General features: G+C 41.1%; 1 protein-coding gene, 1 long non-coding RNA gene and 1 other non-coding gene across 4 annotated transcripts; 1 reads left to right on the forward strand and 2 right to left on the reverse strand.

Moving 5' to 3' along the window:
• Positions 1-57,371: 57,371 nt before the first annotated feature.
• On the reverse strand, positions 57,372-58,778 carry LOC120516413. The gene is made up of 2 exons (XM_039738059.1): positions 58,657-58,778; positions 57,372-58,463 (listed from the first exon to the last, which is right to left on the reverse strand). Exon 2 carries the CDS (start codon positions 58,230-58,232, stop codon positions 57,372-57,374), a length of 861 nt encoding a protein of 286 aa, XP_039593993.1. The 5' UTR covers positions 58,233-58,463; positions 58,657-58,778.
• Positions 58,779-62,203: 3,425 nt separating this feature from the next.
• LOC120516894 lies at positions 62,204-109,408 on the forward strand. 2 transcript variants are annotated; one of them, XR_005630937.1, is made up of 7 exons: positions 62,204-62,394; positions 71,312-71,398; positions 79,901-79,963; positions 108,173-108,279; positions 108,713-108,878; positions 109,152-109,208; positions 109,319-109,408. It is a non-coding gene; the product is annotated as an uncharacterized LOC120516894 (long non-coding RNA). The 2 variants fall into 2 exon arrangements; XR_005630938.1 differs by lacking the exons at positions 62,204-62,394; positions 71,312-71,398 and adding an exon at positions 75,447-75,509.
• trnal-uaa lies at positions 78,023-78,105 on the reverse strand. The gene has a single exon. It is a non-coding gene; the product is annotated as a tRNA-Leu (tRNA).
• Positions 109,409-144,179: the final 34,771 nt, after the last annotated feature.

The following is a 144,179-nucleotide window of genomic DNA, read 5'->3' on the forward strand; positions in this document are numbered from 1 at the left end:
AACTTTATTTGTAAAAAGGAAAATAAAGTTCTTTGGTACATGGCACATCAACCACAGTGCATGGGACAATGTGTGGTTACAAATGTTTGCAACATAAATGTGCACATTGATGAATGAGTGCAGGTAGAGTTTTGATCTTTACAGCTTAGGGGGAAGATGAAGGAAATCAAATTTGAAGTCTCAGGGTAAAATTGTTGGCTGCCTCCGACCTTGATGGTTAGCAGGTCATCGTGGCAATTTTGGAATTAATAAAAGTGTGAGAGAGATATTGAATCCTTATCACGTGCAGATAATGCAGCCATATAAGGCTGTTTTGAAAGTAACGGAAATCCTGACCACACATTTATTCATCAAATTATGCTCACTACTATATTATATTTATTATAATTTTTATAAAGTATATGTTTGATGGCTGTGTTCATAATGTTATGTCACAGTCTCTCTGTAAAACCTGCTGATAAACCAAATTTGCTGCAAATAATATGGAATGGCAAGCTCATTTCCTCTTTCATTGTTTTCTACATATGTTAAGCTCTTTGCATTTTTTACTTTTAAAGTCATGAATGTCATGTAAGTTACTGCTTATCCCTCAAGAGCCGCTTGTACAAGCAGCATATCAAGCAGAAGCCATTGCAGCATATGTGACTCTGCTGGTATTTCACTATTTTGCTATCAGGAGTGGCTGTTGAATGAGAAAGATGAAAAAATACAAAATATACCAACTGAAGCATCCTCTTTCACAGAAAATTTGAAATAGTAATCAGAGTCACACATAATATTTATGTTTTATGACAGATGTAGGACAGAGTGGGCACTGCCCATTCTGCTAGGCTTTTAGTGGCACACTAGGCCTGTTAAGACAGCAGATTTAACACGGATGCAGAACTCCAGCTGTACCCCTACATGCTTCCCAGAAATTGGCTGCACTGCAGTTTATACTACATCTGTACTTCATCTGATATCAAAGTTGTAAATCAGAGTTGAACGGACATTTTTGATGAGACCCATTCAGACCAAAACCTACCAAATGAACACTTGAGTCCAAACAAAAAGCTATAATTCTATGAATGACAACTGTGATGTACAAACTGACACACCTATGAGAAGGCACTGATTCTGAAACTGGAAGTGACTTTAATCCAATTCCTTCAAAAACGTGCTGCACTCTTCACACGGCAACTCTCTGGGCTGAAACCTTAAACTTAATGAGCTATTCTCTCTTGGGGAGCAAAAAGTCGAGATGTACTCTGGCAAGCCAAGCTATGTTGGGAACTGAGCCCAGTTTGAGAAGGTTGGGAAACAGCCATTACTTTAAGAAGGGAACTTTAGCATCTACACTCTTGTGCTAGAAAGAGTAATGGTTTTCCCTATGAAGTCGCAGTCAACACAGCCAAGGGCCTAAGTGAGGAAAGCACAGAACACCACTAATAAAAGACCATGTCACAAAAAAAAGAGTATGCTCTAGTGCAATAGGAGTCCTCCACTTTGAACCCAGAGCAACAAGAGCAATAAGTCCACACAACACTAGACACCATCCATAAAGACTTGGTATTGTACAGCTGTTTATCTGTGCTAAGATAAATTACAACTCTAAACATCCAGGAAACCGCCTGCCTCTTCTGTGTTGCAAGTTTGTCCGTCTTATCTTTTACATCCTGTCTTATATGGTAATAAAACACTCTATTGGGGACACCTTTCTAGTTACCGAGTTGGACCCCTTTTTGCCTTCTCAGCTGCAGTAATTCTTCATGGAAAAGATTCAACAAATCGCTGGAAACATTCCTCAGGAACTTTGGTCCATATTAACATGATAGCATCACTCAGTTACTGCAGATATGTCAGCTATACATCCATGATGTGAATCTCATGTTTCAGCACATCCCAAAGGTGCTTGGTTTTTTGATTGAGATCTGGTGACTGTGGAGGTAATTTGAGTACAGTGTCATGTTCAAGAAACCAGTCTGAGATCATTTCAGATTTGTGACATGGCACTTTATTCTAATGGAAGTAGCATTCAGAAGATGGGTACACTCAGAGCGAATTAAGGTGATTTAGATCATAAGCAGGAGGAAAGGCCAGCTGCACGGGTTAGCTACCAAACAGTCGGTTGGTGTACTAATAAGCTTGGCCTAGGGATCAAAATAACTTAACACTGGCACTTGGTACGCTACAGTCATAAAGAGATGGACATGGTCAGCAACAACACTCAGGTAGGCTGTGGTACTAAGGCTGTGTCAAGTAAATATCCTCCACACCATTACACCACCACCAGCATCATGAACTGTTGATACAAGGCAAGATGGATCTATGCTTTCATGTTGTTGACATCCTAGCAGCAGAAATTGAGACTAATCAGACCATACATTTTTCCAATATTGTTTTGTTCAGTTTTGGTGACCCAGTTCAAATTTTAGCCTCGGTTGCCTGTTCTTAGCCACAGTAGTGAAACCCAGTGTGACCTCCTGCTGCTGTAGCCCATTTGCTTCAAGGTTCTACTTGTTGTGCGTTCAGAGATGCTCTTCTGCAAATATCAGTTGTAACGAGTGGTTATTTGAGTTACTGTTGTCTATCAGCTCAGAACAGTCTGGCCGTTCTCCTCTGACATTTGCTGTCAACAAGGCATTTTCGCCCAGAGAACTGCCACTCAATGGATATTTTCCCTTTGTCAGAACTTACTCTGTAAACCATAGAGATGGTTGTGTGTGAAAATCCCAGTAGATCAGAAGTTTCTGAAATACTCAGGCCAGCAGGTCTGGCACCATCAGCCACGCTACGTTCAAAGTCACATCAGTCACCTTTCTTCTCCATTCTGATGCTCGGTTTAAACTTCAGCAGATTGTCTTGACAATGTCTACAGGCTTAATTGTATTGAGCTTGTTGCCATCTACATTAAGTTAGGGCAAAGTTACCAATCTGTCATTTGTGCTCATCCTTCTAGATCTCTCCTCTGCCTATGACATGATCAATCACCAGATCCTCCTTGTCTCCCTCTCTGACCTTGGCATCACATGGACTTCCCACAGGTAGTTTGAGTCCTACGTGTTGAGCAGATTCTACCGTGTGAGAGAGATATCTAAGGCACACCAGGTAAGGGGAGTGTCCCAAAGACTGGTGCTGAGTCATCTTCTCTTCTCCCTATACACCTCTTCACTAGGCCCAACACATTATCATGCATGTGCATCTGTGGATCACCCTCAGGGCTCCTCTGAGTTAAGTGATACCACCCCAGGTCAAGACAGAGTGTTGTCATTAATCATGTCCTCCCCTATTCCTTCTACTTCAGAAAGAAGACAACCAGTTAGGGCACCTGACTCCATTTATTTTGATTTCCCACATATAAGTCACTGGGTTGACAGAATGAGGTATCTCTCTGTGAACAGAGCATGACAGGGAGCAGAGCTCCTGTGCAATTGACCTAAAACAACACAAAACCTGACTGTGGCTACTTATGTTTAATTGTTTTTCATTGCCTCTACACCACTGGCCAGTTGTATTTTTGTTTTTTGTTAGGACGTAAATGGGGACAACCTGTTGGAGTCCCAACATTTCTTTGTTTGGGACTTGTGATTCCTCACTCAACCACAACATCCCATTGTTTCTCTTATCAGTACTATACACAAATATACTTGTCATTCCCTCCAGAGGATCGGGCGGTATTAGCTGCAATCTCTGCATATCTCATAGATATTGCAACCTGGATGAAGAAACCATCTCCACATCAACTTTGCAAAGATGGACGTTCTTGTTATCCCTGCTTGTCTGTCGATTGAGCACCCCATCTCTGTTCTGTTTGGTTCATTATCACTAACACCTGTCAAGTCCATACTCAACCTTGGGGTGGTGATTGATGCCCAGATGTCCTTCGTGGACTATGGTGCTATGGTCTTTCCATTTTGCAGACTCACTCTGTACAATATCCACAAGATCAGACTGTATCTGACAGATTGTGCAACACAACTCCTGGTCCAGGCTTTGGTCCTATCCTATGGACTACTGAAACTCTCCGCCAGCAGGACCTCAGACATGTGTCAACAAGCTGCCTCAAATGATTCAAAATCCAGCAGTACATCTGGCTTTCAACCAGCAGAGGCGGGCACATGTCACTCCTCTCTTCATATCGCTACACTGGATTCGTGTAGTTTCATGCATTAAGTTCAAATCATTGTTGCTTGCCTACAGAATAATCAGTGGGTCTGCACCTAATTATATGGAGACACCTTGTGAGGTCCAATGCTCCTTCTTGATCACTCAGGTCTGCTGATGAGTGGTGTCTAGTGATGCCACCTCTGCATGGTATTAAACCTCAGTCCAGACACTTTTCATGTTTAGTCTCCTGGTTAATGGAACAAGCTGCCCACCTCCATTTGAAACTCTGATTCTCTCAATATCTTCAAGAAGCATCTGAAGACTTTCTTGTTGGATGAAATTCTGATTAAATGATTTGTAAATCTGGTAATTGTAGCTCACTTATTTCTGTTTTGAGCTTTTCACTTGTGGAAATCAATTTAATACCTTTATCCTCTTAATAATTGTTTCCAAACATTTCCCAGGCTGACATTACTTGATAACCCATCCATCCATCCATCCATTATCCAACCCACTATATCCTAACTACAGGGTCACGGGGGTCTGCTGGAGCCAATCCCAACCAACACAGGGTGTAAGGCAGGAAACAAACCCTGGGCAGGGTGCCAGCCCACCGTAGTACTTGATAATGTTGACCTGTTTTGTAAGTCTCTTACAAAAGCCATCTGCTAAGGAAATACATTTTAATGTAAATGTAAAATGAGCCATTTTCTTTCACTCACACTTTGGTCCACATTGAATCACTTGGGTTTGAAGATGGCTCAAGAACATCTCCTATCATCCACAGTTGGTTTTAAAAACTGATGGATGGATAGATAAACAAACAAACAAGCAAACACATAACTAAATACTGTAAATGTTCTTAGAAGCCATAATTGTCAGACCTGGATAGCTGAGTAACCATTTACAAGACTGCCTATCCCACCAAGCGGTGCCATAATTAGGAAATAACCAAATCTCCAGCTGCATTCGGTGGGCATTTTGTGTTTTCAAAGCTTTGTCGTCATTATCCAGGCTAGCCCACCCTTGTCTCAGCGACAGGGGGTCTGCCTATTCTGATGTTTTCTTCATCCAGTAATGGTGCACTCTAGGTAGATGCTGTCTAATCAGGGTTTCTTTTTCTGTTTCATTTCATTTTTAGTTGGGATTTTCAGAGCTCAGACTCTTCGAAGCACAATAGCAGAAGACGAAGGAAGGCTATGAAAGCTGACACCCACTCACATACATCTTTCTTCTCTTTATTTGATAACTTGTTCTTTTCTCATTTTTTTTTCTCTGATACATAAAGATGTTTTCTAACAGAATGGGAGCTGTCTGATCTCTTACAGTGGTGAACACTAAACTCAACACGACACTTTAAAACACTTCCAGGGTAATTAATTTCCTTTCAATACACAAGGAAACGTGTGCTTCATAGTCCTGTCATTTACACTCAGCCACAAATATCACATCCCTGCTGGCAATGATTCCGGCTCTCTTATTTATTTTTTATTTTGATGCGCAGCCCCAGATAAACAGCTTCAAGGAGCCTAACTGTGATGTTGTTTAATCATCATCAACAGCATGTCTTAATAGTTTAAGTGAATTTACTATTCAGATAAGCACCAACGCTGATAAACATAGACCTGGTGATATGTACTAAGCAGAGCTTCAGAAAACTCCTGTTTTGATTTTTTTTTTTAATGGTGCCCCGTACAGGACTGGCTCATATGTTAATGCCCTGCGCTGTGTGGTAGTGCAACACAGAAAAACAGTACAATAAAAATTGAGTGCATGGATGGTTATGCTAAATACATTACAAGGTCAGCTCAGGTTGGATGGTTTGGAGATAAAGACAGAGAGGAAAGATTGTGCTGGTTTGGACATGTGCACAGGAGAGATGCTGGGTATAATGGGAAAAGGCCACTAAGGATAGAGCTGCAAGGCAATAGGAAAAGAGGAAGGCCTAAGAGAAGGTTTATAGATGTGGTGAGAGAGGACATGCAGGTGATGGGTGTAACAGAACAAGATGATGAGGACAGAAAGATATGGAAGAAGATGATCCGCTGTGGCGACCCCTAACAGAAGCAGCCAAAAGAAGAAGAAGAAGAAGGTTATGTTAAAAACAGTTCAGTAGCTAGACAGCAGATTCAGAAAGTAATCAGAACCTTCAACCTTCTGTAGTAGATTTAATTTTAAAAGGATAAATATGCCATTTTTGCCCATCAATCTACCCATCAATAACCCATAACGACACATTTAAACCATATTTTCAGAAAGGTCTGTAAATTTATTAAAAACCAAAAACTAAAATCTGTCATCCATATAAGTGTTCAGACCCTACTTTGTAGAAGACACTTTGCCAGCAATTACAGTGTCAAATCTTCTTTTTGGTTAAGACACTATAAGCTTTGCACACATATAAATATATATAGTCACACACGTGTGCTTAGGAGGCAGTCAACAAGCCAAAAGGTGAGTGAAACAAGGCGAATGGTTGCTGCATTGTGCTAACGTCTCTCTCTCTCTCTCTCTTTCTTTGCATCAGGCAAAGAAAAGAAAAATAATTACTTACTTCCGGGTTCCAAGATGGCCGCCAAGATGTCACTTCCGGCCCTTCCAAATGACGCTACTACTGACTCACTCTGATGACATGACTTCCTGTCCATCTTTGATGATGTTGTATCCGTCCCACAGTTTCAACATCACCTCCTGCCAACTCACTTCCCGTTTCCATTTTGTCCTCTGTATATAAACATCATTTTCTCATATATCTGAATCAAATGCTATACATGCTGTTTGATCCCCGCAAAAGTCTTTACATTTTTTTCTTGTCCAACGGACAGGTCCCCAAACCTTTTTCTTTGTGGCAATCCATTTACTTCGAGGAGAGAACTTATTACAATATATGTGTCTATTAAATAACGAGACTGATTAAATAACTCACCTTTATTTATATGTATTACAAATTGAATGCTTGTCCCCTTCAATATACTCTCCATTTGCACTAATACATTGCTGCAGTCTTGTTTTCCACTGGTTGAAGGCATGGAGCAAATCAATTTCTGTCAGCTGTTTTAACACATCCACCGTTTTCTTCTTTACAGTATTAACTGACTCAAAACGTGTCCCTTTAAGCACTGATTTAACTTCTGGGAAAAGATAAAAGTCGCATGGTGCTAAATCAGGCGAATATGGAGGATGTTCAAGTATAGTAATGTGCTTGTCGGTCAAAAACTGCTTTACAGAAAGTGTTGTGTGAGCAGGCGCATTGTCCCGGTGAAGAATGAATCCATTTTCCCACAGTTGCGGCCGTTTTTTTTCTGACTTTTACTCTCAGCTTTGTCAAAACTTCCTTATAATAATGCTGGCTAACTGTTGTGCCTTCTGGAACCCATTCTTCCAAAATTACACCCTTGATATCAAAAAACACAATGAGCATGGGCGGCACAGTGGCGCAGTGGTAGCGCTGCTGCCTCGCAGTTAGGAGACCCAGGTTCACTTCCCAGGTCCTCCCTGTATGGAGCCTACATGTTCTCCCCGTGTCTGCGTGGGTTTCCTCCCACAGTCCAAAGACATGTGGATTGGTGATTCTAAATTGGCCCTGGTGTTTGTGTGAGTCCTGTGGTGGGTTGGCACCCTGCCCTGTGTTGGCTGGGATTTGCTCCAGCAGACCCCTGTATTCGGATTCAGCAGGTTAGAAAATGGATGGACAATGAGCATGATTTTGACTTGTGCAATTTAACTAAACATTTCAAATTGACATGTTGTTCAACTTTTAAACTTAGCATTTTTTCTGCACACTACAGAAAACAAAACCAAACTAAATGGCGACTTACAATTAACTGAATGTCATTAGAGTGTAGCTGCTTGTCATGCAGGTTCAGACATGTTTAAGGTCACCATGCATGCAGTTATAACTGGTTCTGACTGCTTTGTTTACTAGGTGGAATCAAAGTCTCGTTATTTAATAGACATACCTCGCATTATATATATACATTTCTCAGAATGTTTCCAAAATTTAATGACCCTCAAAATACTCTCCCTGAGACGCAATACACTTGTCCCACCACTCTTGCTAAGTGATAGCCTTCAGTGCCTCGTTTGCTTCTTGACCTCCTCTACATCCTGAAAATGCTTTCCTTTAAGGTCCCCCTTCATTCTTTGAAATAAAAAAAATCACAGGGTGCATGGTCCAGGGAGTAGCTGGGGGAACTTTTGTGAGAAACTGCCACACACTCAATGCTATGTGGGCAGGAGCATTGTTGTGATGCAGAAGCCACTTGCCTGATTGCCACAATTCAGGTCGTTTTCTCTGCACTGCATCACACAATCACTTGAGCACTTCAAGGACACCACTTGGCCACATAATGCGAAGGACAGTCTAGTACACACACCTAGTGGCATATGTTGGAACGCCCTTTTAACCTCCAGAAAATTTTTTTGTTATTTTTGGGTCCCCCCTTTCATGTATATATATATATATATATATATATCGTCACACACGTACAAGTAGGAGGCAGCTAAAGGGTCTGAGTAATTGTAATAAAACATCAGACCAGGGGGCGCGCTGACTGTCTTTCTCAGTTCCCTATCGACCTTTCCCAGAAAATTCTACAAGGTTCCGGTTCCTCAGAAGACATCACTTGCAGCACCGGTCCCTTTGCTGACATCACTTCTGGTCCAGACGACATCACTTCTGATTCTGGCACTTTTGATGATGTCACTTCCTATATGGGCCTTTAAAACATAGACATATATAGATAGACGCCGCATTCACTGTGTTTCCCAGTTGACACAATACGTCAGCGCGTCCGCCTTATTGCGAGTGGCAAAAGTGCCATTTAAACTAATACAGGTAGACATGGAAACCAGGTTTTCTGATGAAAAAACAATAACGTTTAAAACAGTATCGTTTACATAAAATAGATTTTAGCGAATCATTTAAATGCAATTGTTTATATCTATTTATACCCTAATAATGGCAATTATTAAATAATAATTATAATTATTATTATTAAATAATTCCTCCCATATAAGTAACATTTCTCGGACTGCCTTCTTCCATCTCCGAAACATTTCTAGACTAGTCCTGTTCTTACACAACACAGTACTGAAGTATTGGTTAATGCCCGAGCCACCTCACGTATAGATTACTGTAATGCTATTCTATGTGGAATCCCACAAAAACGTATCCATTGCTTACAACTTCTTCAAAATTCTGCTGCCAGGATAATAACCTGCTGTTCTAAATCCACTGAACATATTACACCTATTCTCTCTCAACTTCACTGGCTCCCTGTTAATTACAGAATAGAATACAAAATACCGCTCTTAACATTTAAAGCTCCCCACAACCTCACTGATCTCCAGCCTTACACTCCCTCTCACTCACTCAGATCCTGTAATTTGAGAGTATTCAGTCTGGCAATGTGGTGCAGCCTTAGTTTGTGGAAGACAGACACAACTAAAGACAAGAGCATAAAATGAAGGTTGTCAATTTCAAACTGTGTTTCCTCAATGTGCTCCTTGAGAAAAAACATCGTCAAGTTTGAGAAATTTTAACAGCTAACAACAATTTACATAGTTGGTGACTAAATACGTTTAGCCAAAATGTTGTTTGGAGGCTCACTTGAGCACATAAATGCATAGCTTTGCTAGCTTAGCCTGGCGCAGCTAAAGTAAAGATTATAAAACGGAAATTTCAAATGGCCAAATATAACCAAAACAATTATTCAGCCTTACCTATGAAATGTAATCCCCCGGGATCTGGTTTGGAGCATACAGCGGTTTGTAAAATCCCAAGCACAACATGTGTGAGGCATCTTATCCATTACTTCACTCCATAGCAGTGCCACTCGCAAAGGCAGTGATGTTGACGTACATTTCTGCTGGTCATGAGGCATCTAGTTATTCTGTCTATGCTGTAAAGCCTCCGTCTTTGTCTTTTGTGATCAGTTCTGTTTTGGACTTGTGCTGTTTTGGACACATCGTGCTATTTATTTTAACTATTGCTCCCGGGAAAAACAATATACGGGTGGCTGCCCCAAACCTTTATGAGGTCTTGGACTCTTTCTTGTCACTATATATATATATATATATATATATATATATATATATATATATATATATATACTGTATATATATACAGTATATATATACTGTATATATATTATGGGGTGCCAAACAGGCAAATACATTGATTTTCTGAATGTATAGAGTCGGCGTTAAAATATATAAAGTCAAAACATGAATATATAAAGTCATTTCCGAATATTTAAAGTCAAAACTAGAATATATAAAGTCAGCGCTGGAATATATAAAGTCAAAACTTTTGATTTGAGACAACTCATAAATCAGCCTACACATAAAGCAGGTCATACATTAGACTTAGTGATTACTAAAGGACTGAAAGTTGATATAAAACAGATCATTGATATTGGTCTATCAGACCATTTTCTTCTACTTTTTAATATAGAAATAATGATAAAAAACACTCATGAGAAGCATATTGTTAAAAAACGCTTCTTTGATTCGGCAGCAGCTTTAAAACTTACAAACATTTTAAGCAATCAGTCCGTTTATAGTGCCAGCTATAATAGCGAGGACAATGTAAATAGTAAGGTGGAAAGATTTAATTCTAAAGTAAGAGCTGCTGTTGACAGAGTTGCACCTGAAAAGACAGTGAAAAAATCTTCTAGCATTGGTATACCATGGAAGACCCAAAGAGTGTCTGATTTAAAGAGAACATGCCGTAGAGCTGAGCGTCAATGGAGGAAGAGTAAACTTACTATCCACCACGAAATATTAAAAGTCAAAATAACAGAATACAATAACACTGTCCGTCTTGAGAGACGCTGCTATTTCTCCAAGATTATAAATAACAATGCTAGTAATCCTAGAGTCTTATTTTCAACAATTGATCGCCTACTAAACCCAGGTAGCTCAAAGGAATGCCTCCTAAGTGCTTCCAGTGAAACCTGTGAGGCTGTCGCTGTATTTTTCAATCAAAAAATTAATGATATTAGAAATAACATAGTATATCCCTCCAACACTAAGGATCCCCCTAAACCCCAACATCCTGTTATAAACAAATTAAACTCTTTCACTAGGATAGATTTACCTGATTTACAAAAATAATATCTCAATTAAAACCTCCACCTCGTCCTTGACCCAATACCAACAAGGTTTTTCAAAGAAGTATCAGGCGTGCTAATTGATAATGTTCTGACATAGTAAATTCGTCACTAGATACTGGGGTCTTCCCAGACTGTCTTAAGACTGCTGTAGTTAAACCCCTACTTAAGAAACATAATCTTGACCCTCAGCTCTTGAAAATTTTAGACCCATCTCTAACCTGCCCTTCTTAAGTAAAGTTCTAGAGAAGGCAGTCATTATGCAGTTAAATGACCACCTAAATAAACATGCTATTCTTGATAAATTTCAGTCAGGTTTTAGAACAAATCACAGCACAGAAACTGCACTCGTTAAAGTAGTAAATGACTTGCGGGTAAATGCAGACAGAGGCCATTTATCTGTTCTCATCCTCTTAGATCTGAGTGCTGCATTTGACACCATTGATCACAACATTCTTAGAAATCGCCTTAGTCAATGGGTGGGCCTCTCTGGCAGTGTCTTAAATTGGTTTGAATCCTACCTGACAGGGAGAAAATATTTTGTTAGTTGTGGGAATTACAACTCAAGACACATGATATCCAATATGGTGTTCCACAAGGCTCTATCCTGGGTCCGCTGTTATTCTCAATCTACATGCTTCCGTTAGGTCAGATTATCTCAGGGCACAACGTGAGCTACCACAGCTATGCTGATGACACACAGCTGTACTTATCAATAGCACCTGATGACCCTGATTCTATTGATTCACTAACACAATGTCTGACTAGTATCTCAGAATGGATGAATAGTAATTTTCTCAAGTTAAATAAAGAGAAAACTGAAATTTTAGTGATCAGCAATAATGGATACAATGAGGCTATTAGAAATAAACTGGATACATTAGGATTAAAAGTCAAGACGGAGGTAAAAAGCTTAGGGGTGATTGTTGACTGTAATCTGAATTTTAAATCACATATTAATCAGATCATTAGGACAGCATTTTTCACTTAAGAAACATAAGTAAAGTTAGACCTCTTATATCACTGAAAGATGCTGAGAAATTAGTTCACGCGTTTGTTTTCAGTCGACTAGATTACTGTAACACTCCTCTCTGGACTACCCAAAAAAGATATAAATCGTTTGCAACTAGTGCAGAATGCAGCTGCTAGAATCCTAACTAGGAAAAAAAATCAGAACACATCACACCAGTCTTAGTCACTACACTGGTTACCTGTGTCATTCAGAATTGACTTTAAAATTCTGCTTATGGTTTATAAAGCCTTAAATAATCTCGCCCCATCTTATATATCGGAATGTCTGACACCTTATATTCCAAATCGTAACCTCAGATCCTCAAATGAGTGTCTCCTTAGAATTCCAAGAAAAAAACTTAAAAGAAGTGGTGAGGCGGCCTTCTGCTGTTATGCACCTAAAATCTGGAATAGCCTGCCAATAGGAATTGGCCAGGCTGATACAGTAGAGCACTTTAAAACACTGCTGAAAACACATTACTTTAACATGGCCTTTTATAACTTCATTTTAATCGTAATTTAACTTAATCCTGATACTCTGTATGTTCAATTCATCATAACAACTATTCATGGTGGCTCTAAAATCGGTACTGACCCCTACTCTCTTTCTGTTTCTTTTTCCGGTTTCTTTGTGGTGGTGGCCTGCGCCACCTCCACCTACTCAAAGCTTCATGATGCTCCAACAATGATGGACGGATTAAAAGGAAGAAGTCTACGTGACCATCATCATCATCAAGCCCTTCCGTGAGAATCCTAAATCCAAAGAGGACTGTTTCATTTATGTTAGGTAGAATGCCCAGAGGGGACTGGGCGGTATCATGGTCTGGAATCCCTACAGATTTTATTTTTTCTCCAGCCGTCTGGAGTTTTTGTTTTTCTGTCCCCTGGCCATTGAACCTTACTCTTATTCGATGTTAATGTTGATTTATTTTTTATAATTATGTCTTTCATTTTTCTATTCTTTAATATGTAAAGCACTTTGAGCTACTGTTTGTATGAAAATGTGCTATATAAATAAATGTTGTTGTTGTTGTTGAATATATAAAGTCAGCGTCGGAATATATAAAGTCAAAACTAGAATATATAAAGTCAGCGTCGGAATATATAAAGTCAAAACTTGAATATATAAAGTCATATAAAGTCAGTTATATATTCCAGCGCTTACTTTATACTTTGTATATTCCGACGCTGACTTTATATATTCAAGTTTTGACTTTATATATTCGGGAATTACTTTATATATTCAAGTTTTGACTTTATATATTCTGAAAATCAATGTATTTGCCTGTTTGGTACCCCATAATATATATATATATATATATATATATATATATATATATATATATATATATATATATATATATATATATGTGGCATATGGCCGGTCGTTTATCCCGGCCAATACCCCCAGGCCGCCAGATGGAGCCCTCCCTGCATCATGGAGGTGCCCTGAAGACCAGCAGGGAATCCTGGACAATGAAGTTTTTATCCACAGCCCTACTGGATACCATGGGTGCAGCTAGAGGATACTGCAGGGATGAACAAAGACTATTGGCCCTACGCCCCGGAAGTACGTCCAGGTCACATGGACAAGAGGAATGATGTGCTTCCGGGGTGAAGAAGAAGAAGACTTTTTATCTGACCCGGAAGTGATAGGAGGTCACATGGACTGGGGGATTGGAAACACTTCCGGGTCAGGGACTATAAAGGACTCTGGGAAATCCCAGACAAGTGAGCTGAGCTGGGTGGGAGGGTGTCAACACATCTGGGAGTGGAGGATTGTGCTTATTGTGTATTTGATAGTTATTTATGAGTATTGTGGAGAGCAGGGTGCTTTGTGCACTACTGTTAATAAAGTCTACTTTTGGAATTTTATCTGGTGTCTGGCGTCTTGGACAAGCGTTCAAGGGAGCGATAGCGCCCCCTATCTGTCACAATATACATATACAGTATATATATATATATATATATATATAGTAAGAAAGCTTCCGTGGGGCTCATCGGCATGTCCCGCGAGGGCCAGTCCTCTCCAGGATAGGGAGTCAGCTTCCTTGAATCCACGGCTCCGCCCTGTGGAAATATAAAGACAATGTCTGGGGGTGCTGCCCCGATGTCCCTACCACTTGGACATCCTCTCTGGACAACACCTCCAGACGTGGACACAGCGGCCACAGTTGTAACAAGGCCGACCCCCTCCATCTCGACCCTTGCGGAAGGAGGCACAAAAACCCTGCCCCTTCGCCTGCACAGTTGAGGGCTCATGGCGTCTCCGCCCCCTGCAGCGTAGCCCTCGTGTGCCCTCAAACAGATGGGCTGATGCTGTGCTTTGTCAGGAGTTCCCAGTTTCTTTCTCCAGGTCCTCCTCTTGCTTTGGGGTGCACTGATGGTCTGAGTCCCCTTATGGGAAGAAGGGAGACTTCTTACCATCTGCACCCCTTTTGACGCCCATGAGACTGATGCCGGCAGTCGCAGCAAGGCTGTTTTCCAGCTGCTGTACAGGCTGTTACAATGACAGTCAAAGAGTCAATGGAAGCTTGAAAGAATTGGCAGCATTACTCATGAACATATGAACTGCAAAGTATGCATTTGAAGTAAGCAGTGCGTAACACCCCATTGAAAGGTCTGATAACGAAGAGCCACAGAAGGTGCAGATTTCAGTACTTAACACCTCCGAATCAACAAATCTGCCTGGCAACACCAGTAAAGCACGAACAAGACTGCATGTTTAAACGAATAACTAAAGTAAGTTAACCTAATTGTCTAATTGAAAATGCAAACATGCCATGACAAAATAGCCACAGTGTTTAAATACGTTGTATATCCACAGACTACAATGCTTCTCTAAGCTCTATTTGCTGTTTCTATGTCATATCGTGATACAACAGTTAAAATGACAGAAAGATATCATAGCAGACAGAAGCACTTCTCATACACATGGGGGATTGTGTATCTGTAGTGGTCTATGTGTGTGTGTCTGTCTGTCTCTTCTGTCCATGCACTCATTGCAACATGCAATTTAATTGTTAAACTTCAGTGCCTTATCCTACTGAGCTCCTGAATCAATAACTGCAATTTTAACCTTTTATTTTCTCTCAGTGTCAAGTCCTTTGTTCAGTATTTTTTGTTCTCCCCCTGATACCATGGAGGTTTTTAATGCACGGACTGGAAAATTTGGGGTCCGGTGTTTTATGAGAACACCCTGTGGGTGTAGCCTCTGCAGCACAGGACTTCTCCACTATTCACTATACACTTTTTAACGAATTTGTCTCAGGATGTGTATTCTTGTTTGGCTCCGCTAGACTGTATTTAACAAGACTTGAACATGAGCTGTGAAATCCTCAGTTAACCTCCTTAGCATTTCACCCGAGTGCTAAAAGTGTTAGTTCCAAGTATCACTCAGGCAAAAGTACAGACGCATCTCACGTCTTATACTCGGGTTTACTTGGGCTTAAAAAGTACCAACAGCATTAGTGAAAAGTGTTACTAAAGGCACATCTTGTGCAGGTGACACCCAGTTATACCTTTCATTTAGATCAAATGAAGTTTCTCCGATGTCTTTAATTAGTTGTGTTAGTGAATTAAAAGAGTGGATAGATGAGAACTACTTGTCTTAAAAACTGATAAAACAGAGATGTTAATTATTGGATGGAATGACGCAGATCACAATAATATTTTGTCATCATTTAGCTCAGTTGGAATCACCATTAATTTTACTGAATCAGCCCACAATCTAGGAGTTATCTTTGACTCTAGCATGTCATTTAAAGTGCACATTAGAAATTTTTCCAAATCATGTTTCTTCCATCTTAAAAATATTGGGAAATTAAGGTCCTTTCCAAATCAACAGGATTCTGAGATATTAATTCATGCATTTATTTCAGGTAGGATTGACTACTGTCCCTCTCCCTTGGACAGAGGCAGTGGTGCTGTAAGAATTATGTTTTTGGACTTCTCTAGCGCTTTCAACACCCTCCAACCTCTGCTCCTTAGGGACAAGTTGACAGAGATGGGAGTAGAGTCACACCTGGTGGCATGGATCGTGGACTATCTTACAGACAGACCTCAGTATGTGCGTCTCGGGAACTGCAGGTCTGACATTGTGGTCAGCTGCACAGGAGCACTGCAGGAGACTGTACTTTCTCTGGTCCTGTTCAGCCAACATACATCGTCCTGCCACGTGCAAAAGTTCGCTGACGACACTGCTATCATGGGCTGCATCAGGAGTGGGCAGGAGCAGAAGTATAGGAAGCTAATCAAAGACTTTGTTAAATGGTGTGACTCAAACCACTTACACCTGAACACCAGCAAGACCAAGGAACTGGTGGTGGATTTTAGGAGGCCCAGGCCTCTCATGTCCCCGTGATCATCAGAGGAGACTGTGTGCAGAGGGTACAGACCTATTAATACCTGGGAGTGCAGCTGGATGATAAACTGGACTGGACTGCCAATACTGATGCTCTGTGTAAGAGAGGACAGAGCCGACTATACTTCCTTAGCAGGTTGGCGTCCTTCAACATCTGCAATAAGATGCTGCAGATGTTCTACCAGACGGTTGTGGTGAGTGCCCTCGTCTACGCGGTGGTGTGCTGGGGAGGCAGCATAAAGAAGAAGGACGCCTCACGCCTGGACAAACTTGTTAGGAAGGCAGGCTCTATTGTAGGCACGGAGCTGGACAGTTTGACATCCATGGCAGAGCGACGGGCACTGAGCAGTATTTTTTGTATCAGTATGCTGCTGCTGGATTATGTGAATTTCCCCTTGGGATTAATAAAGTATCTATCTATCTATCTATCTATCTATCTATCTATCTATCTATCTATCTATCTATCTATCTATCTATCTACTGCAATGTGGTTTTCAAATTGTTCTTTATACAGCCTCCAGTTAATCCAAAATGCTGCTGCAAGAATTATTACAAGAACAAGAAAATACAAACACATACAGTAACTCCAGCTCTTAAATCCTTACACTGGCTCCAGTTAAGTTTAGGGCAGATTTCAAAATCCTCATTTTAACATTGTAATAAAGGTGCTATATTGCGCCCGAGCCGGCACAAACTTGACACGGGAGGCATGTATAAAATGAAAATACTTTTATTTTTCTTCAGCTGGAGGGCACATCTTCCCCGTAATCCCTCCAGCCACAACACAGTCTCAAGCACAAATAAACCACAACAGCACTATCCTCTCTTCCACCACCACTCCTCCACAAGCTTAGTCCTCCTCCTCCCGACTCTGCACACCGAGTGGTGGTTGCTGGCTCCCTTTTACCAGGCACCCGGAAGTGTTCCAGGTGGTTGATTGCTGACATCTGGCTGCACTTCCAGGTAAGGCGAAATCAGTGCCCGAAAGGGTCCAGTCGCTCCTGTTGCAGCACCCCCTGGTGGCGCCTGCAGAATCCCACAGAGCTGCACAGAACTCCAACCCCCATGAAGCCCTGGGGGAGTTCAAGCCACCGCTGCAACCCAGGGGTGCTGCCATCTAGTGTCCAGGGAAAGATACTGGGCTTCCCACCCTTGTCCCCCTGGCAGATGTGATGAAGGGGCGTGCATGGGCCCCGGCCATCTGTCACAACATATAAAGCCTTAAATGGCCAAGGTCTGGCTTACTTGTCTGAACTTATCATGACTTACAAACCAGAGCGCACATTAAGATCTCAAGATGCCGGTCTGCTTTATGATTTCAAGAATTCCTAAAATAACAGTGGGAGGTCGAGCTTTTAGTTACAGGGCACCTAAACTGTGGAATAATCTGCCTGCTACTATGAGAGATGCCCCTTTGGACTCAGCTTTTAAACCCAGCTGAAGACTCACTACTTCAGATTAGCATATCCTGACTAGAGCTGCTGATTAACTGTACAGACCGCATCTCTGGTGTTAGTCATTAACACTAAAACATAAGTAACATGATAGTTATAATTTGTTACTAACCCTCACCTATTCTGTTTCTCTTCTCAATACTCACATGTGGTACTTGGTGCCACGGCCCACGTGCCAAGTTGTTTTGCCTGCCTAAAGTAATGTCATCCCTGATGGGGGATTGCAGGAATCGTCGGGTAGTGGGGTCCTTTCATCGGATTGGCTGGCCCAATGCTGTCTTAGCTGTGGAATGGCCAATTGGGGGAGGCAGCTTGACGGCTGAGGTCTCTAGGACTCTAAACAAATCCAAATAATATTATGTGATATAATCTACTGTTAAATTCTGCTCTGTACCTGTTATATTTTTATTTTTATACTGTATTGAGGATTTGTTCTGTTCTGTGTATTGTATTGTATTGTATTGACCCCCTTCTTTTTGACACCCACTGCATGCCCAACCTACCTTTCCGAAGGTTTCTCCCATTTCTTCCCTACAAGAGTTTTTCAGGAGTTTTTCCTTGTCTTCAGTAGAGAGTCAAGGCTGGGGGGGTGCTGTCATGAGGCAGGGCCTGATAAAGCCCATTGCGGCACTTCTTGTGTGATTTTGGGATATACAGAAATAAATTGTATTGTATTGTATCTTCTCCTAGACTCATAATGGCATCTTATAAGAAACACCTCTCATAAGCAGTGATGACGAAGTGAATCTGTCTTCAGGCAGTAAAAGTGAAATGGTCAGCGAGACCAGAAGTGATTTCTGGAAATCCAAAAGGGACACTAGCATTACTCACAAATGTACAGCGTGCTGTTCAACTTATTATTATTATTGTTCATCATTATTATTATTACTGCAGTGGGCTGGCACTCTTCCCAGGGTTTGTTTCCTGCCTGTGTTGGCTGGGATTGGCTCCAGCAAGACCCCCGTGACCCTGTAGTTAGGATATAACGGGTTGGATACTGGATGGATGGATTATTATTATTTTTATCATTATTATGCATTCTACTCTTCTGACTTTGTACTTTTAGTGTTTTTCATGTTTTACAGTAGAAAGGTGAGATTTAATAAAAATGTCATTTTTCAAGCCAGAAAATCCGAAGCTTTTTACATGTTTTTTTGAGGTCTATACCTAAGCGCCTGTGATTTAGTGAATGTTGGCAAAATGTAGAACAATCGTAATTGTGAGACATGATGATGAGATGAATGAATACCTTTATTGCCATTACACATTTCTTGCACAATATTTGCAGTACAGTCCCTAAGATTTACATATATCTGCTCATCCAAGATTCATAATAATTTACACCAGAATATATTTACAAAAGCTGTAAGTTAAACACTTCACACACAGACATACAATACATATGATAATGAGCTGAACTAGAGTTCAGTTCAGTGATAGGTCTAGGAAAAAAACAGTTATTGAGCCTTTTAGTGCCAGTTTTTAGGGACCTACAGTATAACTCCTACCTGATGGTGGCAAGGAAAAAAAGGGGATGGCAGAGATGAGTTGTATCCCTCCAGATGTTGCTAGCTTTGTGGAGGCAGTGACTCTTGAAGATATCCTCCAGTGGAGGCAGAGAAAGTCCAATAATCTTTTGACCTGTATTAATGACTGTCTGTAATGCCCTCCTGTCTGCTGCTGTTCAGTTGGCATAGCCACACTATAATACAGTATGTCAAAACCCTCTCAACAGAACAGCGATAAAAAGACATGAGCAGCTCCGCAGCCAAACTGGTCTTCTTAAGTGTCCTTAAATAACAGAGCCGCTGCTGAGGGCAGTGAAGTTGGTTGTCCGTGTGAGGTCATCAGTGATATGGGTTCCCAGAAATTGGAAACCCTTTCTACTTCTTTTTCTATGATGTTTAAAGAAGAATGATCCTTTAATTGTCTCCAAAAATCCAGAATGATTTCTTTGGTTTTTTGGTGTTCAGATTTAAGTCATTTACTGAACCCGACTCTACACAGATGATTACTGAGGCCCAACTTCGGGAGTTTAATGACAAACATGATGGAGACAACAGTGTCAAATGAAGAGCTGTAGTCGACAAACAACATTCTCACATATGCCCCCTGTTGTTCTTAATGGGTTAGTACTGTATGGAAATTTATAGCAATGGCATCCTCTGAGGAACAGTTCACCCGATAGGAATATTGATATTTAAATTTGGGTTTGGCCCAAACATATGTGCATGGATCAAACTACTATACACCAGTCCAGAAAGTTCAGTTTGTATCAACAACATTACTTCAGACTACTTCAAACTATAATGTGATACTCGACAAGGATTGCCCCATATCACCACTGCCATTTGCAGTAGCAATTGAGCCACTGGCAGTTCACTTTTGAAATGCAACAGAGTTAAAAGGGATTTTCAGAGAAGGACTTGTACAGAAAATATCAGTATATGCTGATGATATGATACTGTATATCAGTGGTTCTCAATCTGTGGGGTGGGCCCCCCTAGGGGGGCACGAAGTAACAAAAAGGGGTGTGCGAATATGTGAAATAAAGAAAACAAGAATCGAAAATATGAAAAATACATCTTTTGAAACCAAAACAAATTAATTTAAACTACATTCTGATACTAGAAAAATAAATATAGAGTTAGATAAATGTCAATAAATGTTAAGTAGGTATAATAAAATATGCATCTATGATATATCATTCATTAAAAGAGAACAAATTGGTACTAGTGGGCTCCTTTCAAAAAAACGTTAGGGGGGTCGCGATTAAAATTGTTATGAAAACTTGGGTCACAAATACTTAAAGGTTGAGAAACGCTGCTGTATATATCAGACCCACAAAATTCTGTACCTGCAGCCCCTTACTGCACTAGCAGAATTTCAAAAGATATCTAGAGTCAAAATTGAACAAAAGTGTGCTTTTTACAGTGAATTCTCTAGCAAACAACATTAGATTGGACACCATCCCTTTTATTATTGCAGATCAGTTTAAATATCTAGGGGTAAACATCACAAGTAAATATAAAGCTCTTTTTCAACAAAATTTTGCAGTCTTCATGGAAAAACTTAAACAAGACCTGCATAGATGGACTCTCTTCATCTTACTTTAGCAGGAAAAATTAACACTATCAAGATGAACATCCTTCTTAAGCTTCTGTTTCTATTTCAAAACATCCCCATATACATTAGCAAATATTTTTTTTAGAAATTAGATTCAATTATAACTTCATTTATTTGGAATTTGAAATATCAACTCCAAACGGCACAGCACAGCCACAGCATAAAGAGAAGTGTGCACATTGCAACAGGTACACATGTCGTAAATGTAGGAAAGACGGTCGTTGCGTGTGTGAGAACTGTTCACATTTGAATCTGATGATTGCATATAGCGCTGAACTGATCTCATAAAAGGTCATAAAATGAATCATTCCAAATATCATATATACCTACGTCTCTGTTTTTTGGGGGGTTTTTTTGACATCATAAACCATAAGGTGCATACTAATTTTGTGTGAGCAGGAACACTCAATAAAAGTGAATAAAAAAAAATAAAGTGACGGTGAGATACAAAGAAGGCAGATTCACCAGCGTTTGTGAGTCAGCTTTTATCCCTCTAGATCAGAGAATGTCCAGTTCCATTGTCTCAAATCACCACTCACATCTACAGTTACTCACAGTTTCAAATAAAAACTAACAGCGACAGATCCCTAGGGTGGTTGTATGTATCGTGATCGTGAAGTGAAGTGAACAAAAAAACGGTAACTTTTACAAGTACAGTACTATAAATGTACACGGTCTTTTACAGAGGCAAACCAAATGTATGTATGTACTGTATAATATTAACAATAATCCAATCCAATCCAATTTTATTTATAAAGCACTTTAAAACAACCAGCACAGGAGAGCAGCTCACTACTGAAAATGGCAAATATAGGAGGCAGTGGGGATCAAAACGGGGACTCTTGATTACAAGTCAGCAAATCTTACTGCTACACCACAGAAGCTGTTGTATTGTCCTTGAACCTTTTGTGAAAGTGTTTATTTGATCTTTGGACTTCTGGCTTCACACATTCTATAGTTCATGCCTACATTTTGTAACATTTATTACTAAAATATGAAAAAGTTTCTGTTTTAACAATGTGTTTACACAGATTACTGTAGAAACGGAACACACATGAAATGCATGTGTTCCAAATAACGATCTATTATTTCCACACTAAAACTGTGAACATTCTGCGACAGTGGGGTTGGAAAAGCAGGCTGCATGCTGCATGTCTTAATCGGCACATTTACAGGACAAAAGACGCTGATGGAGAGGAGCGAATGGATTTAAGGTGGGCCGTATTGACAAGTTTTCTCGTAGGCTCTGGTAATTCTAATGTTAGTTGAGTCAGTAGGTAACTGATGTTATATACTATTTGAAATTTAGAATAAGCATTTATACTGGGGAGAAGAACTCTTTTTCCTCTTTAATACTTTCAAACGTTTTACTCTGGCTGTTTGCCTTCCTCTCTTTCTCATGGGTAGTGGGTTTATTTTTGTTAAGTTTGACTTGATTGTAAGTAATTTAACATGCTTTTAATAAATTCACATGCAGTCCTCTTTTAAGAGTTAATGGCCACATTTACTCTAAAGAGCTTAAGCCCAGAGTTAAATGAACCATTTGCTACTGTTGACCAATGTGTCTCCTCTCAATTACAGTAAGTGCTGAGTTTTAACTGTAAAGACATTTACAGAAGCAGAGCATTCCTAGATGTGTTTAAGAGATAGGTGTTGTAATACTTGAAATGCGTGCCCACAACACACGAGGGATGACAAGTTTGATTTAATTTTGAAGCCTATCAACCCACCATTAATGGGAACCTAAAGAAACTTGTCTGGCTGATTCATTGCACCTGCAGGAGGAGACGATTTAGGGCTGTGTGGCTTTGGAGTCTCCTTACATGTTGTCCTGATTATCAGTTAATCGAAACGTTTACTCTAGAGAGCTTAAACTCAGAGCCAAATGAACCATTTCCTGGTGTTGACCAACATATCTGCTCTCTGTTAAGTGCTGAATTTTTACTGTGAAGATGATTACAGAAGCAGAGTATGGCAAAAAATGTTAAGAGGTAGGTGTTACAAGACTTGAAACAAGCATCTCAATTGTTATTTTACAGATATTAGAAGTGCTTACAAATCACCAGAGATGACAATTTTTATTTTATTTTGAACACTATTATACCACCATTAAAGGGAACCTAAAGAATGTTGTCCGGCTGTTTCATTGCACCAGCACTTACAAATCCTGGCTGATCTGTTAATCCATCCATCCATCCATTTTCTAACCCGCTGAATCCGAATAGGGTCACGGGGGTCTGCTGGAGCCAATCCCAGCCAACACAGGGCACAAGGCAGGAACCAATCCTGGGCAGGGTGCCAACCCACCGCAGGACACACACAAACACACCAAGCACACCAAGCACACACTAGGGCCAATTTAGAATCGCCAATCCACCTAACCTGCATGTCTTTGGATCGTGGGAGGAAACCGGAGCGCCCGGAGGAAACCCACGCAGACACGGGGAGAACATGCAAACTCCACGCTGTTAACTTACCTTATAAAATGGCCAGTTCTGAGTTGAATGATCCAAGTTCAGCTCTTTTATCAGGTCTTGTCATTTTGCTTTTGTGATGACAACATGACATATTTAAAATTTTACCTGTGAGTGACGGGGCACATAATATGAGCGCCAAGTCTGCAGGAGTTTCTGGACTGTGAGAGGGACCCTCAGACTAGTTGCTATGACATTGCAGAGAAGTTTATAAGAAGCCATTTTATCTCTAGAGGACAGCATTGTGTCACCTCCCCTGATGTCGATGATTTATTTTTGCATGCTTTAATTAAAGCCTGTCTCGTTTTGCCTTTCTTTATTTTAATTAGACACCCCTTTCTGTTTAAATTCATTTAATCACAAACTCATCTTAATGTTCGATGAGCTTTTCAGCAGACTTACAATGTTGTGCATTTTAAGCCCACATTTAACAATAGAAGCATATAATGCTAGATATGAATTCATGTTTGTCTAATCTGTGTCCACGTAGTAGCACAGTGATTGGTGGTCTGGCATTCAGCTCTTGTGTCATAGGTTGGTTGTTATCTTCATTTGCTCAGCCCCCTGTGACCCTGAATTAAATAAGCTAGTTACAAAATGGAGGGTGGGCTGGATATTCAGGGTCTTGGATTTCCAATACTCAGCTCACATGTCCTCTCAGTCTTTTAATGTCACAATGTGGACACTTCCGTGCCATCAGGACTGACTACCAGAAAGTAACTGTTAAGGGGGCTTTGAGTTTGGTAGTCTGAATGTTAAAAAAAAGTCTCCATCGGCATTGTGCTGCTCTGACCTGTGTAATTACTACCGTGGGATGTTTCTTCAGGAGGTCCGCCTGGGAGATTGTGTCAGGATCCTGATACCCACCTCCGAGTCCAAATTATTGGCTTATTGCCAAAGCCCATACGAAGTTAAGATGAGGAAACTGCTCATTGATTACTGGGTGAAACAGACGCTTCGTTGACCAAGCGGACAAATTTATCATGTAAACTTGCTGAAACGTGGAAGGATAGGGAACCTGGTCCCTCCTCTGGACATCCCAATTCATTCTTTGTTTGGAAAGCAACACTTAACTTCAGACCCAATTTGACAGCCAATTAATGACAGAAGCTGGAATCAGTTATCCTGTTCGTCTTAGGTGTGATAGAGGAGAGTCATAGTTCCCAGTCTATTCACATTGTCTTGGTTCCTAAGCCTGACGGAAGATGGGAGTTTTGCAATAACTTCTGTTAACTTAAACAGGTTTCACAATTTGACGTTTACCCAATGCACAACCTCCATTATGAAAGGGTATTGGCAGGTTCAATTAGCAGACTCTAACGGTGGACACTGGCAGTACTGTGTCCTTCCATTTAGATTACACAGGGTGCCAGCAACTTTCCAGTATCTGATGGATAGAGTGCTTCATCCCCATAATTCCTATAGTGCTGCATACCTGGATTTCATCATCATCTATTCCAGCACATGGAAGGAACACCTATAACAGGTCCAAGCCCTCCTTCATACACTGGGTAAGGACGATCTTTGCATTAACTCAAAGAACTGTTTCTTTGGGTTGACCAAAGCCAAATATTTGGGTCTACCTGGTGAGAAGGGGTACGGTGAAACCACAGTGTTTTAAAGCTGATGCCATATTAAAGTGGCCCTGTCTAAAGATCAAGAGGCATCTGTGTCAAAGTGTCACCAGTGTGAACACTGGCAAGTCTCGTCAATCATGAGAGGCTGGAGCTTGGAATCAATAAAAAGCAACATTCAGTCCATTCAGTATGGACAGCTCTGTCCATACTTGACACAACTTACATTACTAGAGTTCACACTTCCCACCCGCTTCCCAGAAGTCCTAATTTATGGGCTGCAGTGACATTGAGCACAGCCTTCAGAGGATGTCTCAGTGATAGCAAATTATCACCATGAAGAAAAGTTGGTTTGGTGGAGTTTACTTTTTACGTTGTTCTAGAATATTTGCATGCCTGTTTTTAGGATTTTACTCTTCACGACTCAAACTGTTCTTTTAGGTTTTCAGTACAAAATCCTGTGTAAAATACAGTACAGTGTTCCACCAGTACAGTGATGGGGAACACTGCTGCTCTCTGTGGTCATAAAAGATTGCCGGGCATCTTTTTTAAAGAGTAGGATGTACCGTGATGCCTAGGCTAAACTGCCCACCATGGCCTGATCATTCTGGCCTCTTAATCATCCCCTGTCTCTAACTGGCTAACTATCTCTCACCTCTTCACCACCTAATAGCTAATGTGTGGTGAGCTTACCGACACAAAAATGGCTGCTGTCGCATCATCCAGGTGGATGCTGCACACTGGTGATGGTTGAAGTGGCTCCCCACTCTCTAAGTATCTTGAAAGGTTCTACATAAATGCAATGTCTTCTTTTTATAAAGAGAAGGAAAAAGCAACTTAAATCCACCAAAATCTAAGGCAGTCTCAAGTTCAGGTTCACGATACAGCCTACCAGAAGGAGAGCTTGAGGAGACAGGTGAAGGAATGGATCAGCCAGGACCTTATGACACATTATCTACTCCAACTGACAGCGAAAGTGGGAGCGAAAAAGGAATTGAGGTGAGCAGTGAAAAATGCAATGTTCTTGAGTGGCACATCTGAACCGGGAATGGCCTCATCAGCATCATGGCCTGTCCCGTATGAAAGGTGCCATATGAAAGAAAAAAAATGCAGAAAGTAAGAAAGAATTAAGAGTAATGGGATACTTTGATGACAAACAACATACGTTCACATCTTGTCACTCTCTTGTGGTAGAAATACAAAGATGCAATACATAAATACTGAAAAAGATGGACCTATTTAAAAAAAGTCTCTCTCAAATATTCAAAATATGGTTGTGTGGTACAACTGCTATACTTTAGTGTCCACTTTGAAAGGCACTATATGACAAAGAACGAAAATAAAAAAGAATGATAGAAAGTCATTTAGTGCTATATAATAGTATCCAGTGTAAAAGATACTATATAAAGGAAAGAAATATTAACAGTCATTAAGAGGAAAATAATAGTGTCCAATATGAAAGGCAGTATATGAAGAAAGAAAGAAAGAAAGAAAGAAAGAAAGAAAGAAAGAAAGAAAGAAAGAATCTATACTAATAAAAGGCAAAACCCTCACTCACTCACTCACTGACTCACTGACTCACTCACTGACTCATCACTAATTCTCCAACTTCCCGTGTGGGTGGAAGGCTGAAATTTGGCAGGTTCATTCCTTACAGCTTCCTTACAAAAGTTGGGCAGGTTTTATATCGAAATTCTACGCGTAATGGTCATAACTGGAAGCTGTTTTTCTCCATTTACTGTAATGGAGATGAGCTTCAACGCCGTGGGGGCGGAGTTTCGTGTGACATCATCACGCCTCTCACGTAATCACGCAGTACATAGAAAACCAGGAAGACCTCCAAAAAGCGCTGAAGAAAACATGCATTATATAATTGAGAAGGCAGCGAAACAATAAGAAGCGAGCGAGTGACATATACAACCATATTCATGAGTTCTGCTACTTCGGAAACAAAGCACGATGTAAACCTACACTTTAAATTAAGTTCATAGACAGGCTGCTGCTGGCGTTTGTAATTTAGTGCCTGCCCATATAAGGCCGTCCGTCAGCGGCAATCCAATAGCAAACTGCCACGGGTAAATATTCACGGGTGAAGGACTGTGCTTATGGAGAGGAAGATGAGATGGTCAGGGGTGTTTGACACAAACTCAGCGAAACTGCGAGAGAAAGTTTTAAGTGCCAGGACTAAGGTAACATTAAATACAGCCATGGACATAGCACGAGATGGCACCAGCACAGCTGGGAACCTTTGATGCATGTACACCGAGCGGCTCACGTGAACTGACGCAGTGCACAGATAAAAAGCAACAGTTCCAAAGAGCTGAACAAAACCGAATTACACAATTGAAAAGGCAGCAAAAAATATGAGGCGTCTGATAAGCATATTCATAAATCCAAAACAAAGCGCACGTTGGAAAAAGTTAATGTCCCGCTAAAGGAAGACAGTGTAAAAAAAACCCGTGCATGCAGTGTGTCAGGTCTCAGATAAAGAAGAAGACGAGCTGTTTATTGATGCAGTAAGAAACGAATCGATGAATGAAACCTGTCATCTTTACAACGATTGACAAACACGGAATGTAACTTGAACACAACACATCCTACAAATACGAACCTGATTGAAAGAAATAATGATAATCAAATCCTTGATGACAGCAACACTCAGTAACACTCACAAAACAAATACTGTATATTGACAGTCATGTTACGTTATTTTTAAATGTTCCCTTTTCTTTTTCTAGCTTTTTAACACACTACTTCTCCGCTGCGATACGCGGGTATATATATATATATGTATATATATAACCCGATCTACATACTCGAATAATGGATACTTTATTCGCCATCAATGATTGTTTTGGTAAAGCCATACTCAGTGTATTCATTAGATGAACGGTAAAAAAGTAAGAGCGAGGGGAGGATGACTCATTGAGGCATGCAGGCTGTAGTCTTGCGTCAACTCTATCTGAATTGCGATCACATTTGAAAAAATATATCTTTTCAAGTTCTATTTAGTCCATATGTGTCAAACTCAAGGGCAGCGGCCACATCCGCCCGGCGTGTAATTATATCCGCCCGAGATCATTTTATATACTGTATTATTGTTATTAAAGCCCGGGTATATGAAGCGCTGGTAACACAATAAACTACAGATCCCATAATGCAGCGCTTCAGCTGCCTTGCCGTACTTACCGCTTACTACAGTTATTGCGCACTGAGTTTGCACGCGCTTTGGTGACTTTGAAGAACAAAAAGTCCGTCTACATGCGGCTCGAACCTTGTGCATGTTTGGTAGCACATATCTGTGTGAGAAGCTCTTCTCAGTGATAAAGACTAACAAAACAGCACACAGGAGTCGCCTCACTGATGAGCACCTGCAATCCATCCTGAGAATCTCCACAACACAGAACCTCACAGCAAACAGAAACGAACTTGTGGCCAAAAAAAGATGCCAGGCGTCCAGCTCTAAAATGACATATGAGCAAAGACAACTGAATGATTTGATTTGTTATTGCTGAAAAGAACACATTTTATTTATATTTCTAGGTTTTGTTATGCAGCATGTTCATATTTGAATTTGTATAATTTTGACAGGATATATTTTATGGAGAGCAAAATCTTTTGGGATATTTAAAATCTAAGTTTATTTTTATATAAAAGAGTAAAGAAATGTGAATGTTTGTTCTTTTAACGTTTACTTTATTTCTAACTTGTATAATTTAGACAGGATATATTTTTATGGAGAGCAAAATATTATAAGTTGTTTAAAGTTTGAGTTGATTTATTCACGAATAATATTCCTGTCTGTTTTTACCATTCCTACCAAAGATATTTCTGTCGACTAAATAAAAATTCCTTCTATTTAAAATTTAAATAGAACTTGAACAAATCTGATCGTTCATAATATCCACGCAGACTTGCACGTAAGAGCGGAGTTATCCGTTTTAACAAGCAGCGTATTGCACTGATACTGAAATAGCTGTGTGTGTATATATGTAGATATGTATGTATATGTATATGTATGTGTATATATGTAGATATATATATGTATGTATATATGTGTGTGTGTATAGATATGTATATATATGTTTATGTGTGTGTGTAAATATATATATATATATATGATATATATATATATATATATATATATATATATATATATATATATATATGACAACAACACTCATCACTCACAACAGTGACAAAACAATTACATTGACAATCATGTTACGTTATTTTCAAAATGTTTCCTTTTCTTTTCATTGCTTCTTTAACACACTACTTCTCCGCTGCGAAGCGCGGGTATTTTGCTAGTATAACATATAACAAAAGGTAAAGTCGCCCTCTTCTGGTAGACATAGGAAATTGCAGCATATAAAAATTCTTTTTTGAAAATGTACTTCTGTTAAAAAAAAAAGGTCTACATGAAAAATAAAGAGAATAAAGTAAGGACGATACAACAGTTATTAAGGGCTGTATAACAGTAACCACTATGAAAGGCGCTATAAAAAAGAAAGAAAGACAGGACAGTCATTCATAGCTGTATAATTCTATCCGATATGAGAGGCACTATACGAAAGATAAAGAAAGAAACAAAGATTAGGAAGTCATTAAGTCCTATATAACACTGACCTCCTATATAATAGTGACCAGTATGAAAGGCACTATAAGAAAGAAAGAAAGAAAGAAAGAAAGAAAGAAAGTAGATAATAAATAACAAAAGGTAAAATTGATGCCTTGTCGCCCTCTTATGGCAGCCATAGAAAGTTCCATCCATCCATTATCCAACCGGCTATATATATATTGTAACTACAGGGTCAATGGGGTCTGCTGGATCCAATCCCAGCCAACACAGGGCGCAAGGCAGGAAACAAACCCCGGGCAGGGCGGCAGCCCACCGCAGGGCGCACACACACACACACACACCAAGCACACACTTGGGACAATTCAGAATCGCCAATGCACCTAACCTGCATGTCTTTGGACTGTGGGAGGAAACCAGAGTGTCCGGAGAGAACATGCAAATTCCACGCATTGAGGACCCGGGAAGCGGGTCTCCTAACTGCGAGGCAACAGCACATAAAAATTATTTTTAGAAGATGCGCTTCTGGTCAAAAAAATACGCCTCTAACTAAGCATAACTGCATGTGATGCAAGTGCCATACATTAGTGTTCACACTGACAGGTAATATATTGAAAAAAGAAAGTAATGAAGAAAAATGGAACGGTCGTTAAGTGATATATACAGTAATAGTATCCAGTATGAACAAAAGAAATATTGAAGTTATCTAGAGCTTCATAATAGTGTCTCTATAAGAAAGAAAGAAAAAGAAAGAACGGCTAGACATTCATTAAGTAGTAAATACTATTGCCGTCTATGAAATGTGCTATATCAAATTAAAAAATACTTGCTGCCCCCTTGTGGTTGATATACAAAAGTGCAGTACATAAATACTTTTTTTTTGAAGATGCGCCTGTGGTCAAAGTACAGACAGTACTGTATATCACTTTCATTGACTTGGCATACCTGTAACAGATGTTCAGTATTTTATGTATATGATATGGCTGTTAAATGCAGTGTGGAGAAACTGTCATCTTTATTTCTGCTATTATTGTTCAACTAGTGACTTCAACAGTATTTAAAAAAATATTCAAAGCAAAAAGTCCCTGAAAAAATACACCTTTATAGTTTCAGAATGGATACACGAAATACAGTCTACATTAGGAGATGCAAAAAATAAATCAGAAAAAAGAATTTATGTGTGCAGTGAACTTACTGCTTCCAAAAGGTAGCTAAAAAAAAAAGGTCTGGTTCATCCCATACATGCTGGTGTCTCCAACCAATCTGACATCAACAAATTTGCCTGTTCAAAGTATGGTAATAAAAGACACAGAGAGAAGGTGGGAACCTAAGAGAAGAACAGGGACCAGGCATCCATCTCCCACACCTGCTTTATCCAAACCAGAGGAGCTGGAGCAGATCCCAGCAAGCATAGAAAACAGAACCATCACAGGGTAGGATGGGGGACCTAATTGGCAAAATTAAAAATCTGTGAAAGTACCCCATTAGGATGCAGGGTCCTGCTTTACAGCCCTTGATACACTCATCTTTGTCATTAAATAGAAATCACCCATTCAATATCTCATTAAAAAAATGGACAAAAACACAGCACAAAGAATAACAACGCTTTTGTCGGAACACTGAATAGGCTGGTTAAAAGAAGATGGTCCTGGGGAGTTGGTCTCATCTGTTACATGAGATGGACATCTGAAGCGGAGCTCTGTTAGCAGTGGTGTTATATTTTTCTCTTTTTCTTATTATCCTGAGGTATCCTGTATTTACTCAACCCGAGGAGGTTCTATTACAGTATATGTAAGCATATATAAACATGAGCAGCATTAAAGGAACTCAGAAAGAAACAGAAAAGAAATCTAATGCTACATCCAAGCCTAGACAGGCATCAAGTCCAAGTTCAAGGTACGGCTTTTCAGAGACTGACTTGGAACAGACAGGCAAAAGCACAGACTTCCCTGGACCCTGCTCTGCTGCATCTTCTCCAGTCAAGAGCAAAAATGGGAGCGAATGTACAAGTAATGCAGGTCACGATAGCTCATCGATTCCAGAAGATCACTTGAAACTAGAAATGGCCTTGCAGTCCGCACTTTCATCTACTCCTCACAAGCCGGGAGCATCGGCTGTAATAGGGCTTGCTGCTTTACCTGTGGAGCACGAAAGCTGAAATGATCTGTTCGAACTGAAGGTAATGATTGCTGCAATGGCCACGGCCATAAATGATGTCAAGAAAGATATTAAGAAAGATATAAAGAAAGAAAGAAATGGTATGCTCAAGACAAATGAAAAGCTGCGGCTGGAGCTGCAGGAGCTGCGGCAGGATAATAAAGACTTGGAGAAATGTGTATATAATCGCTTTGAACATCTGGCATCCACCACTGATGGACAAGCAACAGTTGTGAATTCCGAATGCAAAAAACTTGGAGACAGACTTGCTGCTCTGGAATGTGGAGGCAGAATGAATATATTAGAATCGAAGGTCTACCTGAGAATCATGAAAGTCCAAACCCATTGAAATTTGTAGCTGAACTATTCTCAAAAATAATTTGAAAGGACTTTAAATCAGACACTGAGATAGCAGCAGCTTATCACATACGGGGATCAAATACCTCTAAACCTAGGACTCTTGTTGTGCGTTTCGAGAAATTACAATCTAAATTTAATGTAATGTCACTTCTCAGACAGAAACAAGAGGTTATATTTGAAAACAGCTACATTCGTATTTTCCCTGATTTCTCACCCTTAACAGCTGCTAAGCATGGTGCTTTTTACAACATTAAACAGCGCTTACGGAAAGCAGAGATCGGATACAGCCTCTTGTATCCAGCCAAACTGAAAGTGGACATTCAAGGCAAGCATTACATCTATAACTCTATGGAGGAAGCAAAAAAAGATCTAAGAAAACTGAACCCAACACTCTTCTGAAATACAATCCTGAGTTGCACCTTGTCATGGCATGGCCAATAAGATCTTACCGGCTATCTGATCCACTTGCAATGATACTTGTACCGTAATTATACATCCTTTTCTCTTCTCGGCCATTTTCTGTTTATGTTTTTAAGTACAATTATACGAGTATATGTATGTACACTTACCTAAAGGATTATTAGGAACACCTGTTCAATTTCTCATTAATGCGATTATCTAATCAGCCAATCACATGGCAGTTGCTTCAATGCATTTAGGGTGAGGTCCTGGTCAAGACAATCTCCTGAACTCCAAACTGAATGTCAGAATGGGAAAGAAAGGTGATTTAAGCAATTTCGAGCGTGGCATGGTTGTTGGTGCCAGACGGGCCGGTCTGAGTATTTCACAATCTGTTCAGTTACTGGGATTTTCACACACAACCATTTCTAGGGTTTACAAAGAATGGTGTGAAAAGGGAAAAACATCCAGTATGCGACAGTCCTGTGGGCGAAAATGCCTTGTTGATGCTAGAGGTCAGAGGAGAATGAATGGGCCGACTGATTCAAGCTGATAGAAGAGCAACTTTGACTGAAATAACCACTCGTTACAACCGAGGTATGCAGAAAAGCATTTGTGAAGCCACAACATGCACAACCTTAAGGCGGATGGGCTACAACAGCAGAAGACCCCACCGGGTACCACTCATCTCCACTACAAATAGGAAAAAGAGGCTACAATTTGCACAAGCTCACCAAAGTTGGACAGTTGAAGACTGGAAAAATGTTGCCTGGTCTGATGAGTCTCGATTTCTGTTGAGATATTCAAATGGTAGAGTCAGAATTTGGCGTAAACAGAATGAGAACATGGATCCATCATGCCTTGATACCACTGTGCAGGCTGGTGGTGGTGGTGTAATGGTGTGGGGGATGTTTTCTTGGCACACTTTAGGCCCCTTAGTGCCAATCGGGCATCGTTTAAATGCCACGGGCTACCTGAGCATTGTTTCTGACCATATCCATCCCTTCATGACCACCATGTACCCATCCTCTGATGGCTACCTCCAGCAGGATAATGCACCATGTCACAAAGCTTGAATCATTTCAAATTGGTTTCTTGAACATGACAATGAGTTCACTGTCCTAAAATGACCCCCACAGTCACCAGATCTCAACCCAATAGAGCATCTTTGGGATGTGGTGGAACGGGAGCTTCATGCCCTGGATGTGCATCCCATAACACTCCATCAACTGCAAGATGCTATCCTATCAATATGGGCCAACATTTCTAAAGAATGCTTTCAGCACCTTGTTGAATCAATGCCACGTAGAATTAAGGCAGTTCTGAAGGCGAAAGGGGGTCAAACACCGTATTAGTATGGTGTTCCTAATAATCCTTTAGGTGAGTTTATGTGTGGAAGAAATTTAATTAGTAACTTTTAATTTTTTTTTAAAGAAGACTGTTTAACATCATACCCTTGGTTTATTTTTATTGTTATTATTGTATTAGGGCTTACTATGCTTATCTAGGGCCACTTTTTAACACCATTTTCTGGGTTACTATCTTTTTAAAGATGACTGTTAAAGATTATATTTTATGCTTATAGTATTTGGACTGTATTGGCAACAGATATCTCAATTTTAATCCTCATATGCCTCTGCTGGAGGGCTTGTTTTGTTTTTGGATGTGCTCTGTCTCTAGGTATGTCAGAGGACTGTGAAGTGGGAGTCCAGGCTCACGTGGGGAGGCAAGATGGAAGGGTTCGGTGGAGGGAAAGAGAGTAAGCTATATCTAATTTACCCTTTTAATCCCTATAATGATAAGTGCCAACATAACAATAGGCTTCCCGGCTAAAATAACTCCTGGGAAAATTGAAAATTTAGGTCAAAGCTGTCTCACTTTCAGTTAAGACTACAAAATGACATCAAACATTCAGAATCAATGTCTCCATGACCGGACACCTAACTTTGTCAGCTGGAATGTTAAAGGCCTGAATCATGAATTAAAGAGAAAGAAAGTCATTTTCCAACCCACTATATCCTAACACAGGGTTATGGGGGTCTGCTGGAGACAATCCCAGCCAGCACAGGGCGCAGGGCAGGAACAAATCCCCGGCAGGGCGCCAGCCCACTGCAAAACACACACACACACACCAGGGACAATTTAGGATTGCCAATGCAACTAACCTGCATGTCTTTGGAATGTGGGAGGAAACCGGAGAACCTGGAGAAAACCCACGCAGACACGGGGAGTACATGTAAACTTTACATAACGAACCCAGGTCTCCTTACTGCTAGACAGCAGCGCTACCACTGCACCACCCTCCTAACAGGTCTAAATGCTAAAATAGTATTTTTACAGGAGACTCATTTATTAAGCAAGTATTAGTTCTGGCTGCAAAAAGACTGGACTGGCCAAATATCCCATTCCAGCTTTACAAAGAGAACTAGAGGTGTGGGAATTCTTATACATAGAACAGTATCATTTGTATTAACAGATGCAATATCTGATCCTGAAGGGAGATATTTGATTTTCATGGGTAATTTATTTAACTGTAAAGTGATTTTGATAAATGTTTACGCACCTAATGTGAATGATAGGGAAATCATGCAAAATGTATTTGCATCCATTCCCAATGTGAGCACTCATAAAATTATAATGGCTGGGGACTTTAATTGTGTTTTAAATCCACTCTTAGATAGGTCTCCTGTCACGGGGGGATGACATCTAACACTGCAAAGACAATTACACAGTTTTTAACTGACCACAACTTCAGACCCCTGAAAATTTCTAAACCCAAACTCAAGAGCATATTCCTTCTACTCACCAGTGCATCATTGCTGCTCAAGAATTAATGATTTTTTTGTAGATAACTATTTCTTGCCTATGATTAAAACTTGCAAGTACGACGCTATTGTTATTTCCAACCATGCCCCTTTGATCTTGGAGCTAAAATCATTATGCCCCACATACTCATCTCGCAGATGGTGTCTTAACCCACTTTTATTAACAGACGAGAACTGTACAGAATTTATATCCAAACAAATCAGTTTTTTTCTAGAGACAAATACATCCTCAGAGGTCTCTGCAGGAATACTCTGGGAAATCCTGAATGCCTTCTTAAGATGACAGATTATCTCATATCTTTCCCACAGAAATAAACTGGAAACTAAGAAGATATCAATGCTAATCAACGAAATTACTAGAATAGATCAAGAACATGCCAGGTGTCCAAGTGAGGTACTTCATAGGAAAAGGCAGGATTTGCATTCAGAACTCAACTTTTTGACAACTAAAGAAACTGAACAACTAATTTTTTAAATCAAGACATCATTACTATGAACATGGAGAGAAAGCTAATAAGATCTTAGCTCAACAAATCCACAAGCAAGAAGTTCGAATTGCAATCCCAGCAATCACCAACACAAACGGAGACAAGATCATTAACCATAAAAATCTAATGCACACATTTAGAGACTAGAGTTTAAAGAAGACAAGACACAATCTAATACATTTCTGGATTCATTACAGAAACCACAAGTAGATACTCTCAGTGCAGAGGAATTGGATAAACCTCTGGCGTATCAGAATTACTAGATGCTATAAAGTCACTTCAGATGATGGCTACCCTGCTGAATTTTATAAGAAATTCTCCACTCAGCTAGTTACCCTTCTTTTAGCAACATTTACAGAAGCTAGAGAAAATAAAATTCTACCTCAAACTTTTCACCAAGCAGTAATCACCATCTTTCTTAAGCAAAATACGGACTTATTACAATGTGCATCATACAGACCAATTTCACTTCTGAATAATGATATTAAGATACTCTCCAAAGTCCTAGCTAGAAGGAGGGAGAACGTGCTGCCTTCGGTAAACTCACAAACTGGACTTATTACAGGCTGATAGCTTCCAATCTTCAACGCCTGTTTAATATAATATATTCACCCACAAAGTCAAACACCCCGGAGGTATTATTATCTTTGGATGCAGAAAAAGCATTTGATATGATTGACTAGAACTACCTTTTCACTACATTTTAGAAATTTGGTTTGGCCTGAACATTTGTGCATGGATCAAACTACCGTATACAAATGCAGAAGCTCCAGTTTGTATTAACAACATTAATTCAGACTAGTTTAAACTACAGCATGGTACCAAACAAGGGTACCCTTTGCCACTGACGGATCACTGTAGAAATGCTTATGAGATAAAGGGGATTATCAGAGGACTTGAACAGAAAATGTCTCTATATGCAGATGATATGGTACTGTATGCATCAGATCCACAAAATACTATGCCTGCAATCCTAACAGCACTTACAGAATTTCAAAAGATTTCTGGTCTCATAATTAATTTGACTAAAATTGTGCTCTTTCCAGGGAATTCTCAAGCACACAATATTAGATTAGACACCTTCCCTTTTATCATCACAGATCAGTTTAAATACCTAGAGGTAAACATCACAAGTATACATAAGCTCTTTGTCAACAAAATTTAGCCGTTTGTATGGAAATAATTAAGCAAGACTTGTATAGATGGTCAACCCTTCATCTCACTTTAACTGGAAGAATTAACATTGTTAAGATGAATGTCCGTCCTAAGCTTCTCTTTTTATTTCAAAGCATTCCAATATACATCAATAAATAATTTTTTAAGAAATTAGATTCAACCACAACCTAATTTATTTGGAATTCTAAACATCCACGTATCCAAAGGGTGACCCTACAAAGACCTAAGGCGGAAGGTGGCATGGCTCTACCTAACTTTCAATTTTATTACTGGGCAGCAAATATCCAAACTATAAAAACCTAGACATGGACACAAATAAATGAATACACACAGGCTTGGTCCGTAATAGAAATAAAATCCTGCAGTACTTCTTTATAGTCCTTGCTTTGTACCCCAATAAATGCAAGTTATCGCCAATCTACTAACAACCCAATTTTGCTTCACTCACTCAGAATATGGAACCAATGTAAAAAGTATTTTAAGATAAAGAAGCTTTTATCTGTGGCACCTCTGCACGAGAATCACCTTTTTCCACCCTCTCAAACATATGCAGTTTTTAATGTCTGGAAAACATTTGGGGTTAAATCACTTAGAGATTTGTACACAGACAACGTCTTTGCATATTATGAACAATTACATTCCAAGTTTAACTTTCTAGCAACACATTTCTTTCACTACCTTCAAATCAGAAACTTTGTTAAACAGAACCTGCCCAATTTTCCTCACCTCCCACCTACCTCGATGCTGGAAAAATATTGATCAGTCTTGAGGACTCAGACAGCATTTCAGCAATATATAAAACATTTTACAGTTCCTCCCTTTCAAATCCAAGAGGACAGTGGGAAAAGGATCCCTCACTCAACATATCAGAAAAGGAGTGGAAGGCAGTAATGCAGAGAATTCACTCGAGTTGGACTGTGGGAGGAAACCCACGCAGACATGGGGAGAACATGCAAACTCCATGCAGGGAGGACCTGGGAAGCGAACCTGGGTCTCCTAACTGCGAGGCAGCAACACTACCCACTGCGCCACTGTGCCACCCCAGCATGCAATTATTCAACTCTAAATTATATATATAATATTTTATTATATTATAATATATAATATATTATATTATCGAGCACATCTCTCTCACTTAAAATAGTCCAAAATGTTTCCAGGTCAAGATCCAACCTGTGAATTTTGCAATCAAGTTCCAGCCTCACTGGGTCACATGTTCTGGACCTGCACCAGATTAACATCATTCTGGACCAAAATCTTTAAATGCCTATCAGACAGCCTTGGAGTCACAATCCCTCCTAACCCATTAACAACTGTGTTTGGTGTTGTTCCAGATGGGCTTAAATTGGAATAAGACAAACAAACTGTAATGGCCTTTACTACACTATTGGCATGCAGACTTATCCTGCTCAACTGGAAGAATCCTAACTCTCTTATTCTGAGTCAGTGGGTAACTGATGTTATATACTGTATTACATGAAACTGGAAAAAATCAGGGCGGCAGTGCTGCCTCGCAGTTAGGAGACCTGGGTTCGCTTCCCGGGTCCTCCCTGCGTGGAGTTTGCATGTTCTCCCCGTGTCTGCGTGGGTTTCCTCCGGGTGCTCCAGTTTCCTCCCACAGTCCAAAGACATGCCGGTTAGGTGGATTGGCGATGCTAAATTGGCCCTGCTTGGTGTGTGGGTGTGTTTGTGTGTGTCCTGCGGTGGGTTGGCTCCCTGCCCAGGATTAGTTCCTGCCTTGTGCCCTGTGTTGGCTGGGATTGGCTCCAGCAGACCCCCGTGACCCTGTATTCGGATTCAGCGGGTTGGAAAATGGATGGATGGATGGAAAAAATCAAATTCGCACATAGAGGATCTGTGCAGAACTTTTTCAAAACCTGGCAGGATCTAATCAAAAACATTTTAGAATAAGCATTTAAAGCACTGAGGAAGAAGATTATCTCTCCCTTTTTTTCTTCTTCATTCATCTTTATTCAATTATTAATTCATCTATTCATTTATTTTTACTAACTTTAAATTTTACTCTGCTGGCCTAGCTCTTTTTCTCAAGGGTGGGGGTTGATTTGTTTTTAATCCTATTTTCATAAAAGTTTATTTGTATGGAATGTTGTGTGATTTCAATAAAATCAATAAAATGAAAAAAAAAAATAAAGATGGTCCTGGAGGTCCACATGAAGTGACATCCCCTACCGGCTAGCCCTGAATGCATCATCTAAAAAGAGATCCGAATTCAGCAGACTCTCAACCGAGTCTTTAAGCAGCTGTGGCTCAGAGGTTAAGGCTTTGACAGAACGACCCTCCTGACAAAGAGCTGGCTCTGCAATGGTGCCCAAGTCGAAGGGGGTCCAGAAGAATGATGGTAAGCATTACTCTATTTTTTATTTGCAGTGTCAGCAGACAGATTGGTTCTTAAAAGTACTGAAGCTCCAGTGTAACGGGGGCCCAAGGAGAAGTTCTGCACCAGAGCACCAGCCAGGACCGAAGAAGCAGTGGGCTCAAATCTCACCTCTTAGCCTCATAAAAAGAAAAACTCCTTTGCGTGCTTTTCTGTAAGAAAGAACAGACACCAATTGCTTACTTTTAATAATAATAATAAAAAAGAAAACTGGCTATTCTGCATATTTAAAGGGAAGGAAATGCTAACAATTACACAAATGTGATAATAATAATACATTTTATGTATATATTGCCTTTCCCGTGCTCAAGGTGCTTTACAAAATACAAAATAAAACAACAGGAAATGTATAATATGGGATACAAAACTATATCCACATAAAACACTAAATAAACATAAATATAAGAAACATAAAGGTGAACACTTAATTTAAAAGAGAAGACCCAGCCTGCTATTCCTCAATCAGCTCATTCTTATTTACTTAATCTTTAAAGTCAGCGGTCTAAATTATTAATATTTACTTAATGACGAGAATAAAGTCGACATGTTAACTTTATTCTCAACATTTCCACTTTAATCTCGATGCTTATGTCGAGATTAAAGTTGACATTTCCACTTTAATCTCGACGTTTATTTTGTCAGTAGAATGTCGTAAACTAAACTTTATCTTAAAATGAATGTTTAATTTACTAGATTTTCTCAAACCCTGTCATAAGTTAATGTAGCACATTAAATGCTTTGTGTTAAGTGTTCCCCGACCCAGCTCTTAATCACTACGCGCTTCTTAACTCTTTCAGGGCTGATGTCGACTTTTGTCAAAATTCAGGAGTAGACGATGGTAATCAGCTGTAACCTGCAGCAAAACTCACCCTTACATTTTAGTCCGACTCTCTTTGCTAGAAATAAAGTTACATAGCTTTGTGGATTTATCCTCGATTCCCTACTTGTGCATGAGTAGCGAAGAGCAAACAACCTCTAAAATGGCACCGACATCTGGTGAGAGACCAAAGCGAATGTGCAAAGCAAAATACTCCATGGACGATTCGTTATATAGGACTCTGACTTGTCAGACTCCGAGTTTAATGCAAGTGATCTGGAGATGGATGTCAAAAACTAAAGTGAGGTACCAGCATCATCTGATTGGTCCCCTGCTGATCGTGGTGCTGAACACATTCGTGCAGTTGATGCACCTACAGCAGCATTTGCCCGGGAGGCCCACCACTTATGATGACAAGAGGTAAAAACCATATTGCCTAGCACAGCAACAGCCACCACCACCCACCTGCTTTGTGAAGACAGCCAGGCAGCTGGCCCACCGTGCATTCCTGCTAACCATCAAGGTGCCCCCATGCAGCCACTGTCAACAGAGAAGCCGAACATGTGCCAACGGCAGCCACAACATATAGCAATGAATGTTTTATGTTGACTTATGTGTGAAACCATTGCTTTGTGTGCTTTTCAGAAAACTGCATTTTTTGGAAAAAATATTCAGCCCTCAAAGAGTTAAACTGACTTCCTCTTGCACTGAGGAGGCGCAGGCAGCGATCGCCACACAGAATACATTCACTTCATGATATTCCTGCTCTCTGAACATTTAGAATACTAAGATAAATACTTGATATCATTTTGCATTAAAGCATTTACAGTATTAAACATGCATGGTGGTGTGGCGGTAGTGCTGCTCCCTCGTAGTAAGGGGTCCCCAGGTCTATGTTCAGTATAGAGAACTTTACAGCTGGTGTGACGAGGATCCAAAAAACTGGATACAGTATATGAATGAATATTGCACAGGTTTAACTGAAATATCATGTAAATTTTGGGTTCGTGATTTGGTGGTCAGAGACACGAACACAGAATTCAATGGATGTTCTTCTGAGCGGGCTTTCTTTATTGCATGCGTGCTGTCTCTATCTGACGTACCAAACCCCCAGTTCCTATCCTTCCTTTTTCTTTCTCTACAGAACCAATCACCACACGATAAACGTCTTTGTGAAATTAAAACTAGTTATGAACTTAGACCAAGGAGTGTTCAGAACGTTTACAAATCTTCGTTATACATGTTTAATTATGCCATCCATTCAGGGTTGCGCCCATCCCTGCAAGCATCATGTGCGAGACAGGAGAAAATCCTAAATAGGGTGCCAGCACATCGCAGGGTGAATACGAGCAACTCATACACTAGCAGGGTCAATATAGCATAACAAAACCCCAGATCCTACATGACTTTGAAAGGAAACTGAAGCACAGCGAGTAAACCCACCAGAAAAGCAGGACCCTCTTGCTATGAGGCAGCAGTGCAACCTCCACACCACCATGCCCCCACGTGTTTAATACATGCTTTAATGCATTTCATCATTAAATCATATCAAGTATATATCTTAGCATCCTAAATGTTCAGGGAGCAGGAATATCATGAAGTTAATGTATTCTGTATGGTGATCGCTGCCTGCGCCTATTGTGCACGAGGAAGTCAGTTTAAGAAGCACGTACCAATTAACATGGCTCGGGGAACACTTAACACAAAGCATTTAATGTGCTACATTAGTTATTACGGGGTTTGAGAAAATCTAGTAAATTAAACATTCATTTTTACATGAAGTTTAGTTTACAATGCTCTACTATAATGACAAACTACAAGAATAAAGTCAACATGTCGACTTTAATCTTGACATAAACAGTGAGTTTAAAGTAGAAATGTCGAGAATAAAGTCAATATGTCTCTGTAGTTTTTTTTCTTTCTTCTCCGTGGCCCTAATACGCTTCCGTACATAACAGTGTCCTTGATGTTGGGGAAAACGTTATGTGTTATATTATTATGAACATTGTTTTCATATGTTTCTAGTTTTATTCCTGTTCCACTGATGTAAATCACAGTAAAAGTGTGTTGTTCTTGCACACTTGTCACCACATTGGGTCGGGATTTGAAATGTGTCAGGAGACGCCGCTGAAGATGTTCAGCTCCAAAGCCGATGGGATTTCAGGTCAGCCCGATTTCTTAATTAGACATTTCGGACAAGCAGCGTGTTTGCGATCTATCCAGACCCTAACTGCATCTTTTAGTTTTAAAGTGCCGCACATGTTTTCAGTTGTGGTTTGTTTGACTCTTAATTATCTACGAGCTGAGCAGGTCGCCGTCTAACGTGGTTCTTTGACATCTGTGAGTAGTCGTTACTTCTGTTAGTGAAGTATCTATATTACTAAACAAAGGTTGTATATATGCATGGATGCTAGAGGCCAGAAGCACTGAAAGTGCATGCACAGAGTGCCTCAGCGCCCCAGAGTCAAACCCAGTGGCTTCCCAGAGTCAGTAAGTGGTGCCCAAACAACACAACACAAGCTGTAAACTAAACTTGAGGTCACAATACAACCGCCGCCTGAACGTGAATGCGCACACCACCACATATACAACCTTCGTTTAGTAATGTTTGTATAAATGCACGGATGGCAGAGGCCAGAAGCAAGCCATGCACAATACAACCGCCGCCCAAATGCGAACGCACACACCACCGCATATACAACCTATTGACGTTGACCAGATAAATAAGCAAGTGACTGGATTGCTTCCTGGAGAAAGCCACGCCTTTCTAAGTACTAACTGTTGATTCTGAAGATGAAACTGAGCAACTTAAGCTCCCATTAGAATATTTAAACACTATTAACCTGGCCGGATTACCACAACAAAATCTTAACCTTAAAGTAGGGATAATAGTCATGCTATTAAGAAGCCTTAATACTAAACAATGTTGATGCAACGGTACACAGTTGGTCGTGAACAGCATGAGAGAAAATGTTATTTAGGCACAAGTGCTTATGGGATCCCATACTGACAATACTGTTTTGATTCACAGAATTGACCTTACAAGTTCTGACCTGGAATTACCTTTTAAACTGAAACAACGCCAATTTCCCATTAAGGCTGCATTTGCCATGACGATCAACAAATCCCAAGGAGAAACCATGGACAAAGTAGGGATTTACCTATGTGAGCCTGTATTTGCACATGGACAACTTTATGTTGCCTTTTCAAGAGTCTGAGAGTCTGAGAGTTCGGGTGACATTAAGGTGAAGGTTTTAACTACTCCATACCAGGGACAGCTAATTCAAGGACAGGAAACCATCTTTACCAAAAATGTTGTTTATAAGGAAATTTTTGATTAACTATTTTGAATTTACCATTTTATTAATTCTTTGTTTCCAATTTACTTCATTTAAACCTTTGCACTCCGATATTTTTTTTACTTATAAGTGCAGCAAATCAAAGACTATTTGGACTTAAATGATATAACAATTACATTTCAATTTTAGTTTTAATACAAAGTACAAATATTTTTATTTAATTAAATTAAAACTTTCCCAGGACGCTCCCAACCTCCATCATTTTTCATCTCTCCAAAGATCGGAGGAAACAGAAAGTGATTGCCATTCTTGGATTTGCGATTCTTTAGTGATTCGGGGGTTTACTGGTTTGAAAAGAAACGGAAGAGCATAAATATGAGGGTGAAGGTAGGGGATCAGAACTGCTAATCATGCAGTGGTAAAACATCTACGAGACAAAGAGAGATGTGACCAGCGGGCTCTGTTATCTGCGCTCTTTGAAGTCTAATTAATGGCATAAATGAGCCCTTGAATGCGGTTGTGTCTTTTTGTGTTTTAGGATGGCCGCGTTACCCAGCTCTGCTTTTCGTTCTCTTAATCTGTTATTTTAGTTATACAAATAATGACAAGTTGAGATTTTAAAGCGGACTTTTACATCGGATTTCAACATCAGGGGACACAAATGAGGGAGGCCAGTGAAGTGAAAGGCGAATTTTGGCGTCAAAAGTCCGACAAACGACAGCCTCAGCTTTTCTTTTGGGAGTGGACTTCATAGAACTGTGGAGCACAGGGAACAGATAGGCTTGAAATGGCTCCCTTATGGATTCAAAATTGTTGGATATACAGACAAAATGGATTCATGGATAATTGTTACTGGTGTTGTAAAGCGAGGAATTTGCAGCCGGTGTGTCAGTAGTGTAGAAGAACTTGTAAGATTCCATGGAAGGAGTCCAAGCTTTCATTAAACAAAGCATGTCTGGTTTTATTTAGGGGTGGAGTGGGTGTCATTTTGTAGGAGTGGGTTGACTAAAATGTGGGGTGGCTTTATGCTTGTGTTTAACATGGGCTTACTGGGGCAGTAGCATGGGGACCTGGGGCCTCATATATAAATGGTGCGTACGCACAGAAATGTTACGTAAGAACGTTTCCACGTTCAAATTGCGATGTATAAAACCTAAACTTGACATAAAGTCAGGCACATTTCCACGGTACCTCATACCCCACTCATACCACACTATGCGACTCTTCAATTCCACCCGGAGGAGTAAATGCTAACATTACTCAAAGTTATTGTCTGCTTTTTTATTTTTATTCTTTTTCATTTTTATTACTATTTAATTTAATATTGTTTTTTTTGTATCAGTATACTGCTGCTGGATTATGTGAATTTCCCCTTGGGATTAATAAAGTTTCTATCTATCTATCTATCTATCTATCTATCTACCCTGTCGTATGCAAGTTCTCCGCTCAGTTTTGCAGACTGGCGGCACCCAGCGTCAAAGCAGTGCTACTGTTCCTGTGTGGTTATCCTTTTTTTCCTGACGCGGCTTTATAAATACACTGAAATTAACCGCATATTGTTTATTAGTTTAATGCATCTGATTGTAATTAACCAGTAACAATATAATGGTCCACGGAATGGTCAAACTATTCTAAATACCATAACTGCTTTAGTGTTGTTACTCTCTACTGCACTTTCTTTTTTTTTCTTTCAGCTGCACCCGTTAGGGGTTGCCACAGCAGATCATCTTTTTCCATAACAGAATTATCGGTATACAGCATCCAGCACACGCTGCCTCAGCCATGCATCCTACTTGAACTGCTTCTCATATGACAAACGCTTCAAACCTTTCCTGTACGGACCTTGCAGTTCAGAAACAGTTTCATCCCAAGAACTCTAAACGCACTCAACCAATCCATCAACTGCTTCTTGTAGAACTGTTAGTGCTTATTAGTACAATCACCTAACTGTAAACTTGCAGTACAGTTATAATATTGCACAACCTGAGCCACTTTATAAAGAGTGTATTTACATATGATGACGATTTCATTTTTAAGATGAAATGCAGCAAAATATGTTTATTATATTATACAGATAAAACTTTAACTTTATTTAAATAATCTATATTGTTAATAAAGGACACGGTGTTGCTATGCTAGCAAGGATCTGGCGCCCCTCTCACGATTGTTCCTGCCTCGCACTGTATGCTTCACTGGGACTGGCGTGAAGGATAGAATAATTAAACATGTACTATGAAGATATTTCAATGTTCCTTAAAAGTTTTGAAGAATCTGCATTATAAGCTTACAGATGACTTAACGTCCATTACAGAGCTGATTGTGTGGTGATCGGTTACTTGGAGAAAGAAAAGGAAGGACAGGAATTGGAGGTTAGTACGTTTGAAAGAGACAGTACTGCAGGGGCGGCCTTAGGCTTGTACAAACTGCACCTGCACAGGGCCGCCAAATCCCAGGCGCAGCCACGCCAATATATATTGAATATAAAACAGAAAGGGAAAATAACGATACAGCTAAAAACGCAGTGGCAAATTTCAGCAACAGTTAAACGCTAGTGTCATGAGAACGACGTGGCTACGCAGTGTCCGCAACAGACGTGGCCATCCGCCGTGCATAAGATACCTTTTTGACATTGGCGGCGAAGGAGACACTAATTCTTCCTCTGCCCAGGGCCGCCACGAGCCTAGAGCCGCCCCTGAGTACTGCTGCATTAAATGATTTCATCAAAGGTTGCGAACAATCACTGGGCCAGCGTGTTCCCATGTTTAATAACGTGCTTTAACTCCCATCGTCATGAAAATAATATCACGTATACATCTCAGTATTTTAGTTATTCAGAGAGCTGTAATATCACGAATGTAATGGATTCTGTGTCCTGTCGGAGGTGGAAAAAGCCAGTTTAAGAAGCACGTAGTGATTCACGCACATGCAGCACATTGAAGATCAAATACAAAACAAAGCATTTAACGTGCTACTTTAATTACGATGTGATTTGAGAAACTGGTTAATTAAACAATTTTAAGATGAAGTTTATGATGTTCTACTTTAATGACAAAATAAACTACGTGATTAAAGTGGAAATTTCGAGATTGAAGTTGACATTTCGCGCTTTTTCCCCACTGTGTGCCTTTTTTTTTTCTCTGTACCCTAATAAGCTTTCATATGACACTCAGACGGTGGACTACGACTCGCCTTTTCACGGTGACTTTGATATGTGACAACTTCTTTTTTATTTTGGGCACTGTGCGACTTTGTGAACTTGTGCTTTCGAGTTTCTCAGACACGCTATGTCACTCGATCAGCTTCCTTTTGTTGTTTATACCACTGAGATGCCCAAATTAGGGCCCGTGGGCCAAAGTTGGCCCATGGTAATGTTTGATTTGGCCCGCCACACCATCCGAGAAGAGAGACGGGGGATGCCTTCGACAAAGATCGTCATTTGTAGTTTGACATAACATTTTTGTTTGTTTTATTGTTGAACTACAAAAGAGTAAACTGATATTAAATGTTTAAATTAAATGTAAATTAATTCGATTTGCGACACTCCACGTCAATTAACGTCAACAAATTAACAAACGCAATAATGGAGAAATCAAGGCGGTGGCACACAGACAAGAGAAATTTTTAAAAAGTTTGGCAAGACGAGTTTTTATTCACTGAAGTCAAATCAAAGGCAGTATGTCTAGTTTGCAAACAATCAGTTGCTGTTTTAAAAGAGTACAATATCCGTCGTCATTATGAAACAGAACATTCTGCAGCTTTCTCAAAGTACAGCGGCGAGGCGCAAAACAGAAGGCTAACGAGCTGCTTGCTAAACTTCGATTCGAACAGAGCCGCGCTGCTACGTCCTTTAACAGCACAAGAAAGCGCCACACGGGCCAGTTATCAGATTTCCGCTCTAATTGCTAAAAGTGGAAGAGCCTTCGCAACTGGAGAGTTCGTCAAGGAATGTCTTGCAGTGGCTGCAGAAGCAGTTTGTCCTTCTCAGGTACGAATGTTCTCACAAATTAGCCTGTCAAGAAATACTGTCACCTGACGCATAGAGGACATGGCTCAAGACATCGGCGAGCAAATCAAGACAAAGGCAAGTGCGTTCTCTGCCTATTCAATAGCCTGCGACGAGAGCACCAACATATCCGATTCCGCACAGCTGTTGGTATTTTTGCGTGGAGTAAATGAAACTTTTGAAGTGACACAAGAGCTGGCTGGCATTGAGACCCTTTCTGGTACTATTAAAGGACAAGATCTCTTTTTTGCTGTTGAGAGAGTGTTGGAAAAAAAAATGAATTAAAGTGGGAGAAGATGGCTGGCATTACAACTGACGGAGCGCCGGTGTTCTAACGAAACATCCTACCCATCGAAATGATCTACTCACTGATACTACGCATGCGCAGACCAAAATTACGCAACTTTTCTCAAAAAGGCTGTGTCTCTTTCGGGCATTAAATGATGCATATAGAATAAATTGAGAAATGTTAACATTTCCATAAATTTGATAGACGACTTCTAAATACAACATGTTAAATGATGACATGGTATAACGTTATAAGTTTAATGTTACGACTTACAATAAACGGATGGGTGTAACATATACGGTGTATATACCATTCATACCAAGTAATCTGCTGCTTTTATTAACATTATGTGTAATAAATAAACTGTTAATTTAATGTGCTAATTACAATTTGTTTATTTATTTGTTTTATCATTCGAAATAAACTACGGTAGGATACTTTGACAAAGTAGGACAAATCGTCAGAACACCGGCAATGGTAGGGAGGAAATCTGGCCTTGCTACATTAGTGTCTCCGAAAGTCAGTGAATGTGGAGGAAAAGTGGTTAAGTACCACTGCGTTTTACATCAAGAACAACTATGTGCTAAATCTGTCATGTGATACATGACGTCGTCAAAATTGTTAACAATATACGCTCCAAGGCGCTTTCTCACCGACAGTTCAAGCCACTGATGGAAGAGATGGATGCACAATATGGTGATGTGTTGTACCACCAGGAGGTCAGATGGCTCAGCAGAGGGGAGATTTTCTGATCTGCGTAATGAGATCAGAGTTTTTCAGGAAAGCAAGGATGGTAATATTCAAGTGCCCACTGATAAGAAATGGCTCTCTGACCTGGCTTTCCTTGTGGATGTAACAGAGATGCTCAATGTTTTGAATGTTCAGCTTCAGGGAAAGGACCAGATTATCACCCAGCTTTTTGATCACGTCAGAGCTTTCAAACAAAAACTACTGCTGCTCAAAAGACATCTCTCAGCGGGTAACCGTAACATTTACAGTAAAAATTCAGGAAATTTTATGTGCAGTTATCATTATATTATTAGTAATTATATTTAGAATTATATGTGAAGTTTGCATTTATAATCAGTCATGTCAGCATTTGTGTTTTTGTTGTACTTCAAGCTGATAAAATTTGCTTAAAATTAGCTTGTTTCGTAAATTGTCATGAAATAATAATTTCCTCCTTTTTTCAGTTATTTATTCTATTTTTTTCTTCCTCTGTTTTACATGCGTGCTTTGCTCGTTTCACTTCCAATCTCACACTGTTCTTTCTGTTTTTCACCCCACATGCAGGAAATTTAGCCCATGTCTTGGAGAGGTAGGCATGGTGAAAGAGAAGGTCCATGAATATGATGCTGTTCTCAGCAACCTTATCCAGGAGTTTGACAGTCGCTTTGAGGACTTCAGACACAACACTGATGACTTTGAGTTGTTTGCTCAACCCGTCACCATCAGTGTGGATGCAGTCAGAGATGATCTTCAGATGGAAGTAATTGATCTTCAGTGTGATTCAGAACTGAAACACAAGTTCACATCTCTTCCTTTGACAGACTTCTACAAATGTGTCCCAGCAAACAGGCACCCAAAGATGTGCAAGCAGGCACAAGTGATGCTGTCTCTTGGCAGTACCTACCGCTGCGAGCAGACTTTCAGTCTGATGAACTTGAACAAGAGTAAACTCAGAAGCAAACTAACTGACTCTCACCTACAAAATATCTTGTCTTTGTCTGTAAGTCACCTATAGCCCAATCTTGAAAAACTTCTGAAAAATAAGGACCAGTTTCATATTTCTCATTAAGTCACGGACATTGCAACCGAATGGTTTTATTATTGCTTACAGCTTGACTAGTGTGTCTGGCATTGAACTGTATTGTACATTGAACACTTGCAGACTGTTTGTTTTTATTGTAATAAGTTCATTAAAATGCAAAACTTTACAAATAAAATTGCATTAGTTAATCAGAATAAAGTTGTTTTATATTTATTTTAAATATTATTAAATAAATAAGGGGAAACCATAGCAACTTTAATGTAATGCAGTTTGATATATAATGCAAAATTTACTTTTGGCCCGCGGCACCTCAGTCAAGTTTGATTTTTGGCCCTTCATAGGAAAAAGTTTGGGCACCCCTGAGCTATTTGAATAAATTAAATATTGAAGGTTTTTAGAGTGCCATAAAAGTGTCCGATACAAAAGACGCTATATGAAAGAAAAAGAAGAAAGAATGACTAGACCTTCATTAAGTAGTATACAATATTGTCATCTATGAAAGGTGTTATATGAAATAAAAAAGACAGAAACCAAGAAAGAAACGAGAGTACTGGTAAATGATGATAAACGACAAACGGCAAAATTGCCATCTTGCTGCCCTCTTGTGGCAGATAAACAACATCGCAGTACATAAATACTGTTTTTCGTTGTGTTTGTTTTTTGAAGATGCGCCTGTGGTCAAAGCCTACTGCACATCTCTCTCATTGACTTGGCATACCTGTAAGAGATGTTCACTATTTTATATACATGGAATGGTTGTATAAATGCAATGTTAAACTGTAATCTTTATTTCTTGCTATTATTGTCATTAACACAGTTGGGACTTCAACAGTATTTTAAAAAAATAAGCAAAATAAGACGTCCCTGAAAAAATACACTTTGAAAGTTTCAGAATGGATAGATTAAGTACAGTCTACATCGGGAGATATCAAAAATAAATCTAAAATACAAGTTTATGTGTGCGGTGATCTTACTGCTTCCAAGGGATAGCTCAAAAAAAAAAAGTCTGGTTGGCTACATCCTTGCTGGTGTCTCCAGCCATAACATCTTTGTCAGTTCAAAGTACTGCGATAAAAGACACAGTGAGAAGGTGGGAACCTAAGAGATGAACAGGTACCATCCATCCATCCAATCGTCTACACCTGCTTTATCCTGGCCAGAGGAGCTGGTGTCAATTGCAGCAAGCATAGGGAACAGAATCATCACAGGGTAGGATGGGGGACCTAAAAGGACATTTTTTAAATCTGTGAAAGTACCCCATTCGGATGTAGGACCCGCTTTACAGCACATGATACAGTCACCTTTATCATTAAATAGAAAAGAAATCGCCCATCCAAGATCTCATGAAAAAATAATAAATCAACAATAACAACTCACAAGGAGTGACAAAGCTTTTGTCGGAACCTTGAACGGGCCTGTTAAAAGAAGAAGGTCCTGGGAGGTCCACGTGAAGTGACACCCCCTGCCGGCCGGCCCAGACAACATCATCTACTGTATAAGGAGATCCGAATTCAGCCGACCTCAGCCGCGCAAAGTCTTTAAGCGGGTTTAGCTCAGGTCTGGTGCCGTAAGGGTTAAGGCTTTGACAGAACGACCCCCCCGACAATGAGCTGGAATGGAGCTCGAGTCGAAGGGGGTCCAGAAGAATGATGGTAAGCATTGTTCTGTCTTTTATTTGCAGCATCAACTGACAGATTGGTTCTTAAAAGTGTGGCGGCTCCAGTGTAACAAGGGGTCCAAGGAGCAGCTCTGCACCAGACCACCATCCAGGAAGCGGTGGGCTCAAATTTCTCCTCTTACCCTCATCAAAAGAAAAACTGCTTTGCATCCTTTATTGGAAGAAAGAACAGACACCAATTGCTTACTTTAAATAATAATAACAATAATAATAAAGAAAACTGGCTATTTTGCATTGCTAAAGGGAAGCGAATGCTAAAAATTACACAAATGTAATTGTAACAAAGGACCACTATATCTTTAGTATGTTCAGGACTTATTGTGTTCACTCCGGAGTGTCGATCAAGACACTGGTAAATGATGCAGAGAATTCCACACAGCAGCTTAGATTGAAATTGAACTCATTTATTTGGAGATATACACCTGTACTCGAATAGGTGGATTTGTATGTGTGGTCTACAATAAAAAAGAATACATAAAACTTATTGATAAAGTACCCAAAGTCCACTAGATGGCAGTATTACTGAAATTAAGCACTAGCTTATCGGCAGTATAGAATCCAAATCAATAACGTAATCAGTACATGTAAACGACTTTACGTCTTAACATATAAAAAACATAAAATACAAGTTAAATGCAAACGAACTCACCTCTGGTCATCAACGCACACTTATCTTAACTCGGTACACTGCTGATTCTTACTTATATCAAACAAATGCGGAATTGACTATTGCGGCACTCGTGCACCTTCTTCGCTTTTTTAACATCCCATAATAGACACTCTCGTGCCTGCTGGGAGGTGCACCTTTTAATGTGATCCGTGTCTCTTTATAATTAATATCTCTCTAACATTGCCGCCCCCAAATATGCTATGCATATTTGCTATTTATTTCAAACAGAGAAAAAAAAAATATTAAACTTATGATTTATTAGTATCAGAGTCCTGATGTTCAATGTCCGGAAGGGGAATAAGACGAGCAACAGGCCTAGTATAGAGTCTATCCTTCACCTTCACCTCTACAGCTCTTACATGACCATCTGGGCTGGGGAAGGTTCTAACAATTCGGCCTATTAACCAAAGTGCTCGAGGAAGCTGAGGATCAACGAGCATGACCACCATTCCTTCTCGTAGGTTTTGAGGCTCCTTATGCCACTTCTGTCTGGCCTGTAAACTGGGTAGATAGTATTTGACAAAACTTGACCAGAATTGTTCAGTAAGCACTTGACTCTGTCTCCATCTCCGCCGCCCCATCAGCTCATTTATGGGATAGACAACCTGTGGTAGAGAACTATCAGGCCGCCCCATCAGCAGGAAATTAGGTGTAACTGGGTCCAAGTCGGCAATGTTTGATGACACATACCCCAGAGGCTTACTGTTCAAGATTCCCTCTATTTCGATGAGAACGGTTTTAAGTACTTCTTCAGACACCGACTGTGAACCTATTGTAGTGTAAAGGGCCTGCTTCACAGACCGAATTTCTCTCTCCCATGCACCACCAAAATGTGGTGCTCCTGGTGGGTTAAAGCGGAAATTGATTTTTTGCTTTGCAAGCAATTTCTGAAGCTCTGAACTAAGGGTGGAAAATGTTTCTCTTAACTCCCTCTCTCCACCATGGAAATTTGTGCCTTGGTCAGACAGTAGCTCGTAGGGTGTGCCCCTTCGAGCTATGAACCTTCGGAGTGCCATTAGGAAGGAATCTGTGTCAATACTATTGAGAACATCCAAATGCACACATCGGGTAGTGAGACACTTAAAGATAATGCCCCATCTCTTCTCACAACGCCTACCTATCTTAACCTGAAACGGTCCAAAGCAGTCCATGCCAGTGCTGAAAAAGGCAGGTTGTTGAAGCCTCAATCTTGCTAGGGGTAGGTCTGCCATCTTAGGGATAAGGGGCTTTGCCTTCTGTTTACGGCAATCGGTGCAAGTATGTTGAAATTTGCGAACTGCTTCTCTGCCTCTTAGGATCCAGACATTTCTCCTTAATTCGGCAAACACTCTCTCGGGACCTGGATGATGAAGTTTGGCATCATATTCTTGAATAATTAATTTAGTTACTGGATGGTGAGGGTCTAAAACAATAGGATGAATTGATAACTGCTCAATCTCTTCAATACGCGCAATCGCCCTCCAACTCGGATAAGCTGACATGATGTGTCAAACTCTGGTGCTAAAGTAAGAAGTCGGCTGGTGGCAGGAACAGGCTTTCCATTCTTCAGCAACATATATTCCTCAGGAAAACTGTCTAACTGTGAATTTTGAAAGATAAGAAATTCTGACATTCGATAGTCTTCAGCGGTAGGACTGGTTTGATCACCCCTTCTTTGAACTACAGCTTCTACTAGTTCCCTCCATGTATGGTATTCCTTAGGGTTAGGAGTTAGAGAAGACGTCACCGTACTACCACAGAAGACACTCTTCCGTTGCTCTGCTTCAACTTCTGGAACCGTAATATTCGGCCTTACTGGCCATTCTGACTCAGGTTCATAAAGGAATAATGGGCCTTGATTCCATCTGTGTGGTACAGACAATTCAGCTAGTGTTCGACCCCGTGTGATATCATCTGCTGGATTCCTGTTGGAGTCCACATACCTCCAAGAATGGCGATCTGTTAATTCTTGGATTTCGGCTATTCTGGTTCCCACAAATACTTTAAAGCGGCAGGATTCAGACTGAAGCCAGGATAACACAGTTGTGGAATCAGACCACAGAACCACTTGGTTTATTGTTAAAGTAAGCTCATTTTCTAAGAGTTTAGCTACCTGTGCTCCATTTAATGCAGCACACAGCTCTAGTCTTGGTATGGTTTGTCGACGCTTTGGTGCAACTCTAGATCTGGCCATAATGAAGGTAAGATGAATATTACCATCTTTATCTTCGGTTCTTAGGTAAGAAACGGACCCATAAGCTTGTTCGAGGCATCACAGAATATGTGAATCTGTCTGGTAATAGGGAATAAGTCCATATCAACAGGCGTATAACATCTTGGGATACTAATATTATTCAGAGCGTGAAGTTCTCCTTCCCATTCATTCCAGGCTCTTAATAGATCTTCAGGCAACATAGGGTCATCCCAATCTCTTTGTTTATCCCACAATTTCTGGACCAGGACTTTGGCACGTGTGGTGAATGGAAGAATATACCCCAAAGGATCATACTGACTGGCGAGTACTCTGTATATGTGGCATAGTAACCGTTGTCTTCTGCACTGGATGAGACTTGTACTTGAACGTGTCTGAGGAACAATGCCACTTCAAGCCTAAAGTGGATTCTGTGGAATCTGATCGATCCTGAGACAACCAGAGTTCTGTACTGATTGAACGAGCTTCTTGTGGCAGATGTTCTAGTATCTTGGGAAAATTGCTAGTCCATTGACGAAGGTCAAATCCACCATTTAACAAAAGATCTCTTAGTTTGTCTATCAGTTGCTTTGCCCTCTGGGTTGATGGTAGACTCTGCAAATAGTTGTCTACATAGAAGTTCCTTTCAACTAAGGATCGGATCTCATCCCCTGATTCAGTGTTGTCCATTACATGTCGTTGAAGAGCAAAATGGCACAACAAGGACTACAGGTGGTGCCAAAGGGAAGTACTTGCCATTCATAGATAAGGGGGGAAATGCTACTTTCCAAATTACGCCATACAAAACGGAGAAGAGGTTTATCTGCAGGTAAAAGGCGGATTTGGTGAAACATTCCTTTAATGTCGCTACCTACTGCTACAGGATGTTCCCTAAAACGTAAGAGCACTCCTAATAGGGACGGACTGAGGGCTGGCCCAGGGAGCAGGTATTCATTCAGGCTATGTCCATGATATTTAAAGGAGCAATTGAATACAACCCGGTTCTTACCATTATGCTGAACCAGATGGTGAGGAATAAACCAAGATTCTTCAGAGGAGGTGATTGTTTCTGCTGGTAACTTAACAACATATCCAGCCTCCTCCAATTTTTTAATTTCTTCATTGTATGCAGCTGCCTTTGTAGAGTCCTTTGACAGACGTCTTTCAATGCTTCGTAAACTCGGCATAACAGCTTCTTGGTATGCTTGTAGACAAGGCATATCTTTCTTGCGTAACAGTGGTGTGGCATAGCGGTTTACACCATCTACCATTACCTTTATCGTTTTGCATGCAGTAGATCTATGGCATCTTGATCTTGTTTAGACCTTGTTAGGAGTCTCTCATTTCTGTAAGGTATGATGTCTGTTTGCCAGAGTCTTTCAACATTTCTGAAAAGTTCAGACATTGAAGGGGTGAGGGTAATATGAAGGCATTGCTGTGGTTGCAGGTTCTCCTTAAGTAGTTGCGCTGGACCTTGTAATGTCCACCTAATCTGGTCTTAACTGCTGCAGGACCCCCTGGTGGTCCAAGGCGCACAGGTGCAATAGGGTTGATCAAGTGTGGATGATCAGCTCCAATCAACAAGAGAGGGAATGCTTTATGAACAGGTTGTAGTGGAAGACCCTTTAAGTGGTTGTATCGTTGCTGTAGGTCTGCTATTGGGTATGAGTGTTCTGCCAGACTCAGTTGATCAGCTGTAAAGGCTCTTGTGATAAGATAATTCTTGTTAGGTTGCGAAACTGAAGCTATTCTGAAGGATACTGAAGCACCATGCAGTGTCTTCACATCTTGTCTAATGGTCCTTAGTATTAGATCCTCTGGTTCTCCCTTCAGACCTAGTTTCTGGGTAGCATCAGATAACAGGATTGTTCTCTCTGATCCATCATCAAGAATAGCATAAGTGTCTAAAACTTCATCTTGGTGTTGTAGACGAACTTTGATTATTTTAAGGAGGACGCGGCTGGAGCCTTCGGGTTTATCTAGGTACAGAGTTTCACTTGTAGAACTCACTAAACAAATTTCTTCCTTTGGTGATCTATCGTTTACTTCATGCAGGATTTGAAGATGCTTCCTGTTACAGAGATGACATGGTTTCTTCAGTGTGCACTGAGCAGCTTGATGGGCTCGTCCACACCTCCAGCATCTATTTTTAGTTTTAATCCAGTTGATTATCTGCTCCTTATTAAGCTGTTGAAATTGAGAGCATTGACTCAGGTAATGCTCAGTGCTATCACAGTATGGGCAGAAAACTTTGCTCTTCTCAGGCTTCTTACTTGTAGAATGTGACACGGATGCTGATGATGTCAAAGTAGGTGACACTGAAGACTGCTCTGTGCCATGAAAGATAGTGGTCTGTCGGGTTTTAGCTCCTATATCTTTTCTGTTGTCTGGTCTGTGCATCGCTCGATCCTTGTGTCCTTTGCCTCTGGTTTGGCCTTCATAGTTTTGGCACCAAGATTCAAATTTAAGCCATCTTGCTAGATCCAGAAGGGTATAAATAGTGCCCGGTTGGTAGCACATTTGTCTTCTAAAAGATGATCGCAACTCCGAAGGTAATTTGGTTAGTAAACGAGCGACATGTGAGCCACAACGTAATTCGATATCACCTTCTGGACCTAAAGTTTGGAGTAGGCCCACTAAGGCTTGTATCTGAAGGGCAAACTTTTCAAATCCTGCTGCATCACCAGGTTGAATATCAGGCGAGTCCATAACTGTGGCTATTTTACTCAAAGCTAGGTGATGAGGTTGTCCAAATCTTTCTGTTAATGCTGCCATTGTGTCTGTATAGGGAGTAACCGAGTTCAGAAATGAGTCAGCTATTAGACGTGCCTCTTCTAGCTTCAGATGATCCAACAACACCTGATATTTAAAGAGCTCGGTGGCATCTTCTGGCAGTAGGTTCACCAGAGCTAATCTGAGACGGGCAAACTCACTGGGATCCCTATGACTGAAATGTGGAATTGTTGGTTTTGGACCTCTATACGTCATTTCTTGCTTAATAACCCTGTGCTGCTGTCCTGTTTGAGCAGAATGCAACATGGGAGGATAAGAACAGTGCTGTTCGTGAGGTATTGAATAGGTTTGAGTCAGTTCTAGTGGCTCCGACTTCCGAATATCTTGATATTGTCTAATAGGAGTATGCAACAAATAACTTGGTTGTGGAAGCAATGGTTTACAGATCCATACATAGGAGAAGATTCTTCACATACGTATTGAATGCCTGGGGGTTCTGGAACCATAAGAGCTTGCTGCTCTCCTGATGGTCTATGATGAATGAAGTTTCGGCCCGTACTAGGTTCACTGTCATCAAGAGAGGTTTTTTCTTGTTTATCTGCCACTTGTCTATGCCGCGGAGCGGGTAGTGGTGGAGTATTTCGATCAAAGTTAAAGGCAATCTTCTCTGCTGATCTAATACGAGTTCTGGGTGCAGGCACGGGGGGAACTTGATCTTGGGTCAGTTGCCTGTGGGTTGAGGGCAGTTGTTGATTTATTTTTAACTGCTCTTGAATGCCTACTTGCATCTCCCATAAGCGCCTGATCTCCTCTCTCATGGACTGTGTAGTCTGTCTTAACTGTTGATTCTCAAGTTCAAGGTCGTGAATAACTAAGTTGTATCTCAGTGGTAAGAAATCAGCATCTTCTGTTTGAAGTAAAGGTGTTTTCACATCTTGTACATCCCACCGATCCACTGTAGTGTGCAATCTATTCTCTCCTCCATAGGAACTGTACTGACTGGTAGGAGATGAGGCTGCAAAGTGATTTGTTGACTTCATTGGGATGTAGTATTTATTGGTATACTCTTGATACCTTTCCTTATCAGGTGATGGGCGTGCTGTATGGGCCACAGATGGTAATGGAACTTGACCAGGATACTGAACTTCAAATTCTTTAAGATAGGCTGGTGGACGGGTCAAGCGTCGAGGACGGTTACTGTAGGACTGATACTCTGACATCTTTCTTCCGTTGTAAACACACTATCCGGCTCGAAGGACCAAATTTTGTAACAAAGGACCACTATATCTTTAGTATGTTCAGGACTTATTGTGTTCACTCCGGAGTGTCGATCAGGACACTGGTAAATGATGCAGAGAATTCCACACAGCAGCTTAGATTGAAATTGAACTCATTTATTTGGAGATATACACCTGTACTCGAATAGGTATAGGTGGATTTGTATGTGTGGTCTACAATAAAAAGAATACATAAAACTTATTGATAAAGTACCCAAAGTCCACTAGATGGCAGTATTACTGAAATTAAGCACTAGCTTACCGGCAGTATAGAATCCAAATCAATAACGTAATCAGTACATGTAAACGACTTTACGTCTTAACATATAAAAAACATAAAATACAAGTTAAATGCAAACGAACTCACCTCTGGTCATCAACGCACACTTATCTTAACTCGGTACACTGCTGATTCTTACTTATATCAAACAAATGCGGAATTGACTATTGCGGCACTCGTGCACCTTCTTCGCTTTTTTAACATCCCATAATAGACACTCTCGTGCCTGCCGGGAGGTGCACCTTTTAATGTGATCCGTGTCTCTTTATAATTAATATCTCTCTAACAGTAATAATAATAATAATATAATAATAATAATAATACATTTTATTTATATAGTGCCTTTCCCATGCTCAGAGAGCTTTACAAAATAAACAGCAGGAATAAAATGGGATACAAAACAACATCTACATAAAACACTAAATAAACATAAATATAAGAAACACAAAGATGAACAATGGATTAAAAACAGAAGCGTCACGTTACTGTTCTTCAGTCAGCTCATTCTTATTGACTTCATCATTAAAGTCGCGAGTTAAATTATTAATATTTACTGAACTCTTCACACAAGGCGAGACACAATTGGCTCCTTAGTTGCAGCACAGGCCGTTGAATTCTCTCGTTGGAGGTCCCACCGTTTTAGTGGAGGGATTTGCGCTCATACAACAACAGGGATGGATGGAATATCAAAGTGGGATTCTGTAAGCGCAACACCACAACAGGCGTATTATTAGTTATTATTTGACTGTCCACTTTAGCCAAGGCGACTTTTACAGACCCCTTTAAAAAGCAAAATGCTAGGATTTGAAAAATGTTTACCTCGGTCTGTTGTTGCTATGCGGTTTACATTAACAGATAGTAACGAGCGGATTTCATCCCCGCGTCGCCTGCTGAGCGCCCTTTGAGTCGTCCGGTGCCGCACATCAGTTGGGAGACATTGAGGTTACCAAAGGGTGGGCGAGTAGCTCAGGAGGTTCAGTGCTCGTCCAGTAAAGAAAGCCCTGGGTTCAAGCCCCCATACCCATCATGTAGGATTTAGATCTAATTATTTCTTAATTGTGTGTTTACATGCAGTGCACTCCACCTTCCAATTATATTAAAGACTTCGCAGCAGAGAATTACCTCCCCCGATAAATGGGGTAATTCAACCCACCCGCTACAATACCGGCCAGTCCAGGTGTATGTAGTAAAGGACCCCTTTATTTAAGGGGTCCGCTGACCTGTCTGTTGTATAAAGCACGAGTGACCGTCAACGTGGTGAGTTGGTTGCCGTAGCTCAACCGAGTAGATCACTGATGAATTCCAACCCGAGTAAAGGGGTATTAGTATAGAAAATGAGTCCCTTTATTATAAGGGGTTGGCAATAAAAATAGTTTATAGTGTACGCCGCTAAAGGCAGTGCGACATCGTGAAAACAGAGCGACCCGAACCAGCCATGCGGTTCAAAAAGACCGAAGACGGTCCTGAGCTCAAGCCCAGACTCTACCCCCAAAGGATTCACCTCACATAACATGTAAATTGTCCATTTATTTGCAGCGCCCTCCATTCTGACAATGATAAAATACATTTTTGATCTCTTCCAGAGTGAGGCTTAGCTCACCGAGATAAACGAGCCCATTCAGCTCTCCCGCTAAAATGCGGAGGTGCAGGGTTCGAGCTCTGTCCTCTCTCACCGTCATAAGGGGCTAAGTCATTTATTTAAACGGTCCACAGACCTGTTGCTAACATTAAATCCGTCTGGTCAGCGTTCTAGCTAGTCAGACTCGGTAGGGTTCACCGGTTAGACTACTCATGCAAGGTGGAAGAATGCGGGTTCAAGTCTGCCCCCAAATCATAGCAGCATCTACAATAAAAATCTGCCTCTTTATTTGCTGCGGCCACCGACTAGTTAACGTATAAATGATTTCTATATCAGTCTTCTAAAGATGATCCCGTGGCGGCAGAGCGAAACGAACAGGTGACTCCATCAGCAAAGACAGAGTTGGCCCCGCGATCGAGACGACCAACTGAGGAGCAGCAACTGCATAACTCGAAGCGTCAACGGAGGGATCAGATGCCAAAACTGCAAGGTGTGTGTTTATTTGTAGCGCCCTCCATTCTGTCAATAATATAGAAGATTTCTTGTATCGTACAACCGAAGGATTAGCTCACCGAGCTAGACGTGCCGACTCAGTTTTCCTGGTAAAAAGAAAAGGCTCAGGGTTTGAGAGATGTCCTCTCCAGCAGGGATAAGGGGCCAAGCCTTTTATTTAAGGGGGCCGCAGACCTGTCGCTAACATTAAATGCGTCTGATCGGCGTATTAGCCAGTCAGACATGGTAGCTCAACCGGTTGGACCACTCATTCAAGGTAGAAATGTGCGGGGTCAAGTCTGCCTCCAAATCATAGCAGCGACTAAAATAGAAAACAGCCTCTTTATTTGCTGTGGCCACCGAAGAATTAACGGTCAACGTAAATGATTTCTATACCCTTCTTCTAAAGGGGGCCCCCATGGTGGCATAGCGAAAAGATTTCTGCGGACAATGGAGAAGCATACGACCCCGAGACCAACCACCGACAGGCAAGACCGAGTCGGTCCCAGAACAGAGAGTGACCGACGACCGAAAGGGAGTCCCGAGCCAAGGAGGACCCAGAAGAATCATGAACAGAAAGACTCTCTCTTTTATTTGATGTGTGGACTGAGAGATGAGTTGTTAAAAGTGCTGAAACTCCAAAACGAAAAGGGCTCAAAACGTAGCTCTTTAGGATAAACACCTTCAGAGCCACCAGCCAAAAGATAACAGGCAGTGGGTTCAAATCCCCCTCCTACCATCATCAGAAGAAAATATGACCAGGAAAACAGAAACCAAAAGTCACTTTTAATAGTCAGTCATAATAAGAAAACTGAGCGTAATGCATTTGTAAAGTGAGGTAAATAAAAACTACAAAAATAGAATAATTATAATAGTACATTTTAATTATATAGCACTTTTCCCATATTCAAAGAGTGTTTACAGGAATTTAGAAAAAGTATCAATGAATATACAATATTAGATACAAAATTGTATCCACATAAAACACTAAATAAAGGTAAATACTGGAAAACAAGTTATTAGCTAAACAAACACGCTTGATGGACCGAGTGCTCTCTCAGTTTGTCAAATTTCTTGTTCTCTTCAATATGATTAATTATGATTAATTAACAAAATCAGCTCTTCCTTATTTACTTACTTATTATAATATGGTTTTGTAAAACGAACATCAACAGGAGCCCGATTCAAGCATTTGTTCAAATCCTAGCATTTCGCTCTTTTTTGCCTTTTTATTCCCTCGCTTAAGAGCATGTGGGAGGTGGCGCAGTCAGCGTTTTACTGACAGCCAAAAGAGGCGGAGCAGAAACGGCAATTAGTTCAATATCCAATAGAATTTAGAACCAGACGGAAAGAACCGCCTGTTACTCGAATCCCCAATTGGCTTCGCTGATGGGCGTACAGAAACGCCCTTTTCTGCACCAACATCCAATTAAACTTTGAAATAGAAACGCCCCCGTGCTGAACTAACACTTAGAAGGGGAACAACTGAAGCCAAAGTCATAGACGAGATTAGCGCATCAGTGTACCGTAATGTTACGTTTTCCGAGCTAGTGTCACGCACATACGAGACAGTGTCACGGGACAGTAGCGCGCTCACAGACCAGTGTCTCAGCTCTACGGGCTAATCCCTCACCTTGCATTAACAGGTTACTGAGGTCCTTCATTCTGTTGGCACTCCGTAGCACGCCGGGATGAGGTCCAGTATAGACCGCTAGAGGCACAGAACACTCATTACAACAGATAGGAGCTATTACGTAAGTACAGTTGCCGTTTTAACTATTTTTTTTCTTCTAAATTTAAGCAGCATCACACCACGATATGTGTTTTTGTTTGCAATGTTTGAATAATAAGCAATACCTGAGTGCTGCGTGTTAGTTATGTATGGCAGGTAATTCAATTGCAATTTTTACCATAAAGTTTTCTTTTTGCAATAATTTCTCCCTCTTTAAAAGTATTTTTTGAGCACTGCGCGTGCAGTACTGTACTGTTACATTTGATTCTCACGGAACAGTGCCCTTAATATAAAAATATTAAATAATAATAATTAAATCATTAATATTAAATAGCATACACAAAGTTCATACTTCATTACAGTTTGATAATTTCTTAATATTCTGGTGTCAAGTCTTTTTAATAGGCCAAGCAATGCTTTTACGTGACCAAACGAAGATGCGAGGTAATAATGAGGACACTTCAATTAAAACCCCATCAGAAGCACAGTTAATTTACAATTCTGGCCATTCCTCATTTGCTACTTCTATAAACTTTAGAAGACATGAAAGACATTATCATTCCAACTGAAATGAGCCCATATTTTGCGTTGATGTAGCAATGCTATCTTTTTCACTTCAACACCAAATAAAGGTGTCAGGGTTCCAATTCATCAACCTCACAGATAATTGCCTGTGAAGTGGCAGACTGCAGAGATTTCTTGGCTCTAGCAATGCCATGTGGGCAGCCTAGTGCCCAGAGGGGACTGGGCGGTCTCTTGGTCTGGAATCCTTACAGATTTTATTTTTTTTCTCCAGCCTCTGGATTTTTTTGTTTTTTTTTGTTTTTTTCTGTCCACCCTGGCCATCGGACCTTACTAATTCTATGTTAATTAATGTTGACTTATTTTTATTTTTTATTGTGTCTTCTATTTTTCTATTCTTCATTTTATAAAGCACTTTGAGCTACATTTTTTTGTATGAAAATGTGCTATATAAATAAATGTTGTTGTTGTTGATTGCGAGCACTTGCCTTGAGTTCCTTTTGCAGATGCTTATATTGAGGCCATACAGTGTTGTTAGAAGGGCTCATTTCTAGGCCCAGAAGAAATTAGTGTATAGAGTTAAATAATGCAGCATCTAGGGAAGGAGTAGGTACCGTGTACCCTGTTTAATATAAGAGGTACAGCTATTCGGGGACATATGTTTACTTCTCAGTATTTACAGGCAAAAAAGGAAACCTGGAGTTATTTGGTGAAATGACGGTCATATTTGACATGAAGACAGGGAAGTGGTGGCGTCTTTGTAAATGTTGAAAACAGCTGCATCGCTGTTCTCACATTTATTTGTCAGTGTGGTGGCTTTCCCTGGCCCCTAATCCTTGACTAACCTACTCTTATCCTTGATACCCCTTCTGTACAAATGTAAGCCATGACAGCGGGACTAGTGCGGTCTTTTCCAGAAAGAGTCCCAATGTCCCATTAACCTAGACCTGTCTATCCTACTCCAAGGTTTTACCTGGATGGCTGGGCAGCACAGGAAGACCTTCAGAGAAGTCCACCTTGTCAATTCTACATTTGAATGCAGAACAGATAACCTACCTTCATTCATGTCATTTCTTCCAACATGGACAATGACATCTAGATCTATCCCCACTCTGGCTAAGAGCCTATCCACACTTTTGGGGCATATCTCCGCCTGTGGACCCAGAAGACAATACACAGTACTACAGTGTCTGCTCTCAGAAGAAACCTGCATTTCAATACCTCTACAGACTAAGCCCACCACATAGCAGCCTACCACCTCAGAGTTTTCAGAGTCACTCTCCATTTCTACAAGTTACTGAAAATGGTTTGACATCTCCAATTCTGGGGCCTCCAAATTTGTATTAGCTCCCTTTTTAATTTAAAAATAAATCTTGATTTAAATTAAGTATTGCCTTTACTTAACACCTGTAATATTTTCCTACCTTGTCTGCCTGTGTCTTTATTTAGAGTTTCTTTCCCCTTGTCCTGATTGCCCGCCTAGAGGACTGTTTTCCAAACATGATGCCCCTTTTTAGTTTCACCCCCAGTGCTGCCCCATATGCTGTATTTAAAGATGTTCTTTGTTATGAATGGAAGGTTCTGGATCATTTACATAGAATCTCTGTATTGTACTTTATTTAAAAAGGATTTCTGTGGAGAAGGACTGTTTTGTCTTTGTCCTCTGTGACTCTGCTCTCCCCTTTTGTACTCTTTATTGCGTAGACTTTATCAGAAGGCCTCAAATCCCACAGACTTCCACTGTTTATCAGGTATTGTACTTTAGCATTTCTCCCCCTTCCTTGCCTTTTTGTCCATCCTGACAAGAGCTGACCAGAAAAAATGACTTGACCAGAGACATTTGTATGTTGCCTGAAACTACACATCTCACATTTATTTATTATATGGTTATAGTTTGCCAACATTCATTTTATACTTTGCTTCCATATTATAGTGGCGGCCTGCGCCACCACCACCTACTCAAAGCATCATGATGCACCAACATTGATGGACTGAAAGCCAGAAGTCTACGTGACCATCATCATCAGGTCCTTCCATGAAAACCCTAAATACAAAGAGGACTGTTTGATTTATGTTAGGTAGATTGCCCAGAGGGGACTGGGCGGTCTCGTGGTCTGGAACCCCTACAGATTTTATTTTTTTCTCCAGCCTTTGGAGTTTTTTTTGTTTTTTCTGTCCACCCTGGCCATCAGACCTTACTCTTATTCTATGTTAATTAATGTTGACCTATGTTTATTTTTTATTGTGTCTTCTATTTTTCTATTCATTTTGTAAAGCACTTTGAGCTACATTTTTTTGTATGAATATGTGCTATATAAATAAATGTTGATTGATTGATTGATTCTTATATAATATGCTACCATGGCTGTCTGTTTGTCTGTCCAGGATTTTAAATCACCTGTAGCTCACAAACAGTTTGAACTATTGACCTGAAATGTGGTACACATATACTATGTGACATCTACTATCGGCTTTCGGGGTTATGATTGACCTCCAAGGTTATTCCTCTTTTTATTTTTATTTTATTTTATTGTAGAATCAGCTCTCGGAAGCGGCCAGCATATGGGCGCCGTTCTCCCCAGGCTGGCGTCCAGAGGGCATCTAATCAGAAACATCTTGACTGCGCTCCTCACCCCATCTCGAAGGCTGAGCCCAGACACCCTGAAACTCATTTCCGCTGCTCGTATCTGAGATCTTAGTGCTTCGGTCAATACGCACAGTTCATGGCCATAAGTGACGGCTCAGCACCTTCTCAGAAATAAACTGAACTGTTTTTGAATTGTACAAATTGCTCATATTGGGATAATATTTGGCGATTTGTTTTCAGAATTGTGAAATATGTAGAAATGAAATTAACATGCCCTCGATCCTCTATAACCAATGGATATTACATACTAAACGGAACCCCAAGTTAATAAAAAGCAATACATTATAATGAAATCCCATAATAATACATCTATCTTCTTGTTAAACTTTGTGTATATTCCTGAAAATAACTAACAGAACATGGACTCATCTGTGATGCTGTACAGAATAAACAGGATCTGCTGCCCCCTGAATTTGGCAATCATTTATCTGATTTAGCTTTGTGTAGTGAGTAAAAGTTTTGTTTATTTGTTGCATTCAGTAGGATTTTGTCAGATTGTCAAAGGTCTAACTCATAATTATAACCACATTAGATTTAATTATAACTCATATTGAAATTCAAAATGTAAATATTACTCCATTAAATGAAGTTATTTCTGATCACTTCTTAATTATGTTTGATTTGGTTCTGCCATTACAAACACATCCACAGATTAAAACAAAGACAGTGTCACATCTAGATTGTAATTCTGCTTCAAGATACTTTGAGTAAGTCAAGCGTAATTGTTGAAAACAATTTAGATCAGCTAACATCAAATTATAATGTGACCCTGAGAGATGCTCTGGATGCAATGGCTCCCCCTTTAAACATATGTGATCAAAGCAGACAGAAACTCACCCTGGTTTAATGAGAGCACTCGAGCTCTTAAATTAGAGTGTCAAAAACTGGAGCGTAGATGAAGAACAACAAAGCTGCAGGTCACTCAAATTGCATGGACGGAGAGTGTTAAAAAAATATAAAAATGCTCTCTTTAAAGCTCACACAGACTACTATTCTAAAATAATACATAACAATAATAATAATCCTTGTGTACTGTTTAGAACAGTGGCTAATTTAACAAATGTGAATTCTGAGCTAAAGTTCAAAATATCAACAGACATTAGCAGTACAGACTTTATAAACGTGTTTAATGCGAAAATTTTAAATATAAGATCCCAGATCTCAGCATCACAGTGCAAACCTCATACTAGTTTGGCAGACCCTGTCTAGCCTTGCAACACTTCAACACTTTAGAAATTTTAATTCTGTGACAGAATAGAAAGCCTTAACTTAAATTTTTAAAATGAAACCTATTACTTGTTCTCCAGATCCAGTGCTAACAAAACTAGTACCATTTCCTAGCATTATCAATATGGTACAGTACCAGATGCACTCAGAGTGTCAGTTATCAAACCATTACTTAAAAAGTCAGACCTTGACCCACATATACTTAATTATTAGAGACCCTGATCAAATTTACCCAATCTCTCTAATATACTTGAAAAGTAGTTGACAGTCAGCTTTAGTCTCACACTTATGCATCACAATTTATTTGAGAAATTCCAGTCTGGGTTCCGCACCAGTCATACTACAGAAATGGCACTAAAGCGTGTTGTAAATGACATTCTGATATCCTCCGATGTAGAAAATCTCTCTGTAATTATGTTGTTAGACTTAAGCGCAGCATTTGGCACAACTGACCATTCTATTTTACTGCACAGGCTGGAAAATGAAAATTTGACTTACAGTTAATGTCCTTGCCTGGTTTAGTTCTTATTTATCAAATCGATTCCAGTATATACAGAAATGCATTGACAGTAATCCATCATTATACACAGAAGTTCAATATGGTGCTCCGAAACGCTCGGTACTGGGATTTTTACTGCTTTCACTTTTCATGCCTCCATTGGGATCTGTCATTAGAAAACATAATGTTTATTTTCAATCATATGCAGATGACACCCAGTTATACCTTTCTTTTAGACCAAATAACTTTTCTCTGATGTTGTCTTTAATTAGATGTGTTAGTGAATAAAAAGAGTGGATGGATATGAACTACTTGTCTTTAAACACAGATAAAACAGAGATGTTTATTATTGAAGGAAATGATGCTGATTGCAATAATATTTTGTCATTATTTAACTTGGTTGGAATCACTATTAGTTTTACTGAATCAGCCCACAATCTAGGCATTATCTTCCATCCATCCATTATCCAACCTGCTATATCCTAACTACAGGGTCACAGGGGTCTGCTGGAGCCAATCCCAGCCAACACAGGAAACAAACTCCGGGCAGGGCACCAGCCCACTGCAGGACACACACACACCAAGCACAATTTAGAATCACCAATGAACCTAACCTGCATGTCTTTGGATTGTGGGAGGAAACCCACGCAGACACAGGGAGAACATGCAAACAACCCACGTAGGGAGGACCTGGGAAGTGAACCCAGGTCTCCTAACTGCGAGGCAGCAGTGCTACCCACTGCGCCACCCCTAGGCATTATCTTTGACTCCAAAATGTCATATAAAGCTCACATTAACTGTCCAAGCCATGTTTCTTCCATCTTGAAAATTTTGGAAAATTAAGGTGTTTTCTAAATATTCAGGATACTGAGAAATTAATTCATGAATTTATTTCTAGTAGTATTGACTACTGCAATGCGGTGTTCACTGGATGTTAAAATTGTTCTTTATACAGCTTTCAGGCAAGATGCAATTATTGCCTGATTACATCTTGCCTGAAGAAGGGCCTGAGTTGTTTCAAAAGCTTTCATATTTTAATCTTTCATCCATCCAACCATTTTCCAACCCATTGAATCTGAACACAGGGTCACGGGGTCTGCTGGAGCCAATCCCAGCCAACACAGGGCGCAAGGCAGGAACCAATCTCGGGCAGGGCACCAACCCACCGCAGGACACCCACACCCACTAGGGACAATTTAGAATCGCCAATCCACCTAACCTGCATGTCTTTGGACTGTGGGAGGAAACCGGAGTATCCGGAGGAAACCCATGCAGACACAGGGAGAACATGCAAACTCCACGCAGGGCAGGGAGGACCCGGGAAGCGAAACCGGGTCTCTTAACTGCGAGGCAGCAGCACTACCGCTGTGCCACCGTATTGTAATCTTTCTGTTTAGCAAATAAAAGGTGTAATTTTGCTCAACTTCTTACCACCTCCATAATGGCTAACATGGTACAACACCCTAGTACTACAGCTTTTAGTTAATTCAAAATGCTGCAGCAATAATTATTACAAGAACAAGAAAATACAAACACATTACTCCAGCTCTTAAATCCTTACACTGGCTCTCGGTTAAGTGTAGGGTAGATTTCAAAAATCCTACTTTTAACATGGAAAGCCTTAAATGGCCAAGGTCTGGCTTACTTATTTGAGCCCACCAGCACTTACAAACTGGAGCACACATATAGATCTTAAGATACCTGTCTGCTTTTGATTCAAATGATTAAAAAAGTAACAGTGAGAGGTTGAGCTTTTAGTTATAGGGCCCCTAAACTGTGTAATAGTCTGCTTGCTACTATAAGAGATGCCCTTCAGTTTCAGTTTTCAAGTCCCTGCTAAAGACTCACTACTTCAGTTTAGCATACCCTGACTAGAGCTGCTGATTAACTGTGCACCTCTGTTGTTAGTCATTAGCACTAAAATATAAGTAATATGATATTTATAATTTGTTGCTAACCCTCACCTATTCTGTTTCTTTTTTCGGTACTCAAATGTGGCAATTGGTGCCACTAACCCTACTGCCAGGTTCTTTGTCAGCCTAAGGAAAAAAAACCTCTGATAGAGGAGCACTAGAATCATGGGCCTGCCCGGTGCTGACTCAGCTAAGGAATGGCCAGCAAGGGGGAGGTAGCATGTTGGCCGAGGTCTTCAGGACTCTGAACAATCCTCATACAGGCATATGATATAATCTGCTCTTGCATTTTGCTTTGTACTTGTACTATTACTATTGTAATATTGTATTGTATTGTATTTTTGAAGTGGCAATGATAGACAGGCCTTTTAGATCTGTGAAGAGGATTACTTGTGTTCAGATCTTTGTATTGTATTGTACGAGTGTGGCAGAAAAGTAATGAGATTGATTTTTTTATTTACCAAAGTTTTTATTTTTTTCAAACATCAATGTTATCCCCTTCAAAGTAGTTCCCTTGGGCAGCTACACACCGATGGAGACGTTGTTCCCACTGTTGGTAGCAGCGCTGGAAGTCTTCAACCGGTCTGGTCTTCAGCATGTCCGTTACAGTCTTTTGGATGTTTTTTAAAGTCCCGAAATGACGTCCCTTGAGGACATTTTTCAGTTTAGGAAAAAGGAAAAAGTCACACGGACTGAGGTCAGGTGAATAAGGGGGCTGGGGAACCACAGGAATGCCTTTTGAGGTCAAAAATTCTGTTATGAAGAGGGCAGTTTTTCGCATGTGCAAATGTTCAGTCAAAATTTGATGAACGGTAAATCTGTTCAAATTTAATTGTTCACTCAACATTCTTAATGTTAAACGACGGTCTGATCTCACAAGATTGTTCACACGTTCGATGTTTTCATTGGTTTTCGAAGTTGAAGTCCTCCCTGAACGGTGTTCATCTTCAACGTGTTTTCTGCCTTCCAAAAATGATTTGTGCCAGCGAAAAACTTAAGCTCGGGATAAAGAATGTTCCCCATAGGCCTGTTTTAACTTTTCAAACGTCACACTTGCCGTTTAATGACACAACGTTGCTCCAAATTCCGCTGTTCCATTTTGCGTGACGCACAACCAAAAACATAACTTCGCTAATAGCAGTCACAAAAATCACGTAGTTAACGGAAGGAGTTGAAACTCCTGAGCTATGGGAGGGTACTGATACACGTGCTCTATCAAGGACAACAGCGCAGCGTTGCCAGATCACTTGCAGTGTTGTATTTCCTCCATTTTTTCCCTACAAGGGTGTTTTGGGAGTTGTTCTTGTCTTCATAGGGAGTCAAGGCACGGGTGCTGTCAAAAAGCAGGGCCTGTTAAAGGCCATTGTGGCATTTGTAATTTTGGACTATATAAAAAAATAAATTATTGTTATTATTATTACTTTGCAAAATACCTAAGACTGGTATTTTCTCATTGTGAGGTGGCACTGTACACTCCCTCTTAGCTTTCCAGTGGTTGTGTTGATGATTTTTTCACTGAAACAAAATGTGATGTGAAGAACCTCACAGCACTTTGCAGTTGGGGCTTGAACGGCTTTTATTTAGAGACATGCTTGGCAGCACCTGCTGTTGTGTCCGTGTGTGTCTCGGTCAATAATAACAGTTTCTCAGGTTGAAACTTTAGTATCAGTGTACTGGTCACCTACAGGCAGTCTGGGCGTGTGTCCAAGCCCTTTTGCTTTTCGGAATTTCTGGCCTCTTTTTTTTTTTTTTGATCTGTGGTTTGTTGAATACGCAGATGTGGAATCTGCGCATATGAGGCCCGACTGGTTTACTGTGAATGTGTATGTAAGAGCCAAACGCATTAATTGAATGTCCTTGGTGGTCCCTCAACAGCAGACAAGAAGAAGCACTGAGGACAAATCTACTGCAATATCTCACACTTACACTACTCACATAAAGACTGACTTTCTGTAATGGGAAGAATCCTAATATTGTCTGAAACTGAAAAAGATTAAACTCTCTTTGAGGAAAACTTGAAGAATGTTTTACAATTTTTCAGTCATTCAATATTGGTATGGTAGAATGTTCTGTAATTATTAAGCCTGATGTAAAATAGAAAAATATACAGCATGTGTATTATCTGTTTCAGGTGACACACTCATGACTGCACAACAGTGGATGCTGAGCCTTGAGAGCCAAGTGATGTGTTTGAGGGGCGAAGTTCCACCACATCAATGTGAGTGCAACTGCAGATGTCTTTTTAAGTTTCTACAATTTTAACTTTAAATACCAAGAAGAAGTCTCATTAACCCTTGAATTTCTACAAAGGTACAAAATGAATATGATTTTCATGGCAATGTTTTTGCTCTTTTAAGGGGTGCCAAAACTATTCAGTCTTCTTCCTTTTTTTGCTCTTTGTTGGGTTCAGCATATTCTGTGTTATTCTGATTCTTATCAAAAGACTTGTTCATAATGGCATGTTGAGTTACATGAAATGCAATTGCTTGGGAAATCATAACGAAAACCTTTTAAAGTAAAAACATTTTGTCTGTAATTTAACAATTAGAGACAACAGTTATTTGTATTTATTTGATTTCATATTTTTGTGACTTTGGCACATAATTGTCTTCTGGGAATCTATCCAGAAAAAAGTTCCAAAGCCTGCCATGGGAAGCTTGTCACCCAGCTATCTGGAAGAGTGGTCCAAAAACGTCTGCAGCCGTTGATGCATGTGCGGGCTGTCTTCTCAGAAAACTTAAAAGATTTCGAGTGGAGTGCAGTGTATGAATGGTAAGCTTTATTTCAGTAGAACAAAGAATAGGAAAAGCAAAAAAAAAAAACTCTTATGCCTTCTTCACACGGGCGTTAAAATCAAGCGTTTTTTTGCGTTAGTATCGTCCGGTGAGCGCGGATCAAGCGCCGAGTGTTTTCTACACGTAGGAGTCAATGAGAGTGTTCACACGGGCTTTGGTGACGGCGCTTGTCCGGCAGCGCTTATACGCATCAAAAAACGCTGCATGCAGCTTTTCTTGGCGTTCAAAACCCAACGAACGCAAGGAAACCGCTTCTAGTTCGCTTTTCTGCGCGTTTATTTTACGCTTCGGAGGACCGGATATTTTTATGTTTTCATATACAACATATATATTTTCATTTTGCTTACTTTATTTTATTGTCTCATGTAATTTGTAAACCATGAACCTATTAATTTATGTTCTAATATAATATTTGATAACGATTATGTAGGGGGGGGGCAATCCATGGCGGGGGCGCATTTCAGTGCATAACACCGGTGTAAGCGCCCTCTCGACTACTGTTTCCTTACCTCAAAGTGACAAGTAGTCTCTCTTCGGGGCTAACACCAAGTCGCATATTGGTTGATCGGCGGCAATGTGGCATTGCACCAGCTGCAGCAGACAATCAAAAGTGGAAACCGACATCCGACAGTAATTAAAAAACTTGCGCGGAAATTTTCGCATTTCTTCATAAAGCACAAAAAAACTTCCTTTAACCCGACGTTGTGCAGTCAAAGGATGAGCCCAGTAGCGGTGGCGATTTTTTCTCTCCCTACGTCGCCGTATTACGAGTATTTTTAAAACAAGAAGATTAATATCTAACATAGCAAAATGGTCCATATTGAAAGGAGGCACCTCAAATAAAACGACAAGGGCTTTCATATCCAGTTCCCGACACTGCCTCCACAGGTTAACACACAAACTACAATTTGGGCTGCAGGCTGGCGTTAGACAGAGACAAACGAACGCCGGTGTAGAAGTCAATCGATCGCCACCACAAAATGCAACAGAAACGTCTAGGACAGTGATGGCGAACCATTTAGAAACCAAGTGCCCAAACTGCAATCCAAAACCCACTTATTTATCGCAAAGTGCCAACATGGCAATTTAACCTGAATACCACCTAAAACTGAACACCAGCATAACCAAGGAGCTGCTGGTGGATTTTAGGAGGCCCAGGCCCCTCATGGACCCCGTGATCATCAGAGGTGAGTGTGTGCAGAGGGTACAGACCTATAAATACCTGGGAGTGGAGCTGGATGGTAAATTGGACTGGACTGCCAATACTGATGCTCTGTCTGTCTATCTACTGAGCTTTTAGTTTAGAAAAGCAACTCATACATTAACATCTTTTGTTTTAAAAGAAAAACATAATAGCGGAGCTTTCAATGATATAAACAACTTTTTGTTGAAAGGTAAAAGTTTGCATTCGGTATGCTTTTGAACAATTAATGTGCTTTTTGCTGTTGTATGCATGCTAATAATTTGTCTAACCTTGGCTTATACTTTGTAAGTTTGAGAGCAACACATGCAGCACTCAGGTCATCTGTTAGTCTGTTTCTGGTGTCAGATTTGATTTAATTCAAAGCTGAAAACAGCTGCGCAAGCATAAGATGTTCCAAACAAAGTAAGGAAAGCAATCTCAAGTGCCTTCATTGACTTAAGATTATTTGGCAGAGAATTCCACACTTTAAGGATTTCATTTTCATAACTAACTGTGCTGTCCTTTGTCATCCCTTCGATCCTCTCAAGTGTTTCACGCAGGTCTTCCCTATTAAGCTCCGCCCCAAAGCTTCCATTATATATTACGGGTCGTGGAACAGGTGTGGCGATTAGCAACTCCCGGCAATAATTACAGATGCGGACGACTCCTCACCTGTGCGCTTAAGCGAGGACTGACTGCCCGCATCACAAAGCTCCCGGAAACCACTCCGGCCACTCTACCATAACCCCCTTTAAGCCGCGAGTGCAGCAATTATCTGTTAAAACTGGCCTTTTCAATTTTGAGCTGTGGACCCGCTATACCACATCCCCTCCAACCCCACCATGGGAATCACAGGCTCAAAAGGCTGCAGTAAGTGCCGCACCCTAAAGCAGCATGTGTGCCGCCCGCTTTACCCCAGACAGGAGAGGAAGGAAGTGCTCCCATTGGGCTGCTGGGCAGAGGGGCGGGTGATGTGAGAAAAGTCCTCCGGCGCGCGTGAAGAGGGGGAGCGGTGAGGGGAGCAGCCCGGCCCCGCATTCCTCTGGCTTCATAGTAACGAACTCTGTGCTCGGGCGACGGCGCGCGTGCCAACTGAGAGGGCTCTGAGTGCCCCTTTTGGCATGCGTGCCATAGGTTCGCCACCACTGGTCTAGGACGTTCAGAGCAAGTTGGTTTATCCAAAAACTTAACGCCCGTGTGAACAAGGCCTAATTATTGTCAACTCTCCAAGTTTAAATTAACAAATTTCACTTAATATGGTGTTGTCCAGGTGGAAAATTTAAGTTTGCAAACTTGTCTGTATGCAGTGTATTCTTTCCCCTTCATGCTTGCTAACGGATGTCTTTTTCTGTATTCATACTGTTTTCTAATTTTCTACAAAAGACAGTGAAATATAACTTCTGCTGAGCTTGATTTGTTGAAAACTGTGATGTATACACATGCACACACATTTCCAAAGCCCTTATCCCCATTTCTCCGGGTCACAGTAATTTAGTAATCTCTGGCATCATAGGGTGCTGAACAGGGGACCCCCTGTAAAAAGGTGCCAACTTCATCACAGGACACACACAATCAGAGAGACACTTGGTGACACACACAACCAGTTTCACCTCTACATGTCACATAATATTCATGTCTTTGGATTATGGAAGGAATAAGGCGAACATGGAAACTCCACCCGGACTGCATTTTACCCATCAGCTCTGGCACTAAGCAATACTGATCGACAACACTGCCGACCCAACTGAACTAAAAACACGAGTAGTGATAATTATTCTGCTTCCATTACTTTCACACATAGAAAGTCCTATAAAAGGTGTTGCCTATATAGCTTTATATTATTAGTTGCTAAATTGGCATTCTGGAATACTAAATTGGCATTTCATAGAATGTTTCAAAACTGCAATAACGTTTAAAATACAAAGTGGAAAAGGTGGCACACTATCTCCATAATATGGCCTCAGTGCATGGCAAAGAGGACCAAAGCAACATGCAGGCAAACCAGTGGATTCACAGAGCAGACTAAAAAATGTCGGGTTTTTCAGTGTTTTCCTTGTGAATGTTGTCAAAACCTTGTTATCTGCAAGTCTACTGAGTCACCTCTAAAGAAAGAAGATCTTTCTGCGTTCTGTGACATAACAGTGTCCTTGATGTTGAGGAAAACGTTATGTGTTATATTACTGCGAACATTGTTTTCATATGTTCCTAGTTTTATTCCTGTTCCAACGATTTAAATCACTGTAAAAGTGTGTTGTTCTTGCACACTTGCCAGCAATTTGTCGGGGCGGGGCTTGAAAAGTGCAGGCAGACGCCGCTGAAGATGTTCGACTCCAAAGCCGACGGGATTTCAGGTCAGCCCGATTTCTTAATTAGACATTTGGACGAGCAGCGTGTTTGCGATCTCTTTTAGTTTTAAAGTGCCGCACTTCGTATTTTCAGTTGCGGTTTGTTTGACTTTATGCGCTCTTAATTATCTACCAGGTGGGCAGGTCGCCGTCTAACTTGGCTCTTTGACACCTGTGAGTAGTCGTTACTTCTGTTAGTGAAATATTTGGAAAGAAACGGAAGAGCATAAATATGAGGGTGAAGGCAGGAGATCAGAACTGCTAATCATGTGGTGGTAAAACATCCACGAGACAAAGAGTGACGTGACGCGGCCGAATTGACTAGCCGGCTCCGTTTTGTGCGCTTTTTGATGTCTAATTAACGGCATAAATGAGACCCTTTTCTGTGTTTTAGGATGGCCGCGTTACCCGGCTCTGCTTCTCTTTCTCTTAATCAGTTATTTTAGCTATACAAATAATGACGAGTTGTGCTTTTAAAGCGGACTTTTAGGGCGGAATTCAGCATCAGAGGACACAACCGAGGGAGGCCAGTGAAGTTAAAGGCAAACTTTGACATCAAAAGTCCGACAAACGACAGCCTCCGCTTTTCCTTTACGAGCAGACTTCATAAAACTGTGGATCACAACGGACAGGCTTGAAATCGCTCCCTTAGGGATTCAAAACTGATATGCGGACAGGATGGATTTATGGACAATTGTTACTGGCGTTGTAAAGCGAGGAATTCGCAGCCGGCGTGTCAGTAATGAAGGAGAACTTGTAAGGACGGATAGCAAGATTCCATAGAGGGAGTCAAAGCTTTCACCAAGGCAAGTCTGGTTTCATTTCGGGGTGGAGTGGGTTGACTAAAAGGTGGGGTGACTTGATGCTTGTCGTTTAACATGGGCTTACTTGGGTAGTAGCATGGGGACCTGGTCAGTAGGGAGCCCCCAAAAGCAGTTTTTGCATGGGCACGCTGGGCAGTTGCCTGGGGGGCCCACGAGCATAGGGGCACCATACTACTCTGTTTGTTGTGACTTGCTGAGTGGTTGTGTAGGTAGGGGCCCCGGTGCACTGCTTTGCCCCGGGGCCTATAATGCTGTTAAATTATGTTATAATGCTGGTGGCAGCATTTTTCACAGTTATTTCTTGAATATTTACCATTCAGCCAGCTTAAGCACACATTCTTTTTACTCATTTGCTCCTGATGGTTTGTGATGCTAGGGTGACGCGTGTTGAATATTTCTGGGTGATGTTCTGGGATAGATTATGGGAATGGCCAACAACCAGCCCAAAACCACAAACAAATACGGGCTTGTGCCAAAGTGGTAAATTTTGCCTTTTTAATGTTTCCTTATAATAAAGAGGTATTTGTAGATTCCTTTAAGTTCAAACGCATTGAAATAAAATTTAAAAAATACCAATTGTAACAATAACGGTAGTAGTATTATGTCAGGGTGTATCTGTCAATTTCAAAGATGATTGATTAACTTGATGGCCATGCCCCCTTTCCTCTGATTGGTGGATTTAAATGATGCGCCCTGCCCCCGTCGATTGAATTACAACCTGTCCCCTCCCTAACCCCACCCATACCCCACCTTAATTCCACCCCTCCACCTGATTGGCCAGGGTTTGTGTCGAGCAGTTTGATGGATGCAGCCTCTGCATTGTTCCCCGTCTGTCAACACCTGTTTGTTGGCTGGCAATCCCCTCCCTGGCCCTTTATATCAAAAGAAAGACCTTGCCATGAACCCAAGACCTGATCGGCATGTCCAGACATATTCTGGCTCATACCCAGCCGGCCAGATCTAGCTGATAGTATGGATCATGCCCCTGCATCTACAGTATTATTTTAATATTATCACGAGATTATAATATCTATCTAGCCTTTGCTTTATAATATGTAAAAAAAAAAAAATGTTTTATCTAAGCCAGCTTACAGGTACTGAAGTGCGAATGAATCATTCTTCACCCTCTCGCAGAAAGGCAAGCTTCCATCCGCTGCTGTAAATCCGGTTTTTCATCTCTCTCATAGAAAGGCAAGCTGACAGGCCCTGCGAGCACTCCGGGCTCGGTTTGTAGAGAAAGAGAGAGGGAGCGAGAGCAGGCATATGCCTGGAAGCTGACAGGCCCTGAACATGTGCAGCACATCCTTCGCTGAGACGCATGTTTTGTGCTTTTTAACTTTTGAAGGTAAAGGATTTTAGGTATTGCTTGTAAAGCATGAGATAACTAGTTCAATTATAAGCCTTTTAAAAATCACACAGAGGTAAATAGTATACAATTCCCTTTTAAAACACATATAAAAATATATCCTTTTCCTTTATAATTTGTAATTATAATTATAATTTGTATAAAAAATCTATCTAAAACTAAACCTTTTTTTATCATTTACCCCACATTTTAAATAATCAAGTACATTTATGTATGTATTTTCAGCTGAGTTAAGGATACACATTGCGGAAGCATTTCGCTTAACTTTCTAAAGCTGAGAACTGTACCCAGACACACACACCGTGAATGGGCACGCTTGAATAACAAGCTACCAGAAGTGGGGTTTGAATCCACGTGGACATTTACACACTGGATCTTAAGTCCAGCGCCTTAACCACTCGGCCATTCTGGTGGTAGAAAAAAACGTTTTAAGTACTCTTAGCCACTCTGTGAAAACTGGGATCATTTTTTCAGCTCCTTCAAAAACAGGTGGAGACCCCCACTTCAGCAGCATTCAGCTGTGGGTCCTGCTCAAACATTTTGCAGATACACGTAATGGGGCAGCTGACACAAGAGCCGGTTCATACATAGGTCATTTAACATAAGGTCATATCTTCCTGTTGTCGAAGCAATCTTAAAACGGGTCAAGGGTCATACACCTGCTTAAAGAGCTCACACTCCTTATTGTAAAGACTTCTTACTGTGTAAGCGTTCAGCCGGACACCAACCCATTACACAGCTGTCCATTTAAAATGGGGCAAAGGGCACACATTTGCTAAATTAAATCACTCTCCTTATTATAAAGTTTGCCTTCAGAAATGTCCTGCTCTTCTATCTCTATCTATGCATGTGCACTCAGACCAGTTATCGATCCATTACGCCGCTTGCCGTTAATACCGAAAGATGACTCTGAAATACTGCAACAGTGTTTTCATTCATTTCGTTAAATGAAACGTAATTATTTTAATACAGACTAATCGCCCAAAAGTCCAGATGATTTTTAGACATATCAAGTGTATTGTTGAATAATGGGGTAAATGATTATTATAATATGTTCCTGTATTTATAAGATTATATTTTAACTAGCCATGTGAGCCCTACTACGTTGCGCATGTTAAAGTTGTCTGTGAAGGGCTCCCTTTTTAAACGCGGCTGCCAGTCGTGAACTGGGCCCTTCGTCGCACAGCATTATGATTTTTTATAAGGGAAACAAAATTACAAAAGAAAACCCTTGGACATTGATTCGATAGGAACAGCCTACTCGGAATCGCTGTCCAAATCGTAATTATGTGGTGGTGTAGGAGCATTTCTGCTTCTGTCCGTTCAGTCCGTCTCGTTTACACGACGCTGTTGTTTCCTCTCACGATCTCTTCTCAACCTTTCTCCAAACAAAGATCAAGAACTAAATGAAGATCTCTTTAGTTAATTTAAAGCACAACAATTTGTTTAGTTTGAATGTCTGCGTTTTGAGGTGTGACTGGAGTACTACAGTCTTCAGTAGTATAAGCCTGGAGGAGATTCTTAATGCAATGCCTATGTTTTAGCTGTCTCTCTACTGTCATCTAGTGCTTCTTCTAATTTTATTCACGGACAAACAAAGATCAAGATCCAAATGAAGATTATATATACAGTAGAGATACACAGGGAACCTGAGATCAGGCTGTTTTTATTTATGTCTTTTTTATCCATCTTGTTGTAGGGATTGCGCATGCGTTTTGTTAAAGAGTACTTTGTATGCAAACCATAAGCAAACGTCTGTGTAAAGTGTTTCGGATAGTTACAAATAGCATATAATGTGCGAGAGTCTGTCTATTCATCATAAAAATAGAAGCATGTAAATATAAAAATTCTGTCTGTCTAAACCGGTCATGAAAGGGGTGACGAGGATTAAAATGTGCAAGGGATTAATTAAGCACATGAATGGTGTGTGTGGATATTTGTGTATAAGGACGGATGTATAATGGAAAATTTGTCGTGACACATTAATAAAGGTTGTTTTAAAAATGAAAATTTGTCATCTAAATAGATGTTGCAAGCCATTTATTTGCGTATGTACTATTGCAGAGCCATTCAGCCATAGCTATTCAAAGACTTCCCGGTGGTGAGAGGGTTAACTTGAAACTAATATCGGATCATTTTGTTTGAGCTGCTGTGTGCACTGGAAGGGGAAATGTTGTTTTAAAGAGCGCATGCATTTTGTTTTCTAGACGACCACCCTTTACAATCTGAAACGGCTTCTCAAAGGGCTTCCCCTGGTCTGTCCAATCGCAGTAAGTGTCATTTTATGTTTCAGTTTATCAAAGAAACATAGGTTGTATACATAACGCCTGATTCTGTGAAAAGATGTCTTCACTGAGAAGGTCAAACTTTTTATTTCTAGATCCCAGTCCACTGGGTGTTTTTAACGTTAAGTGCTGGATGGTTCAGAAAATCTATGTCTACCAAAACTGGCAGAATCTGCAGACCGCGCAAGCACTGCAGCCCTCTGAGACCAATTTTGATATCATTAATTTGCTCCAGGTTCTAAATTCTGATGAAATAGCTGTCTTTAACGCTCTGCTGGAGCTATTGAAGAATACCTATTCTGAAGCCAGAACGTCTTCAGATCCTGGTCCTTCACAACAGCCTAGCGCCCTAGACACGATTGTAAAATCCCCACAACCTTCTATCTCCGGTACAAGTAGATCCCCACTTCAACACTTGCCTGTCGACGACTTGACTACGTTGAACGGTCCAGTAATACTTGTACCTGAGGTAGAAGGTTGTAAGGCCCATCTTCAACACTCGCCTGTTGATGACTTAACAAGGTCGGATAATTCAGCCTTACATCCTTAGACAGGATCCGGAGTGACTAATCCATCTGGGGCAAACTCTCCACAACCATCTACCTTGCATACAGCGAATCCTTCGTCTTAAGAGCCGTCAGTAAGCTCCCCACAGCTTGTCTCTAACTGAGCGTCCAAAATGTAACAATATCGAGATTAGACACTGTTTAAATTTTTCAGAGGTTTACAAACTTGATTTTTGTTGAAGGTTTTTAATCATAAACACAAGACTTTTTTCAGCAAATATTAGACAGTTTTGCGAACACTTTGAATCCTAAGGATCTAGTCCATCTAGAATTACATGCTGATTCTCTCAGTCCCAGTGTTTTTTTTTCCCCAACAACTGCCGGTACACTTTCTGTTGAGGACTTTTTTTTAACCAAATTGAATTACTTCTCCAGAGTCGCGCTACTATTTTGGCAGATTCTAGTCTGATGCTAATCGTTCAGGTTGTGAGGGCCCAGTCTGGTGGTGGGATTCCTAGGCATAAAGCATGTACCCTTTTCAATGATATAATCGTGCAAAAGAAACGGAAGCATCTATGGATCTCCTTCAATCCGGCTGATCAGTGTTTTTTTGCCAGGGGCTTGCTGGCTGTATTAAACGATAGGTACAGAAACAATCAGAAATTGTGTGAACAAGAGGCCCGTCAATTGCATGTCAGGGCCAGATTATCACCGGATCAGAAAGTAGCGTTTTCAGATGTTGAAAATTTTGAGAGGCTAATGGGTATTAAAATTATCGTCTGGTGCTGGGCACTAAACACTAGCACTCTATTAAAATTTGAAGCGTCTTGTGCCAGAAAACCAAAGATGGTTTTCCTGTTTTTGCACAATGAGCATTATTAGGGTATTTTGAATCTAAAAGGATTTCTGGGATTTGACTATATCTGCGATTTCTGCTACACCGGGTATTCTATCCCGTCATGACATTGCTGCAACCATCACAGCGACGCCTATTTATCTACAGACTGCCGAAAGGGTTGACAGCGAGGCTTTTTGATCCCCCAATTGCAATCGTTTCTGCCGATCAAGGTTTTGCTTTGAGTGCCACAAAACGCATACATTTAATGAAAAGACTCCTCAATCTGAAAGCATCTGCGACGTCCTTAAAGTCTGCGCTCTCTGTTACGAGACATACAGCGTGAAAGCCGAGTCAAAACCTCACAAGTGTCGCCCTAGGCACTGTCGCGTTTTGTAGATTTGTAATGAGAAAGTCGGATGAAAACCATTTAGTGTTTTATTCAAAGCTTGCCATAAAGACTGGTTCACGAAAAGTACGTGTTCTACGATTGAGTGCTGTCAAGATGTCGGGACCCACATCCCAAATTGCATCCACTGCATGCATTGGAATGGTAAATTGTGGAGTCGGGCCAGTGAGGGCTGTGTAAGTCCTTCAGCAGATATCGGCGCCCGAAATACCAAGATTACACGTTCACAGTTCACAATTCTAAGAGGTATAACGGCTATTTCTTAATGAAATATCTCGTCGAGAGCGGTCAAACTCCATTTGTTACAACTCAGGGATGTAAACTAATGTGTTTTATAGAAGAAGATTATGACTTGATATTTATCGACTCGATGAACTTCTTACTTATGAAATTGAGTAGTATGCCCAAAGCCATGGAATTCCAGGCTCAAAAAGGGTACTTTTCCCGTTTCTTTAACACTGTTGAAAATCAAATTTACATAGGTCTGTACCCAGATCCTAAATATTACGGAATTCAACACATGATGAGCAAGGCATGAGGGGAATTTTTGTCTTGGTACGTATCGATTAAACGCGAAACTTTCAACTTAGACAAGAAATGGCTTACTATTGCAGAAACGATTTTGTTGTTTTGAGAACGGCTTGCATGAAATTTAGAGAGGAAGTGCTCGGGATCGGTAATATTGATCCTCTTCAGTGTATGACCCTAGCTTCTCTCTGTCAGTCCATGTACAGACAAAATTGCATGCCTAATAAATCAATTGGAATAATTCAGAGTGATTAATTACAAAAGCACCCACAAAGCTTATTCTAATGCTTCTATTCAGTGGTTGATGTTTCATTCCGAGAAGGGAAAAAATTAACATTCGGCATGCTCTGAATCACGGTGAAGTAAAGGTGGGATCATTTTATCTACAACCCCAATTCCAATGAAGTTAGGACGTAGTGTAAAGCGTAAATAAAAACAGAATACAATGATTTTCAAATCCTTTTCAACCTATATTCAATTGAATACACTACGAAGACAAGATATCTAATGTTCAAACTGATAAACTTTGTTTTACAAATCTTCACTCATTTTGAATTTGATGCCTGCAACACGTCTCAAAAAAGCTGGGACGGGGCAGCAAAAGACTGGGAAAGTTGAGGAATGATCAAAAAACACCAGTTTTGAACATTCCACAGGTGAACAGGTTAATTGGATACAGGTGTTTGTCATGATTGGGTATAATGGGGACATCCCCAAAAGGCTCTGTCGTTCACAAGCAAGGATGGGGTGAGGTTCACCACTTTGTGAAGAACTGCGTGGGCAAATAGTCCAGCAGTTTGTTTCTCAACGTACAATTTCAAGGAATCTAGGGATTTCATCATCTACTGTCCGTAATATGAAAAGATTCAGAGAATCTGGAGAAATCTCTGCACGTAAGCGGCAAGGCCGAAATACCAACACTGGATGCCCGTGACCTTCAATCCCTCAGGTGGCACTGCATTAAAAACCGACATCATTCTGTAAAGGATATTACCACGTGGGCTCGGGAATACTCAGAAGACCATTGTCAATTAAAACAGTTCATCGCTACATCTACAAGTGCAAGTTAAAACTCTACCATGCAAAGCCATACATCAACAACTCCCAGAAACGCTGCCTGCTTCTCTGGGCCCGAGCTCATCTGAGATGGACTGACGCAAAGTGGAAAAGTCTGTTGTGGTCTGACGAATCCACATTTCAAATTGTTTTTGGAAATCATGGACGTCGTTTCCTCCGGGCCAAAGAAGAAAAGGACCATCCGGATTGTTATCAGCGCAAAGTTCAAAAGCCAGCATCTGTGATGGCATTGCCCGAACAGTACATGCCTGTGCTAGGTGACTATTTAGGTGAACTCGGCAGCAAACTAGATCCTAACGACTTCATAAAAGAATTTGTTTCTGGGGTCCGAAAACGTACACGTGCAAAACGTTCAAAGGCAAGGTCTGTATGAAGGTTAAGGGCGTTACTCTCAATCACGAAACGGTTCAATTGGTAAACCTATACTCGTTAATGGATCTAGTGCATAGTTTTGTAAACCACGATCTCGCGAAAGAAATAACACTTCATGGCACACAGATTCATAGGAACAAAAAGAAAATTGCCCACTCAGAAAAAGATTCCGAGTGGTGTACAACAAAAGGGTTCTATTGCCTCATTTCACAACTCTCCCCTATGGATACCAAAGAGGGTTTTGATGTTAGACTTCAGCATCCGTTCTCAAAAATTGTATCTGGGCCCTCCTGTTCAGGCAAATCACATTATGTGAAAAAGCTTTTGGAGCACGTGGGCCATGTGCTTTCTCACCGCCCTGACAATATAGTCTGGTATTACAGCTGTTGGCAGCCTCTGTACAACGAACTGTTAGCACGATTTCCAAAAACAAAATTTTTGGAGGGGTTACCACCTTCTTTAAGTGATGATGAACTACTGCCGCCTGACAGAGTTAACTTGGTGATCGTCGACAATTTGATGGAACAGGTGAGCCATAGCGAAGAGATAGAGCGGGTCTTCATAAAATATACTCCTCACAGGAATTTGTCCATTTACTTGGTCCAAAACTTATTTTTTCAAGGCATGTAAAGTAGAACGATAAATCTGAATGCCAATTATATCACCCTCTTTAAAAACCCATGAGAGAAGCTGCAAATCGCCAATTTAGTGCATCAAATGTACCCTGGGAGGGTTAAATTTTTCTTGGAGGCCTTTAAAGACTCTACGAGAACCCCTTACGGTTATCTGTTGGTGGATCTGAAAGCCTATACGCCTGATGAATTTCATTTACGTACCGGATTGTTTCCTCCCAACTGGCTTGTGGTGTACGTCGTGAAAAGATAGACGTACGATTTTTCCAAGTATTTGAGAAAGAGCCGGCATGTCGTGCAGAATAAGATATCTCCCTTTGCTCAAGACCCTGCATAGGGTTTCCTGTCGCCGAAGAAAAGCAGTGGTGAGCGAGGATCCGGACGATTAATTTACGCTCTGGCAGAAATTGCTCTACTTTAAAGGGCAAGCAGCTGAAGAAGCATTGTTGCTCCGTTTAAACTTAGCGATTAAAAAAAAACTTGCCGTTAAAAAGAAAAAAACCCTTTTAAATCAGAAAGGAGGGTTTCTCGGAGCCCTATTAAGCACGGCCATTCCTTTCATTACTAGTTTAATAGGTTCAAGAGTATAAATATGGAAAACACATGCAAAATGTGCCTGGTACCTCAACAACAAATGGCTCAATTGCCAAAGAAAGCACCGGCTTCCAGTGACCTTTTAAATGCTACGGAAAGTGAACTGGATAAACACATGAAATTCATACTTGAACGACGTGACTTGAATGCCGATGCAAGAGTAAAACTTTCTACGACCATCTTGCAAAGATACCTCACCTTTGTCAAAAAAGCAGATAAAGAAGCTGCTGCCTGCAGAGAGCAAGGAGGAACCGCCGGGTGAGATCAAAGAGTTTCCTAGTACCACAGACAATCGGGTGTACGATGAGATTTTGAAAAGAGCGCCGGATAAATTAAACAAAATATACCGAACTTCTTTTACAGAAAATGTTGCATAACACTAATACAACCTACTGGAATGGCTTGGGAGAGTTGGTGTTTCATGGAGAACCATTAGCCAGTACGAATATGGTCTATCTAATGTGGAACTTGACCGTCCTTCAACATACTGTCCTATCGGAGACCTAGGGGGTGGAATTAATTTGTCATGGCCATGGCCGGTTTGAACATTCCAGCATTTGCCGTGCCAAACGCCGACATGAGAGAATTTCTGGAGAGCTTCAAGCCTTCTGCGGTGGAAAACCAGCTTTGAAGCTGTCGGGTATGGTGAATTTCTTTACAGTCTCTGTTTAAAAAGCTGTATATTTCCTCAGGAAAATTTAGTCTGGTGGGGGAATAGGAATCGAAAAATTCTCCAGTTCCGTCTTCTCTGATGTATAGCCAACCAGTGTTCTTCAGGTTGATTTTGACAGTGAGTATTGACGATGATCATGCAAGTGATTCGCAAGTATTTTTTCAGGCAGTTTGTTGTACGCCAACACTCCGTAAAACATATTTTCTGTGTATGGGTTAAAGGACATGAGTTTGGTGATCTGCAAGGTGTTCATGCTTTTTAGTAATCATAAAGTATGTTTCTTCTCCAGTTTATTTCAATAATGTCAAAGACAGCATAGTCTATTAGATTCACAGTGTGGGGAAGGGGTAACAGAAAGTGGACTTCAAATCTCATGTTCCCAGTTTTCACCAATGAGAGATGGTCTCTGCATTCTTGATCAGGCGTCGAATCAAAGGAAAACAGGGTTAGGGTTAGCTCTGGGAGAAGTCTGTATGGCTGATGGCTAGAGGCAGGTCTTTCAAATGCTTTCCAGAGGACAACACAAGGTTGTAATTTTCTCGAGTTGTGTTGTCATTAGCAAAATTGAGTTGAAATGGCTTGGCAGGAATCTGCTCTCCATCCAAATACAATTGAACTCCACATTGTTATGCATAAAATTGAAGGGGTTCCTGGCGTAATCCCCTGAAAAGCCATCATTATCCACCAAGCCTAAGACCGCGTACTTGGGCAGCTGACCCAAGAACAGGTTCTCCTGATTGCACACTCGTATCCCAGCTGGCATACTGAACTTTCATATTCACTCTTTCCACAGGATACTTGGCATTGGCGGACATAAGAGCATGGGGGTGCCCTAATTTCAACGCTGCTGAAACTTTATCTTTCTTGACAGAGCGGCGGACAAAATGTTTACTATATAACTCTAGGCATCTCCGGACATCAGACAGAATTCATTTTTGCTCCGCACCATTTTAATCCTGACGTCCACACCGTTTCGAATTAATGTTTCTTGAAAAAAATGGGTCGGAATGAATATGTCAGGAGTTCTACCGTTTTACCCTGGGATGTATAACCATTTCTTTTTTTGAATCCCTCATTCAGACCATCCAAGGCCGTGTTTTCATGTTAGTTGGCCTTGTCAAAAGAAAAAAAAAAAGCCCCGCTGCAAATTGAGAATTGAGAGTTTTATTGCTGTAATTTAGCAGTCCCTCAAATGGCCCTGTACGGGTAAAGGCTGGAACTTTATGATATTAAGCGATCTCCCAGGGTCACATCCACTTGTGAAAATAAACCGGCTATCTGATAATTAACAAAGGCTAGCTTGGCAATGGCTGCAGGAATTGTTCCATTGGCCTTGACGAATTTGCATCTAACTTGTAGTAGCATGTTATTCAGGTTGAAGTAGTCTTCACCGTTCCCAGTAATCAGAAACTCTAACGGTATGACTTCAGATAGAGCTGAGAGAGGAGGTACCTCGACGTAGATGCTTTTTTCTATGCTAGTCTGAGTATAGGGCACCGTAAAGAAGTCCAGTTCGGATTTCACACACTCTTGAGACAATCGATGAATGAAAGACATTTTGAGTTAAGAAATGTTTTTCGATTTTCTTTCAGCGGGCACCGGACTTATTCTTGTGGCGTAGAGAAGAAAATGATGTAAAAGCTGAATGGCGCGTCTTTTTAATGATCGATCTTGCACATGACCCGGGAGGTCTCTTATGCTTAGTTTTCCTCATCACCATCCGCCCCGAGCCCTCTTGGTTTTCTTCGCTTCCTCGAGTCATAGCTCTGGACACGGCCCCAGCCACCACGTCTTTGACAATATTCTTAGCGGCTGATTTAATATGTGGTTTGACAGTTTCGAATCCTCTTCAAGAGAGGCAAAGCTCTTCTAAATAGATCGCAAAACATCCCGCTGATGTCAGAACCGTATATCACAATGACCCCCGAGAACCCGGGGGGTCCGTTGCCAGCTTGGGATTCATAATACACGTAAGGGCTAGGGTCCTGGTAAGTTCTTCTCTCTGTATTAGTCGTGCATACACCGCTTAACGGTGCATCTTGACTATGACCTTGCCAAACTGAAATGGAACTGATTTGTTCTGATCCATCTTTATTTTAATGGTCAAAGTATCAAACTGAGTCTTGCTGACCGGAGTGTACGCCTTAGTGTAGTTACTGTTAAAGACTCTCGCCTCCTTCCCAGGGTTGATGACACACTGGACAGACTATCTGGTTCCTGAATATTTAGTACATTTGAACTTACTGCAGAATACTGGCAAATTCCAGTTGTCCCAAGAGACAAGGAGAAGGCTGCAGGCGTCCGACTTTATCATTTCTGATTGATTGCCCCTCCAAGTTTCAGCGCTTGATGGAGTTGGTGTCCCATAGCTTACACTGGAGCACGTTTTATATATCTTGATGACATTATTGTCTGTGAGGATTTTCCCCAAAGTTTTCAGCATTTGTTTGAGGTTTTCCAATGTTTCAGTGGATCTGGGCTCATGCTCAAACCCACAAAGTGCCACTTGGCACACTCCACTGTCACATTTTTAGCCCACCGCATTTCCAGTGAAGGCGTTCAGACAGATTCTGCAGACACACACAAGGTTGCATCGTGGCCTGTCCCACAATCGCCCTCTCAGGTCCGAGCCTTTCTAGGCTTTTGTTCCTGTCACGGACAATTCATTAAACAATTTCCCACACTGCTGAGCCTTTGCATCACCTCTCACACAAAGGTGTGCCATTCATCTGAAGCAGATGAAACCTTTCACACACTAAAGCAAACCTTAATTATGACATTTCCCAACGTGTCCGTTCCTTTTTTCTATACACTGATGCCTGTCGTAGCACAACATGCTGAAGCGGAAGTGCATGTAATTGCATATTCTAGCCATTTGCTGTCAGCTTCAGAAACATTTTACCGTGAACCCCTTTGCTATTGTTTGGTTGGTCTGTCACTTCCGCCATTATTTAGCTTTCCATCCTTTCACCATCAACACAGACCATAAACCCCTGGTTGGTCTTAAAAAGCCTCTTTTAGACCAAGACTCCACAGGAAGATGGGCCTGATGGTCTGATGAGTTAGACCTCTGTGACTAGTGTGGTATCCATCACGATGGAGCTAAGCATCTTAATGTTGATGCCCTGTCTCTGTGCCCATGTCACCCTTCCCAGGTTGCTCTGTCACCATTACCTGTCACTTCAGGAACGCAAACAAATGTTGCCTCGGCACTCAATCGACTCCAGCCCACTTCTTCTCCAAGTCCTACATTATGGCCACTTTCAATCACTAGTCTTGTGCACATTCGAAGAGATTGGAATGATGCTGAGCAGAAACAAAACCCTGATCTCACAACTGTCCTCTCTTAGCTGGAAAAGGGACACCGACCCCCTCTCTGAGGACTTCATGAAGCATCCCCTTATCAGTTTGGTTGTCTCATCTTTATAGATAATATGCTACCGTGGTTCTTAGTTTGTCTGTCCAGGATTTTAAATCACCTGTAGCTCAAAAACCGTTTGAACTATCGACCTGAAATTTGGTACTCGTATACTACGTGACATCTACTGTCCGCTTTCGGGGTGATGATTGACCTCCAAGGTTATTCCTCTTTTTTTTTTTTTTTATTTTATTGCAGAATTAACTCTCGGCAGCCACCTTTGCCATCACTTCCCCTTCCTCTTAAATCATTCTTGAGGCAGATTGAAGACTTTAAGTGAAAAATAAAATTAAAAAGTACTAAGTAACTGCAACACAAACACTGACTTAATCAGTTTGAATGCAAAAACATGCCAACGAATGAAGAAGCGGGCCACTAGGGTGGAGAAGAGCTGCTCAGGAAGCAGCAAGCACAACAACCTCTGAGCAAACGAATGCTGAACGGACAGAAAGAAAGAAAGAGGATGAAAACTAGGAATGCTCAGGTCAAGTGAATTCACTACGCATTATCATTCTAGCAGTGCACCGTTACTCGTGATACTGTAGAAGATGGACTACTGTATCAGCGCCTGTGCCAACCCTCTCGCAAAACAGCCGAATAAATTATTATTCCTACCTCACTGATTCCCCAAGTACTCCATTATGTTCATGGACACCCAGCAGCTGCTCATTATGGATTGACCAAGACAAGGTACAGAGCAGCACAATCCTTTTACTGGCCCTACATGTCTTCAGACCTTGCTAACTACTGCCAATAGTGTGCTGCTCATCAGTCCAGATGGTCTCCTGTACCTCGTCCACAGGCTCCTTTAGTTTCTGTCTCACTTGATCGGCCATTCCAGATTATTGCTGCAGAGCTGCCAGTTTCCACAAAAGGTCACCATTACGTGATAGTGCTGGTGGATCTTTACACTTCACTTGTCGGCCTTTATCTGTTAAGGGATCAGACTGCTGTCACAGTGGCACATTGCATTGTTGAACAGTTTATCCCACAACATGAAATTCCTGAAGCTCTGCTTTTACACCAGGGTCGTCAATTCAACGCAGACTTCATAAAACAGCTTTGCAACTTCTTGTTTCTTTTCAAGCTTCACACTTCTCCATATCATGCACAGTGGAATGTTATACTCGCACCTTAAAAGAGGAACTGTCCAAATATCTGTTTGACTTGAGTCAAGAATGGGACAATCATTTACCAGAAGTGACACTGGCATGTAACACAGCAGCCCATGCCAGCACAGGTTTCACACCTTTTTTTTTTTTTTTTGGATCATGGGTGGGAGGCCCGAATTGCACTTAACCCACTTAATAATGAAATTGACTATTCCGCTTCAGCAAGAGCTGGCAACCCTGCAGCATATGTGGCCTCATTGAAGGCACGACTGACAAAATGCCAACAGTTCTGCAACTACATTTAGAAATAAAGCGCGCAACAGCTGTACTACAATCCCCATGTACAGTACACACCTTAGAGAACTGGAGATCTTGTACTAATGGACAACCCTGCACATCATCAAAACAAATGAGCTCCATTTTAAATTGGCCCTTCTTTGCACCTCTACAATCATCTGAAAATAATCCTCCTGTCAACTTTAAACTCCATGACCTGTCAAAACCCCAGACAAAGCCATAAAGTCCATCCATTACAATCGACTGAAGACAAGGCTCAGTTTCACCTCCACCTTAAACAAATTAACAGGTCTTATCCAAGTCTTGTGCCACCAGCTGCACCTTCAGTTCCTACACAGCTTCAATCACAGCCACAACTGCCTGATCTTACTGTTACAAGTCAGAGCTGAACTCCCTCCACAGCAGAACCAATCCCCATACCGCCCAGTGACCCCCAGAAAGGAAGCAAGTTTAGGTAACCCAGGATCATCCCCTTATTCTCCTCCCGTTAGGGTCTTGTCTCCACATCAGAGGAACGTACCTTTAAGATTTAAGGACTTTATGCTCTACTAAGTTGTATTGATTAGAGCTCAGTGCTTTCTTACTTTATCACACGCTGTTTTATGTTGAAGTATTGCTTGTTGACATTTTCACTTTATTAGAACACCAACCTCTCATTTAATTTACAAATCCTGCTTTAGCTTGTGATTAATATTTAAATACTGCTAAGGTGAATTCCGATAGCGGCTCAATTTATATTGTGATTGAATTTATTGTAATTTCTTGAAAATATTATAGAAATGAGGACATTTCTTTATTAGGGAGCAATGTAAGCAGTAGTTCATGTTAGAGTACGTATTATAGTTTATTGATTATTTAGGGAAAAAAGAAAAGGAGCAATTAGTGAGGTCAGGTGTAAAAGTGAGGAGACGTTGTTGGTGTAACTCAGCATTGTATGTTCACCTTTGTGTCATTACAGGAATTGGCATACGGTCCACAAATTGGGGTGACCATCTCTTTGTGATTTCTGCATATCTAGGACTTCTGCGCTAACCTACCGAGGTCACAAAAGGATTGTGTTAAAAAAATGCTTTAGTTGCCTCACATTTTTATGCAATCTTTTTGTTCACCCCACTGAATTAAAGCTGAACGTCTGCACTTCAACTGCATCTGAGTTGTTTCATTTAAAATTCATTGTGGTAAAGTACAGAACCAAAATTAGAACAAAGTTGTCTCTGTCCAAATATTTATGGACCTAACTGTATGCAGTTTTTAATGTCTGGAAAATACAAAGTATTTGGGATTAAATCACTTAGAGATCTGTACATAGACAACATCTTTGGATCCAACGAACAATTATATTCAAAATTTAACTTTCCAGCAACACTTTTCTTTCACTATCTTCAAATCAGAAATTTTGTTAAACAGAACCTGCCCAGTTTCTCTCACCTCCCACCTCCCTCTATGCTGGAAAAAATATTGATCAGTTTCAAGGACTTAGACAGCATCTCTGCAATATATAAAACCATTTTACAGTCCCTGTCTTTCAAAGATCCAAGAGGACAATGGGAAAAGGATCTCTCTCTCTCAGCATATCAGAAAAGGAGTGGAAGGTAGCAAAGTAGAGAATTCAATCGAGCTTCATATGCACAAAAGCATATAATTAACTCAAAATTCTATATTGAGCACATCTGTCTCGCTTAAAATTGTCCAAAATGTTTCCAGGGCAAGATCCCACCTGCGAATGCTGCAATCGAGTACCAGCTTCACTGGGTCACATGTTTTGGGCCTGCACCAAATTAACATCATTCTGGACCAAAATTTTTAAATGCCTTTCAGACAGCCTTGGTGTCACAATCCCTCCTAACCCATTAACAGCTGTGTTTGGTGGGCTCACAGAGGGGCTTAAAGTGGAGAAGGACAAACAAACTGTAATGGCCTTTACTACAATATTGGCACGCAGACTTATCTTGCTCAACTGGGAGAATCCTAACTCTCCCCTTTTAAGTCAGTGGGTAACTGATGTTATATAATATCTGAAACTGGAAAAAAATCTAGTTCTCACTTAGAGGATTTATACAGAAATTTTTCAAAACCTGGCAGGATCTAATCAATAATATTTTAGAATAAGTTTTTAAAGCATCGAGGAAACAGATTCTCTCCCCCTTCATCTTCATTCATCTATATTCACTTCTTAATTTATCTATTCACTTATATTGACTAGGTTTAAATTTTATTCTGCTGCACATGCTCTCTTTCTCAGGGGTGGAGGTTGATTTGTTTTCAATGCTATTCTTGTAAAATGTATCTTTGTATGGAATGTTGTGTGATTTCAATAAAATCAATAAAATTAAAAAAAAAAAAAAAATCTTAAGTTTAATCTACTGCTACAGTTTGTAAATCAACATCACTAAATGAGGCAAACAAACTCTGTGTCCCCTGGCCTATACGTAATGACCACCAAGCACAAACCCGATTCGTTTTTACTATTTTGATATTTATGTAGCACACGTCCGGCATTTAAAACAAATGCTCCTGTCCTTTTATAGAGTCATAACTTTTATTACAAACAAGAAACTAGATAGGATAGAACTTGTCAAGGCTTGAATAAATACAAATGAACTTCATAAAATACATGAAAACCAGTTTGGTCTCGTCCGATGCGAGAGATGGACGTCTGAAGTGGAGCTCTGCTAGCAGTGGTGCTATTTTTCATATTATTTGCTTATTATTCAGAGATATCCTGTATTTATTCAACCCGAGAGGGACCGCTACAGTATATGTAAACACATATAAACATGGCCAACAAGAAGGGGGTCCGAAGAATCAAGACTAAAGCTACATCCAAGCTGCGATCAGCAAGCCCTAGTTCGAGATACGGCCTCTCAGAGACAGACCTGGATCAGATGGGCGAAAGTACAGACTCCTCGGGACCACGGTCCGCTACATCGTCGCCGGCTGAGAGCGAAAAGGGGAGCGAAGGTGCGATCGTGAGTGCAGATGTGGATAGCTCGCCGATTGGAGAGGATTACCTGAAACTGGAAAAGGCCGGGAGGTCCGCGGCTTCAGTTACGCAATTACGCGGGACTGGAGCAGCGGGGACACCGGCTTCAGCAGAGTCTGCTGCTTCATCTACGGCACAAGAAGGCACATTTCAGCTATCTGAACTGAAAGTGTTGCTCGCTGAGCTCAGGCAAGATATAAAGAAAAGCGAGAAGGCTAATGAGAAAGCAACGGCAAAGGCACTTGAGAGACTGAAACAGGAATTAAAACAGGAAATCCAACAGGCAAATGAAAGGCTGCGCCAAGAGGTACAACTAGAACTTCGACAGGTGCTGGGTAAAATCGAAGAGCGCATTGAGAAAAACTCAGTTAAACTGAGCACGCTTGCTGATCGATTGGAGCATCTTAGTGAGACATTCACGAATCGGATCGAAATAGCCGAACATCTAGCTGCCTGTGCCGAGGAAAGAGCAGTAAATGTCAGTTCGGAATGTAAAAAACTCGGAGAAAAACTTGGAGACAGACTGGCTGCTTTAGAAGATGGGAATAGAAGGTATAATGTCAGAATTGAAGGCCTGCGGAGAATCGAAAAGTTTAAACCCGTGAAATTCGCAACTGAACTTTTTCTAAAATAATCGGGGCGACTTTAAAGCAGAATCTGAGATAGCAGCGGCTTACGCGACGCGATCAAACACCGTCAGACCCGACCAAGATCTTTTATAGTTCGTTTTGAACGATTATCATTTAAGTTAGAGGTGATGGAACTCCTCAGGAAAAAAGGGGAAGATATTATATATGAAGACTGCCACATTCGCGTCTTCCCTGACTTCTCTCCAGCAACAGCTATTAAACGCGCCTTCTATAATATTAAACAGCGGCTACGGCAAAGCCAATGTCAAATACGGCCTCCTGTATCCGGCAAAACTGAAAGTGGAATGGCAGGGTCATTTCTATGTCTTCGCTAGCAAGGAAGAGGCAGAAAATGAGTTAAGAAAGCTGATCCCGGGACTATTCTGATACATAATTGTGAGTCATGGCGGTAAATGATAACGCTAGGATTAATAATCTACTGTCTGATCTATTTGTTTTAAAATACGGGTTTTTATCAGCATATATTCTCATATTCTTATATTATTATTACTTACTTATTACTTATCATTACTTAGTATTACTAGGGCTAAATGTTTATGTTTTATTGTGCTTAATTACGTTTTCCTCCTCTTTTTTCTTTTCTAATTATTTCATGTGTACCCTAAATGAGACTGTTCAATATCATACCCTTGGTTTGCTGTTATTGCTATTACTGCATTAAGACTTGTTATGCTTGTTTTGGACACATCTTTAACACCATCACCTGGGTTTATTATCTGGGGATATCATCTTAATGCACTAAAATTGATGAAGATTATATGTATATGTGTATGTATGTATATATATATATGTATGTATATATATATATATATATATATATATATATATATATATATATATATATATATATATATATATATATATATATATATATATATATATATATATAAGTGCAAATATTCTTTTTTTTTTTTTTTCTTTTCCTCTTTTAAAGACTATATTGGTAACAGATATCTCTATCTTTTAACCTTAAAGCGCCACTGCATGGGGGCTTGATGTGCTTTGGACGTGCTCTGTCTCTGGGTATGTCAGAGGACTGGGACTGCATGAAGTGGGTTTTAGCCTCACCTGGGGAGGCAAAAGGGAGGGTGGGGGTTAAGGGGAAGAGAAAGAGAGCAGGCTTGATCTATATCTAATCTATCATCTCAATCTTTATAATTATAACTATCAACGTAATAATAAGCTGCATGGCAACAACTCTTGGGGGAATAGGAAATTAAGACCTAAACTATTTCACTTCCAGTTAAGACTATAATATGACACCAAAAACTCAGAATCAGTGTCTCCATGATGGGACAGTTAACCGTAAGCTGGAATGTTAAAGGCCTGAATCACGAATTAAAGAGAAAGAAAGTACTTTCTCACCTAACAGGTCTAAATGCTAAAATAGTATTTTTACAGGAAACCCACTTACTAAGTAAGGATCAGTTCCGGCTGCAAAAGACTGGACTGGCCAAATGTTCCATTCTAGTTTTACAAAGAAAACTAGAGGGGTGGGAATTCTCATACATAGAACAGTACCATTTGTAGCATCAGATGTAGTATTGGATCCTGAAGGGAGATATGTGATGGTCATGGGAGACTTATCTAACTGTAAAATGATTTTGATAAATGTTTATGCACCTAATGTTGATGATAAGGAATTTATACAAAATTTATTTGCATCCATTCCCAATCTGAACACTCATAAACTTATAATGGCTGGGGACTTTAATTGTGTTCTAAATCCACTTTTAGATAAGACTTCCTCCACAGGGGAACGCAACTAACACCGCAAAGATAATTACAAAGTTTATAACTGATCACAACTTATCAGATCCCTGGAGGTTTTTAAACCCAAATTCAAGAACATATTCTTTCTACTCACCAGTACATCATTGCTACTCAAGGATTGATTACTTCTTTATAGATAATAACTTCTTGCCTAAGATTAAATCTTGTAAATACGATGCTATTGTTATTTCAGACCATGCTCCGATGATCTTGGAGCTGAAATTACTAAGCCCCATACACTCACCCCAGATGGCGTCTCAATCCGCTTCTATTAGCTGACGAGAATTGTACTGAATTTATATCCAAACAAATTGAATTCTTTCTAGAGACAAATACATCCCCTGAGATCTCTGCAGGAATACTCTGGGAAACTCTTAAGGCCTTCTTAAGAGGACAGATTATCTCATATCTTTCCCACAGAAATAAATCCGAGCGAAGAAAGTAGCAGAGATAAAAGCGAAATTACTAAAATAGATGAAGAACATGCCAGACTACCAAGCGAGACTCTACATAAGAGGAGGCAGGCTCTACATTCAGAATTAAACCTCTTGACAACTAAAGAAACCGAACAACTAATTTACAAATCCAGACATCATTATTATGAACATGGAGAGAAGCTAATAAGCTTTTAGCGCAACAAATTCACAAGCAAGATGTGCATACGCAATCTCGGTAATTACTAACACGAACGGAGATAAAATCATCGAACACAAAAATATAATGTACACTTTTAGAGACTACTATAAATCCCTATATACTACTGAGTTTAAAGAAGACAATATACAATCTAATGCATTTCTGGATAAATTACAGATACCACAAATTGGCGCTATTAGTGTGGAGGAGCTCGATAAACCTCTGTCATTATCAGAATTACTGGATGCTATAAAGTCACTCCAAGGTGGAAAAGCAGCAGGCCCTGACGGCTACCCTGCAGAGTTTTACAAGAAATTCTCCGCTCAGCTAGCTCCCTCCTATTAGCAACATTTACAGAAGCCAGAGATAACCAATCTCTTCCACAAACCTTTCGCCAAGCACTAATCACTGTCTTTCCAAAACAAAATAAGGACTTATTACAATGTGCATCATACAGACCAATTTCACTTCTGAATAACGACGTTAAAATACTCTCTAAAATCATAGCTAGAAGGATGGAGAAAGTGCTCCCTCAGTAATATCACAAGACCAAACTGGATTTATTAGGGGCCGACACTTATCTTCAAATCTTCGACGCCTGTTTAATGTAATATACTCACCAACTAAATCAAACACCCCAGAAATATTATTATCATTGGATGCAGAAAAAGCATTCGACATGATTGAATGGAAATACCTTTTTACTATTTTGGAGAAGTTTGGGTTTGGCCCGAACATTTGTGCATGGATTAAATTACTGTATACTAACCCAGAAGCTTCAGTTTGCATCAATAACATTTGCTCAGACTACTTTAAACTAGAGCGTGGCACAAGACAAGGATGCCCTTTGTCACCACTGCTGTTTGCAATTGCCATTGAACCACTGGCAATACATTGTCGAAATACTGATCAGATAAAGGGGATTAGCAGAGAAGGACTGGAACAGAAAATCTCATTATATGCAGATGACATGGTACTGTATATATCGGACCCAGAAAATTCTGTGCCTGCAGTCTTAGCAGCACTCACAGAATTTCAAAAGCTCTCTGGTCTCAGAATTAATCTGAATAAAAGTGTACTCTTTCCGGTGAATTCGCAAGCATATAATATTAGATTAGACACCCTTCCTTTTATCATTGCAGAACAGTTTAAATACCTCGGGTAAACATCACAAGTAAACATAAAGCTCTTTATCAACAAAATTTCGTGTCTGCATGGAAAAAATTAAACAAGACTTGCATAGATGGTCAACCCTTCATCTCACACTAGCTGGAAGAATTAACACTGTTAAGATGAATATTCTTCCTAAGCTCCTTTTTATTTCAAAACATACCAATATACATTAATAAATCGTTCTTTAAGCAATTAGATTCAACAATAACCTCATTTATTTGGAATTCTAAACATCCACGCATCAAAAGAGCGACCCTACAAAGACAAAAGGCAGAAGGCGGCATGGCTCTACCTAACTTCCAGTTTTATTACTGGGCGCAAATATACAGTCGATAAGAACCTGGACACAAATAGAAGAACATACACAGGCATGGACCGCAATAGAAGTAAAATCCTGCAGTACTTCTTTGTATTCCTTGCTTTGTGCTCCAATAAACACACGTTATCGGCAATACACTAATAACCCAATTGTGCTCCACTCACTTAGAATCTGGAACCAATGTAGAAAGCATTTTAAGACGGAGAAGCTTCTTTCTGTGGCACCCTGCAAAAGAACCACCTCTTTCAACCCTCACAAACATATGCAGTTTTAATATCTGGAAAAATTTGGAATTAACTTGCTTAGAGATCTTTATATAGACAACGTCTTTGCATCCTATGAACAATTACATTCCAAATTTAACATTCCAGCTACAAATTTCTTTCACTATCTTCAAATCAGGAACTTTGTTAAACAGAACCTTCCAGATTTTCCTCATCTTGCACCCTCATCCACGCTGGAAAAATTATTGCTCAATTTCAAGGAGTTAGACTCCATCTCTACAATATATAAAATCCTTTTACAATCCCTTCCTTTCAAAGATCCAAGAGGACACTGGGAAAATGACCTCTCAATTAATATATCAGAAAAGGAGTGGAAAGTAGCAATGCAGAGAATTCACTCAAGCTCCATATGCAAAGCATACAATTATACAACTCAAAATTATATATCGAGCACATCTGTCTCGACTAAAACTCTCAAAATGTTTCCAGGGCATGATCCAACCTGTGAACGCTGCAATCAAGTCCCAGCCTCACTAGGTCACATGTTCTGGGCCTGCACCAAATTAACATTATTCTGGACAAAAATTTTTAATTACCTCTCAGACAGTCTTGGACTCACAATCCCTCCTAACCCATTAACAGCTGTGTTTGGGGTTCTTCCAGAGGGTCTTAAAGTGGAGAAAGACAAACAAATTGTGATTGCATTCACTACACTGTTGGCACGCAGACTTATTCTGATAAACTGGAAGAACCCAAACTCTCCTCTTTTAAGTCAGTGGGAAACTGATGTGTTATATTATTTAAAATTGGAAAAAATCAAATACTCAGTTAGAGGATCTGTGCAGACTTTTTTTCAAAACATGGCAGGATCTAATCAGTAATATTTTGAAATAAGTTTATAAAGCACAGAGAATTTGTTGATTTAGGTATTTTTAAAAGCCTTAAATTTTACACCGTTTGGCTTGCTCTCTCTCTCAAGGGTGGGGATCGATCTGTTCTTAGCATAATTCTTTTTTTTTTGTAAAAACTTGATTGCTATGTATTGATTGTAATAAAATTAATAAAATAAAAAAAAGAAAAAAAATACATGAAAACCCCACAACCCAAAAAAAAACACTAGTGAAATAATGAATAAAAAAAATCTATAAAGAAACAGTGCGACAATAACACAAAACCAAATCAATCTAACAATATATTATGAAAATAGTAAAGAAAAAACGTGACAAGCCCCCTTGTATCATAAAACCGTACAGTTAAGGCACGGATTTCACTTCCTTACTGCGAACACCCAGTTCAATGTTACTCTCGTGGCCCACCTGCCTTGAGACTGTTACTGGGCCAGTTTATACAGGTGCATAGGTGACTAATCTCTTAAAGAGACACTCACACTATTTAGGCCATCCATCTTTACTAATCCTACATTTAGATACAAACCTCCCTCATTTAAAAGCAAGTGAACAACTTAACATTATACTGTCACGAGTGGTGGCTTAGTGGCAGAAATGAAATTTACAGGTTAATTAGTAAAATGTTTTATCTCTCTGCTCTGTCTTCTACTGACATGATGCCCTTTTCTTTTAAGAATCCCTGTGCAGTCATCATCACGCACAGACACAAGATCCACCTCCTGTGACAGTGAGGGTGCACCTCAGACAGCTGAAGTAGCACAAATTGAGAATGATTCACTTCTGCAAAAGAGCTATTTGCAATTAAACATAATTGAGTTCCACATCAACATATCTGTGGTAATGTAGTTTGGGAAGAAGATGAATAAGCAGCATGTAAGAATGCAAAGACTAAGTAACCGTACATTTACAAAAAAGATAGAAAGCAAACTTCTGTTTTCTATTTGAGTTCTGCAGTTTCATTTCATGTATTTTTCAGAGTGAATTTAATGTACGATGGAAAAAACCTCCGGGACCACGGTCCGCTACATCGTCGCCGCTGAGAGCGAAAAGGGGAGCGAAGGTGCGATCGTGAGTGCAGATGTGGATAGCTCGCCGATTGGAGAGGATTACCTGAAACTGGAAAAGGCGGGAGGTCCGCGGCTTCAGCTTACGCAATTACGCGGGACTGGAGCAGCGGGACACCGGCTTCAGCAGAGTCTGCTGCTTCATCTACGGCACAAGAAGGCACATTTCAGCTATCTGAACTGAAAGTGTTGCTCGCTGAGCTCAGGCAAGATATAAAGAAAAGCGAGAAGGCTAATGAGAAAGCAGCGGCAAAGGCACTTGAGAGACTGAAACAGGAATTAAAACAGGAAATCCAACAGGCAAATGAAAGGCTGCGCAAGAGGTACAACTAGAACTTCGACAGGTGCTGGGTAAAATTGAAGAGCGCATTGAGAAAAACTCAGTTAAACTGAGCACGCTTGCTGATCGATTGGAGCATCTTAGTGAGACATTCACGAATCGGATCGAAATAGCGAACATCTAGCTGCCAGTGCCGAGGAAAGAGCAGTAAATGTCAGTTCGGAATGTAAAAAACTCGGAGAAAAACTTGGAGACAGACTGGCTGCTTTAGAAGATGGGAATAGAAGGTATAATGTCAGAATTGAAGGCCTGCGGAGAATCGAAAGTTTAAACCCGTGAAATTCAGAACTGAACTTTTTCTAAAATAATCGGGCGACTTTAAAGCAGAATCTGAGATAGCAGCGGCTTACAGCGTGCGATCAAACACCGTCAGACCCGACCAAGATCTTTTATAGTTCGTTTTGAGCGATTATCATTTAAGTTAGAGGTGATGGAACTCCTCAGGAAAAAAGGGGAAGATATTATATATGAAGATTGCCACATTCGCGTCTTCCCTGACTTCTCTCCAGCAACAGCTATTAAGCGCCGCCTTCTATAATATTAAACAGCGGCTACGGCAAGCCAATGTCAAATACGGCCTCCTGTATCCGGCAAAACTGAAAGTGGAATGGCAGGGTCATTTCTATGTTTTCGCTAGCAAGGAGGAGGCAGAAAATGAGTTAAGAAAGCTGATCCCGGGACTATTCTGATACATAATTGTGAGTCATGGCGGTAAATGATAACGCTAGGATTAATAATCTACTGTCTGATCTATTTGTTTTAAAATACGGGTTTTTATCAGCATATATTCTCATATTCTTATATTATTATTACTTACTTATTACTTATCATTACTTAGTATTACTAGGCTAAATGTTTATGTTTTATTGTGCTTAATTACGTTTTCCTCCTCTTTTTCTTTTCTAATTATTTCATGTGTACCCTAAATGAGACTGTTCAATATCATACCCTTGGTTTGCTGTTATTGCTATTACTGCATTAAGACTTGTTATGCTTGTTTTGGACACATCTTTAACACCATCACCTGGGTTTATTATCTGGGGATATCATCTTAATGCACTAAAATTGATGAAGATTATATGTATATGTGTATGTGTATGTATATATATATATGTATGTATATGTGTGTATATATATATATATGTATATATATATATATATATATATATATATATATATATATGTATATGTATATATATATATATATATATATATATATATTAAGTGCAAAATTCTTTTCTTTTTTTTTTTTTTCTTTTTCCTCTTTTAAAGACTATATTGGTAACAGATATCTCTATCTTTTAACCTTAAAGCGCCACTGCATGGGGGCTTGATGTGCTTTGGGCGTGCTCTGTCTCTGGGTATGTCAGAGGACTGGGACTGCATGAAGTGGGTTTTAGCCTCACCTGGGGAGGCAAAAGGGAGGGTGGGGGGTTAAGGGGGGAAGAGAAAGAGAGCAGGCTTGATCTATATCTAATCTATCATCTCAATCTTTATAATTATAACTATCAACGTAATAATAAGCTGCATGGCAACAACTCTTGGGGGAATAGGAAATTAAGACCTAAACTATTTCACTTCCAGTTAAGACTATAATATGACACCAAAAACTCAGAATCAGTGTCTCCATGATGGGACAGTTAACTTCGTAAGCTGGAATGTTAAAGGCCTGAATCACGAATTAAAGAGAAAGAAAGTACTTTCTCACCTAACAGGTCTAAATGCTAAAATAGTATTTTTACAGGAAACCCACTTACTAAGTAAGGATCAGTTCCGGCTGCAAAAGACTGGACTGGCCAAATGTTCCATTCTAGTTTTACAAAGAAAACTAGAGGGGTGGGAATTCTCATACATAGAACAGTACCATTTGTAGCATCAGATGTAGTATTGGATCCTGAAGGGAGATATGTGATGGTCATGGGAGACTTATCTAACTGTAAAATGATTTTGATAAATGTTTATGCACCTAATGTTGATGATAAGGAATTTATACAAAATTTATTTGCATCCATTCCCAATCTGAACACTCATAAACTTATAATGGCTGGGGACTTTAATTGTGTTCTAAATCCACTTTTAGATAAGACTTCCTCCACAGGGGGACGCAACTAACACCGCAAAGATAATTACAAAGTTTATAACTGATCACAACTTATCAGATCCCTGGAGGTTTTTAAACCCAAATTCAAGAACATATTCTTTCTACTCACCAGTACATCATTGCTACTCAAGGATTGATTACTTCTTTATAGATAATAACTTCTTGCCTAAGATTAAATCTTGTAAATACGATGCTATTGTTATTTCAGACCATGCTCCGATGATCTTGGAGCTGAAATTACTAAGCCCCATACACTCACCCGCAGATGGCGTCTCAATCCGCTTCTATTAGCTGACGAGAATTGTACTGAATTTATATCCAAACAAATTGAATTCTTTCTAGAGACAAATACATCCCTGAGATCTCTGCAGGAATACTCTGGGAAACTCTTAAGGCCTTCTTAAGAGGACAGATTATCTCATATCTTTCCCACAGAAATAAATCCGAAGCGAAGAAAGTAGCAGAGATAAAAAGCGAAATTACTAAAATAGATGAAGAACATGCCAGACTACCAAGCGAGACTCTACATAAGAGGAGGCAGGCTCTACATTCAGAATTAAACCTCTTGACAACTAAAGAAACCGAACAACTAATTTACAAATCCAGACATCATTATTATGAACATGGAGAGAAGCTAATAAGCTTTTAGCGCAACAAATTCACAAGCAAGATGCATAACGCAATCTCGGTAATTACTAACACGAACGGAGATAAAATCATCGAACACAAAAATATAATGTACACTTTTAGAGACTACTATAAATCCCTATATACTACTGAGTTTAAAGAAGACAATATACAATCTAATGCATTTCTGGATAAATTACAGATACCACAAATTGGCGCTATTAGTGTGGAGGAGCTCGATAAACCTCTGTCATTATCAGAATTACTGGATGCTATAAAGTCACTCCAAGGTGGAAAAGCAGCAGGCCCTGACGGCTACCCTGCAGAGTTTTACAAGAAATTCTCCGCTCAGCTAGCTCCCCTCCTATTAGCAACATTTACAGAAGCCAGAGATAACCAATCTCTTCCACAAACCTTTCGCCAAGCACTAATCACTGTCTTTCCAAAACAAAATAAGGACTTATTACAATGTGCATCATACAGACCAATTTCACTTCTGAATAACGACGTTAAAATACTCTCTAAAATCATAGCTAGAAGGATGGAGAAAGTGCTCCCTCAGTAATATCACAAGACCAAACTGGATTTATTAGGGGCCGACACTTATCTTCAAATCTTGACGCCTGTTTAATGTAATATACTCACCAACTAAATCAAACACCCCAGAAATATTATTATCATTGGATGCAGAAAAAGCATTCGACATGATTGAATGGAAATACCTTTTTACTATTTTGGAGAAGTTTGGGTTTGGCCCGAACATTTGTGCATGGATTAAATTACTGTATACTAACCCAGAAGCTTCAGTTTGCATCAATAACATTTGCTCAGACTACTTTAAACTAGAGCGTGGCACAAGACAAGGATGCCCTTTGTCACCACTGCTGTTTGCAATTGCCATTGAACCACTGGCAATACATTGTCGAAATACTGATCAGATAAAGGGGATTAGCAGAGAAGGACTGGAACAGAAAATCTCATTATATGCAGATGACATGGTACTGTATATATCGGACCCAGAAAATTCTGTGCCTGCAGTCTTAGCAGCACTCACAGAATTTCAAAAGCTCTCTGGTCTCAGAATTAATCTGAATAAAAGTGTACTCTTTCCGGTGAATTCGCAAGCATATAATATTAGATTAGACACCCTTCCTTTTATCATTGCAGAACAGTTTAAATACCTCGGGGTAAACATCACAAGTAAACATAAAGCTCTTTATCAACAAAATTTCGTCGTCTGCATGGAAAAAATTAAACAAGACTTGCATAGATGGTCAACCCTTCATCTCACACTAGCTGGAAGAATTAACACTGTTAAGATGAATATTCTTCCTAAGCTCCTTTTTATTTCAAAACATACCAATATACATTAATAAATCGTTCTTTAAGCAATTAGATTCAACAATAACCTCATTTATTTGGAATTCTAAACATCCACGCATCAAAAGAGCGACCCTACAAAGACAAAAGGCAGAAGGCGGCATGGCTCTACCTAACTTCCAGTTTTATTACTGGGCAAATATACAGTCGATAAGAACCTGGACACAAATAGAAGAACATACACAGGCATGGACCGCAATAGAAGTAAAATCCTGCAGTACTTCTTTGTATTCCTTGCTTTGTGCTCCAATAAACACACGTTATCGGCAATACACTAATAACCCAATTGTGCTCCACTCACTTAGAATCTGGAACCAATGTAGAAAGCATTTTAAGACGGAGAAGCTTCTTTCTGTGGCACCCTGCAAAAGAACCACCTCTTTCAACCCTCACAAACATATGCAGTTTTTAATATCTGGAAAAAATTTGGAATTAACTTGCTTAGAGATCTTTATATAGACAACGTCTTTGCATCCTATGAACAATTACATTCCAAATTTAACATTCCAGCTACAAATTTCTTTCACTATCTTCAAATCAGGAACTTTGTTAAACAGAACCTTCCAGATTTTCCTCATCTTGCACCCTCATCCACGCTGGAAAAATTATTGCTCAATTTCAAGGAGTTAGACTCCATCTCTACAATATATAAAATCCTTTTACAATCCCTTCCTTTCAAAGATCCAAGAGGACACTGGGAAAATGACCTCTCAATTAATATATCAGAAAAGGAGTGGAAAGTAGCAATGCAGAGAATTCACTCAAGCTCCATATGCAAAGCATACAATTATACAACTCAAAATTATATATCGAGCACATCTGTCTCGACTAAAACTCTCAAAATGTTTCCAGGGCATGATCCAACCTGTGAACGCTGCAAAATCCCCAGCCTCACTAGGTCACATGTTCTGGGCCTGCACCAAATTAACATTATTCTGGACAAAAATTTTTAATTACCTCTCAGACAGTCTTGGACTCACAATCCCTCCTAACCCATTAACAGCTGTGTTTGGGGTTCTTCCAGAGGGTCTTAAAGTGGAGAAAGACAAACAAATTGTGATTGCATTCACTACACTGTTGGCACGCAGACTTATTCTGATAAACTGGAAGAACCCAAACTCTCCTCTTTAAGTCAGTGGGAAACTGATGTGTTATATTATTTAAAATTGGAAAAAATCAAATACTCAGTTAGAGGATCTGTGCAGACTTTTTTTCAAAACATGGCAGGATCTAATCAGTAATATTTTGAAATGAGTTTATAAAGCACAGAGAATTTGTTGATTTAGGTATTTTTAAAAGCCTTAAATTTTACACCGTTTGGCTTGCTCTCTCTCTCAAGGGTGGGGATCGATCTGTTCTTAGCATAATTCTTTTTTTTTTTTGTAAAAATGTGATTGCTATGTATTGATTGTAATAAAATTAATAAATAAAAAAAAAAAAAAAATACATGAAAACCCACAACCCAAAAAACACTAGTGAAATAATGAATAAAAAAAATCTATAAAGAAACAGTGCGACAATAACACAAAACCAAATCAATCTAACAATATATTATGAAAATAGTAAAGAAAAAACGTGACAAGCCCCCTTGTATCATAAAACCGTACAGTTAAGGCACGGATTTCACTTCCTTACTGCGAACACCCAGTTCAATGTTACTCTCGTGGCCCACCTGCCTTGAGACTGTTACTGGGCCAGTTTATACAGGTGCATAGGTGACTAATCTCTTAAAGAGACACTCACACTATTTAGGCCATCCATCTTTACTAATCCTACATTTAGATACAAACCTCCCTCATTTAAAAGCAAGTGAACAACTTAACATTATACTGTCACGAGTGGTGGCTTAGTGGCAGAAATGAAATTTACAGGTTAATTAGTAAAATGTTTTATCTCTCTGCTCTGTCTTCTACTGACATGATGCCCTTTTCTTTTTTAAGAATCCCCTGTGCAGTCATCATCACGTACAGACACAAGATCCACCTCCTGTGACAGTGGAGGGTGCACCTCAGACAGCTGAAGTTAGCACAAATTGAGAATGATTCGACTTCTGCAAAAGAGCTATTTGCAATTAAACATAATTGAGTTCCACATCAACATATCTGTGGTAATGTAGTTTGGGAAGAAGATGAATAAGCAGCATGTAAGAATGCAAAGACTAAGTAACCGTACATTTACAAAAAAGATAGAAAGCAAACTTCTGTTTTCTATTTGAGTTCTGCAGTTTCATTTCATTTGGTGAATTTATTTCACAGCTCGTCAAAAAACCACATGGTGACAAGATATTACAAAAATACTGAGAAATTGGCACAATTACAGACAAAACATGGTGACAGCTATGACTGAAAAGCATGGGTATGTGTAAACAGTATTCAATTGTACTTTTCTAAATCAATTACTCTTCTTCATTTGCTGTTAATAAGGAATTTCAATCAATCAATGAACATTTATTTATATAGCACATATTCATACAAAAAAAAATGTAGCTCAAAGTGCTTTACAGAATGAATAGAAAAATGGAAGACACAATAAAAAATAAACATAAGTCAACATTAATTAACATAGAATAAGTAAGGTCCGATGGCCAGGGTGGACAGAAAAAACAAAAAAAAACTCCAAAGGCTGGAGAAAAACATAAAATCTGTAGGGGTTCCAGACCCAGAGACCGCCCAGTCCCCTCTGGGCATTCTACCTAACATAAGTCAAACAGTCCTCTTTGTATTTAGGGTTTTCATGGAAGGACCTGATGATGATGGTCACGTAGACTTCTGGCTTTCAGTCCATCAATGTTGGTGCATCATGATGCTTTGAGTAGGCGGTGGTGGCACAGGCCGCCACCACAAAGAAACCGGAAAAATTTAATACACTTTTCACAAATGCTGTCCTTATGTATTTTACTACATAAAGACTTTTGTATTAAAGGAATTATATACTCACATTCTGTTTAATTTTCAGTCAACTTTGTTTTAAAGTCTTTTAACATTTTCTTTCTTCAGTCTGTGTCAGATTTTAAAATACCTTTTTGTATTTTCTATCAAAGAATATTCCTCCAAAAGATATGAGAGTGCAGTGTGCATTAGGTATCATAACACACTGAAAGATCCCAGTTCAACAAAAGGCTGTGTAAGTCTGTCTGTCAGTGTATCTGCCTACCTGTTTGGAGAGCATCTGTATGTTGAATCACACCATTTGTATCATTGCATAGTTTTAAAGAGTTGTCAGACAATTTATACAGTAGGTGCATCAATGTTATTTTTTTCAGCTTAGTGGGATGAAAAATGGACAAACATTTTGGTCCAAAACATTACCTTAAATTACCAGATAGTTATATGCCTAATTTTTGCGTTCACTTTTTAAATATATTATGTTCACCATTTACTGTGACAGCTTACTGTGCCTCATATAACAATGAACATGTAGAAGTTTGAAGGGAGTTATTTCACTAAATGAAGAAATCCAGAAAAAGTTTTCACAACGTATTAGCATAAACTGTTTAGGGAGTGTGAAGGTTGAGTTTTTTTTTTTTATTTTAATTTTATGCCGTTTTCCTTTTGTGTTTTCAGGAGCATTTTTGTGAGGAAGAAAGTAGCACGGCGTTTAAAAGCAACTCCACACAAAGTATTCTGCAGGGGCACTGACAGCCACGGAAGAGCCTGAGACAGTTGAGAAAGTAAGTGGCCATGCACTGAACGATCATTTAACTTGCCTGTGGGTCGGCTAGAAGGTGACGGGTGTAGAGAGGCTATTGCCTTAATGAAACATGCGACAGTCCGGGCCTAGGTTATCTCAAAGATGAGATCAGCCTTCAAATACATGCAGCAATTATTCCATGACGCAGAGAAGTCGACTACAGCACTTGAAGCGTGTCTATGGTGTCTGGATGTGAAAGGCCTGGCAAGTTTAGCATTCTAATACGTACCCTTTGAGACATTTTAGTATTTGACTCCACTTTTTTGTACTTTACTCTATGTATCTTTATGTTAAGGTTGTCACTATGTATTTTTAATATTTCTTAGTGATGCATGATTGAACATAATCTTGTCATTGCCTTCAAACTGCAGCCCAGAATTATGTTTAGTACTTTTTTTCCCCAATATTGTGAGGTTCTTCAAGACTTTTGAGTTGCCTTTTGGAATGGAGACATCATCCAAGCTTCTGGAGACGTGGGTCACATTCTTCAAGATTAAACTCGTCAGAAAGCCAAGAACATTACTCAGACTTACTGCTGAGCTCACTTATCCAGTCTCCCGAGAATACTCATGATCCAAGGTAAATATGACAAAGCTATGTCTAAAATGTTAGTTTATATTAATCATTTGCCTTGAGTTATTCCTGTCAGTTTTGAGGTACTTTAAAAATAATCTGAAAATGCATAAACTAATTTCATGAGCTGGATAGTTCAAATCCGGGCAGCCACTTAGTAAAATCTTTTTCTGAAGCTCAACATGTATGTTTTTAGTTTTTTCCCCTCTCATCAATGTGTGATAGTGACATGGCATCAATCCTGCTGTTTCTATATCTGTTTCCACCTCCACCAAACAGAGGATTGTAAAGAAAAGCATCCATGAAGCTGTTGGCCATGTTGTCAAATTTCACAAGGTCAGCATCTAAGAAGGTGTTCTCGAGAAGTGTACTTCAGAGTCTAAATGTATGTGTTGCTAACAATGAACTGTTTTATTAATTTATTTCCATACATGATTGCATTGAAGAGCACATCAATCAGACCGAGGAGCGAACAGTCCTACCTTCTGGCAGCTGGTGCACTGGTTCTCCCATGTTTGCATTCTTCAAACTGCAGGGAAGACTTCATGAAGCTGACACAACTTGGTGATGGAAAGGTTTCCGCATTTACCCAGCTGGGCTTGCTGATGACGGACTGGCCTCTCACCCACCCACACATGTGCACAGTGATGGCGAGTAACATTCTACTTACACACGCAGCCTGCTGCTGTTTCATTAACTTGTACTGGAGATGTTCCTTGACCCTCTTCACTCACCCTGTGACGACTGTCACGTTTGCAGCTCGTCCAGAAGGCAATTGAGAAGGGCCCAACCGCACTGGTCTATGCCTGAGATGACAACGGTGTTCCCTCAAATTAAAAATGTGTTTAAAGTTGATAGAAATGAGTCAGAGACCGAGTTCTGAGTATTAACAATAAATGAACACTTTAATAATTGTAAAAACAAACAGAAAAACTAATCTTTATTTTTGATGATCATATCTTTGTCTTCATGGTGCCTACATATCCTGGGCTACTTGACTTTCCCAGCCAGATGCACACAACTTAAATGAAAGGAGAGCATGCACCAAATGGAGCACCACACTGCATCTAAAAGGAGACAAGGAAGTGAGAGTTGAAAAGACTTGCTTACTGCCAGATGCTGTCTAAGCAGTAGCCACTAGGAGGCTCACCTGCTTTAGGTATCAGCCTATTATATAGCGCCTTTAAGCTCAGACAAAGTTCAGTCAGCATGGCATTGAATTCACACCTTAGTTGATTGCAGTCCAACACCCTCACCACTAGGCCAAGACTTGCGGGGACAGCACAAGACTGAGTTCAGAAAGTTTTGCACCCCTTAGATAGGGGGCAGCTTCAAAGCATCCCTGGTAACTCTGACTTGCACCATTTCCACCAGTAACAGCAGCAGCACACCTACTAGGGGCATGCTGGCTGCTCACTAATTTCAGTTAAAGGCCCGGATCAGGAAACAAAGAACTTCACTTAATTCCTGACCAAGTGCAATCCCTACTGGGATTCTGCCGCTGAACTACCAGTTATGAAACTCGACAACATAGGCTGGTGTACGCTGTGGCAAGGCCCTGTAAAATGGACAGTCAGAAACTGGACCGTGAACCAGTCCACACATTTCTACTGAAACAGTCACTCAACATGGAGGCCAAGCGCTAACTCACCTTTGCATACTTGGCATCCTCATTTGTCCCGATGTCTGTTGTAGGCATATACATGAAAAATATGCTGCAGTATGCCGTAAACAGCAGCAGGTGGCTCACAACATTCTGAAAAAAAAGAGCAAGACATCCAACTGTACTAAAGGTCAGTGACCTCCTCCTCCTCCTCCTCCAAACCCGCAGTGACCCCCATATTTACAGCTGTAACAGCTCCTGGTTTTGTTACACTGACCAGCGTCCACCCATTTTAAGGTAAACAACGGCCTCATCATAACTGGTCATAATGGCAGGACGGCCACACACCAGTCAGACTTACCAGAAAACGCCAGCAGTACTTTTGTTCAATCCTGTAATTATTAAAGGTTACAAAGAGCCCAAGAGTCACGATGCTAGCAACTGCAGTGAGTATTAACTTTTGTGACCAATCTGTCTGCACTTCTTGTAGGTATGTCAGCAAAAACAACTGACCACCAAAAACCTGCAAAATAAAAAAAAAAAGAGACAATGAGAATTAAAGCACAAATCCACAAGTCCCCCATTCCTGGAGTGACCCTACCTCACAGACAACGTACTCAAATCCATCATGTCCACACCAACCTGTTAGAAAATACAGGAGGAGACCTGACTGTAGACACTCGGTCACTAGCTGGAGAGCCATGTGGTTGGGGTTTGGGGCAAAGACCCCCTAAACTGACTAACAGAACCTGAGCACTGTAATGCTGAAAGAACACTAAGCCCCTCTCACACCAACAGAGCAAGCCTTTCTAGTCTCCACAGCGCCCCCTTTATTGTCTCAGGCAGACAAAGGACCAGCCTCATTCCATCTCCACCTGCAGAAGTCATCAGCCACCCAGTGGTAACATGCAGAGCAGCCGTCACCCTTTATGGCTGGTCAGGTAAAGATTAACAGACACAGAGTGACTTCAGGTCACCTGAGGAGCTCAAATGGTGAGTGACCCATTGAGAACATTGACCTTGGCCTCCAGGGACCGGGGTTCAAATTTTAGTAGTTAATCACAATCCACATAATTTTAAGTGTGTGGATGATCTTTGGACAACTTAAGGACAAAATGGTCTGCTCAGTCAATCTGACATGTGCTGTGTAAAGGGAACTGCTGCCATTGGGGTGTCATAAGTCCAGCAGGTCAATTGGCCATGAAACTTATTCATCAAGCCCCAAAGGTGAAGAAGGTGTTGTAAGGGTAGGACCAGAGTCTGTAACCAAAACTGGCATGGGGCATAAAGTTGGCTCTCTGAAAGTCCAGACAGGAGTTAGGACTTGCTAAGAACCAAATGGGCACTGACTCAGCTGGCAAAAGTGCCCTTTATAGTACAAGGCCTAAACCGCCGGGCCACAACACCTCATTAAAATACCATTTGAGCCTAAAGATGTTTGAACTTTTTTTCAGGTAATCGTGTCTTGAGGAAAACACAGAAGAACCAGTGTGTGATGTCACAACATAGCAGTCTCCTGAACTTGCTCTAACGCTAAATACACATTTAGTACGTTTACTTGACTGTTTATTTCCACAAAAAGTGCTATTTATCTTTACTTTCTTTTCGGCTAACAAGCATGCGCTGAATCTGGGACAAGAAACGTGAGAAGTCGCAACTGTGAAAAGCCCGACCATGTAAACGCCACATGAGCAGCCCACAAGAACAGCAACTAGTGTGAAAGAAAATGAAATAGGGGTGTGGAGAACCTCCAAGAAAATCAAAAACAGGTCGATACAGCTTATGGTATTACAAATCCATTCTGTGAATTCACAGCTGGCGCCTAACTGAGCAGTCAAGGGGCCTAAGGCAAGAAGAACATCTGGACAGGATGACCGACTATGAAAGGACCAACATAAACTCATGCACACACGGGCCAATTCATCTAACACACAGCAAATGAAGTCCAGCTCTTCACTGCACCACCGAGCCACCATAATACATACATACAAACTGGATATTGAGGGAGAGCCCAGTCTCCTTACTGGGGAGGCACCAGCCCACCAACGTGCTACCCATCATCTTTATCTTTAAAGTGGCTGTTTTTTTGTCTGCCCAGGATTTTAATTCACCAGTAGCTCTCAAACCATTTGACATATTTACCTGAAATTTGGTACACATATACGTCGTGACGTCTACTATCTCCAAGGTTATTCCTCTTTATTTTATATTATTGTAGAATCAACTCTCGGCAGCGGCACCTGCGTATGGACCGTTCTCATCCTTACCTCCTTCGCCATCACTTCCCCTACCTCTTTCATATCTTTAATCATTATTGAGGCTGATTGAAGGCTTAAGTGCCAGCTTACATGAAAAATGAATGAAAACATACTGAGTAATTATAACACAAACACTGCCTTAATCAGTTTTAACCCAAAAAGATGCCGACGAAAGAAGAGAAGACGCGGGCCGCTAGGGTGGAGACAAGAAGAGCTGCTCAGGAAACGGCAAGCGCATCAACCTCTGAGCAAACGAATGATAAACGGACAGAGAAAGAAAAGAGGATGAAAACTAGGAATGCTCAAGTCAAGTGAATTCGCGCTGTTACTGGTGTGTATATATATATATATATATATATATATACAGTACATATATATTGAATACACGTATAATAACAGCTGACGAAATGCAAACACTTGAACAAAGAGGAATTTTAGACATCTATACCTCAGCCTTGAATGACAAACCCCGAAAACAAAGAAAGACATCAGCTCGTGAGCACCCTGGACTTCGCTTTCAGTTTCACAACGTATACCTGGGCCCGGGGACAACCAAATGCAAACGTCCAACATGCGTAACCGACATGGACAAGAAGAGTCAACGGATACGTGATAATATTACTAAAATTGACTTTCGCCATGGGCTCACCACCTATGGGAGGGGCCAAGGAGGTTGGGTGCAATGTGAGTTGGGTGGTGGCGAAGGCGGGGACCTTGGCGGTCTGATCCTCGGCTACAGAAACTGGCTCTTGGGGCGTGGAATGTCACCTCTCTGAAGGGAAGGAGCCTGAGCTAGTCTTGCGAGGTCGAGAGGTTCGGCTAGATATAGTCGGACTCACCTCGCGCACAGCTTGGACTCTGGAACCAATCTCCTTGAGAGGGGCTGGACTCTCTACCACTCTGGAGTTGCCCCCGGTGAGAGGCGCTGAGCAGGTGTGGGCATACTTATTGCCCCCCGACTCGGAGCCTGTGCATTGGGGTTTACCCGGTGGCGAGAGGTGGCCTCCCTCCGCCTTCGGGTGGGGGGAAGGGTCCTGACTGTTGTTTATGCGTATGCACCGAACAGCAGTTTGGAGTATCCACCCTTTTTGGAGTCTCTGGAGGGGTTGCTAGAGGGCATACCTTCTGGGGATTCCCTCGTTTTGCTGGGAGACTTCAATGCTCACGTGGGCAATGACAGTGAGACCTGGAAGGGCGTGATTGGGAGGAATGGCCCCCCCAATCTGAACCCGAGCGGTGTTTTGTTATTGGACTTCTGTGCTCGTCATGGATTGTCCATAACGAACACCATGTTCAAGCATAAGGGTGTTCATATGTGCACTTGGCACCAGGACACCCTAGGCCTCAGGTCGATGATCGACTTTGTGGTCGTGTCGTCGGACTTGCGGTCATATGTCTTGGACACTCGGGTAAAGAGAGGGGCGGAGCTGTCAACTGATCACCACTTGGTGGTGAGTTGGCTTTGATGGTGGGGGAAGATGCCGGTCAGACCTGGTAGGCCCAAACGTGTTGTGAGGGTCTGCTGGGAGCGGCTGGCAGAGTCCCCTGTCAGAAGTAGCTTCAACTCCCACCTCCGGCAGAACTTCAACCACATCCCGAGGGAGGTGGGGACATTGAGTCGAATGGGCCATGTTCTGTGCCTCTATTGTTGAGTCGGCTGACGGGCTGTGGCGCAAGGTGGTGGTGCCTGTCGTGGCGGCAATCCCGAACCCGTTGGTGGACACCAGCGGTGAGGGATGCCGTCAAGCTGAAGAAGGAGTCCTATAGGCCTTTTTTGTCCTGTGGGTCTCTGGAGGCAGCTGATAGGTACTGGCAGGCCAAGCGGAACGCGGCTTCAGTTGTTGCTGAGGCAAAGCTCGGGCATGGGAGGAGTTTGGAGGCCATGGAGAGCGACTTTGGACGGCCGAGGAGATTCTGGTCCACCGTCCGGCGTCTCAGGAGGGGGAAGTAGTGCAGTGTCAACACCGTATATGGTGGGGATGGTGCGCTGCTGACCTCGACTTCGGGGCGTTAGGGTCGGTGGGAGGAGTACTTTGAAGACCTCCTCAATCCCACTAACATGCCTTCCAATGAGGAAGCAGAGCCTGGGGACTCTGAGGTGGGCTCTCCCATCTCTGGGACTGAAGTCACCCAGGTGGTCAAAAAACTCCTTGGTGGCAGGGCCCCGGGGTGGATGAGATCGCCGGAGTTCCTTAAGGCTCTGGATGTTGTAGGACTGTCTTGGTTGACACGTCTCTGCAACATCGCATGGATATCGGGGACAGTGCCTCTGGATTGGCAGACGGGGTGGTGGTCCCCTCTTTAAAAGGGGACGGAGGGTGTGTTCCAACTATAGAGGGATCACACTCCTCAGCCTCCCTGGAAAAGTCTATTAGGGGTTCTGGAGAGGAGGGTCCGTCCGATAGTCGAACCTCGGATTCAGGAGGAACAGTGTGGTTTTAGTCCTGGTGCGGAACAGTGGACCAGCTCTTCACCCTTAGCAGAGTCCTGGAGGGTGCATGGGAGTTTGCCCGACGGTCTACATGTGTTTTGTGGACTTGGAAAAGGCATTGACCGTGTCCCTCGGGGAATCCTGTGGGGGTGCTCGGGAGTATGGGGTACGGACCCCTGATAAGAGCTGTTGGTCTCTGTACAACCGGTGTCAGAGCTTGGTCCGCATTGCCGGCAGTAAGTCGAGCCCGTTTCCAGTGAGAGTTGGACTCCGCCAGGGCTGCCCTTTGTCACCGATTCTGTTCTTAACTTTTATGGACAGAATTTCTAGGCACAACCAGCGTGTTGAAGGGGTCGGTTTGGTGGACTCAGGATTGGGTCACTGCTTTTGCAGATGATGTTGTCCTGTTTGCTTCATCAGGCCGTGATCTTCAGCTCTCTCTGGATCGGTTTGCAGCTGAGTGTGAAGCGGCTGGGATGAGAATCAGCACCTCCAAATCCGAGAGCATGGTCCTCAGCCGGACAAGGGTGGAGTGCCCTCTCAGGGTTGGGGGAGAGATCCTGCCCCAAGTGGAGGAGTTCAAGTATCTCGGGGTCTTGTTCACGAGTGAGGGAAGAATGGAGCGTGAGATCGACAGGCGGATCGGTGCGCCATCCGCGGTGATCGGGCTCTGCATCGGTCTGTCGTGGTGAAAAGGAGCTGAGCCTTAAGGCAAAGCTCTCAATTTACCAGTCGATCTACCTTCCTACCCTCACCTATGGTCATGAGCTATGGGTAGTGACCGAAAGAACGAGATCGCGAATACAAGCGGCTGAAATGAGTTTCCTCCGCAGGGTGTCTGGGCTTTCCCTTAAAGATAGGGTGAGAAGCTCAGTCATCCGGGAGGGGCTCAGAGTAGAGCCGCTGCTCCTCCGCATCGAGAGGAGTCAGATGAGGTGGCTCGGACATCTGATCAGGATGCCTCCTGGACGCCTCCCTGGTGAGGTGTTCCGGGCACGTCCAACCGGGAGGAGGCTCCGGGGAAGACCCAGGACACGCTGGAGGGACTATGTCTCCCGGCTGGCCTGGGAACGCATGGGATTCTCCGGAAGAGCTGGAAGAAGTGGCGGGGAGAGGGAAGTCTGGGCCTCTCTGCTTAAGCTGCTGCCCCCGCGACCCGACCTCGGATAAGCGGAAGAGAATGGATGGATGGATGGATGGACTTTCGTTAAAGAGCTGAATTTGCCTCAGACATGATTATCAAATTAAAACAAACACACAAATACACAAAACATGCGTTGTTAGAGCTGACACGGACTCCCCGTAATCTACGCTGGCACTTCCTACAGTTTTTGGGTTTTTTAAAATTTTTTAGCACGTGTATTTATTTCCACGGACACAACAAGTTTCGTCTTGAGCACCCTGAGAAGCCAATTGCAGTTGAGCCAAAGAACGACTCTGACAAATATTTTGGCTATAAAGAAAGTGGAGTTTTTTTTTTGTTTTTTTTTCATACAAATTAATAAACTCCAGCCCACGGGACCATAGGCTGATGTTAGCAATCCGGCCGTGACTTCTAACAAATAACTTGAAACCTGCCTCCGCATTAATCGAAGCACTCTCTGACCAAATCCATCAGTTTAGTTACATTTAGTTGACTTACCAGCTCGAGTACAAATAACGACTCCGGTATTTCCAAAATAAAGCTCAACAAAACTGGTAACTCCGCTGCCATTTCCATTTAATACTTTTCAGAGGTAGCTGCCGTCTGCAAATGATGACAATTCCTTGTGCACTGTGTTTTATACCTGAATCCATTCCTGGCCCCGCCTCGGAGTTCCGAAGCCCATGACTCATACTGCATCTTTTAAAACTATTTTTTAAAAGTCCAAAAAGCGTTCATTAACCCCAAGGTTTCCGTCTTTGACCAGGCCAAACTCCATACAAACTTTTTTTTAACAAAATCACCACATTTTATCTCATGACAAAACAAAATTCGTAGTGTTGAAATTTTGGTGTGAGTGTTCAATGTCATTAAATATGAATTCATTCCTCACAGTGCGACATCATGTGAAGTGTGACCCGCCTGTTCGCTGACCTGAGGTGAACTAACATCTGGGAAATAAACCCCGTGCCCCAGGTACTTTAGTTCATAGATTGTTTTCTGGCTTTGACACGTTGGACTAGTGTACATGTCCTTAATTACGTGTTCCAGAAATTGTAGACTTGCCGAAAAACGTATGCGCTTTATTTCAAATCTCTTCGGTGATCCTGTTTGTTGGAGAGTTCAAAATGAGCTGTCCTAAACTTTCTCTGTGATAGCGTGCCACTTTGGTGAGTATAACATTATGACGATATCTGCCCCGTTTGAGTTTCTAACTACAAATGTTTTTTTATTTCGAATACTTTCATGGCTCGCGTTAGCAACGTTTGTCATTTTCAGCCATTGTGTTTGCTCGAGGTATCTCATTTTGTCATTTAGTTGTACCCCTGAAAAGATGACACTGTCTACAGAAACGGAGCGGTTACTCGTTCAAAATAACTGGCTTGTTAAACGTTTCGGCGTGCCGTATGCATTTTGTGATCGCTCCAACTTGCAAATGCCGGTGTTCTGACGATTTGTCCTACTTTCTCGAAGTATCATACCGTAGTTTATTTAAATGGCAGATACGATATATACACCGTATATGTTACACCCATCCGTTTATTGTAAGTCGTAACATTAAACTTATAACGTTACACCATGTCATCATTTAACGTGTTCTATTTAGAAGTCGTCTATCAAATTTATGGAAATGTTAGCATTTCTCAATTTATTCTATATTCATCATGTAGTAAGGCTAAGAAAAGCATACATATTTCTGAAATACAATAACACCTCAAACTTCAGCACTAGGTAGGATAGATCGACGCACAGTTGGTAAGCTTCGAGAAAAGTTGCGTAATTTTAGTATGCGCATGCGTAGTATCAGTGAGTAGAACATTTCGATGGGTAGGATGTTTCGTTAGAACACTTGCCGCAATCGAGTAGTGATGAGACATTTTGATTTCAAATAAATATTTCATAGAGATGTATCATTGGCAGTATGTAGCGACACAACACAGAGTCTGAGGTTTTGAGGCAGGGGAACACTTCGTGAGCCTGGCATATGAGAATTAGAACTTCAGTTTTATGATTTGAAAAGGCTGCCGTCGTGTATCGCTAATGTAGCGGAATCCGTTCAGCCTGCTGGTAAATAAGTTCAGCGGGACAAATACGGTACATTGCCTACGATGACTTGTATTGTTTTATAAATAATATTTTATGGTCACCATTCTAAATGATTTCGCATACCTCTCTACAGCGTCACTATGCTTTTTAAAGTACAATACAGAGGACACAAAATACTCTTAAGTAAAGCGTAATGGAGCCTCTTTGTCAGAATTACTCACAGAAGGTAAAGTATTCCCTTGTGATTCAGTCGATTTTACATTGTTAAGAACTGCTGAGCACACTGGTAGCTTTTTAAACTGGAAGGACTGATTTTCATGTTAACAGAAATTCAACATCAGCAGTAACGCCGAAGTGCACATTATGGACGACACCGGGGCAGACGTCGATGAAGATAATCGTCAGTGAAGTGTTAGATGAGAAGTCTGATATGAAATGGAAAATTAGTGATGCTGCTGCACCTTCAGGTATAATTAAAACAAGTCATGTTACTGGATTAGTAAAGTCTTTTTGACTCTGATTTGTCAAACTGTGTTTTCATCTCTAAAAGTGTTCTGCGTTACTTAGTACTGCTGGTGCAAGAAGAAATCCGTGCTCTCTTCACAACAGTAATTCCAGCACATTATTATTAATTTTTAAAAATAATTTCAGACATGAAAAAGAGATTTTAATTTAGTTTTAATCAGTAAAACTGATAGATTACATGATTTAATATCAACAAGGTTTTGATATTCTAACTGCAGATGACCATCCATTGTGGCTTATCCCTCACTTATTACTGTGGTGGTACACCAAAGTTCTGTACTTTGACATGACTACAAACTGGGAAAGCGTTAGACAGTGGAGATGTTTAAATTGCATAGGCATTCAGAATAAAAGTGATTAGAACAATTAGGTTTGTTTAAAATAAATTAACTTTGTATGAACTTCATAAAATACATGAAAACCCCACAACCCAAAAAAACGCTAATGAAATAATGAATAAAAAAATCTATAAAGAAACAGCGAGACAATAACACAAAAGTCAATCTAACAATATATTGTGAAAAGAGTAAAGAAAAAACGTGACAAGCTCCCATGTTTCATAAAACCGTACAGTTAAGGCATGGATTTCACTTCCTTACTGCGAACACCCAGTTCAACAGACTGTTACTGGGCCAGTTTATACAGGTGCATAGGTGACTAATCTCTTAAAGAGACACTCACTATTTAGGCCATCCATCTTTACTAGTCCTACATTTAGATAGAAACCTTCCTCAATTAAAGGCAAGTGAACAACTCAACATTATACTGTCACGAGTGGTGGCTTAGTGGCAGAAATGAAAATTACAGGTTAGTTAATACAATGTTATATATATATGTGTATATACATGTGTATATATATATATATATAATATATATATATATATATATATATATATAATATATATATATGTGTGTGTGTGTATTGTGAAGTATAGCGGCCCGGACACACACAGGCGGACACCGTTTTATACATCACACCATGTTTATTTACACTATTTACAAAGAATATAAAATCCCAGTGCACCACCACCAAACCCCCCCGAAGTCTAGGCTCTCAACAGCCACTGTCTTCCCAAGTCCAGGCTCTCACTAGCCACTTTCTTGTCCCACAACACACTCGGGCCTCTCCTCGCCTCCTCTGCCACGACCTCGTACTCCTCCTCACCCGACTCCAGCCTTGATTGCAGGGCGGCGGCTCCTTAAGTAGGTGGCTGATTGGTGACCACACCCAGCCACCTGCCACAGTACTCCTCCACTCCGGACCATTCCGCGAGGACGAAGACGCCTCGGCGCCAAGCCGACACATTGCAGGGTAGGGCCCGAGCCTGTAAAGAAAACAAAAAAACAAGGGGCGGGGACGTTGCCCTGACGCAGCCCCTCGGCTCGTCCTTTCAGCTGTGGTTCTCCGCTCCAATCGGCCCTCTGTTGCTCCCCCGTTCAGCTTCCTCGTGCAGTAAGTCGGCGGTCCCTGCCATGGAACCACCCGTGGGCTCAGGCGTTGTGTCCAACTCCCACGCTGCGGGGTTTTCCTCGGCCTCCGCAGAGAGCCATGTCGGAGGAACTGGCTTCCCCAAGCCGCTTCCTCCACTTACTTTGGGACGCGGCAGCGGCTTGGATCTGCTCATTGTAAGAGCGCAGACCCGGCCCCGCTGGCGTCCAGAGCTTTATGGGGTCGGTCTCACCTACCTTCCCCGCTGTACCTCTCCGTCCAGGAGCTCCTGCAGTGCGCCGATCCTTTTACGCCTCGGCGCTCGACTCGACGTCACTGCCATCCCTCCTGAGTCCAGCGTCTCCACCCGGAGGGCAAATCGCTCGGCCGGCGGCGACAGCACAAGGCGCAGTTCGTCTTGCAGCTCTTGCAACACAGCCGCCAAGGAGAGAAGCAGCGGCGGTGGGCTTACCTTGTGCGGGTTCCACCGACGGACTGCTCTCTATGGGCCTTTCCCTGTGGCCCACTCGGGTTTCCTGGGTGCACAGGACGGACATTCCCTGCTCTCGCCTTCGACCAACCGCTGGCGAGAGAACAGGGCATGCTGTCCAATCCCGTGCCTGTATCGAGGAGGGACTTTTGGCTGGCCTTCTCGCTCTCCTCTCTCACTTAAGAGCGTCTTTCCAGGCAGCTCTGTTGCTGCTGCGGCTACCGCAGCCACAGCCTCTCCGTCTCGGCAGCCCCTTTCCTGGGCTCTGCGTCGGTGAGCCGTCCCTCAAAAACAAAGTCCTTCAATGGACCCCCAATGGTCCATACAGCACTTCGTTGCTGCGGGGTTGGGTGCACGCCGCCCCTGCGGCACGTGGGTGGGCTCCGCTGTTCTGCCAGGCCCTTCACAGAAATATTTATTACTGCAGGTCCCCACCTTGACCCAGATGGAGCATCCTGCCGACTATGCCACTGTGAAGTATAGCGGCCCAGACACACACAGGCGGACACCGTTTTATCCATCACACCACGTTTATTTACACTATTTACAAAGAATATAAAATCCAAGTGCACCGCCACCAAACCCCCCCGAAGTCTAGGCTCTCAACAGCCACTGTCTTCCCAAGTCCAGGCTCTCACTAGCCACTTTCTTGTCCCACAACACAGTCGGGCCTCTCCTCACCTCCTCTGCTACGACCTTGTCCTCTTCCTCACCCGACTCCAGCCTTGATTGCATGTATATGTATAAATATATATGTATATGTGTGTGTGTGTGTGTATATTACAGTCATATGAAAAGTTTGGGAACCCCTCTTAATTCTTTGGATTTTTGTTTATCATTGGTTGAGCTTTCATATTAGCAACTTCCTTTTAATATGTGACATGCCTTATGGAAACAGTAGTATTTCAGCAGTGACATTAAGTTTATTGGATTAACAGAAAATATGCAATATGCATCATAACAAAATTAGACAGGTGCAAAAATTTGGGCACCCCAACAGAGATATGACGTCAATACTTAGTTGAGCATCCTTTTGCAAACATAACAGCCTCTAGACGCCTCCTATAACCTTTGATGAGTGTCTGGATTCTGGATGGCGGTATTTTTGACCATTCTCCCATACAAAATCTCTCCAGTTCAGTTCAATTTAATGGCTGCCGAGTATGGACAGCCTGCTTCAAATCATCCCATAGATTTTCGATGATATTCAAGTCAGGGGACTGTGACGGCCATTCCAGAATGCCTTTGTAGATTTTGAACTGTGATTTGGGTCATTGTCTTGTTGGAATATCCAACCCCTGCGTAACTTAAACTTTGTGACTGATGCTTGAACTTTATCCTGAAGAATTTGTTAATATTGTGTTGAATTCATCCAACCCTCGACTTTAACAAGGGCCCCAGTCTCTGAACTAGCCACACAGCCCCACAGCATGATGGAACCTCCACCAAATTTGACAGTAGGTAGCAGGTGTTTTTCTTGGAATGTGGTGTTCTTCTTCCACCATGCAAAGCGCTTTTTGTTATGACCAAATAACTCAATTTTTGTCTCATCAGTCCAAAGCACTTTGTTCCAAAATGAATCTGGCTTGTCTAAATGAGAATTTGCATACAACAAGCGACTCTGTTTGTGGAGTGAGTTCAGAAAGGGCTTCTTTCTCATCACCCTGCCATACAGATGTTCTTTGTGCAAATTGCACTGAATTGTAGAACAATGTACAGATACACCATCTGCAGCAAGATGTTCTTGCAGGTCTTTGGAGGTGATCTGTGGGTTGTCTGTAACCATTCTCACAATCCTGCGCATATGCCGCTCCTGTATTTTTCTTGGCCTGCCAGACCTGCTGGGTTTAACAGTAACTGTGCCTGTGGCCTTCCATTTCCTGATTACATTCCTTACAGTTGAAACTGACAGTTTAAACTTCTGAAATAGCTTATTGTAGCCTTCACCTAAACCATGATACAGAACAATCTTTGTTTTCAGATCTTTTGAGAATTGTTGTTAGGATCCCATGCTGTCACTTTTCGAAGGAGAGTCAAAGGGAAGCACAACTTGCAATTGACCACCTTAAATACCTTTTCTCATGGTTGGACACACCTGTCTATGAAGTTCAAGACTTAACGAGCTAATCCAACCAATTTGGTGTTGCAAGTAATCAGTACTGATCAGTTACATGCATTTAAATCAGCAAAATTACAAGGGGACCCACATTTTTGCACCGCCAGTTTTTCACATTTGATTTAATTTTAAACAACTAAATACTGCTTCATTAAAAATCTTTCTTTGGAAAACACCGCAGTACTCAGATGTTCCTACGAAATGAAAGACATACTACTGTTATCTTTTTTGTTAAAAGTAGAGTAAATTAGGCTGAGAGAGGTTCCCAAACGTTTTCACATATATACACACATACATACAGTGGTGTGAAAAACTATTTGCCCCCTTCCTGATTTCTTATTCTTTTGCATGTTTGCCACACAAAATGTTTCTGATCATCAAACACATTTAACCATTAGTCAAATATAACACAAGTAAACACAAAATGAAGTGATGATGGTTTTTATTATTTAGGGGGAAACAAATCCAAACCTACATGGCCCTGTGTGAAAAAGTAATTGCCCCCTGAACCTAATAACTGGTTGGGCCACCCTTAGCAGCAATAACTGCAATCAAGCGTTTGCGATAACTTGCAATGAGTCGTTTACAGCGCTCTGGAGGAATTTTGGCCCACTCATCTTTGCAGAATTGTTGTAATTCAGCTTTATTTGAGGGTTTTCTAGCATGAACCGCCTTTTTAAGGTCATGCCATAGCATCTCAATTGGATTCAAGTCAGGACTTTGACTAGGCCACTCCAAAGTCTTCATTTTGTTTTTCTTCAGCCATTCAGAGGTGGATTTGCTGATGTGTTTTGGGTCATTGTCCTGTTGCAGCACAGCAAATGCTGTGTTCCTTTTACGCCAGATGTAACGGGACATTTGCCTTCCAAAAAGTTCAACTTTTGTCTCATCAGTCCACAAGGTATTTTCCCAAAAGTCTTGGCAATCATTGAGATGTTTCTTAGCTAAATTGAGACGAGCCCTAATGTTCTTTTTGCTTAACAGTGGTTTGCATCATGGAAATCTGCCATGCAGGCCGTTTCTGCCCAGTCTTTTTTTCATGGTGGAGTCGTGAACACTGACCTTAATTGAGGCAAGTGAGGCCTGCAGTTCTTTAGATGTTGTCCTGGGGTCTTTTGTGACCTCTCAGATGAGTCGTCTCTGCGCTCTTGGGGTAATTTAGGTCGGCCGGCTACGGAAATTGAACTCAGGTGTGATACACCACAGTTAGGTTATTTTTTAACAAGGGGGCAATTACTTTTTCACACAGGACCATGTAGGTTTGGATTTTTTTTCTCCCTAAATAATAAAAACCATCAATTAAAAACTGCATTTTGTGTTTACTTGTGTTATATTTGACTAATGGTTAAATGTGTTTGATGATCAGAAACATTTTGTGTGACAAACATGCAAAAGAATAAGAAATCAGGAAGGGGGCAAATAGTTTTTCACACCACTGTATATATATATATATACTTCTCTCAGATGAGCCCTGTTGGGCTCAGTGGCACATCTCGCGACGGGTCGCATTCTCCAGGTTGGGGAGTTGGCGTCTTCCAGTCTGCAACTCTGCCCTGTAGAAACATAATCAACAGGTCTGAAGGTGCTGCCCTGAAGTCCCCACACTTCGGACGTCTGCTCTGGACAACACCAACAGCCATGACCACATCGGCTGCAGTTATAGCAACGTTGCCAAATCCCCCCCTCCCCATATCGAAATCGACCCCTACGGGATCGGAAGCAGGGTGGAAAGTCCTGCTCCCTCGTCCGCTCTACTGAGGGCACCTGATGTTTCCACCCCTTGGCAGCACAGCCTCCACCGCCTTTAAGCAGATGGGCTCGCGCTACGCACTGTTGCGAGGGTCCCGTTTCTTCCTCCTGGTTCTCCTCTTGCTCTGGGGCGAACCAGTGGTCTGGGTCCTCTTACAGGAAGAAGAGGGACCCCATGCCATCTGCACCCCTTTAGATGCCCATGAGACTGGTGCCTGCAGATGGGACAAGGCTGTGTGGCAGCCGATTTCTATCAGCTGCCTCCCTGCCCGCTCCTCAGCCACGCTGTCAGTCCTCACGGCTGCATCTTTTGTAGAAGGCAGGGCTACTTGGCAAGCAGAACTGATCACTGCTGCCGCTGTTGCGCTCCACCCTCCTCTTTCTTGTATGGCACAGGCGTCACTCACCTGTACCGCCGCATCCTGCAGGCTGTAGGATCTCACACTGCGCTGCTTCAGCCACTCGGTGATGGCTCCTAACGACGCACCAAGCTTCTTCTCCAGTCCTTCCTTCATCTCCTGCAGGACCTGAAAAACCTTAACAAGGGACTGCAGGGGTAGGAAGACTGCCTCCACCTCCCGTGCAGCCCAAAAGAAGTTATTTTCTTCGGACTCACCTAGTCCTTTCCTGTCGACTGCACGCCATCGAGGCCCTGTGCTTCTCATGATCGGCGTGGAAGTCCGCCGTCCTCGTCTCTATGCTTGAATCGGCGGAGTACTGACACACATCCTCCAACTCCTTATCTGCCACGGAGAGGAACTCCGGCTCCTCCGCGGGAAACACCAGGCTGTGGAGATTGTCCTGGCTTTCATCCTCCGAAGGATGTCCGAGGCCGAAGAAAACACCCAGATCAGCCTCGCTCTCCCCAGAGCTTGCTCCGCCAACACGCCACAGATACACGTACTCCAGCCACCAACAGGCATCCCGTCCCTCGGCATCTAGGAGGTAGACTAGATGAAAAAGCAGAGTAAGATTCTCCTGGCCCATCACCTACCTCCTGCTGCAACCTGTGTTGCCGGCCAGTGTGGCATTGGGTGGCCGACCTTTGAGTCCTCCTGGACCTTCTCTTCCCTATCAGTGCAGTATCCCTTGGGGCTTCCTGGTGGTTATCCCATGGCTTCCTGCCACGTGTGCGCACTTTGGTGCGCTGCCTCAGGACTGCACCTTCTGTGCAGCTGTGTTGCGCGCATGCCTTGCGCTGATGTCTTGGCCATGTGCTCTCCGCACTGCCATGCCGGATCATTGCAGAGATATTAAACTGTAGGTCCTGGCTCCAAATGACGGACCGGAATGCTGCCGACTACACCACTGTAACAAAGGCGCTATATTGCACCCAACCTGACACAGTTTGGACACGGGAGGCACGTATAAAAATTAAGTTTTATTTTTCTTCAGCTGGAGGGCACGTCTTAAACTGATCAGCAATGATCAAAGGGAAGGTGTCCAATTGAATATTGTGTGCTTGAGAATTCACTGGGAAGAGCACAGTTTTGTTCAAATTAATTCTGAAATGTCTCACTTTTACTACACTTGTCCTGTCTAAGGAGGTGTGACCTCTCGGCCTTGATAACCCTGCGTGACTGAGCAAATGGTGATCTCTGCTGCACCAGATGCCTGAATAATTACTTTACAGTAATCCCTCGCTATATCGCGCTTCAACTTTCGCGGCTTCACTCTATCGCGGATTTTATATGTAAGCATATCTAAATATATAACGTGGATTTTTCGCTGCTTCGCGGGTTCTGCGGACAATGGGTATTTCTACTTCCTGTACATGCTTCCTCAGTTGGTTTGCCCAGTTGATTTCATACAAGGGACACTATTGGCGGATGGCTAAGAAGCTAACCAATCAGAGCACGCAGTTAAGTTCCTGTGTGCTGAATGGCTCAGCGACGGAGCGCTGAATTCGATTCCGCGACATTAACCAGGAAGTCTCGTCTTGCTCATTCAGCATCAACATGTTTCGCTGTGTAAAAAGTTAATTTTGCGCTCATTTGTGTTTATCTTTGTGCATAGTCAAGCCCTTCATTATGGCTCCAAAAAGATCTGCTCCTGCTACTGCTTCAGGGTCTGTGTCCAAGCGTCAACGGAAGATGTTAACGATTGCCGAAAAGGTAAAAGTTTTGGATACGTTGAAAGAAGGGAAAAGCTACACCGCTGTAGGACGCCATTACGGCATCAATGAGGCTACGATTCTTTTTATTTAAAAAGGAGGAAAAGAATATAAGATCTACGGCCGCAGTGTCCTTTTAACCAGGGTGCAAAACGAGTTGTAAGTGGATGTAATAAGGCAGTAGTCTGGATGGAATCTGCTTTAGGGATTTGGATTGAAGAAGAATAACGGCGGTGCTACACAATCGCCTGGAGTGGCTCCTTTAAAAGAGCTGTAACGCTCTCCTTTGTTGTGCAGTAAAACTAAACTCATCGTTATCGGACAAGTCATCGTATCATTGTTGGTGAGTAACTATAATTAATTTTCTACTTACAGTACTTAGTACATGTACGTATGTTTAGTGTCATTGTGCACACATTTTGCTGTATACTATTTTTCTTGCATTGTACATATTTATTGCTGGTGGCCTGTCTATCGTAATGGCTGTAACATATGTGATATCGGAGACGCTCGATATCTTTAAAATAATATTTAGGTTTTACTGTATATAAACAGTGTGTTTACATACATAATTTCAATGAATCTTACCTAATATCTAAGAGAATACAAAGGGATTATGCTGTATAACTGTGCGGGGAATATTTATAAACAGTGTGGGAGAGTTTATAAGGGCTTAAAATATATAAAAATAACCATATAAACATTTGGTTTCTACTTCGCGGATTTTCACCTATTGCGGTTGGTTCTGGAACGCAACCCCCACAATCGAGGAGGGATTACTGTATTTCTTCAGGTACTCGCGCTATAAAGACAAAGTATAGAAATGTAAAAGCAACATGGTACTAAAGTATAATAACACCAATGGAAGAAAGTTTAACAGAAAATAAAATAGATGGCAAAGTGTGGAGGAATGGAGTCTTAAAAAACTTACTAAAAATCAGCATGTCAAGGGTGGATGTTGTCCTGGGCAGCTTTTTGATTCCGCTATTATGCATAAGATTCGTTCTCAGAGGTCTGCAGACAACATACTTCCAGTTACTGGGACAGGAGTCCCCTTAAGACAAAGAAATGGAACACTGATAGGGAGTTGAATGTCATTCTAAATGCAGTCAATGAAGAGTTCTTCACCACCAAAGGTTTAATTTAAAACTGGAAAGTGCAAGTGTTCCAAGACCCACTTCAGTCACGGATGTGACATATGTTATTACCCATAAAAATGTCTGGGAAGGAAATGACCTGGTAAATGCTGAATGTGTAGCCCAATTATGGAAGAGGGAGAGATTCAGTATGAGTGCCAGATAGCCCATGCTGCTGTTTGTGGTGATGACAATCATGGATGTGATTCTTTGGAACCACACTGCAATGACAGCCATCTCCAGATCCAGGTGGCACCTCAGTTCAAGGGATCCTTTGGGTGGAAGTTTCTATGCTGCTGTAGAAAAACTCCTAGTTGGCTGACTGAAGAGTGTGAGGGCTGAGGGAAGGGTCAGGAACATTTTGGCTTGACCCTTTCAATGTGGACCCAAGGAAACTTGTCTTGAGTAAACTTTGTCAAACTTAATGCTGGCTGTGAGAGAGAGATGTCAGAACACACAGTGCATCACAGCAATCAAAGTGCCCACACTGACCGCTGTCCACCACCAAAAGCACCCACAATGGACACGTGAATGTCAAAACTAGACCATCAAGCATGGGAGGAAGGTGGTCTGGTCTGATGAATCACAATTTCTTGTACATCTCGTGTATGGCTCCTGCCTGAGGAACTTGATTCTTTGGTGGTTCCCTTTCTGGGGTCCTCTCCACCTCTGCCAGATTCCTGAGAACTTGCTCATGTCACCACCTGAACCAACACTGTGTCAGTGTGGTCTTTGCAACCTTGGCACACTGTGCTGGAGAGAAGGGTTGGTGGTCCCACAGAGGTCATAAGTCTGTAACCAACGAGAGCACCAAGTAGAAGTCAGAATATTTCATTCACATTTCAAGCAGCACGTGTGCCGAATAAGAATCTGCGAGTCAGTAGATCATCTTTGACTCAAGAGCTGAAACAAATTAATTCATTCAGTCAAACACATAAGCTAGTCTTTCAAAAGTTTAAAGTAATATATATTTTATTTGCAGTTGTTTATCAGCTATTCTAAGACACAATACCTCTTTGAGGTTTCTCAAAGTTTATTAAGGAGCATGCAACAAACCAGCAGTGTGACTTTAAAAAAACAAAACACAATAAACTACAAGACTTTTTTTCTCATTCCATCTCTGTGTAGAAGTGGACATCTCTGCATTTTTACGATATCCAGCACTTGAAGGTTTCTTTGACGCACACAAATAGATGACCATTCATTTGACAAGTCCAGGTGAGCATTTTGGGAAGCTGGTTTGTATACAAAGTGCAATTCGCTCCAGATTAACATGCCGTTTCGCTTTGGGAGAAGGAACTTCGCTACAGACAGCAGCGTGACGTGCATTTTGTGGCAAAATGTCCTAGCGATCTATCGATCGATCACTTCCATTTATGGAGGCAAATCTCCGTTTCTTAGAAAGCCTTAGTTCTGCTCTTTGGAAAGCTGAAAGACTGGACACTTCAAAAGTCAGACTGAAGAACGACCTGCACGTCACTCCGGGAAGAAAACAAACATCGGAACGGGGGCGCATGCTTCTGTACAAACTCTTGTAGTGTGAGGGCGCCACTAAGCGACCGCTGTGGCACAAGAAGACAAACGCATAGCCAGCCGCAGGAGAGCAAAACTCCTGCTGCTGGTTCTCAGTGGGAGGGAAAAGTATGGAGTAAGATCGCTTTCAAAAGTAATTCGTAATAGTTTAAGTCAAATTTACATTTCATACGTGTCAATTACGCTTGCGCTTTTGAAAGTTATGCTTGCTTCTAAAAAATACGCTTGCGCTTCTCACAGTTAAGTTGACTTCCGGAAATTACGAGTACAATTCCCAGGCATGTACAAACAGTCAAAAAAACGTCATTGGACCTATGAGGCATTCTGTATAGAAGAAGAAACAATCGTTTTTTGTTACTACACATGTGCCACAAAAGTGGAACGATCGAGTTATTTTGACAGCGATCCTACTCCATATATACGGGATAATTAGGCAGGCTCTATTGTAGGAATGAAGATGGACAGTTTAACATCTGTGGCAGAGCGACGGGCGCTAAGCAAGCTCCTGTCAATAATGGAGAATCCACTGCATCCACTGAACAGTGTCATCTCCAGACAGAGGAGTAGCTCCACTGACAGACTGAGGAGACCCCACACTATGCGACTCTTCAATTCCACATGGGGGGATAAACGCTAACATTACTCAAAGTTATTGTCTGTTTTTACATGCATTTTTATTACTCTTTAATTTAATATTGTTTTTTGTATCCCGTATACTGCTGCTGGAGTAAGTGAATTTCCTCTTGGGATTAATAAAGTATCTATCCATCTAACAATTGAAAAATTCCCGTTTCTCTGCGTCACCTGTAACAAAAGCATCTGTCTTGTCACAGAGTCGTGAAAATAAGGGCTGCCCAACATTACCTAACGTTTTACTGTGCCCATTAAACATCAGAGTACTTCTTGATAGATATGACAGTGTGCCAAGTTCGTCATTGAGCTGGGCAAAACTGAAGTGCCATTTAACCAAGGAAGCCATTTGTCACAAAACTTTGAAAATGAAGTTGGTCCAATTTGATGTAACTCCTTTGTATCCAATCCGGTATGAAATGTGGAAAACTGATTTCTTTTTTCAAATAAAGGTCCCATTTTAGTGACGTGCGTTAATCTATTTTTATGATGCAGAATGTTTTGACTGTCTCTTAATGATGAATAAGTAACTGTAAATAAGAAACTGGCTGGAAGCGAACAACTTAAGGCTCACGTGAATCAGTCACATTTTCTGCATACAGTATCTCCGTGAGCTTTACGCCAAACTTCCTGAAGACTCGTAGGTGAAGTAAATAGAAGGTCAAATGGCGCACTCCCATGATGCCCACGGACGTTCACTAAACGCTGCCGGGGGGAAACTCTAATGTCCGAGACCTCCAGTTCGATCACAAACACGCAACACCAAGGCGGCAATTGAATTGATGACGAAAGCTTTAGCTCGTATATATGGAGTAAGACAGAAGCCTTTGCTATACAGGGTGACGCAGGGAAACGGGAAATTTTCAACTGACGTTCAATGTACGAATAAACACATTACAAAACACATTTAATAATGAAATGCACATGATATGCAATTATTGATGGAAATCAATATTCATTTTATATTTAGAAGAGAACATCATGAAGGTGGTGTCCATTTCTCCGTACACATTCTGGCAGCCTGTTGCAGAAATTCTGCATTGCTTGACGTAACATGTCAAGAGAAATGCCAGCGATTTCCTCTTTAATCCTCCTTCTTAGTTCACCAATGGTTTGCAGGACGTGTGCGATATATATGGCTTTTAAGATGTCTCCGCAAATAACGTTATTTGGCTTGCTCTCTCTCTCTCAGGGGTGGGGATCGATCTGTTCTTAACTCAGTTTTTCTTTTTGTAAAATCTTGATTGCTTTGTATGGATTGTAATAAAAGTAATAAAAAATAAAATAAAAAAAAGATGTCTCCGCAAAAAAAAAAAAACCACAAATAGCGGAGGCCATGAATGTCAATGAAATGACGCGCCTTCCAAACAATCATCGAATCGCTGCCATCGATTGTCGGGCAGTATGCGAAGTGGCTCCACCTGGGGCCTTCTTTTCTAAGGCTGAACCCGTTTCTTTACAATTACGCACCCATGTTGTAATCGCATGAGCAGACGGGACACGATCATGACGTCGTAACTGATAATGACGTCGTGTGCAGCAGTCACGCTATCGCCATTCTTATAAAAGGCTTTCATGCCGAACGCTCGTTGCGCATCACTCCACTGCTCCATTATAACTAATGGCAAGGGGTTATAAATTAGGCCGCATTGGTCCCAAACTGCCGACGCCCCAGGGTCGCCAACACCTATGGTTCCAAAATTTCCAGTTTCCCTGCGCCACCCTTTATATGAGTTGGGTGCATGGGTCAGATTGACAGGAAAAGTTGGCACACTCCTATAGAGTTAGATGCTTAATGGGCACTGCAGAGGGTTTGATGGCATTGGGCTACACGAGAAAATGAAGATGCCTTTGTTAGGTTCCAGCTGAGTTTTGCACAGACCAATGTGACTATCTGAAATATGCCTTATTCCCTTATGCCAGTCAGTTATTTTCAAACCCGGTTTTAGTCCTGAACAGTGTCGCGGGGGTCTGCTGGAGCCAGTCCATCGCAGGGCGAACATACAAACACGCAGAATTTAGTTCCGCAAATGACTTGACCTGCATGTCTTTGGACTGTGGGAGGAAACCCCCGCACACACGAGAAGAACCAGCAAACTCCCGTATTTCATAGGATGTATTTATTGTCATATTTCACAGTTCTTTGGTTTATTTTGCTTAATAATTTTTGTACGTAACGTTCCTTCATGTATAAGGGCGTAACAAATTTCCGCAATCAGTCGTTAATCGAACTCAGGGCTTCCATTGCAAAATCGGGAGCGTTAAAAAAACTCACTTAAAGGCAGTGCCGTCACGAGGAGGCTGCTTCAGACGTTTATATTGTGCAAATCCCCCGATCTTTACGTCTGTTTTGTATATATCCATATCCTGGGGGGTAATGGTCATAATTCCGTGACTCCCACCACAACTCCAAATTTATGACCAAGAGTGCCGAAATCCGAAGGTTGGGAACATTCCGCAAAATCAAACACCAGGACAATCGGCTAAGACGTTATGTAAAGTTTGATTTCATGCTGTCATTTTTAGGGTTAATTGCGTGTTGTAGTTGTTTAATTCGTTTCACTGTGTCGGTTTTATTTTGGTAAGTATGAAGTAATGTCGCTGGCAAAAATAACTTTGACGCACATGCGTAGTAACAAAAATCGATTGCTTCTTCCTCGATAGCGCATGTCTTGTTCGTCCAGTGACGTGTTTTTGACAGTTTTTTTTTCACGCCTGAGATTTGTGCTCGTAATTTTCAGATGCAAGTGTAACTTTTAGGAGCGTAAGCGTACTTTTTTAAGAGTAAGCGTATTTTTTAGAAGCAAGCATAACTTTCAGTCGTGCCAGCGTAAAACTATATGTAAACCTTCTGCGGACTTGGAGCAGGCTGTGCGGCAGCCGTTTAGGCTTTGCAGGGGGAAACCGTGGGGTGCAACATCAAAATAGGAGAATTGTGACCAAGAGGAACAGTAAGTACATGAATGACTTTACGTGTTCTCTGTAACAATCTGCCTTATGGTCGGTCCTGGGATTGATTTATGTGGGTGAAGTTTTCAAAGCACGTGTAATCAGACAGCATGTCATTGTTAATACGTAATTAATTTAACTGTCTTTGCGCTTAGCAGTCAAAGGCATCGTTCTTATAAATTAGGGTCTTTCATATTGAAGAAATAAGTTAATTAAAGCCCCCTTTTGGAAGAGTTTCAGCATCGCATTGTTGGCGCGATCCAATCACGATACATACACAGTGATCAAATGTCGGGCGATAAATCAGCACCGGATTTTATTGGTCATGCCCTATACAAACATACTGCTGGAAAATGTTAAAGAATTTGTTTTCTAATTATGTAAATATTTTCAATTTGTTGTGCAAGTTTTAACCCGTCATGTCTCTGTATTTTTAAAATATGTTATTGGAACAATAATACTAATAATTCATTACATTTTCTCACAATTCAAAGTGCTACCAAACTGAGAGGACCCTGGACACAAACCCAAGATCTGCCAGGAAGTAGCACTACCACTGCGCCACCTGGTCGATACAGAGAAGGCACGTTCAACGTTTGTCTAATCCTGATCGTTATTTTAACTGTGCAGATAATAACAGAAGCAGAGCTATGCTTCACATGTGAAGAGATATGTATACATGTTCAAAGATGAGAATCGCACATCTCATGTTTTATTGCAGAAATTTGAAGAGCCAGTACGATCAAGTGTGGTTGAAAGATTTGATTTGATCTAAGAGCCAGTCAGGCCTCCTTTAAAGCCAAACTAAAGAAAATTGTCTGGCTGTTTAATTGCACAAGCAGGAGAAGATGCTTACAGAAGCAGAGCGTTCCTAGATATTTTAAGAGACTGGTGTTGTGAGACTTGAAACATGCATCTCAGTTGTGTTTTTACAAGTTCCTGTGAAACTCTAGAAATGACTTTGAGGTTGATTTTATTTTGAAGCCACTCATGCCTCCATTAAAGGGAATCTAAAGAAACTTGTCTGGCTGTTTCATTGCACCAGCAGGTGGGGACGATTTAGGGCTTAAGTGGCTTTGGGGTCTTATCACCTGCAGTCCTCTTTAACGGTTAATGGTCGCATTTACTCTAAAAGGATTAAACCTAGAGCTACATGAGACATTTCCTGTTGTTGACCTTTGTGTCTCCAGTCAAGTAAGTGCTGAATTTTTAACTGTGAAGATGATTACAGAAGCAGAGCGTTCCTACACATCTTAAGAGAGAGGCGTGGTGAGACTTGGAACGTGCATCTCAGTTGTTATTTTACAGATATTAGAAGTGCCTACGAAGCATTAGGTATGACAAGGTTGATTTTATTTTAAAGCCAGTAATGCCTCCATTAAAGGGAACCTAAAGAAACTTGTCTGGCTGTTTCAATGCGCCAGCAGGAGGGAGACGATTTGGGCTATGTGGCTTTGGAGTCTCGTCACTTGCTGTCCTATTGGTTGTGTTTACTCAAAAGAGTTTAAAACGCAGAGTTAAATGAACCATTCCGTGGTGATTACCAACTTGTCTCCTCTCAATTAAGTGCTGAATATTAACTGTGAAGATGATTTCAGCATATGCTGTTTGTAGGGTGGTTTGGATGAGTCGGTCCTTCTTGATTTGAGGTGGAGCTAGGTGGGTCAAAATCAGACATCGGAGCAATTAAAGGATGCACTCTGTCCTTGTGAATCAAACCGTTTTCAGCAACTTGTGGAAGTAAAGTGACTCTGAAATCTCTGAGGTGGTGGGCTTAGTCTGCGAGGTATTGCAATGTAGGTTTGCTCTGGGAGCAGACCCTGTTATACGTTGTATTGTCTTCTGGGTCCACAAGTAGAGAAATGCCCTGAAAGGACAAAGGCTCTTGGCCAGAGTGGGGATGAATCTAGATGTCATTGTCCATGTTGGGACAAATGACATAAATGAAGGTAGGTGATCTGTTCTGTAGTTAAATGTAGAATTGACATGTAGATGTCTCTGTAGGTCTTCCTGTGCTGCCCAGCCATCCAGGTAAAACCTTGGAGTAGGATAGACAGGTATAGGTTTACGGGACATTTGGGACTCTTTCTGGAAAAGACGACACCTGTCTCGCTGTGATGGCTTTCATTTGGACAGAAGGGGTATCAATATATTGAAGAAGGATATGAGTAGGGTAGTCAAGGTTTGGGGGTCAGGAAAGGCCACCACATTGAGAAATAAATGTGAGGACAGTGAAGCAGCTGTTTTGAACATTGACAAAGACACCACCACATCCCTGTCTTCATGTCAGATGTGATCGCCGTCCGCCCATAACAACTCCAGGCTTCTTTTTTTCTAAGAAGTAAACATATCTCCCAGAATAGCCATACTTCTCGTAGCAAACAGGGCACAATGTACATGCTCCTTCCCTGGATGCTACATTATTTAATTCAATACACTCATTTCTTCTGCATGCAGAAATTAGCCCATCCTCCAGCACAGACTGTATGGCCTCAAAATGAAGGAAGTGCCTTTGGGCAAACATAAGCATCTACAAAGGGAACTGTACGCTAGTGCTCACACTCAACACCAGGTTAACCAGGAAATCTCTGCAGTCTGCCACTTCACAGGCAGTTAGTTAGTTATCTGTGAGGTTGATGATTTGGTTGCATGAATTGGATCCCTGAGGCCTTTGTTTGGTTTTGAAGTGAAAAAGATAGCATTTTCAACATCAATGCAAAATAGGAGTTCATTTCCGTTGGAATGATAATGTCTTTCATGTATTTTTAAGTTTGTAGAAGTAGTAAATGAGGAAGGGCAAGAATTGTAAATTAACTGGCCTTCAGATGGTGTTTTAATTGAAGTGTTCTCATTATTACCTCGCATCTTCATTTGGTCACTTAAAATCACTTTTGTTTGGCCTATTAGAAAGACTTGACACCAGAATATTAAGAAATTATCAAACTGCGATATGAACTTTGCATATACTATTACTTTTAAATAGGGGGGCAGTGAGAGTCAAACGTAACAGTACAGTACTGTACGCTCAGTGCTCGGAAAAACACTTTTAAACAGGGAGTAATTATTTCAGTGCCCCTTAGAGGCAAAAAAAAAAAAAACGATTTATGGTAAAAATTGCAATTTAACTGCCATACAGAACTAACACGCAACACTTAGCATTGCTTATGATTGAAACATTACAAACAAAAAAACACACATTGTGGTGTAATGCTGTTTAAACTCAGAAGAAGAAAATACATACTGTGTTACAATGATCAACTGCACTTGAGTAATGGCTCCTATCTATTGGCATGAATGTTCTGCGTCATTAAAGGTCTGTACTGCACCTCAGCCCGGCGTGCTATAGAGTGCGTGAAGGCACCTCGGTAACCGGTGATACGAGGCGGGGCATACTGAGACACTGCCCTGTGAGCGCGCTACGGTCCCTTGACACTGTCCTTTACAGGCGTGTGGGAAAAAGTAACAGTAAAGTGCAGTTAATGCTCTAACCCCTATGTGACTTTTGGCTTCAGTCGTTCACCTTCTAAGTGTTATTTCAGCGGAGGCCGTTTTGTGTTTCAAAGTTTAATTGTATCTTAGAGCAAATTCTGTGCTTCCATCTTCGAAGCCTGTCTATTGGAGATTCGAGTAACGGGCGTTTCTTTCTGCCCGCTTCTAAATTCTATTGGATATTGGACAAAGGGGCGTTTCTGCTCCGCCTCTTTTGGCTGTCAGCCATTGAGCGAAAAGAGCGAAACGCTAGGATTTGAAAAAATGTTTGAATCGGCCTGCTGTTGATATTCCTTTTACAAACACATATTGTAATGAGTAAGTAAACAAGGATGAGCTGATTAACAAGTAGCAGGCTGGATCTTTTGTTTTGTTCATTAATCACATAGAAATTAAGAACATGAAATTTGACAAACGAGAGAACATTCAGCCCATCAAACGCGTTTGTTTAGCTTAGAGTTTGCTTTCCAGTATTTATCTTAAAGTAGTGTTTTATATGGATATAATTTTGTGTTCAAGATCGTATATTGCCAGTTTTTTTTTCTGAATTCCTGTAACGCTCTTTGCGCATGGGAAAGGTGCTTTATAATTAAAATGTACTATTATAATTATTATATTGTTGTATATAGTATTTACTTCACTTTAAAAATGCATAATTCTCAGTTTGATAATTAAAAGTAATTATTGGTGTCTGTTTTCCCTTTCCTTACAGGTCATATTTTCTTCTGATGATGGTAAGAGTTGGGATTTGAACCCGCGGCCTGTGCATCTTGGCTGGTGGGACTGAAGGCGTTTATCGTGCAGAGCTACTGCCTGAGGCTCTTTTGCCGTTCATCTTCAGCACTTTTAACAGCTAATCCCTCTGTCGACAATTCAAATAAAACAGAGAGGGTCATATTTGATCATCATTCTTCTGGATCCTCTTTGGCTCGTCGGTCTCGATCGCGGGGGTCGTTTGTCTGACTGTGCCACCACGGGGGTCCCCTTTAGAGAAACGGTATAGAAATCATTTATACCGTTAACTCTTCGGTGGCCACAGCAAATAAAGAGCCTGCTTTTTATGATTTGGTGAGAGACGCGAACCCGAGCTCTTCTACGCTTCATGAGTGATTGGGCCACCCGGTTGAGCTACCGAGTCTGACTGGATATTATTGCGACCGGTCTGTGGACCCCATAAAGAAATGACCTTTGTCACGGCTGGAGAGGACGGCGCTCGAACCCTGCACGTCCACCCTTCACCGAGAACACTGAATCGGCTCGTCTATCTCAGTGAGCTAACTCTCCGGCTCAATGTGACAAGAAATCTTTTATATCACTGATAGAACCGAGGACGCTTCATATAAATTGACTGTGTTATGTGAGGTGCCTCCAACGAGGAAGAGGCCCTCCTTCGGCTCGAGTCTGCCCCTTTGACCGGGATGGTCGGCCTGTTTCAGCTCTCTGACGGAGTCGCACTGGTGGCCCCTTTAGCGGTGTAGTCTGTAAATTATTTTTATTGCCAACCCCATCAAATAAAGAGACTACTTTCAATTTTACCACCCATTATCTCGTGATGGGATTCGAACTCGTACAAATCGGACACCAGTGGGTTACCTCAGTGGTCTACCTGGTTGAACTACCGTAACTGACTCATCGCAGCTGCAGCTACAGCAGCCATTCGTCCTAAATAAATACCACGGGCAGGTCAGCGGGTCCCTTAAATAAAGTACTTCCATCCTACGACTGGACAGGCCCGCATTGTACCGGGTGGGTTGAATTGGCCCGTTTATCAAGGTGAGCCAATCCTCTGGTGCGACGTGCAAGAAGTCTTTAATGTTATTGGAAGATGGGGGCACTGCATGCAAATTGGCAATTAATAAATAATTTGAAGTAAATTGTATTTGGTGGATACGGGGGCTTGAACTCGAGGCTTCCACCTAGAAGCTACTGTACAGCTACTCATGGACTCTGTGTTAACCGTAACGGCTCACAAGTGATGTGCGACACCGGGTGACTTAACGGGGACTCGGTAGGCGACGCGGTCGTGCTGGGGACGAAATCCGCGCGTTACAATCTGTTCATATAAACCGAATACCAACAGCAGAGCGAGTTAAACATTTTTCAAATCCTAGTGTTTTGTTTTATAGTGGGGTCTGTAAAAGTCGCCTTGGATAAAAGTGTCAGCCAGACAACAACTAATAATACTCATGTTGTGCGTAAAGAGTCCAACTTTGATATTCCATCCCTGAGGCTGCATGAGCGCAAATCCCCCCACTAATACGGTGAGACCCTGAGTGAGTTGATTCAACTGCATGTGCTGCACCAGGAACAAAGAAAAGGAGCCAATCGTGTCTCATCTTGGGTGAAGGACTTCAGGAAATATTAATAACTTAGCCTACCCGCCGACTTTAATGATTAAGTAAACGAGAATGAGCTGATTGAGGAATAGCAGGCTGGATTTTCATTTTTAATTAATTGTTCATGTTTGTGTTCCTTATATTTGTGTTTATGTAGTGTTTTATGTAGATATTGTTTTTTTTTCCTATATTATATATTTCCTATTGTTTATTTTGTATTTTGTAAAGCTCTTTGAGCATGGGAAAGGCGCTATATAAATAAAATGTATTACTATTATTAAATATATGTAATTGTTAGCATTTGCTTACCTTTAAAAATACAGAATAGCCTGTTTTCTTTTTTATTATTATTAAAAGTAAGCAATTGGTGTCTCTCTTCTTTCTTACAATAAAGGACGCAAAGCAGCTTTTCTTTTGATTAGGCTAAGAGGTGAGATTTTAGCCCACTGCATCTTCGGTCCTGGCTGGTGGTCTGGTGCAGAGCTTATAATAATACATTTTATTTATATAGCGCCTTTCCCATGTTCAAGGCACTTCACAGAATTTAAGAAAGAACAGCAGGGTATATAGCATTGTACAAACCAAATAAATAAATGAAGAAGAGTAAGATAGTAAATTCAGAGATAAAGCCTAACAGCCAACGTAACTGATGGTCTGACACACACACACAGGTTACATGAACATCTTGACAGAGAGGTAAACTGAGAGAAGGGTAATAAAGTCAAGTAGAACTAAAAGCTTTCGTGAACAGATGAGTTTTGATTTGTTTTTTAAAAGAATTTATGGAGTCAGCTGACCTGATTAATTTCGGTAGGTCATTCCAGAGTCTGGGCGCCATACTGCTGAAGGCCCTGCTGTCACCCATGGAGTGGAGATTAGTGTGGGGCACAACAAGATGACCAGAATCAGAGGACCTTAGTGGGCAGACAGGCACATAGTGATGGAGAAGGTCACGGATGTAGTTTGGCGCGAGGTTATTTAAGACTTTGTAGGTTATTAGTAGGATTTAATATTCAATTCTGTAAGACACAGGGAGCCAGTGAAGACGGAGCACGATGGGTGTGATGTGCTCGCTGCTGCTGGTTCATGGACTCTTGCGGCCGAGTTTTGAATAAGCTGGAGCTGTGATATAAGATTAGAAGAGGCACCTGCCAGTAGGGAATTACAATAATCGATCTGGGATGTGATTAAAGCATGGACAAGTTTCTCAGCATTAGAGAAGGAGAGGAAGAAGCGAACACGGGATATGTTATGGAGATGAAAGTAAGAAAGTATCTTAATGTGATTTATGTGGGCAGAATAAGAGAGGGAGGAATCAAAAATGACACCAAGATTCTTTGCAGTAGAGGCAGGTCTGATGAGATCACCGCCAAGATGGACTGGGAAGGAGCTCATTTTATTAAGTTGTACTTTAGTCCCAATTTGCAAGAGTTTGGTTTTATTGCAGTTTAATTTTAAAGAGTTCTGCTCCATCCAGGTTTTAATTTCACTGAGGCAGGATGTGAGCTGCGAAAGCGCTGATGAAGTTCCGCTTTTAACATTGAAATAGAGTTGAGTATCATCTGCATAAAAATGATAACCCAGTCCATAGCTACAACTAATATGGCCAAGGGAAAGCATATAAACACAGAAGAGAAGAGGGCCGAGGACAGAGCCCTGAGGAGCTCCTTGTGTGACTGGCGCTGAGCTGGATCTGCTGTTGCCAAGACTAACAAACTCTTGCCTATCAGTCACATAGGACCCCGGATACACTGGAGCTTCAACACTTTTAACAACCAATCTGTCTGCTGACGCTGCAAGTAAAAGAATAAAGTATTTCTTGCCATCCTTCTTCTGGACCCCCTTCGACTTGAGCTCCATTTCAGGGCCGGCTGTTTGTCGGGGGGTCGTTCTATCAAAGCCTTAACCCCGAGCCACAGCAGCTTAATGACTCCGCGTGGCTGACAGTCGGCTGAATTTGCATCTCCTTTTAGATGATGGTATGCAGGGCTGGCAGGCAGGGGGTGTCACTTCACGTGGACCCCCCAGGACCATCATCTTTAACCAGCCCATTCGGTGTTCTGGCAAAAGCGTTGTCACTCATTGTGACGTGTTTTTGTCGATTTTGTTTATGAGATATTGGATGGGTGATTTCCATTTAATGACGAGGGTGTAAAGTGGGGCCCTGCATCCTAATGGGGTACTTTCACAGATTTTTAAATTTTGCCTTTTAGTTTCCCTATCTTACCCTGTGTGGGAAAAGATGTTAACGTCAGACACCATCAAGTATGGGACGAACCAGACTTTTGTATAGCTGTAGTAAGATAACTGAAACCCTTAAACTCTTATTTTAGATTTATTTTTTATATATCCTCATGTAGACTGTATTTCATCTATCCATTCTGAAACTTTAAAAGCGTATTTTTTCAAGGACCTTTTGCTTGTGTATTGTGTAACTGTTGAAGTCACTACTTGAACTGTATTAATAACAATAATAGTAGAAATAAAGATGACAGTTTCTCCGCACTACATTTTTACAACCATACCGTGAACATAAAATACTGAACATCTGTTACAGGTATGCCAAGTCATTGAGAGGGACGTCTTTGAACACAGGCGCATCTTCAAAAAAATAAAACTACTGCAATTTTGTATAACTACCACAAGAGGGCAACACGATGCCAATTCTGCCTTTTGTTATTTATCATCATCATTTACCATTACTCTCGTTTCTTTCATACTTTATGTCTTGAAATAGCACCTTTCATAGATGACAATATTATACAATACTTAATGAATGTCTAGACGTTCTTTCCTTTTTCCCTTCATCGAGCATCTTTCATATTGGACACTATTATGGAGCTCTAAATAACCTCAATATTTCCTTTGTTCATATAGCGATTTTCGCACTGGATAGTATTATACAGCACTTAACGACTGTTCCATCATTCTGCGTTACTTTCTTTTTTTTCAATATATTACATGTCAGAGGGGACGCTAACGTATGACACTCGTATCGCATGTAGTTATGCTTAGGGATTAAGCATATGTATTTTTTTGACCAGAAGCGCATCTTCTGAAAATCATTTTTATCTACTGGAACTTCCTATGGCTACCAGAAGAGGGCGACCAGACGACTACTTTACCTTTTGTTATTTATCATCTACATTTGCCGTTACTCTTCTTTCTTTCTTATAGTGCCTTTCATTCTGGTCACTCTTATATAGGATTTAGTGACTGCCTAATCTTTATTTCTTTATCTTTCGTATTGTACCTTTCATATCGGATAGTATACAGCTGTCCTGCCTTTCTTTCTTTTTTATAGCGTCTTTATTAGTAGTTAGTATAATACAGCACTGAACAAATGTTATATCGTACTTTCTTTATTTAAACTTTTTCATGGACTTCTTTTTTTAAAAAAGAAAGCACATCTTCAAAAAATAATTTTTATATCTTGCAGTTAACCATGGCTACCAGAAGAGGGCAAAAAGACGTCAACGTTACTTTTCGTTATTTGACATCCTCCTTTCTTTCTTTCTTTCTTTCTTTCTTTCTTCATATAGTGCCTGTCATATTGGACAATATTATTTACCTCTTAATGACTGGTAATATTTTTTTCCTTCATATAGTATTTTTTATACTGGATATTATTATATAGCACTAAATGTCCTTTCTATCATTCTTTTTTACTTTCATTCCTTTTCATATAGCGTCTTTCAAAGTGGACATTAATGTATAGCAGTTGTAGCACACAACGAGTATTTTTTTTACATCTTTTTACAGTAGTTATGTACTGCATCTTTGTATTTCTACCACAAGAGAACGACAAGATGTGAAGTTTGCCTTCTGTTGTTTGTCATCACCATTCCCCATTACTCTCATTTCTTTTTAACTTTCGGCATTTTTTTTCTTTTATATGGCACCTTTCATACAGGACAGGCCGCGATGTTGATGAGGCCATTCCCGGCTCAGATGTGCCCCTCAAAAGCATTGATTTTTTTACTGCTCACCTCGATTCCTTATTTTGCTCCCACCTTTGCTGTCAGTTGGAGTAGATAATGTTTCGTAAGGTCCTGGCTGATCCATTCCTTCACCGGTCTCTTCAAGCTCCACTTCTGGCAGGCCGTATCGTGAACCTGAACTTAAGACTACCTTAGATTTTGGTGGATTTTAAGTTGTTTTTTCCTTCTCTTTAGTGGAGAGCCACTTCAGCCATCACCAATGTGCAGCATCCACCTGGATGACACGGCAGCAGCCATGTTTACATCGGTAAGCTCACCACACATTAGCTGTTAGGTGGTGAAGAGATGAGAGATAGATGGCCAATTAGAAACAGGGGATGATTTGGAGGTTATAATGACCAGACCATGGTGGTCAGTTTAGCCACGACATCAGGATACATCCTACTCTTTATGAAAGATACCCAACGATCTTTGATGACCATAGAGAGTTGACGTGGTGCCATTTTTGCAGCAGTGTTCCCCATCCTTGTACTCTGGGAACACTGTACTGTACATGATACAGGATTTTATACTGAAAACCAAACAGAAGAGTCCAAGTCATGAAGATTAAGACCCTATAAAGAGGAATGCAAATATTCCAGAACAACATAAAAAATAAACTCCACCAAACCTACTTTTCTTCATGGTGAACATTTGTTATCACTGAGCCTTCATCTGTCCACAGTGAATGGACTGAATGAGGCTTTTTATTGATTCATGACTCCAAGCCCCAGTGTGGCCAGCTTTATCACCCTCCATGATTCTGTTTCTCTAAAGGCAAGACTTGCCAGTGTTCACACTGGTGACACTTTGACACAGATGCCTCTTGGTCTATGAACAGGGTCACTTTAATATGGTATCAGCTTTAGAAAACTGTGGTTTCACCATACCACTGCCCACCAGGGAGCCCAAATATTTGGCTTTGAGTTGATACAAAGACCGGCCTTACCCAATGTATGAAGAATGACTTGGACCTGCTGTAGATAATCTTTGGATGTACTGGGATAGATGATGTTGTCATCCAGGTAGGCAGCACTATAGGAATTATGGGGACGGTGCATTCTATCCACCAGGTGCTGGAAGGTTGCTGACACCCCAGTGTAACCCAAATGGAAGGACACAGTACTGCCAGTGTCCACTAGGGGAGCCAAATGCAGTCATCACCATGGCAGAAAAGGAAGCTGCCAGTACCCTTTCATCATGTCAAGCGTGGTCAAGAATTCTTCCTTATCAAGCCACTCATGAAGGTCATCCACTCACGGCATTGGGTAAGTGTCAAATTGTGAAACCCGATTAAGCCAAAGTCATTGCAAAACCTCCATCTTCCGTCAGGCTTAGGAACCAAGACAA

The sequence above is a fragment of the Polypterus senegalus genome, chromosome 16, assembly GCF_016835505.1.
Source record: "Polypterus senegalus isolate Bchr_013 chromosome 16, ASM1683550v1, whole genome shotgun sequence".
Lineage (NCBI taxonomy): Eukaryota > Metazoa > Chordata > Cladistia > Polypteriformes > Polypteridae > Polypterus > Polypterus senegalus.

Excerpts from the sequence above, each read along its gene's own strand:
- LOC120516413 (XM_039738059.1), bottom strand. The coding sequence starts at position 58,232 with ATGTCAGAGTATCAGTCCTACAGTAACCGTCCTCGACGCTTGACCCGT.